General features: G+C 54.9%; 6 protein-coding genes across 23 annotated transcripts; all 6 read left to right on the top strand.

Moving 5' to 3' along the window:
* Window positions 1-34786: 34786 nt before the first annotated feature.
* EEIG1 (estrogen-induced osteoclastogenesis regulator 1) lies at window positions 34787-69024 on the top strand. The gene is made up of 11 exons (XM_081102940.1): window positions 34787-34947; window positions 58309-58429; window positions 58654-58683; window positions 60765-60881; window positions 62514-62560; window positions 62647-62804; window positions 64607-64711; window positions 64789-64984; window positions 65393-65514; window positions 65610-65679; window positions 66352-69024. The coding sequence occupies exons 1-11, from the start codon at window positions 34802-34804 to the stop codon at window positions 66395-66397; spliced, it is 1158 nt and encodes a 385-aa protein (XP_080959066.1). The 5' UTR covers window positions 34787-34801; the 3' UTR covers window positions 66398-69024.
* Window positions 69025-70404: 1380 nt separating this feature from the next.
* DPM2 (dolichyl-phosphate mannosyltransferase subunit 2, regulatory) lies at window positions 70405-74041 on the top strand. 2 transcript variants are annotated; one of them, XM_081102939.1, is made up of 5 exons: window positions 70944-71075; window positions 71234-71447; window positions 71665-71754; window positions 72537-72639; window positions 73392-74041. In XM_081102939.1, the coding sequence occupies exons 2-5, from the start codon at window positions 71445-71447 to the stop codon at window positions 73448-73450; spliced, it is 255 nt and encodes an 84-aa protein (XP_080959065.1). In that variant the 5' UTR covers window positions 70944-71075; window positions 71234-71444; the 3' UTR covers window positions 73451-74041. The 2 variants fall into 2 exon arrangements, with proteins under 2 accessions (XP_080959064.1, XP_080959065.1); XM_081102938.1 differs by having other exon boundaries at window positions 70405-71447.
* A 1670-nt stretch (window positions 74042-75711) lies between these two features.
* On the top strand, window positions 75712-83731 carry PIP5KL1 (phosphatidylinositol-4-phosphate 5-kinase like 1). 3 transcript variants are annotated; one of them, XM_081103747.1, is made up of 11 exons: window positions 76430-76474; window positions 77320-77523; window positions 78690-78740; window positions 78916-79070; window positions 79284-79408; window positions 79884-79918; window positions 80004-80059; window positions 80296-80408; window positions 80689-80842; window positions 82498-83249; window positions 83546-83731. In XM_081103747.1, exons 1-10 carry the CDS (start codon window positions 76445-76447, stop codon window positions 82763-82765), a joined length of 1191 nt encoding a protein of 396 aa, XP_080959873.1. In that variant the 5' UTR covers window positions 76430-76444; the 3' UTR covers window positions 82766-83249; window positions 83546-83731. The 3 variants fall into 3 exon arrangements, with proteins under 3 accessions (XP_080959872.1, XP_080959873.1, XP_080959874.1); XM_081103746.1 differs by having other exon boundaries at window positions 75712-76474; window positions 82498-83731; XM_081103748.1 differs by lacking the exons at window positions 76430-76474; window positions 77320-77523; window positions 79884-79918.
* A 3920-nt stretch (window positions 83732-87651) lies between these two features.
* On the top strand, window positions 87652-103370 carry ST6GALNAC4 (ST6 N-acetylgalactosaminide alpha-2,6-sialyltransferase 4). Of its 3 annotated transcripts, XM_081102857.1 has the most exons (6): window positions 87652-87798; window positions 88192-88272; window positions 95979-96161; window positions 99207-99622; window positions 101115-101222; window positions 102445-103370. In XM_081102857.1, exons 2-6 carry the CDS (start codon window positions 88261-88263, stop codon window positions 102632-102634), a joined length of 909 nt encoding a protein of 302 aa, XP_080958983.1. In that variant the 5' UTR covers window positions 87652-87798; window positions 88192-88260; the 3' UTR covers window positions 102635-103370. The 3 variants fall into 3 exon arrangements, with proteins under 3 accessions (XP_080958983.1, XP_080958984.1, XP_080958985.1); XM_081102858.1 differs by lacking the exon at window positions 101115-101222 and having other exon boundaries at window positions 87710-87798; window positions 102445-103363; XM_081102859.1 differs by lacking the exons at window positions 87652-87798; window positions 95979-96161 and having other exon boundaries at window positions 88255-88272.
* A 5896-nt stretch (window positions 103371-109266) lies between these two features.
* On the top strand, window positions 109267-120244 carry ST6GALNAC6 (ST6 N-acetylgalactosaminide alpha-2,6-sialyltransferase 6). 10 transcript variants are annotated; one of them, XM_081104167.1, is made up of 9 exons: window positions 110544-110620; window positions 111220-111281; window positions 112143-112233; window positions 112338-112435; window positions 113198-113295; window positions 113862-114041; window positions 114592-114998; window positions 118089-118196; window positions 118870-120244. In XM_081104167.1, exons 5-9 carry the CDS (start codon window positions 113233-113235, stop codon window positions 119057-119059), a joined length of 948 nt encoding a protein of 315 aa, XP_080960293.1. In that variant the 5' UTR covers window positions 110544-110620; window positions 111220-111281; window positions 112143-112233; window positions 112338-112435; window positions 113198-113232; the 3' UTR covers window positions 119060-120244. The 10 variants fall into 10 exon arrangements, with proteins under 10 accessions (XP_080960286.1, XP_080960291.1, XP_080960292.1 ...); XM_081104166.1 differs by lacking the exon at window positions 112338-112435 and having other exon boundaries at window positions 110437-110620; XM_081104165.1 differs by lacking the exons at window positions 112338-112435; window positions 113198-113295 and having other exon boundaries at window positions 110436-110620.
* On the top strand, window positions 118086-133337 carry AK1 (adenylate kinase 1). Of its 4 annotated transcripts, none has more exons than XM_081104171.1 (7): window positions 118086-118196; window positions 127901-127937; window positions 129395-129430; window positions 129604-129767; window positions 130381-130497; window positions 132674-132865; window positions 133097-133337. In XM_081104171.1, exons 2-7 carry the CDS (start codon window positions 127931-127933, stop codon window positions 133163-133165), a joined length of 585 nt encoding a protein of 194 aa, XP_080960297.1. In that variant the 5' UTR covers window positions 118086-118196; window positions 127901-127930; the 3' UTR covers window positions 133166-133337. The 4 variants fall into 4 exon arrangements, with proteins under 4 accessions (XP_080960297.1, XP_080960296.1, XP_080960298.1 ...); XM_081104170.1 differs by lacking the exon at window positions 118086-118196 and adding an exon at window positions 124946-125178; XM_081104172.1 differs by lacking the exon at window positions 118086-118196 and adding an exon at window positions 125081-125182.
* Window positions 133338-136785: the final 3448 nt, after the last annotated feature.

Below are 136785 nucleotides of genomic sequence, written 5' to 3'. Positions count from 1 at the left end.
CCCGCAAAGGCCTCTGAGCTCCACAGTCTCCTGGTCGTGCTTGAGGATAAGCTTTTGAAGAGCTACTCGCCCATCCAGCCTGGAGGCCGGAAGCCTGCAGAGGTGAGTCAGGTGTCGTCCATGTTCTCGATGAGTTTCACCTGCTCATCCAGAAAGTGATTCTCCAGGAAGTGACAGAGCTACGGATCTGTTTGGGCAGAACCCAGGGCACACAGATCCAAAGGGCCCGGTTCAGGTTCTCCTCCAGGACCACGGCGCTCCCAGGGCACCTGAGTTTCGCCCCGCTCGTTGGTCCAGCAGGTCTGGAAGAGGGCGAGGCCGCTGCTCTGGTTTTACATCTTCCAGAGACGCCGGGCGCCTTCACGCTTCTCCTAGGCCAGCTCTCGGAGGAAGTGGCCCACGCCCTTCAGAGCCACATCATCGAGGTGGAAATAGAAGCCCAGAGAGAGGTAGGTGTGGGAGGCCTGCAGATTGATGCAGGTTGAGCAGGCGGTGACGGGGCCTCCACCTGGGTGGAATCATTCTTAGGAATTTGAGAGCTCACGGTTGCTCGGCAATAAGGAGCTAAGCTCTCGGAGGCCGAGGGTGGCTGAGATGGTTCTGAACATGGCCGGGTCTGTTCTGTCCAAACACTGTTGAAGCGGGAGACAGATTAGGGGACAGCTGCGGGCACCGCTCTTGGTCCCTTTGTAATCTTCCCTGCTTTCTTGCTCTGCCCCCACTCTTCCTGAAGCGACCGCTGGTCTACCTTCTATCACTGTGGGTCAGTTTGTATTTTCCAGAATCTCATCCCCCTGAAAGCATGCCGTATGCACTCTTCCTATGCCTGGCTTTTCCTCTCAGCCTAATTATTTTGAGGTACATCCCTCTGGATGCGTTTATCAACAGTTCACTCTTTTATTGCTGAGTAGGATGTGCAATCATTTGTTTACCCATTCAATCACATATGGATGGCTACTTCAGTCATTTCCAGTATTTGGCTATCACAAGTAAGGCTGTTGGAACTCGTGTGTATAAGTCTTTGTGGAGACAAATGCTTTCATTCCCTTGGCTATATACCGAATAGAGGAATGGCTGGATGATACGGCTGGTGTATGTTTCACGTTTTAAGAAACTGCCAATAGTTTTTCAAAGCGGCGGTATCATGTTGTGTTCCTTGCCACCAACAGGGCGTGAAAGTCCCGGTGGCTGTACATTCTGGCTGAGATTGGGTTGGGTTTTGATTTTAACGTTCTGGCAGGTGTGGAGTGGTATCTCATTATGGTTTTAATTTGCATTTCCCTAAGACTAAAGGTGTGGTGATTTGCCATCTGTAGATCTTCGAGGAGGTGTCTATTCTATTTAAATTGTCTTCTTATTAATATGTTTATATACCTAGAGACAAATCCTTTGCCAGCTGTACTTTTGCATGCATTTTCATAACAAACACCATCGATTACTTTGATATACATTGAATCTGAGAACCTCTCTTCAATGACAAACAGTGAAACAAAAATCCAAAAAGCTAGGAGCAAGAGGTGCTGGCCCATCCGACTGGCAAAAACAAAAAGGGGGCCTACGTATGATTGGTGACCTGGGGGAGAACACTCCTCACACTGAGCACATTCCTAAAGGAGCAGAAACGGATGCAAAATCCTAAGATGACTTGCTGATAGTTCACCGAAATCTTTTTTTAAAAATATATTTTTATTGATTTCAGAGAGGAAGGGAGAAAGAGAGAAACAGAAACATCAATGATGAGAGACAATCATTGATCAGCTACTTCCTGGATGACCCCCTACTGGGGATCGAGCCCACAACCTGGGCATGTGCCCTGATTGGGATTCGAACCGTGACGTCCTGGTTCATAGGTCAATGCTCAACCACTGAGCCACGCCGGCTGGGCACCAAAATCTTTAAATGTGGGTTCCTTTGACTCAGCAAGTTCAGTTCTAGGCATTTTTCCTTAAAAAAATGAGTCCTGGCCAATGTGGCTCAGTTGGTTGGCCGTCATCCCATGCACCGAAAGGTTGCTGGTTCGATTCCTGGTCAGGGCACATACCCTGGTAAGGGTGCATGCAGGAGGCAACCAATTGATGTTTCTCTCTCACATCAATGTTTCTCTCCCTCTCCCCCTCTTCTGTCCTCTCTCTCTAAACATCAGTTAAAAATAAATAAATATACCAGAGCAGTAAATTGTCTGTCCCAGGATCTTTGGTCCTGGTGTTGTGCTCACGGGAGAGAGAGGCAGATGCCCCTGGCTGGACCCCATGGGATCTTGGCGCTGTGCCCTTACATGCTCAGAGCCCTTTTGTCCTAAGGCCTGGGTGAAAGGCTCAAGGGACTGGAATTTGATCCATCCCCAGCAGGGTGGCCGGAGGGCCGTGCAGTGCAGTTCCCGCCGGACTGCATCTGAAATCTGGCTCCATCTGAGCCTGGCCTGGCCGCGGAAGGCTCTAACCAGCCAATACCAGTGTAAACTGGGAACCTGGATCACTTGTCTGGCACAGCTACCTGGGACCTAAGAAGGGACAGCCCTTTGCCCTCCACACACCAATAGTTTCCCTGGAGGTGGGGCCTTGGCCAAGGTCAGGCCAAAACTGCTGAGCCTGGGTGAGAGAAGGGAGCTGGTAGCCTGGAGACCTGGGCTCTAGATTAGCCCCTGTCCGGCTCTGTGACTGAGGGCCAGCCTGCCCCCCTTCCTAGGCCCTGATCTCCTCAGCTGGACAGTGAAAAGGTGAATCAGATAGCCAGGCCCTTCCAGTGAGGATGGAAAGCGTGGGTACTGGAACCAGCCAGACCTGCGTTCCATTTCTGTCTCCATCCCTTTCTGTTACTTGGCATGTTGTTGAGCCTCTTTGTACCTCAATTCCTGTCTCAGCTCAAAGCCCTGCAATGGTTTCCCATCGTGCTTTGCAAAAAGGCCTCAGGATCTGCCCCTTCCCACCTCTCCAGCTCCAGTTCCTGCCAATCTCCCGTCATTCATCATATGCCAGCCATTCTAGAACCCTCAAACCCTCCCCCAGGCCCAGGGCCTTTGCAGGATGCTCTTCCCTCTCCCTAGCACATCTTCAGCCTCTCTCCCCAGTTACATCCTATTCATTTATCAGAGGTCAGGTGCCACTTCCTCAGGGAAGCCTCCTCTCCACCCAGACTGACCTTCTGCTGACCCTTCTCACAGCACAACAGTGCTCATTAAACAATTGTCTGTGTGATTATTTGTTTGATGTCTGTCTCCAGGTGGCACTGTGAGCTCCCTGCCAGCAGGGATGAGGCAGCCTTGTTTGGGGCTGTGTCTCCTGCCCCCTGCACGGGCCGGGCATAGAGTAGGCACCCCAGTAACTTTGTTGAACAGCAGTTTCCACCCCACATTTTAACATTTCTGGAATCAGGATGTATTTTACATCTGCAGGGACCAGGTAGCAACCATGACATATTCGTGAATACCTGCAGGTGTGCATCAAAACCTGCAGCTTGGGCCCTGGCTGGTTTGGCTCAGTGGACAGAGCATCGGCCTGTGGACCAAAGGTTCCTGGGTTCTATTCCTGTCAAGGCTGCAGGCTCCTCCCCGGCCAGAGCCTTGGTCAGGGCGTGTGCAGGAGACAACCAATCGATGCCTCTCTCACCTCGATGTTTCTGTCTTTCCCTCTCTCTTCCACTCTCTCTAAAAATCAATGGAAAAATATCCTCGGATGAGGATTAAAAAAAAAACAACAACATGCAGCTTGGGAGGACATCCTGAGACAAGAGTGCATACTCCGAACAATAGCTCTTGACACAGGACAACACTGTCTGGAAGAACAGACCTCAGAGACTCCGCATAAAGGCGTGATGCAGTCAAGTCAGACTCTGCGTGTGCAGAAGTTTCAGGAATATCTTCGCTAAATTATTTTGGTCATAGTTTCCTTTTTATGTATGCACCATAGGGATAGATAATAAAAGTGTCCAAGTTAACGGGGGGATGGGAGCATGAGTTTGTGTGTGGGGGGGAGGTTGGGGGTTAGTGGGGGGATGAGGAGACATTTGTAATACCTTAACTAATAAAAAAAAAAATTAAAAAAAAAAAGTGTCCAAGTTTAAAAGCACGCCTTCAATGAGTCTAAAATAAAGTTTCTAAATGATAAAGAAGTGCTGTGTCATATTTTACTGGGTAGTGCCTTTTTCTTTTTTCGTGGCACAAACATAAACGATGCACCTCTCAAGTGAAGGCGTCTTAGATTTGATTCAATACTGTCATTCCTGCCTTAGTGGGGTCGTGGGGCCGCCCCAGGGAGAGAGCCGCGCGGGGCGCAGAGCTCTGGGCGGCCACAAGGGGCGCTCTGTCCACGCCGGGCCTTTCCAGCCCGGAGTTGCAGGAGTCTGGGCTCAGAGAAGCCGCGCGGCATGCCGTTCTCCCTGTGTCCTGTAGGTGGCGCGAGACAACCACAGCCAGGAGCAGCCTGGGCACAACCCAGAGCGGGTGAGGCTGGAGGGTGGGGATGGGGGACGCTGGAGGGTGGGGATGGGGGACGCTGGAGGGTGGGGATGGGGGAGGCTGGAGGGGGCCCGGAGTGTTCAGCCCTGCCGCGGAGAAGGCTCTTTCGCCACCCCAGGGAGAAGACGTGGCCAGTTCTCCCAGCCCGTCTAGCCCGGAGGCGGCGCTGGGTGTGGAGAGAGCTTCGGGACATAAATCAGGGGCCCTGCCCTGCTGCGTGACTCTGGTTCCCCTTCCCTTTCTGGCCTCAGTCTCCCTCCCAGGCAGTGATGGTGTGAGATCCGGTCAGACCTGAGCCCTGAGAGTAAAGGGCCGAGGTGGCTGAAAGGCTCCCACCCGCTGCCCCCAAAGCCACTGGCTTCCCCGGGAGTCCAAAGCCCCGGGACAGCCCCCTCTTTCCCTGACCTCGCCACTTCCCCTGAGGGCAGGGCATTTCCCTTACTCCCTGGATTGGGAAACTGAGGCCCCAAAAGGTGAAAGACTTTCCGAAGGCTATAGCCTGTGAGTGGTTGGAGCCAGGAGTGAAAGCTAGCAGGGCTCACAGCATCCGCGTGCTCTGGCGACCATGTCCCTGTGACTTCCTGTGATGGAAGGGGATGCAAAACAGGGCGGGAGAATTTCCCACGGAGGAAACCGAGCTCGGAGAAGCTCCTTGGTGAGAGGGTGGATTAACCACACATGCCTAATGCCGCTCCCTACCGAAGCTGCCGTAAAACGATTTTTAAAAAGCCACTGCTTTCTCAGGACACACAAAGCACAAACTATGAAAGAAAAACTTGATAAATTGGACTTTATCAAAATTTAAAACTTCGGCTCCTTAAAAGCCATGGTTAAGAGAATGAACAGTCAAGCCGCAGAGAAATGTTTGCAATCTGTTTCTCTGACAAAGGACTTGTCTCCGGAACACACAGATGATGTCTACACTCAATAATAAGACAAATAGCTCCATTTAAAAATGGGCAAAATATTTAAACAGTTACTTCACAGAAGAAGCTCTATGAATGGACCATAGACACATAAAAAGATGCTCAATACCAGTAGTCACAAGGGAAGTACAAATGAAAACCACAAGGAGATAAACTACCATGATAACCCATTGGAATGGCTAAACTTTAATCTCAGGTGTGAGTGAGGGCATGGAGCAACCGGAACGCCCATATCCTGCTGGTAGGAAAGTGAAATTGAACAATTTTGTAGTTCTTTTTTATTTTATTTTAATTTTTATTTATTGATTTTGAGAGAGAGAGAGAGAGAGAGAGAGAGAAACATCAATTTGTTGTTCCACTTGTTTATACAATCATTGGTTGATTCTTATATGTGCACTGGCTTCCCTCTGGCACCCAGGACCCAGGCTTCCCTTGCAGCCCCGGCTTCGTCTGTAAGGTTGTCTGGAAGGACGTCGGGTCTAATTAGCATATTAGGCTTTTATTATTATAGATAGGCAAAAGCAGCTCAAATGTCCATCAACAGGTGAGTGGTTGACAAACTGGTGTGTCCATACCACAATCCTTGGCAATAAAAAGCAGTGAACTATTGACATGTGAACAATGTGGATGAATCTCTAAATACATAATAATGCTGCGTGAAGGAAGCCTGACAAACACAAGTTTATGCTGTGTGATTCCATTTGTAGAAAGTCCCAGAGAATGCAAACTAATCTCTAGTGACAGAAAGTAGATCAGTGGTTGCCCAATGGGGTAGGGTGTCCGGGAGGGTGGAAGGACAGGATTACAAAGGGGCGTGAGGAACTCCGGGGAGTCAGGGATCTAGTCACTCTCTGGGTTGCAGTGGTGGTTTCATGGGTGGTCATGTATGTCCATGCTTCCCGAATGGCACATGTTAAATACATGCGGTTTACTCTTCATTATATCTCAATAAAGCTGTGATCAAAACTAATTATTAACTTCAGGAAAAACAATAACTAAGAAAGGAAATGCATGCGCAGCCATGAATAATATTTACGTAAGAAAAATGTGAACCCGGAAGAGTGAATTTTTAAATTGAGGTATTGAGCATTTTCAGGGAGTTGCATAAAGAAGTGTACAAACCTGAAGTGTGACTAGATCTATACTAATTACAATATTACGTTCACGGCGGGAAGATGGAGGAGAGGAAAGGGGGGTGAGGCAGGGGCACTAAATCCTCCGTTATCACAACCGGCCCATAGTGTAGACAGGTAGAGCAGGTAGGAGATAACTGCTAAACAAATGTACCGAAAGCTAGCGCTGTGTGCTTCTTAGAAATAGGAGATATGTGAGGAAAAACCAACTGGGGGAAAACCAACTCAGAGGTGAAAATAGTTGCCGGTGGGCCAGGGCCGTGGGGAGGCCAGGGTGCGGAGCCCAGGGTGGGGCAGACAGGAAACCGCCGGTATGTTATCTTCCTCTCAGCGCAGGTGGACTTTGCGCTCCGTCCGCACATCACATTTTACCAACTCGAAGATGCCCATTTATTCCCATTTCAACGCCTTTAGAATCAAGATGCATCTGTTACAATCTGTGGTGCACCTGACAGCTATGCTTGGCAGTGTGTTTGATGGTGCATGTTGCCATTGGTGATGTTCTAGATTCACTGAAGTGTGGCATCCTTTTGGTAAAATATTTATTTTAAAGGAAAAGATGAGCTAATTGGAACAGCTTCTGTTTATTGAACTCCTATTGTAGGTCAAGCACTGTGCTCCTGCCCATGTTTTTTTCTTTTTTTTTCATTTTTCCTTTCTTTTTCTTTTTTAAATATGTTCCTATTTATTTTAGAGAGAGAGGAAGGGGGAGAGAAACATTGATCGGTTGCCATTGGGTGTATGGGAGGCCCTGAGCCACCCAGCCAGGGCCTGAGCAGCCATCTAACCAGCTCTCCTAACAGAGGCCCTGAGAGGTCAAGCCACGTATCTGCAGCCACACAGCTAGGAGCCTGGCTGACTCCAGAGCCTGTGCTCTAACACTTCGCAGCACTGCCTCTCCCACAGTGTTCAATGTCTCGGATGGGGCCTGTCCTTCTGGGGCACAGCCCCTTAAAGGGGAACCCACATCCTGTTTCTGGTTCTGCCTCACAGATATGAATTCTTGATAATGGGGCATCACGAGCTCATCTCTGACGTGAGGCCCTGCCTCCTCTTTCCTTTCTCTCTCCTCTGGCCCCGCTGGAGCGCCCCCAGCAGCCCCCAGCCTGCACATGGCCGTGGCCTGCCTGTGGCTTTTGCAGCATTTTCATACCTTGTGTCTTGGAGCCTCACTTTCCGCTTCAAACGGGAGGAAAAAGCGAGTTGACCTCATCAGGTTCTTTGGAGACTGGCTGAGCTGACCTGTGTTCGGTGCCCAGCGCTGCACTGTGGGAACCTGAGTCAGGGGACGTGGGGTGGCTCCTGGTCTGTCACTGACCACCTGTGCAGCCTGAGACTCTCCGCCTCTCTGAGCCGCAGTTTCCTCATCTGTGTATTGGGGGTGGGGGTGGGGGCCCTGCTCCACCTTTCATTTACCTAAAGCAAGTCCAGGACTGAGACTGGCATTACTGTGGTTCATGGCCATTCTTGCTGCTCAGCTGGAACCACCCAGCTGGGCCACTCCCGGATTCCGGACCCTCAGAATCTCTGAGATGATAAATGCTTGTTGTTCTAAACTGCTGAGCTTCAGGTAATTTGTGATACAGCAGTAACTAACGAACACAGGGCCCTGTGAAATCCATTTAGTGTACACGTGTTATAAGATGCCAGGTCCAAGTTCAAGGGCATGAGGGGGACCCCTGTGTCCACGCATGGAAAGTTGTCAAAGCACGCTGCAAAGGAGAGGAAACCGTGCAGAACAATATGTACCGTGTGCTGCTTTTTGTATAAAAATATGCTGTTATTGCAGAGCAAAAAAAAAATCTAGAAAAATCTATCCAAACTCTAATCCCGGTTATCTCTCGTTGCAGAAGCTGGCAGGGAGCATGGGGGACCGCCACTCATTTTGGTGATGTTGGAACTTTTGACAGATGTATCTGTCTTAGTTTGCTAAACTGGTGGAGAAGTACAATACTTTTTCAAAGACTTGCCCAAGATGAGCCTGATTAAAAAAAAAAAAAACCATCGTGCTAAATTGGCTTCAAAAACCGATAACCCTTAAAACCTCAGTGTTGAACAGATTAGGTGTTATTTCTCAGGCTTGTAAAGCTCAGTGGGCAGCAGAGAGGGACGGTGGCAAGGGCTGTGCTGGGAGTCACGGGCAGCTGGCTGACGGAGGCCCTGCTCTGTCACAGGGGGCTTCCCAGCGGCCCTGGGCAGAGATGTCCAGCTGGCAGGTGTGGGGAGAGAGAGGTTGAGGATGAAGTGAGAGACTTTTCATGGGTCAGGTCTGGAAATGGGGCCGTCACTTCTGCCCACAGTCCATGTGGCCAGAACCTAGCGACCCTCTGGCCGTGACAGGACCGTGTCCCCCTCGGTCTGAGGCTCACTGTCCACTTCCATTGAGCTCTCCTATCTGAGAGCCTCAGCCACAGGAATGTCAGGACAAGGTCCTCCTGCTGCCCCCAGACGCTGCGGCCACCCGGAGGAAGGAAGTGCTGGGGCCGCACATTCTAGAAGCTGTTAACTCTCCGCTGAAGAGGCCCAGCCTGTCTGGTGTGGTCCCTCAGTCAGGAACACAGCCTTCCGACCTGGTGCTCCCTCCTGCCTCCCGCTCCCAGGGGCAGGGCCCATCACTGGGTGGGGCTGTTTGAGGCTGAACCAGGAGGTCACGGAGCCCCAGGAATTGTTTGCAAAACTGCCATGTGCATCCGAGTGCATCTGCAAGCCAGCGGCGCCAAGGTCAGGAAGTGTGAGGCCCGCTGTGCCCTGTGCCCTGTGCTGAGGGCCTGCCCGCAGGAGGGGGGGACCCTCCCAGTCATTCTCTGGGGAAGCTCCCAATAGGGAAACTGAGGCTCAGAGAGGTAACATCACTCACCCAAAGCCACACAGGTGCAAGCTTGTCTGTCTGACTCCAAAGCCAGTGTTCCTAATCCTACTCTATGTCATTCATTCATTCATTCATTCATTCATTCATTCATTCATCTATTCATTCAGTGTTTGTTGACCCCTTACTGTGTACCAGGCTCTATGCTCAGGATAGAGTAGTGAGCAAAACCCCAAACTGATTAAGTCCTTTCCCTTACAGAGCTTATGTTTAAGAGGGTGGGAGACAGAGAATAATCCTATCTAATAAAAGAGAAACATGGTAATGAGCCGTACATCCACTACCCTTCCCATTGGCTAATCAGGGTGATATGCAAATTAACTGCCAGCCAAGATGGCGGCCAGCAGCCAGGCAGCTTGAAGCTAACATGAGGCTTGCTTGCTTCAGTGACGGAGGAAACCAACCTTCCCTGCCTGCCTTGCCGGCCTCTGAGCTTGAAGTTTGAAACATTGTTACAAATATAGAAGCTAAATAAAACCCCAGAAACCTGCTTTCAGCCAGCCAGGATCTCAGAGCTGGAGTTGTTACAGTGTTTCGATTATAGAACCCAAACAAACCAGATACCTGCTTTCAGCAGCAGAGGCCTCAGAGCTGGAGCCAGAGCTAAAGCTGGCCCAGAATAAAAAAAGAAAAGAAAAAAGGGAGCAGTTGGGAGCTTCAGTCACCCGCCAGCCTGAAAACAGCCCTCAGCCCCTCACCCAGACTGGCCAGGCACCCCAGTGGGGACCCCCACTCTGAAGGGTGTGTGACCAGCTGCAAACAGCCATCATCCCCTCATCCAGGCTGGCCAGGCACCCCAGTGGGGACCCCCACCCTGATCCAGGACACCCTTCAGGGCAAACCAGCCAGCCCCCACCCGTGCACCAGGCCTCTATCCTATATAGTAAAAGGGTAATATGCCTCCCAGCACCAGGATCAGCGGAGCCGTGAGGCCTCCCAGCACCGGGATCAGTGGAGCTGCGAGGCCTCCCGGCACTGGGATCAGCGTGACAGGGGGCAGCGCCCAAACGCTCTGATCGCCCTGCGGCTCTGTGTGTGACAGGGGGTGGGGCCACAACCTCCCTATCCGCCCTGCTCTGTTCGTGACAGGGGAAGGCGACCCAACCCCCTGATCGGCCCTGCTCTGTGTGTGACAGGGTGCGGCGCCCCAACCCCCGCCCCCCATGGGCCCTGCTCTGTGTGTGACGGGGTAGAGCCATAACCTCCCCATCAGCCCTGCCCTGAGTGTGAGAGTGGCGGCACCCCAACCCCCTGATCGGCCCTGCTCTGTGTGTGACAGGGGGCGGTGCCCCAACTCCCCTATCGGCCCTACTCTGTGAGTGACAGGGGGGAGCTCCTCAACTCCCTGATCAGCCCTGCTCTGTGCAGCGCCCCAACCCCCTGATTGGCCCTGCTCTGTGCGTGACAGGGGGTGGTGCCGCAACCTCCCCATCGACCCTGCCTTGAGTGTGACAAGGGGCGGTGCCCCAACCCCCCAATCGGCCTTACCCTGAGCGTGACTGAGGGTGGCATCGCAACCTCCCAATCCGCCCTGCTCTGTGTATGACAGGGGGCAGTGCCTCAACTCCCCAATCGGCCCTGCTCTGAGCCTGACCAGGGGCTGCACCTAGGGATTGGGCCTGCCCTCTGCCACCCGGGAGCAGGCCTAAGCCAGCAGGTCGTTATCTCCCAAGGGGTCCCAGACTTCGAGAGGGCACAGGCCAGGCTGAGGGACCCCCCCTCTCCCCCAAGTGCACAAATTTTTGTGCACCGGGCCTCTAGTAGTATAATAATAATAACAACAACAGCAGCAGCACACATATATGCAGGGCACTTACAATGTGCCAGTCATAGGCCAGGCACTATATATATTTTTTATGTTCTCCCAGCAATCCTAGGATGCAGTGTATTATTATTCCTCACAGATGAGGAGACTGAGGCCTAGAGAGACAGATAACTTGTTCAAAGACAGAGCTAGTTATGTGGCAGAGGCAGGATTTGAACCAGAGTCCAAGGTTCTTAGCCATTACACTCACTGCCTGTCTAACAACAAACCAAGATTAAAAAAACACACAATAAATAACCAAGATCATGTCGGCTATTGATCATTGCTAGGGAGAAACGAAAGCAGGAAAATGTGGCTGAGATGCTGGGACACAGGTGTAGGGGGATGGATGCTCAGGGTCAGTCTGTCTCAGTTGATGACATTGAACTGAGACCTGAATGATAAGGAGCCAGCAGCCGTGGGAAGATGTGGGGAAAGACATAGGCAGAGAACATGGCATGTGCCAATGTCCTGAGGCAGGGACAGGGAGACCAGTGTGATGAGGCGTCTAGGGAACAGGGGGAGGGGAACCATGGAAAATGGGCTCAGACAGTGGATGGAGGCACCCTGAGGGGCTTTGCCAGCACAGTAAGGAGTGTGGATTCTGCTTGAAGAACAGTAGACACCACTGGAGGACGGAAGCAGGGGGGTGATAGGTCTCAAAGTGTGGTTCCTGAGGTTTTTCAAGTTTTGAATTTTTATTTCAATAACCTAGTAAAATTGCCAGCCTCCGTACGAGGCCACGTGGAGGCTGGAGCCGCCCTGTGTTAGCATTTCTGCTTGTGCCCGAGGCCAGCAGGGCTGTGTCAAGGGCCCCAGTTCCAAAGAGAAAATGACAGAGGAGAGAGGGGAAGGGTGGGCGTTATCTGTTGCCTAGGAACACATTGCCCCCAAAACTCAGCAGCTGGAAACAATAAACATTTACTATCCCACAGTTTCCGCGGGTCGGCTCTCTCACAAAACCGAAATCAAAGTATCGTTAGGGGGCTGGGGCCCCATCTCAAGGCTCAAGTCGGGGAGGATTTGCTTCCAAGCTCACACACCTCCTGCTTAGCAGCATTCGATTCCTCATGGCCCATAGGACCAAGGGTCTCAGTTCCTCTGTGGCTGTTGGCCGAGGCCTCCCTCAGTCCCCTGCCATGTGGCCTCTCCATCGAAAGGCTCATTACATGGCAGGTGGCTTCCTCAGAGCCAGCAAGTAAGAACGCAAGAGAGGACAAGCGAGGTGGACGCCAGCGTCTTTTTGTGACCTAATCTTGGAGGTAATATCCCATCACTTTTTAAAAAATTTATTTATTTTTACTTATAGTTGGCATACAATGTTATATTAGTTTCATGTGTACAACATAGTGATTAGACATTTATATGCCTTATGAAGTTATCACTACGCTAAGTCTAATATTTATTATAATATTATTGACTATACTAGAGGCCCGGTGCACAAGACTCGTGCACTGGATGGGGGTCCCTCAGCCTGGCCTGCACCCTCTCGCAGTCCAGGACCCCTCAGGGGATGTCTGCCTGCAGGCTTAGGCACGATCATCGTGCCTAAGCCGGCAGGCAGACATCCCTTTTGCAGTCCAGGGTTCTTGCAGTCTGGAACCCCTCGCTCCTTACCACTCACCTGCAGGGGAGGTGGGAGAGGCTCCTGCCACTGCTGGCACTGCGCTCGCCAGCCATGAGCCTGGCTTCTGGCTGAGCGGCGCTCCCCCTGTGGGAGGGCACTGACCACCAGGGGGTAGCTCCTGCATTGAGCATCTGCCTCTTGGTGGTCAGTGTGCATCATAGCTACCGGTCATTCCGCCCATTGGGTCAATTTGCATATTAGCCTTTTATTATTTAGGATTCCTTATGCTGTAATTTACATCCCAGTGACAGTTTTTATAACTGACCATTTGTACTTCTTAATCCCCTTCACCTCCCCCCCCCCCCATCTCCCATCCCTCCCATCTGGCAACCATCAATTTGTTTCTGTTTTGTTTTCTTTGTTAGGTGTTGTTTTTTAGATTCCACATATAAGTGAGCTCATGTGGTATTTGTCTTTCTCTGTCTGGTTTATTTCGCTTAGCATGATACCCTCTAGGTTCATCCATGTTGTTGCAAATCGCAAGATTTTGTTCTTTTTTATGGTTGAGTAGTCTTCCACTGTATATGTGTACCCATCTTTACCAATTTGTCTATCAGTGGACACCTAGGTTGCTTGCATATCTTAGCTATTGTAATTAATGCTGCAATGAACATAGGGATGCATATATCTTTTCGAACTAGTGTTTTCAACCGCTTTGGATAAATACCCAGGAGTGGACTTGCTGGATCATATATTTGCTCTATTTTTAACTTTTTGAGAACCCTCCATACTGTTTTCCACAGTGGCTGTGCCAGTTTACATCCCCACCCACAGTACACGAGGGTTCCATCACTTTTTTTTCTTAATGAACTTTCTTATTTTGGAATAATGTTAGATTTACAGAAAAATTGCAAAAATAATACAGAGTTTCTGTACACCCCTTACCCAGTGTTCCCTTACTGTTAGCATCTTAATTTACTATAAATATTTGTCAAGAGAAACTGACTTTGATACATTAGCATGAACTAAATTCCAACTTTTATGCAGATTTCACTCGTTTCTACACTCACGTCCCTTTTCTGTTCCAGGATCCAGGCCAGGACACCACATGACCTGTTGTCATGCCTCCTTGATTTTTATCTGGCTTGTGACAGTTTCTCAGTCTGTCCTTGCTTTTCATGACCTTGAGTTTTGAAGAGCCAGGCCAAATATTTTGTAGAATGTCCCTCAGTTTGGGCTTGCCTTTGTTTTTCTCACGACGAAGGTGGGGTTATGGATTTGGGGTTAGGATATAATAGAAGTGGGTGAGGTGCCTCCTGTTACATTATATCAGCGAGTGCATGGCACCCAGGGAACATTACCTGTGAAATGATCCTTCCCTTGGTTGCCATGGTGCCTGACAGGCTTCTCCACTGTAAGGCAATGAATTTTTCCTTTTCCATACTCTGTTCTTGGGAACAGATCGCTAAGTCCAGCCCACACTTCACGGGTGCAGATTTAAACTTCACCTCCTAGGAGGAGAATCGAGATTATTTTGAATTCTTCTGCGAGGACGATTTGTCGCTAATCTCCCATTTATTTATTTATTTATTTATTTATTTATTTATTTATTTTTAAAATATATTTTATTGATTTTTTACAGAGAGGAAGGGAGAGAGAGATAGAGAGTTAGAAACATCGATGAGAGAGAAACATCGATCAGCCGCCTCCTGCACATCTCCTACTGGGGATGTGCCCGCAACCCAGGTACATGCCCTTGACCGGAATCGAACCTGGGACCCTTCAGTCCGCAGGCCGACGCTCTATCCACTGAGCCAAACCGGTTTCGGCCCATTTATTTATTTTGATTCAATCATTTACTAATGTCAGTATGGGTCATGTATATTTTTTATACTTTGAGCTGTCATTCAATACCGCGTTATTTATTTTGTTGCTGAAATTGGTCTGGCCTTGGCCATTCGGCGCTCTTTCAGGCTGGCTCCCGTGTCCCTTTGACATGCCCTGTCCTTTTGTCTTTCCAGCATTTCCTTGCTTTCTGACCCTGCAAGACGCTCCAGGCTCATCTTCTGTTTTCCCTGTCTCAGCCTTAGAATCGGCCGCTGCTCGAAGGAGCCCTGGTCACCCTTACTGGAGCGTGGTATTTAGGAACCAGGATGTGGGTGCTGGGTCTTCGTCGTCTGTTGCTACTAGGGTGTCGCATAGGCCCTCTCAGCCACCCCATGACTTTCACTGTATCTCTTCGCTCAGCGCTAGTCCTGAGATCCAGCCCACCGTCACGGGCAGGGATCCCGCCGAGGCATGAGCAGCAGGAGGTGGGCCCGCCGGGGCCATCGCAAAGGCTTCCTGCCACAGTGCCTGAGGACACAGCGGGCAGCTGTGAAGGTGAGGACCGCTGCTCAGGCGCATCGCCGGGGCCCGGCAGGAACAGGACGCGCTGGGAGCAGGAAGGAGGAAGTCCCTTCCTTCCTGATGGGCCACCATCACCAAGATTCTCTGGAGCGGAGCCACGGGTGCCGTGTCAGGCTTTTCTTTTTTAATGAGAGAAAAACAGAATGCGTATTTCTATTTGCAAACACTGTGTCTGGAAAGACATCCAAGAAGCTCAGAACACTGAATTCTCAGGGAGACGGCGGGGGGGGGGGGGGGGGGGGCGGGGGCGGGGGGCGGGGGGGGGGGAGGTGGACACGACAGTATATCTATTTATATATAACTTTAAAATGTTTTGGAACAATGTGAGTCTATTATCTGTTCCAAATATTAAATTTAAAAATAGGTCAAAAGGTGCCATTATGGTAGACGAAGGACACAACCAGACGGCTTCCCTGTGGTCTGGAGGGAGCAGTGCAGTGGGCCGCCAGGGCCCCGGGGAGCACCCACGCTGAACTCATTGTGGTGAAGGGGCGGCCTCGTGCCCTCCGAGCAGCCCCGCCCGCTGTCACTTTCAGTGCGTGTGGTTGTTGGAGGCTGCTGTCCTTGTGTTTGGGTTGGTGCTTACTGTGCAGCTGTGTGGTATAGTGGCCACGGAGGCAGGACCCAGGCGTGTGCCTGCGCGTGTCCAAACCCTGGCGCTGTCTCTTCCCAGCGGGGTGACCACGGACAAAGGACTCACCTCTCTGAGCCTCAGTTTCCCCTTCTGTAAAATGGAGACGATAATAGTCCCCACCTCCTAGGTGATGGTAAGGATTAGGTGAGTTAACCCACATCAGGTGCACAGAGCAGGGCCTCAGTGAACAAAAGTTAGTATGGTTATCAAGTTCATCCATATTTAGGGAGCAGAATAACTGAAATAATCTGTCACCTCTGGGGCTCTGTGAGGTTTCCCCCTTTTAAGTGGGTGTTTATGTTATTCGAGCTGCAGCAATGTTGAGCTCCCATGTGCATATGGCCCACGCCCAGCCCAGCACTGTTCACATGTGGACTGGCATTGTCTGCCCATTCCCCATCCTCCCACCTTCCCCAACCCAACATATATGTGAGATGATATTTTCTTAAGAACATGCATAATTTATTTTTTTGTTATTTTGTTTTTTTAAAAATATATTTTATTCATTTTTTACAGAGAGGAAGGGAGAGGGATAGAGAGTTAGAAACATCGATGAAAGAGAAACATCGATCAGCTGCCTCCTGCACACCCCCCACTGGAGATGTGCCCGCAGCCAAGGTACATGCCCCTGACTGGAATTGAACCCGGGACCCTTGAGTCCACAGGCTGACACTCTATCCACTGAGCCAAACCAGTTAGGGCTGTTGTTTCATTTTTAAGTGCTAAATGTCTTTTCTTTCTTTAATTTATTTTTATTTTATTTTTTTTACTTATTGACTAGAGAGAGAGAAGAGGAGGGGGGAGAGAGAGAGAAAGAAATACTGATTTGTTGTTCCACTCATCCATGCATTCATTTGTTGCTTCTCGTATGTACTCTCACGGGGATCAAACACTCAACTTTGACTTAGCTGGATGATGCTCTAACCAACTGAGCTACCTGGCCAGGGCCAAGCATTTTTCACTTATTGACTTATTTAATGCTCACAACCCTTGGGAGGTAGAGGACATGCATAGTTTCTTAATAAAATATTATCTAATCCTATATATTGTGCTAGATTGTTTCTATAACAGCCCCCAATGCATCTTATCTCTCAGCATCCATGCCTTGGTGTAGGCCCCTCTCACATTGAAGTTTCCCCCTTTATTTTATTATTATTTTTTCCATCACCACTTATCCCCCATATACCCTCTTCCACTTCCACCCACCCCCTCTCCTCACAGTCACCACTCTTGTCTGTGTCCATGAGTTCTTTCTCTTTCTTTTTCTTTTTTGCTCAATCCCTTCACTTCCCCAAACCACCCGCCGCCCCCCCCCCCCGCCCCGCCCCACCGGGGCCCATCACCATCACCAGAGTCACAGTGAATTTGGCTTGTGACTTGCCTTGGCCAAGGGGAGATTAGCAAGCTCAATGCAAGCAGGGGCTCTGTAGAGGTGTTTTCTCTTAAAATACCCACGCCTGGGACCAGCCGCCATGCTGTTGGGAAGCTCAGGCGAGACTGCGGCACGATTGGAGGCCACGTGGAGGGCGGCCCTGGAGGAGCAGTGGCCACCTGGGAGGGTTCGGCTCCGAGTAAATATAAACACACGAGTGAGCCCAGCGATGCCTGGCCGGGTGTTTGTTACTCAGCAATAGGTAATGGAAACATAGATTGTTCTGCAACTTTTAAAACATCTTCATACAGACCTATGTCGCGAACAGCCTCCCATGTCCGTTCATGTTGATCCGTTCATTCATTTGAATGACTGCATGGTTTTCTATGGGGCCAATGAAGCCTGATTTACTTATGCATCTCCTACGGACGGACATGAGGTGGCCCCCAATTCTTTGCCATGACAAGCAGTGCTACCTCCTTGTGTGAATATCATTGCCAGCTGACTTAGAGTGTCTTTAGGATGAATTCCCAGAAGGAAAATTCCTGAGTCAAAGGGGACACACGCTAAAAGTTCTCACAGATATTGCCAAATCACCCTCCAAAATGGTCTTACCAATTTGCTCTCCCACCGCAGTGGCTGAGGGGGACAGGCTCCCAACGCTGTCCACACCCGGCGTGACCCTGTTGGAATTTTGAAGAGCCGCTTAAACAGCAACGTCGGCCAGAGCGAGCATGTGAAAATGTTACAGAATGGCGGGTGGGGTGAGGGCCCGGACTGTAGGGAAGATTTGCTGCCACTGCAGGGAGCAGGGTCTGGGGCCCCAGGCTCCCCCCCCCCCCACACCCACCGCCCTTGTTCCTTCCTCTTCTGCCTGGGTGGCTGTGCTCAGCACATCCTCTTTCAGAGCTGCCCTTGAAGGCGCTTCCCAAGCAGACCTGCCTCATGGACAGGCCCAAGTTCCTCCAGCCTTGACCCCCACTCACAGTGACCCTCTGGCTCCGATGGGCCCCAGCTCCAGGTCCTGCCTCCAGCAAAGCAAGGAGCCTTCCAGGTTCACCTTGTGGCTTTGCACAGACCTGTGATCTTCTCAGAGCCTATAGCTGCTTTTAAAAAAATATATATAGTTTTTGTTGATTTCAGAGAGAGGAAGGAAGAGGGAGTGAGAGACAGAAATATCAAGGATGAGAGAGAATCATTGATCGGCTACGTCCTGCACACCCCCTACTGGGGATCAAGCCCGCAACCCAGGCATGTGCCCTGACCGGTAATCAACCATGACTTCCTGACTCATAGATCAAATGCTCAACCACTGAGCTACGCTGGCCTGGCCTATAGCTGTTTTTGAAAAAATGTGGATAACAATATTAACCTTTGGACTCTGTTGCTATTCCTTCAGCAAACAGTCTGTCTATCTATCTATCTATCTATCTATCATCTATCTATCATCTATCCCTTCAGCAAACATCCTGAAGAGGCATTCTGGCCTCTTGGCCCCCATGCGCTAGTGGAAGGCAGAGATCGATCAGGTAGCCACAGAGATGTGTATTTTTATGAACTTATCTATGGAGATACACCATCTGAAACCCAGTAAGAACACAGGAACCTGTTTAGGTGGAGGGCTGGGCAACTAGATGGCCATGGAGCTGACACCTGAGAGCGGAGGAGCGATGAGGGTGGAGAGCTGGGGAGCTGCCTTGCGGGTGGGTAGAACGGCTTGTGCAAAGGCCCTGAGGTGGGAGCAGCTCCTCACATTCCTTTCTGGGACGGAAAGAAACTGAGTGCAGGGAGTGAAGGGGAGAGGGTCTGGGATGAGGCCCGAGGGATCAGCAGGGCCACACCTTTCAGGGCCTTGTGGGCCACAGTGTTGATCTTTTTTTATTTTTTATTTATTTATTTTTCCACAGTGGTGATCTTTACACTAAGAGCGCTGGGGAGCCATTGACAGGATGGTGAGTTTATTTATTTTTACATTTTTATTGATTTCAGAGAGGAAGGGAGAGGGAGAGAGAGATAGAAACATCAATGATGAAAGAGAATCATTGATCGGCTGCCTCCTGCACGCCCCCTGGATAGAGCCCACAACCCAGGCATGTGCCCTTGACCGGAATCGAACCTGGGACCCTTCAGTCCGCAGACCGACGCTTTATCCACTGAGCCAAGCCGGCCAGGGCAGGATGGTGAGCTTAAATGAGATAACGTCATACGAAGTTCTCAACCCACAGTTAGTGCCCTTGTGATTCCTCGGGGCCACTCAGACAGGCCAGGCTCATCCACCTATTCTAAGGTCAGGTGATTCGCAACCTCAGTTCTCAGGTAACCTACCACGTGCACACTAATCCTGGTATGCGGATACCTTTGGGGCGGGGGCGTTATTCTGCCCACCCCGCCTCCTCTCCCTCTCTGCCTGGGGCCTGCCCTTCCTCACCGTCCTCAGGGGCAGGGTGAGCCCTGGAGGAAGTGTGAGCCACCCACCTTTCCAGAGAGGAAACAAAGCCTCCTCACAACACATCTTCCTGGAATGTTTTCGAGTTTGAAAGGGCTTTCACGCCCTCGGAGGTCAGTATTATTTGTTGTACTCCACGTCTGAGAAACTGTGGTGAGAAAAGAAAGGTCAAATGGCTGGCCCAAGGTCGCAGCGCAGGAGTGACTATTGCTGGGTCCCCCTCCGTCCCCAACCCTCCCTGAGCATCTTCATGATTTTCCGAGGCCACCCCGAGGGAGTCCTGTGGCCAATTTGCCCTTATGTCTGGCTTCTGGCCAAAGGTCATGGGGTCGCACTTGAAAGATTTCCGCCAATCCTGCAAGTCATCACTCCGGCGATTTCTGCCTGGACTAGAAGCACAGACCGAAAGGTCGCCGAGTTCGATTACCAGTCAGGGCACATACCTGGGTTTCTCTTTAATCCCTGGCAGGGCATGCACAGGAGGCAACCGATCTATGTTCCTTTCTCTCTTTCCCTTCCTCTTTTTCTAAAATCAATTAAAAAATTATCCTTAGGGGGAGGATTAAAAAAAAAGACGGATTCCAACAGTATATGCAATCTGATTTTCTTTCAGGGAAAAAAAGCGTTTGCCTGTGTATATTTTCTGGGTGATGGGATCAGAGGTGAAGTAGACTTTTTTTCTTTAACATTTCCCGCATTTGCTTAATGTTTTTTAAACAACCACGTGTCGGCATTTATATTTATAATAAATAAAGCAATTTCCATTTGGCAAGAGGAAAACCAAACAAGCACCCTAAGAGGGCCTCGGCTTCCCTCCTCCCTGCGCATCCTCTCCAGCATCCTCTCCAGAGGCGGGAGGTGACCCAGCCTCCAGGGCTTCCTGTAAGCTGGTCCCCAAGCGCAGCGGCCCCCAGGGCAGTGAGGAGAGCAGCCCTGCAGCTGCTTCCCGGAAGGCGGAAGGCCAGGGGGGAAGGAGGGGCCGTCAGCCTGGGCTAGACCAGTCAATCACCCGTGGAAGGGGCCCCAGCGTTTCCTCTGCAGAAACAGGGCCAGCCAGGAGGGGAAATGTGCGCAGGGTTTGAATGAGTCGGGGCACCCAAGAATGGGGTGGGAAATATAGAAGGAGGAGGCAGTGCGGCCCAGCTCCCAAGGGACAGAAACAAGGGCCTGGAAAGCCAGGACCCTCCTCAATTCTTAGTGCCTGGAGCTACCTTTGGGCAGATGGATGTGCCCATGGTGGGTAGTTCAAGTGCCAATGAAGACTAGTTCTGAGCCAGATTCCAAGATAGAATCTGATTGGCTCGTCTTGGATCATGTGGTACCCAGTCAGCCAATGGGCGGGGTGGGGCAGAGGGGGCAAATATACTAGATTAGAGGCCCCGTGCACAAAACTCATTGGGGGTGGGATGGGGGTAGGGGTAGGCAGGGATTCCCCTCAGCCCAGATGCACCCTCTCCAATTCGGGATCCCTCACAATCTGGGACCCCTGGCTTCTAACTGCTCACCTGCCTGCCTGCCTGATTGCCCCTAACTGCGCCCCCCACCACCAGCCTGATCACCCCAAACTGCCCCCACCTGCCGGCCTGGTTGCCCCCAACTGCCCTCCCCTGCCAGCCTGATCACCCCTGTTCACCTTTGCCTCAGCCCCCACCACTGTGGCTTTGTCCAGAAGGAAGTCAGATGGTCGGAAGATGTCCAGTCTCCCGGTCTAATTAGCATATTACCCTTTTATTAGTATAGATGCCTTCTAAAGGAGTTCTCAAGGGATTCTCAGAGAAGGAGCTGGGATGGGCTGATTCTCTCCCCAAAGGCTGGCCACTGCACTCTGCAGAGCAAATGTGACTGCAAGGTTTAGCCTGCAGACAGCTTGGTGGCCTCCTATGTGGCAGCGGGCCTGAGGGCCCCAAGAATTCGCAAACCAGCCTGGTTCCCCATCCAGGTCTGTGCATGGCACGCCCGTAGTGACAGCAGCTCAGACCCCAACAAGGATGGCAAGAGCCCTGTGAGGAACCTGAACTAGGTTATGGGGGGGAAGGCCAGCCTTTGCCGGTAGGAGCAGGTGGGAAGATACACACAGAGCGAGCGGACGAGTGAGCAGAGGAATCCGAATAATGGTGATTCTGAAGGGCTGTTCATTACCCTCACCACAGCTCCCGTCCACGGCGGAAACACTGACACAGCCGCCACAACAAGTCACAATAGAAAGCATGCTTTTTATAATAAAACGACAGGATAAGCAATTTCCACGCAGGAGGATGCTGAGCATGCAGACACCAGTGCCTGCTCCAGATGGAACGGTGGAGAACCTTGTCTAACCTGCAGCATTTAACACTAATGTCCGCGCTGATCCAGCACCTTCTAAGGGCCAGGCATCCATCCAAGCATCTCACATATCTATTCACCCATGAAACTCTCCTCACAACGCCAACAGGTAGGCACTAGCATCTCCATTTTACAGATGGGAAAAGTAAGGCGCAAAGAGGCCCAGGAACTTGCCCGAGGTCGCAGAGGTAGGATTCAGAGCTGGGCAGCCCGGCTCTGACGTCATGCTCATAACCACTGCCCCCTACGCACTGGTGTCTGTTTCAGGCACAGGGGTGCAGACCAAGACACACGTCTTGAGGGGGAAGGTAGCCATAAACAGCAATAACCCGCATCGTGAACTGTCACTGTTACTTTAAGTGCTGCAAGCTTGGTGCTCTAAGATGATCTAGAAAAGGGCCCATTCTTGCCTGGAGGGGTCAGGGAGGACTTCTCTGCAGAGATCTAGAGAGTGATAAGGAGTAGGCAGGCAAAGCAGTGAGGGCAGCATGTGAGGAAGAGGCCCAGGTGAGAGGGAACAGCATGTACAGTGTGATCCAGATAAGGCGAACACTTTGCTGAAGGTCACCAGGCAAAGGTGACCCTGCCCTGGCCTCCAGGTGAAGGTGTGACTCTGCCCTGCCTCCCCGCCTGTCATCACAGCTGAAAGCTGGCAGCTCTCTGAGGCAGCAGCAGGACAAACCTGTGGATGCGGGAGATGTGTGCTCCCAAGGGACCCAGACGACACTAATCACTTTAGTGCCCGATTTGGAGTCACGATGATTCAGGGAAAAAGCTGTTCGCTGGATTCTGGAAGGGAATTCAGCCGGCCCGGCTACCCAGGCGTGGAGATGCTAATCAGAGGCCTGGGGAACTGCTCACCTTGAAAGTGGAGCCTGGTTCACGCAGACCAGCCCTGGCTTCTCTCCAAGGCCTTATTTGGACGCTGAGATCAAAAGCAAACACTGAGGGTGGAGAAGTGCTTTGGCCTCAGCCTTCTGATGGATATTCTTGACAAGAATCGGCAATTTCTGGATGCCAATGGCAGTCACAAGAGGCTGCGTCATGCTCCAGGGCCAGGCACCACGCAGCAGGGCAAGACAGCCGTGGAGGCTCACACGGCGGGCTGGGCGAAGACGGCTGCAGGGCAGCGAGGATAAGGGGAACTGACCCTCTCTACCCTTGGGTCAAAGCAGGTTTTGCCCTCCTAGAGGGAACCTTCATGTTCTTGACCTGTAGCCCCGCGGTTCTACTTCTGCAAATATCCCGCCACAGATGCCCCACAAGCACACAGCGTGCATTTACAAGGCTGCTCCCTGCAAAGTGGCTGGAAATAGTTAAAACCTGCAAACGCTCCAAGCATATCCTGCATGGGCGCCCTCACCACTGACAACTAACTGGGCAGCCCAGGAAGAGAACGTCCCAGCGAGACACAGCCTCTGAGTCCCTGTGAACTTAAAACAACATAAAAGGGACAAAATCATGTGCACTGTATTATTCCTCTTTTTTTTAAAGATACGATTACTACAAGCTTTGAAAAAGCTATCCGAAGCATCTAAACCCCACTGTTAACAGAGGTTCTGTCTGGGGAATTTCACTTTTCAAACTTTCACATTTTATAGTGTAAAATTGTGCAATGCTTGAGTTTTTAGATGATAAGCATGTGTTATTTTTGCTTGAAGATCTTTTAAAAAAATTCTTACCCAAGGATATTCTTTTCATTGATTTGTAGAGAGAGTGAAATTCAGGGGAGACAGAGAGAAACATTGATGTAAGAGAGACACGACTGGTTGCCCCCCGCACTTGCCCCAGTGGGGATAGGGGTAGGGTGGGGAGCAAACTTGCAACCGAGGTACCTGCCCTTGACCAGGAATTGAATCCACAACCTTTCGGTCCGAGAGCTAATGCTCTAACCCAGCCGTGGGCAAACTACGGCCCGCGGGCCGGATCCAGCTCGTTTGAAATGAATAAAACTATTAAAAAAAAAGACCGTACCCTTTTATGTAATGATGTTTACTTTGAATTTATATTAGTTCACACAAACACTCCATCCATGCTTTTGTTCCGGCCCTCCCGTCCAGTTTAAGAACCCATTGTGGCCCTCGAGTCAAAAAGTTTGCCCACCCCTGCGAGTCTAACCACTGGCCAGGGCTGTCTTCCTTTTTCTAATGTGAGCATTGACCGCTATACACTTCTCTCTTTGTCCTGCTTTTGTACATCCCATAAATTTTGTCTTTGTTAAAAAAAAAATTGTCTTTGTTTTCATTTGTCCTCCATATATTTTCTAATTTCCCTTTGACCCATTGGTTGCTTAAGAGTGTGTGTTTAGCCCTGGCCAGATGGCTCAGTTGGTTGCAGCAGCATCCCATACACCCAAAAAGGTTGGGGGTTTGATCCCTCATCTGGGCGTGTACAGGAGGCAACCTTTCCCTTCCTTCAATACTCACTTACTGGATCCCCGTATCGTGCTAGGCCCTGGGAGGGACGGACATCAACTCCTCTGTGAAATGGGGATAATGATTGTTTTAGTCTATTTGGGCTGCTGTAACAAAACACTACGGATTGGGTGGTGTATAAAAAACATTTATTTCTCAGGGTTCTGGAGGCTGGGAAATCTAAGATCAAGGAGCTGGTAGACTGGGGATCTTGTGAGAACCTGCTTCCTGGTTCTTAGAGGGTTGTCATCTTGCTGGGTCCTCACGTGGTGAAAGCAGGGAGGGAGCTCTCTGGGGTCTCTTGTAAAAGGGCACTAATCCCATTCATGAGGGCTTCACCCTCATGACCTAATGACCCCCCGCCCCGCCCCCCCGCCCCCCGCAAAGGCCCACTCTCCAAATACCATCACATTGGGGGTTAGGATTTCTTTTCTTTTCTTTTTTTTTTTAAATATATTTTATGATTTTTTACAGAGAGGAAGGGAGAGAGATAGAGAGTTAGAAACATCGATGAGAGAGAAACATAGATCAGCTGCCTCCTGCACATCTCCTACTGGGGATGTGCCCGCAACCCAGGTACATGCCCTTGACCGGAATCGAACCTGGGACCTTTCAGTCCGCAGGCCGACGCTCTATCCACTGAGCCAAACCAGTTCCGGCGGGGGTTAGGATTTCAACATTCGACTTTTGGGGACACACAAACCTTCAGTCTATAGCAATGATGGCATCTGAGGAGATCTCAGGAGCACAGCGCTCAGCCTGGGGCATGGTCCCCAGGGTGAGATCAGTACAGAAGCTGCTGTTTAGAGAAAGAGAAGTGACAACACCAAGGCCTTCTTTAAAGCCAACCGCCTGGTCTTGGGCTGTGTCCTGGTGCTGATTTCTACCCACACCCAACCAATCCTCAGGCCTGTTGTGAATGTTTCCACTTGTATCCCCAGTGCTTATAGCAATGCCAGGCACATAGTGGGCACTCCGCTTTTTTTTTAGTCAAGCTGGCACTACTCTAAGCACTTTACAAATGCCAACTCATGCACTGTGCATAACATCACTGGGAAGTAAGTGGCATATTCCCATTGTAGAGATCTGGAAACCGAGGTCACACAGTCAAGGGGCAGCGTCAGAATTTGAATGTTGAGCCATGTTTGTTGAAGGAATGAAGGAAGGAAAAGCTGAGGTGCAGGGTCTTGGGTCTCTAGGGCCCTTAGCAACCCCACCCTCACTCCCCCTGTGGTTCCACAAGTGAAAAGTGGGGACGGAGAACTGGGAGGATGGGACCCAGGCCAAATAGGACATGAAAATTCAGGGTTCCCAGCTCACAGCCCCATGATCCCAGGCAGTCAGGAGTGTGGGATGTGTCCGAAAGCCGAAGTGTTAGGTTCCCTACTGACACTGAAAAGAAGTCCATCATGAGTTGAGTAGAAGGGACAGGTTACAACACAGAGTGTGATGTTAATAGTCAAGTTTTGATAGGCACTTCCCATGTGCCAGGTAATTTACAAAGCTCTTTATATACATTACCACCTCATGGAATCCTCAAAGTATGGCCAGCCCTGGGGCTGGGTGGCTCAGTTGGTTGGAAAGTCATCCCATACACCAAAAAGGTTGTGGGTTCAATTCCCGGTCAGGGCACATACCTAGGTTACGGGTTTGATCCCTGGTTGGAGCAAATATGGGAGGCAATCTGTCAATGTTTCTCTCTTATACTGATGTTTCTCTCTTTCTCTCTCTCTCCCCCCTATCCTTCCTCTCTCTCTAAAAGTCAATTTTAAAAAATATCCTCCAGTGAGGATTAAAAAAAAGTTTGGTCCTAGCCAGTTTGGCTCAGTGGATAGAGCGTCAGCCTGTGGACTGAAGGGTCCCAGGTTCGATTCTGGTCAAGGGCATGTACCTCGGTTGCAGGCTCCTCCCCGGCCCGGGCCCTGTTCGGGGCACGTGTAGGAGGCAACCAATCGATGTGTTTCTCTCACATCGATATTTCTCTCTGTCTTTCCCTCTCTCTTCCACTCTCTCTGAAACTCAATGGAAAAATGTCCTCAGGTGAGGATTTAAAAAAAAAAAAAAAAGTTTGGCCACTAAACCCATTTTACAGCTGTAAAACTGAGGCTCAGAGACTCCAAGCAGCTGGCTCCAGGTCACAGAGCTAACAGGTAGGTGGAGAAGGCTAAGACTCACATGCCGGTTTGATTGCCCTGTCCCAGCTGCTCCCCCTGGCCCCCACATTGTCCCCGATGCCTCACCACTGATGATTTTCATGTTTGAAAATAATAGCTGTTGCTGACAGTAACAGGAGGGACTGTGACTAAGAACTCAGAAAATCAGCAGAGCTCAGCAAGGGCTAAAGGGCTGTGTGTGTGCCAGTTCCTGGGAGGACAGGAGGTGAGCTGGGAACGTCAGGAAACACGGCCCTGAGCACTGGGTGAAAGGTGTCGGACTCCTGCCCGCTTATGTAAGCTCCGTGTCCACCTGCTGACTCCTGGCCCACTGGGTGTGTGTGTGTGTGTGTGTGTGTGTGTTGGGTGGGGGGCAGGGTGGGGTCCGAGAAGGTCCAGAAGACCGAGTTGAGCTTGGAAGGTCTCCTAGCACATGGTCAGGCTGCCTGAGAAAGGCCTGAGCCAGCCCTTCCCTCCAGCCCAGGCCGGGGCTGGTGGCCACAGGGGCACTTCCGGGAAATGGGCCGCCCCCTCCGGAAGGCGTCCTTCAGGAAGCCCCTCCACGGTTTTGGTCTGACTTTGCACAGAAGGAATTCCACTGGACTCCGCTTCCTCAGTGGCTCTGTGCCATATTCTCTTCTCTCACAATGTGTGTACCTGGGCAAGGCTGTCATTACCTCCACTTTATGGGTCAGGACACTGAAGGTGAAAGAAGAACTTGCTTGAAGCAAGAGGGCCAGGGAGCGGCAGGGCTGGGAGTTGAACCCAGGTCATTTCAGGCAGAAGGAAGGCCCTGCGAACCTACGTGCTCGTGAAGTTATCTGGAGACCCAGGGACGGGCCGAGAAGGGAAAGTGGAAGGGGGTAAATTCCTGAGTCTTACCAGGAGGCAAAGGTCAGTAGGGAGCTGGCCTGGAATAATTACACCATCCTCTCTCTGTACCTTCCATGGCTCCCCATTACCTTTAGGATAAAGCACAACATCCTTAACATGGCCTGCAAGGCCCTCCTGTGGGCCTCCTGCAGATCCCGGGCTCTGCATTCTCTCAGCTCAGACTTCCCCTCCGACTCCCCTCTGTCCTGGCTGACTTCTACCCCTCATCAGGCTTGGGCTCACAGGCCTGTTCCTCGGGCTAGCCTGCCCTGACCACACACACCAGGTCAGGCCTTTCCGTGTTCCCCCTCATCCCTGAACCACAGCCTCAGGCCCAAGGCAGATGGTGTGATCTGTCAGTCAAAAAGGAATGAATGGCCCTAGCCGGTTTGGCTCAGTGGATAGAGCGTCGGCCTGCGGACTGAAGGGTCCCAGATTCGATTCCGGTCAAGGGCATGTACCTTGGTTGCAGGCACATCCCCAGTAGGGGGCGTGCAGGAGGCAGCCGATCGATGTTTCTCTCATTGATGTTTCTAACTCTCTATCCCTTTCCCTTCATTTCTGTGAAAAATCAATAAAATATATATATATATATTTTTAAAAAAGGAATGAATGATGTGAACGAATGAAGTGCTTGGCAGACCTTGGAAGGCTGTGGCAGGAAGCAGACACAGGGCTGAGCTGTGGGCCAGAGTAATGACAGTCCTGCCAGGGTAGGGCCAGGTCTCAGAGCCAGAACACTGAAGTTTGGACTTTGTTCTGTCAGCAATTTGGAGTCCTGAGCTGAAAGCAGGTGGGAGCCGAAGCCCTGCTTTAAGAGGGTAAAGCTGGCCAGAAAGCCGCGGCGGGAGACAGGCTGCTCTGGGGGAAGCCGCCCGGGGGTCTCTGGACACGACGGAAATGCAGTGAACGCACCTGAAATCGTCTGATTTCGCACAGCATCGGGTTGGGCATTGGGCGTCGGCCTTCACACACTCACTCATCAAATGTGCTCAGTAGCCCCAGGAGGCAGGGACTGCTGAGGGCCCTGCTGGACAGATGGGGAAACTGAGGTCAGAGCGATTGAGCGATCTGCCCCAAGTTACACAGGGACTCTGCATTTAAATGGAATTTAAAACTCAGTTCCTCACCCACTTTTTGTTTTGTTAATCCTCACCAGAGGATATTTTTTTCATTGATTTTTTAGAGAGTGGAGAGGGGGAGGGGGAGAGAGAGGGGGAGAGATGAGAGACACATGGATTGGTTGCCTCCCACAATGCACTCCTCACACATGCCCCTGCAACCCAGGTAGTGTCCTTGACCAGATATCAAACCTGGGGCCCTTTGGTCTGCGGGCCGACGCTCTAACCACTGAGAAAACCTGGCCAGGCGCTAGCCACATTTTGAGTGCTCACTACCCAAGTGGCTAGCAGTTACCACTGGGCAGTGCAGCTATGGGACGTGTCCACCACGTGGAAAGTTCCATGAATAGAGCTGCTCTAGACCACGGAGGTGGACAGGACCTCAGGGACCATTTAATTCAACGCTCTTCTTCAACAGGCGAAGAAAGAGAGGTCAGGAACTGGATCAAAGTGACACGGTGAGTCAGTGACAGGGTGGAGCTCAAAATCGAGGCTCCTAACTCTCAATCTAGTGCTCACTTCACTGAAGTAGGCGGACTCCTCTGAGCTGGGGCTTGATAAGGGGCTTCTGTGAGGCAAAAAGACACCATAAGCAAAGTCCAGAGACAACTAGTGGAAGAAATGCTTTCATATAGGTAACAGAGGGTGATATTCACAATATGTATGTAAGAAGCTACTACAAACATATAACAAAAAAAATGAGTACTTCAATTTAAAATATGGGCAAAGGCCTGGCCAGTGTGGTTCAGTTGGTTGGAGCACAGTCCCATGTACTGAAAGGTTGTGGGTTCAATTCCCCGTTAGAGCACCTACCTAGGTTGCAGGACTGATCATTGTTTCTCTCTCTCTCTCTTTTTAAATTTTGGTTTTTTTTGTTTTGTTGTTTCCCTCTCTCTCTTTCCTTTTCTCTCCTCTCTCTCTCTCTCTCTCTCTCTCTCCCTAAAATCAATGAAAGCATGTCCTTGGGTGAGAATTTAACAATTAAAAATAAAATAAAATATGGACAAAGGATAGGGCCAGGCAATTTACAGAATAAATTCAAATTGCCAAAACTATGGCAAGGTGCTATAATGCCAATGTAAGACATGCAAGCACCGCAGCATAGCTTTTTTTCTTTTTCATCAAACAGATTGGAAAAGATGGAGAAAGTGGGGGAGCAGGCACTGTCTTTATACAGTTGGTGGGAGTATAACTGGGTCTGACCTCTTTGGAAGGCAGTTTGGCAGCATCATTCAACAGCAAATATGCAAATACCCTTTGACTCAGTAACCCCTGGGTGGAAACCCCAGGCCGCCTGACGCCGGATCCCGTGTTCTGAACCATGACTACCCTCTGTGACGGTCAGGCTTGGGTTGGAAAGGGCAGAGTTGGCCGATCAACGGGGAGACTTGTGGACTTGGCCGTGGGAGGTTGAAGCAGGACAGATCACCATGGGCGACTTCTTTGGAGCCTTTACCTCCTTGTGTGACTGGCTCACATATTACCGGGAAGCCCAGCACAAATCAATAGCTCCTTGGTCAGCTGCTGGGGTGGCCCGGCTGCCATTCCAGTTCTGCAAATAGCTGGAGCCCCGTCACCGGTGAATCAGCACCGACCGCCCTTGGCAAGCAGGGCTGGGAAGGCAGTGTGGCGTGGCGTGGCGCTCCGTGCTGGGTGTCAGGTGACTGAGAAAGCGGGCCAGCTGGGTAGCTGTCTTCAGGACGATTTGGGCGTGACATTCTCCACCCCTACCTCAGTTTCCCCTTTCTCTGCTTCTTTCCCGTTCCCTTCCTTTCTTTCCTTTTTTCTCCTTCTCTCCTCCTGCCCTCCCTCCTCTCTTCCAAGGAGTGCCAAATATGCACCAGATATTGTGACAAAAAACAGAAGGCCAGGCACCCTCATTTTCTCTGCACACAGGTCGTTGGCAGCTTGGGGGCACAGAGGAGGGAGTGACCATTGTGCCTGATGTGGAGGGAACGGGGTGGAAGGGGGTGCTTGAGCTGAAGTTTGACACTTAGTAGGTGTCACCAGGCGGGCAGGGGAACAAGGACAGGACCTGTGGGCAGGGCTGCAGGAGCCCAAGGGAAGCAGCAGGGAGGGGCTGAGCTGCTGCTCACCGGGGGGCCTGAATGCTAGACTAAGACACTTGGATTTTATCCAGAGGGTGACGGAGAAGCATCGGCTTTTGTTTATCATATTATATCCATCTATCTAACATATGTTATTACATTATAAATGCAATTCATCATACTATAAAAATCAAACAATACCCAAGAATTTTTATTAAAATAGAGTAAAAATTGCCCTCTAGTCCTGGCAGGTGTGGTTCAGTGGATAGATCATCAGCCTGTACACTGAAAGGTCAAGGGGTTTGGATTCCCAGTTAAGCACATGTCCCTGGGTTGCAGGTTCAATCCCCGGTCAGAGGAGAAGGCAATTGATAGATATTACTCTCTCACATCAATATCTCTCTCTACCTTCCCCTTCTCTCAAATCAATAAGCATGTCCTCAGGTAAGGATTAAAACACACAAAAACAACCCTGGGAATATTCAAAAGTCTAACTTAGTAACTGTTATCATTGCACAGCATCTGCTGAGTTCCTCCTCTGAAATGTGTGCCCTTTCTCTTCCCGTCGCCCTGGCTCCACTCTGGTCTGAGCCACGCGTCTCCCGCTGGGATGCTTGTGATACCCTCTTTACCCGGCCGCCTGCTTCTGTTCGTGCTCCTGACAACCCATTCTCCATACAGCATCCAGAGGGAACTTCTAAAAAGGTATTTTGGATCTTGTCACTAGCTTGCTTACATCCTCCAATGGTGTCCCCTTGGGCTCAGAATAAATTCTAAACTCCTAGGCCCACAGGCCCATGTGAGCAGGCTCCTGCCAGACCTCATGCCTCTTTCCTCCCTCTACTCCCCTTCAGTCACACTGAATCCCCCAAAACATGCCAGCTTCTGCCTCAGCCCCCGGAGCTTCCTGTGCTTGGGTCCCCTTTATTAGTTAAGTCTGGGTTGAGATAACATCTCATAGAGACCTTCCTTGACCATCCCAACCCAATCACCCTCTCTAACACTTCCTTACAACCCTCCAGCCTAAGCCGCTTACAGTCTCTTGAAGCCCTTCATGTTTCCTGGAAAGGTTGGTATTCAGTGCAGTGGAGCTAGGACTCTAGCCCAAGCTTGTTTCACCCCGGATGAAGCATCCTATTCTGATATCACACTCTCTCTCTCTACCCCAGGCATCATTTGGGAAATGAAGGAAGGGAAACTTCCTGGGTTCCCAGCCCTGAGGTTGCAAAGAGATGAATACCCACCAGAGCTAATCCTGGCAGCCAGGCCCCCACCCTGCTTCCTGTTAGAGTGGCCCGGGGTTACTCATGGTCACAGCTGAGGAGCCAGCCAGGTCTTGGGACATCGTTGGCTGGCTCCCTCTTCCGAAATCCCCTCCTGGGGTCAGGTAGCCACAGGCTCTTGCCCCGTGGAGCAGGCCCGGCCAGGATTAATGAGAACACACCCCATGTAAAGTCTCCAGACCTCAACTTCCTTGGCTGTAAATGGGGGCACATAAATGGGAGCTGCTAATATCATTATTCTTCTATCTGGTGTTCTCTAAATTATGGGATAAACGAGAGAAATACAGGGTGGGGCAAAAGTAGGCTTACAGTTGGGAGTATGCAAATCAGTTTATTCTTATTATTTATTAATTATTGTACTATTGTCCATACAAACAACTGTAAACCTACTTTGCCCCATCCTGTACAGGTTGACACCCATTTTTCTGGTTGGGAAGCAGGAAGAAACCAGAAATCTGAGTTCTCAAGTTACATGTATGGACCTAACTCATCTCCAAATCTAATCCATCTGTCTCTCAAATTCCCCTCAGACCCACCCTCTCGTTTCCCCCCAGCGCTGAGGTTCCACCATCATCATCTCTTGCCTGGATCACAACAGGCCCTTCACCTGTTTCCCACCTTCTCCCCTCCATTCTACCTGCAGTCAGAGGAAGCTCTTTACAACAAAAAAATGTGTCTGGGTCACTCTCCTACTCAAAATGTGCGAATGACTCCTTTCCTTACTGTGGTCTACAAGACTCAGGATCCAGCCACTACAGACTTCCCAGCCCCATCTCTTTTAAAATATATTTTTATTGATTTCAGAGATGATGGGAAAGAGAGAGAGAGAGAGAGAGAGAGAGAGAGAAACATCAATGATGAGAGAGAATCATGGATCGCTTCCTCCTGCACGCCTCCTACTGGGGATCCAGCCCACAACCCGGTCCTGTGCCCTGACCTGGAATCCAACCGGGACTTCCTGGTTCCTAGGTCCACACTCAACCACGGAGCCATCCCCATTACTTGCCTAATTGCCGCCCCCCCCCGGCCCCCCCACCTGCCAAAGTGCAGCCAGATGGAGGTACTCACAGCTTTCTGGGGGCACTGTTCTCTCTGGCCACTGGGCCCCTGGAGGCTCCCTCCGCCTGGACCCAGCCTAAGCCAGCGCATGCATCCTGTGGGTGGCTTGGATTATTTTGTGTCGGAAGCCTTCTGAGTTCCCATTCCCACCACCCTGCCTCCACTGAGCACCCCCAGTTCCCTGTAAGCCCTCTATTACAATCCTCATCCGCCAGATTTGTCGCTGTCTGCTTCACCTGTTCTTGCGCTTGGAGAGGTTGGAGAGCGCAGGCTCACCAGACTCACTGCATTTGTGGACCGAATGAATGAACTACGTATGTCCAAGGCCTGGGAGGTTCAAGGCTCCGGAAGCGGTCTCTGCACCTAGGGCCGTTAATCTAGTTAGTTTCTTATCTAGTCAATGACAAAAGGCTTCAGGTAGCAGTTTGGGATGGAAGAAGCTGGGTCTGTCACAGGTTGGTGGCGAACAGCTCCAAATCAACCCCTCTGCGAAGCATTTGCAGACACTTGTCTCCCCAGAGCTGAGAACTAGAGATAAAGACGCTGTAAGACCTGCTTGGTCTAGTCCCCCCACCTCTCTGGTGTGTTTTCTTGGGGGGTGGGGGGGAAGGATGGGACTTGCTACCTTCTGGGTCTAATTAAATGGTCAGCGAGCTCAGGTCGCGGGGGACACCAGAGGGCCATTCTAGCCATGGTGTTCACATTGTTTCTTCTCTTCATTGTTTCTTTTTTTCTTCGCTCTTGCCCTCCTCCTTGCTCCGCCAGCCCCGGCTTCCCGCCCTGCGACCTCCCACTGCCTTCCCCCGGCCCCTCTCTCTCTCACTCCGCTCCGCCCCGACCCAGGAGGCGAGCCCAGCCTCGCGGCGCACCAATCCAAGAGCCCCGTTCCGTCTCTGCCTCTCCAAGTCCCGCCCCACGACGCCAACCACCAATCACACCCCGCGCCCGCTCCGCCGGACCACCCAATCGCGGACGAGCTAGGCCGCCGGCGCCCCGCCCCTCCCGCGCGGCCGCGGCTCCGCGGGCGGCGGTGCTGGGCCTCGGCATTCTCGCAGCGGCGCCGCGCAGCATTGGCTTTGGGTCGCGGCGTCGGGAGCGCGGGCGCCGGCGCTGCGGCTCGCAGGGTGCTGTGTAGAGGCGGCAGGCGAGGCGGCGCCGCCGGCCGGCCGGAAGGGCGCCTCAGCTCCGCCGGGGCCCGCGGTGCGGGACCCAGGACCGAGAGGAGGCGGCACCCTCCCTGCCTGGGGCCGGGCTCAGTGACGGCCCGGAGGGGTCGTGGCCGGACGCTTCCAGCCCGGAGTGTCCCCAGCGCGCCTCCCGGAGAGGCCGCCCAGCGCTCCCGGCCGCCTCCTGCGGGTGTCCGCAGCCTTCTCCGACTCACCTGCGCCGGCCGCCGCGCACCCGAGTGCGGGGGCGTGTGCAGCGAGGGCGCCTCCCCCGGCCGCCAGCGAGGCGGGGGCGGGTCCGCCCGCCGCCCTCGGCCTCACCGGTCCGCCTGCTGCCCTCAGTCTCACCGGTCCGCCCGCCACGCTCCGCCGCGCGACGTGAGCTATTCGGGGACCGCGGGTCGGGATGCTGCCGGCCAGCGCGGCCACTCGCGCGCCGCGCGCCACCCCCGTCCGTGCTTCTGGGGCCAGGTCCCGCTCTCCCCGCGCCGGTGCAGCCCCGGGCCCCTCCGAGCCCCTGCGAGCCCCAGCTCCCCGACGGTGAAGCCAGCCGACCCGCCAACTGGACCGGTCGCTCCGACCGGGGCCCTCGGACTCCGCTCCCTGCCTGCTCGGCCGCCTCCGCCACCATCTGGGCGGGATCCGGCTCTGGTGTTTTGAGGAGGGGGTGTGGTGTCGGGAAAGGAATCCTGGGGATTTCTGGCTCTCCCCCTTTTTTGGCCTTCGGGGCTTCAGACTCAGGGAACTCGCTCATGGCTTTCTTGATGAAGAAGAAGAAGTTCAAGTTCCAAACCACGTTCACCCTGGAGGAGTTGACGGCGGTCCCCTTCGTGAACGGGGTCCTCTTCTGCAAGGTCCGACTGCTGGATGGCGGGGATTTTGTCAGCTTATCGTCCAGGTAAGGCGCTGGGGCAGTCTCGCCTGCAGGGGGGTGGGGGGTGGGGTGGGGTGGGGGTGGGGGGGTGATAAGCGACATCTAGCCACTTGGCAAGTGTGGATGCGCCCCTTGGGGCCCAGAGAGTCCTGAAGGTTATGTGTGTCTGGGACAAGTTTGCACAAGGCAGGTAGGGCTGCACGATCTGGGAGGTCTGGGCCCGAGGGATCTGACAGGGTGCCCGCACCCCTGTGCAGGGGGTCTGTTTTTCAGCCCTCTCTTGGGGCCCCACCTGCAGCCTGCTGGAGCTCCATTCTGCAGACCTGCACAGAGCCCAGTGGGTTTGTGCCATGAGAGGCCGAGTGGGGAGGATTGTTCCAGGCCACCTTGCACCCAGATGGCCACTCAGGCTGTTTGTGATTCAGAGCCCGGGGCAGCCACAGTTTCCCAGGCACTCCCGGCTCTGGGAAGGCCAGACCCCAGGTACACCCCGTCTGCCTGGAGGGAGGTGGCTGGATGGTGGCTTGCCCAGCCCCCTCTGAGTGGCAGTCCCCGTCTAGCTGGAGCTGGGCTGCTTTGCATTGCAAATGCCCTTGTCAAGGAGGCTGCAGCCCTCTCTGAAAGAGGCTTGATCAACTTTGGTTTTGAGGTCCCCGTCCTGCAGGTCCAGCTGCCCAGCTCACTGATGAGGGCAGCTGAGTTCCCCAGCTGCACCCACTGACTGGGCCACGTAGTCCTGGCCCGCCAGGGAGAGCGCCCCGGAGTTTGACCGAGGGGGGTTTGCGTCCTCGCTGTGTCACTTTCTGGGCCCAATACAGGTGGCTGTGCGTGTTGTGGAGATGTTTCAGGAGATAGGAGGCGGCGCAGGGCCTGGCCCAGGGCCTAGGACACGCTGGCTCCCTTCCGTGGTCTGTCCCTCTGCTCCTTGGGCCTCCTTGTGTTCTGAGAACCCCACGGTGTTCTGAGGTGGGGTGCTTGTTAACAGAGGGAGAAACTGAGGCCCAGAAAGAGGAAGTAAGTGGCTTGCCAGGGACTTGTCAGTAGGCAGTTGTCAGCTGAACTTGGCTTGTTTGGAGACCTGTTGGATGTATCTGGTGGTTGAATGTTCTGTTGGGAGGAGAGCCATGCAGCCTAACCCAGATTTAGGAATCTGCGGTGTGGACAGGGTGGGGTGCCTTTTTGGTGCATTTGGGATAACCACTCAGGCCTGAAGGTTATCCAGTCTACTGGGAGCTGCTTATCTGAGGAATTCAGATAAGAGCTGCCCTTTGTTGAGGGGTGGGTAGTGGGAATGGGGTGGTGGATATACGGTTGCTTAGGAAGCCTGTGATCCCGGGGCCACCCACAGCCCAAGGCCTCAGGGAAGGGGCTGTGCTCAGAGCTGGGGCCTGGGGTTGACCACTCACTGGCTGGGTGTCTTTGGGCGTTACCTAACCTCTGTCATTCCAGCAACCAGCAGTTATTGGTGCTGTGCTCTCCATTTTACTAGCACCTTTCGCTTAGCTCTTTGACCACGCCATGGGACAGGGTGGAGGTTGGGCTGGGGGTGGGACTGTAGGATTATTATCCCCATTTTATTGATTGATTGATTTGAGAGAGAGAAACATTGATGTGAGAGAGAAACATCAATTGGTTGCTACTCAAACGCTCCCCGACCAGGGATCCAACCTGAAACCTGGGGCGGGTATGTGCCCTGACCAGGAATCGAACCCACCACCATTTGGGGTACAGACGATGCTCCAACCAAGTGAGCCACCCAGCCGGGGCTATTATCTCCATTTTATAGAGATGGAAACTAATGCTCAGAGAGGGAGTGATTTGCTTGAGTTAATACAGCAGAGCCCAGATTCAAACTCAGGATGTGTTTTTAACCATTATCTGTTCTGCCTGTGAGCCTTAGTTTCAATTCTGTGAAATGGGAGAGGTCACACTCACCCCTAGAGTTGTGAGGGGGAATGAATAATGTGTATGCCATGTTTGGCTCAGCAAATTGTTGCATCAGTTGTTTCTATGGCAGGGGGCCCATCCTTAGCCCCTCCCAGGTCTAGGGGGACCAGCTAGAGTCAGCAGGAGGCCTCCATGTGAGCTGGGGGTCTGGGATCCTCCTGAGGAATTGTTATTCAGTCCCAGGCTGAGGTCTCTCCTGGCCTCCTAGGCTCTGGGGCCACTGTCACCCTACCTGTCTGCCTTTCCATTGCTTTAAAACCTGCCCCCTCATCCGGGAAAATCTGGAAAGTTCCAGGTCTCAGCTCACAGCTGCTGGGCTTCACCTCTGCCTTCCCTTCTTCCCTCCTGGCAACGGGCCATGGATTCCCTGAACCAGGCCCAGCCCTAACAGCCTTTCCCAGCCCTCATTGTGGATGAAACCTGAGTGGGGCTGAGGAGGGAGAGGCTGACACTGAACCCCCCAAAGCTGGACTCTGGGTGCCTGTTTGCTGCCGTGCAGGTGTGGCTGGAGGGGGCAGACATCAGTGTTGGGATCTGAGGCTGCTTTAGAGCTTTGGATTTTGCTCAGGAGATAGGGGTTTCTGGTGTTTGGGCTTTTTTTTTTTAACCCCCCCACTCCAGTCCCACCCACGCTGGTCTGCAAGCTGAGAGCCCCACCTCACCGCCTACCCCTCCAACGAACAGGCTCCAATGTTTCGGAGTTGGGGTAGGGTTAGGGGTGATGAGTCGTGCTTAGATCCTGGACCCAGATCCAGCAGCATACTCGCCTCAACGCCAGGGACCCCTTACATAGCCCAGAGACTGGTGGCAGCCGCAAGGTGGTGTCTGAGAGAAGCAGGCTCGAGGCCCCACCCATGCAGCACCCGCCTTCCTAGTTGGAGTGTTTTCCTCTGTGCTGGGTGCCATAGCAACAGCCGGGTACACAGCTCGAGCCTGACCCATTTTGAGCAGGTAGAACAGGTGGTTTGTCGCACTGTTCCCAGCGTCATCTTTCTGACGCCTCCTTACAAACCATAGCCCTCACAGCTACCATGTTCTGAGTGCCTGTGCTGTGCGCCAGGTGCTGTGCTGAGAGTTATAGGGCAGCTGCCAAGGTCCAGTTGCAGAGTTTGCAAATGGTAGGTCCGCTAATCCTCTTGGCCATCCAGAGAGGCACCCAGGCCAGAGAGGTGAAGCCACATGCTGTAGGTCACTCGGCTGGTAATTAAATTGGGAAAATAACCCTTTTATCATTAGGGTTTAAACTGCCTTTGATTGTTCATTTACTGCATGCCAGGCACCTGCTGGGCACATCCAGTGCATGATCTCCAAACCACCCCATGAGCTGATGAGGAAACGGGGGTCAGGAGGCCTAAAGTGATTGGCCCATGTCACTCAGCCAGGGAGCAGCAGGATTGTGATTTAAATTTGGGCTGATCCAGCGAGAAAGTCCTGCCTGGCCTTGGTGGCAGAGGACTGGACGGAGCTCTGGCCCCATGTGATGTCCCCAGACCTTTGAAGAAGATTCTTTTCAGTGGGTTGGGGGTTATAGGAAAATCCAGATAGGGATAATTTTGAGGCACTGAGCTCGATCCTGTGAGATCTGAGGATAAGGGGCCCTGGGGACATAGATGGGGGTGGGACTGAAGTCACTGCCATGGATTTGGGGCCAGGCACAGACTGGCACCGTGGTATAGTGAGCATGTGCCAAGGACCCTGCCCGGAGGGAGGCCTTCTAAGCAGGTGCATCCAGATGGCATCTGGGAGGCTTTTCCAGGGGTTTCCAGCGGGTGGGGAATATGCACAGGTCCCAGCCAAGTCTGGTGAGTCTAGAAGCAGTGGGCTGGGCTGTGGTCTCCCCAGGGTGGGCTGGGAGCCAGTTTCCAGCCTCAAGCTCATCTGTCCTTCAGGCAGGCAGAATCCCAACCATCTTGAGAGGTCTCTGTGTCCAGCTGGCACTGGTCCTGTGGCCTGCCCCATGCACGTGGCTGGTGGTGTCAGGGAAGAGAGTGAGAGGGAGGTGTTGATTTACCTTACAACAGGTCCTCTCTGGAGGAGACAGGCAGAGTGTCTCCTCAGCCAACAGATGAGGGAACTGAGGCCTGGGGCAGAGAAGTGGCTTGTTTGGGTTCCTTCATAGCAGGAGCTAAGCGTATTCTGGTTTGGCCTGATCTCTGTCCCCGGTGCCTCAGTACCCCTTTTTGCATGAAGGGGACAGGGAGGACCAGAACGAGAGGAGGGGCCCCTCCCGGGGCTCTTTCTGCTCTGGACTTGGATGCCAGGCTGTCCAAGAAGCAGACTGTGTGACTTGGGGAGATACCTCCCCCTTCCCTTCTTTTAGGGCAGCTTTGAATCTTCAAGTGTCTCTTCAGTGGGGTTTTTATTTGGGCAACCTGTTGAAAGAGGGCACTGCCTTCCCTCCATGGGCCAGGCTTTGAACCAGCTGGAATGGGAGGCCTCAGAGGGATGCTTGAGATTTTGGGGGCATGAAGAAGGCCTTGGACAGGTCAATTCTGCAGCTGGAAGCCTGGTGCCCAGGTCTGGCCAAGCCAGGTCTTTGCACATAAACCACAGGCTTGGCCAGGCCTCCGATTCCCCGAGGCTTCCTCTCCCTCCCTTCTTGGAAAAGGCTGCTGAATGCCACTGGAATCTGCTCGCCTGAGATGCCTGCTCTCATACATCTTGGTGGGGAGGGACACGGTTTGTGAGGGGGCGGGGATGTGGAGATGCTGTGGGATCTCAAGGAGGGCAGGGCATTTATTTTCTGTCACAGAGCAGGAGAACTGGAGACTGAGTATGGAGAGGGAGGAAGAGGCCACGTTTCTTGAGCACCCCCTTGGTGTCCTGGCCTTTCAGAGATAAATGGGACCAGACAGCCCTGCTTCCATGAAACTCCCCATGGAGGGGGAGCAGGTAGATCTGGGACAGGTCCTCCCCAGAATTCCATTAGATTCTGGTGGACCAATTGGGGAAGGCATTTCTGTGCGGTCATCTGTCCATTTGTTTGACAGGTGCTGATTGGGCACCCACCCCAGGCTGGACACAGTCCTTGACTTCATGGAGCTCATGATTTTATGATGGGGCACATCATTGCACCGGGGAGGAGGGCGTCCGTGAGTAACTGGCTCTTTAGAGAACCCGGAAGGCCAAGGAGAATTGGATTGGAGAGGTTGGGAAGAGCCATTAGGGTCAAGGCCCTTGGCTACAGGCACTCGGTCAGTGGTCTGGGCAAAGGGCTGGCATGGTAGGGGTGCAAAGAGGGCAGGAAGGGGATGGAGTGAATGAAGATACGGGGTGGGGGAGGGCTAGACCGTTCCTGACCTTGGGGATCTCGCCAAGGGGCAAGGAAGCAGTGTGGCCTGGTTTGCCAGTTAGACTGATGGCTCTTGGCTGCTGGTGGAGACGATGAAGGGGGAAGGCCTGACATACCCCGTAAGGGACCGCTGAGTGGGCTGGGCAGTGGCAGACAGAGTGGGCAGGTGGGTGTCCTCATCTTGAAGTGCTTGGCACCACATCTAGCACTTGGTAGGTGCCGGAAGATGGACGTTCAGAGGGTGCACAGTAGCCAAACGTAGCCGGGCTTTTTTTTGCCTCATACAGTGCTCTAATAGTTTTTGCAACGTAAAAATCCAGACTTTAGGTGTCTTTTAAATTGGAGATTCTGGCAGTTTTTGACCCAAGGGGCTTTGCAGCTGCCTCCTCTGAGGGCTGCCTGCTTTAGGCTTCTCCTGACCCCACTTCCTACCCTTAGATCCTGACCATGGTTTTGCCTCTCATTTTACTCGGGCGAGCCTGGTCGCTGAGGTCCCTGTGGAAGGCCTTCCACGTGCAGTCGGGGAGGCATGAGGAGGTGGACCCCTGTGGAGAGAAGTCCTGCTCGCAGGCCACAGAGGCCACCCTTGCCAGCGAGGCGGTGGCATCAGGCCAGCTACTGGTTTCCCTTGGGGCCAGACCGTGCTGCTGTTGCCCATGGTGAAGCCTGAAGCTACCCAGCCTGTGCCTGGCCTTGGGATCTGCTCCTCAGACCTGGCCTTTGCAGCCACTGACTACACCATGGCAGGTGCCAACGTGGCAGCCCCTGTAATCTGCCCTGCAGCCTGGCACTGGCAGAGGCCTGACCAAAGGTGATCTGACTCTGTGGGGTCAAGGCTATTCCCTGAGGCCTGTCCAGGAAGTTCCTCAGGCCAGGGGTTCTTAGTTGCCTTTGAACTCTGCTTGTTCAGTACCTGGAAGTCCTGACTTACATTCAGGAAGTTCTGCCTGGGCCTTGTGATAGCTATTAGCGTGTCTGTTCTTGGCCTTAGGAGTCTGGGGACTCAGTGTGTGGTGTCTGGTGACTGTTGTGTGGTGAAGCCTGTGGTCACTCGCCTGTTGCTGGGCCAGGCAGTCTAACACCCATGGTAACCAGCATAGATTTATCCTTATCTCACCCAGGCAGCCACAGAAAGGCTTGAGCTGGGGAGAGACATCAGGTTTGCGTAGAAAGACCCCGAACAAAGGTGGGGGGGTGGGGGGAGGGTATCTCTCTTCATTAAGGACCTTGCCTGGCAAGTGCTTTGGGTTGTGGGGATACCAGACCTGTCCCCCAGGCCCCGATGTGCTCTGTAACCTGAGGTCTGTGACTCCTATCTCTCCACGAGGTCACACTATGCTTTTGGTGGCCTTGGCGAGTGAGGCCTGAAGCTGCCCAGCCTGTGCCTGACCTGGGTCTCTGCTCTGAGCGTTGGCATCCTGTGCTTGGAACACGTCTCAAGTGCAGGTTGGAACCGCCTCTCCCAGATATCAACAGGTAGTAGCCAGCCACAGGCTCTCTAGTCAAATCATTCTAGCACTAGGAGCAAGGAGCTCCAATGGAGGACTTCCTGCGTATTCAGACAGGCGAAGTGTTCCCATCCTCATCCTGCCCTGCTGCCTGTGTGACCTTGGGCGAGAGACTTAGTCCCTAAGCCTCAGTAGCCCTCCTCCCCCGCAGGGCTGCTGGTGCCTGCCTCCCAGTGTTCTTGGAGGCCACAGTGAGATAATGCCTGTCAGATATCCCGCTGGGCTCCTGGCGCATGGTAGAAGCACGGTACTGCAGTTCGTCCTCTCGTCCCTGGGCTGAGTCATGGCAGTGGGCTGGATGGTGCACCTCAACTGCCCCTCCTTGTGGGCCAGGACTGACTGGGTGTTGTGGGGAGAGGGTACTTCCCCAAATGGGGCTCTCTCTCTGCCCTCTGGAGGGGTCGGGCAGGTGAGGAGCACACCTCGTGTCCAAGGAGCAGGGGCCTCAGCTGGAGTTCAGAGTCCCAGTGGGGTCTGTTGGCACCCCTGCTCTGCGCTGCCCTGGGGTGCATGGCTCTGAGCCTGTGAGAGCTGGAGTGTTCCCGCTGGGTGGGGCTGGGCTGGGCTGGGGGAGGCCTCTGCCTGTGAGAAGGGGCCCTCTACACATTCAGCTCTGGCACCCACTCTGGCAAGCAGAAGATAGCTCCCCACATGAGGTGGAGGGCAGGGGAGCGGGTGAGAAAAACAGGGGTCCCTCAGTTGAGGGGAGGCCCCTGTCCCTCTTGGCACTCCCCTTACTTCCACCACACCTTATACTCTTATTTTGGCTTTTTCGGTAGCCTTGTCCTCAAGTTCCCTACCCCTGCTCCATCTAGGAAGCCGTCCCTGGCTACTTTTGGCCTTGCACACTCACTGTGGGCCCTCATCTCCGGACACTACAATCCCCGCTCCCACCTCTTAGCTCCTACCCCAGACCGTGGCAGGAGTAGCCTCTGTTGCATCTTAGGCCTGGTGCTTCCTGCCACGGGTTGGCCAGTGCAGGGCTGGGACAGTCTCCCCTTGGCGCTGAACCAGAATGGGCACTGATGGTGCTGTACTGTGTGCCGGCTACTGCCAGCTGCTGGGGTCCAGCCCCTCCCTGTTGGTGCCAGAGGTATCAGTCTGTGTCAGGAGCAGCCCTCGCCTAAGTCCAAGGCAGCTGGGCACCACTGGTTCTATTGGATGGACCGTCTGTGGGTGATGGGGAGGAGGAGGGGGCTGGGCTGCCCCAGGCTCTGCAATTGGACCTTGGCTGCTCTATGACTCTGTGACCATGGCCAAGTGTCTTGTCCTCTTAGCCTTGGGTTCCTCCTCCAACAAATGGGGTGCAGGTACTCATCTAGAGGCAGGAAAGCTACTTGAGAGCAGGGCACCTGTTCCCCAAGGGCCAGGCACCTGGCAGCTGAAAACAGACTAAACCTGCTGAGAGGTTTAGCTGGGTGCTGGGAAGGAACTGGGGAGGGCGGAAGTCTGGGTCCTGTTCGCACGCAAGGCGCCCTCACCTCCCACCACTTCCTCTCTGACAGTGCTGGACTTCTCTGCAGACCCAGGGCAGCACACCTGTGGCTCCCCCAAACCTTACTCCCTCGGGGGCAATTTCCTGAGCACTTCTATATGTAGGGCCCTGCTCTTGTTCCTGGGGACACAGCCCTGCCCCAGCAAGTCCCCTCCCCAAGAATGATGCTAGGCTTGGTCCCAGGATGAGTAGGTTAGTGGTTGGTGGGAGAAGAGCAGCCCAGGGCAGATTAAGGCAAAGGCAAGAGTGCTGAGCAGGGAAGAGCCAGTGGCCTGGGGGCTTGGAGTCAGGGAAGGCCATGGGAGGGGGTGGGACCTTATCTGAGGGCAGACACAGAAGGGTGTGAACCAGAATCAGATTTGTATTTTAGAACCACCAAGGGCAGCCAGGGGGGTGGTGACCACTTGGGGCTCTTGGTGGCAGAAGGGGAGATGGCTGTCATCTGAGCTGGGTGGCTTCCCACCTCTGCCATCATGGGACGATTAAAAACAACACTGGAGCCTACTGCGCACAGTGGGAATGAGCAAGCCGCTGCCCCTCACACAGCGCCGAGTGTCACCCACAAGGTTGAGGAGAGGAAGCTGGAGATGAGAATGTACGGTGGATGCCATTTGTATAAAGTTCAGAAGCAATCCGCTAAAAGCACCCATCCTGGTACAAGTCAGGATGATGTCATCTTTGTGGGGGTGGCAGTCATGTCTGGAAGGGGCCTTTAGGGCCTGTGAAGTCCTGCTTCTTGGGGGCTGGCTACACGAGACTGTTTGACTATCTGCAAGCTGTGCACTGACGCTGTTTGCACATGTCTGTGTCAGAAACAGCCTGGAGACGCCCACACCTGTGCTGGTGCTGGGTGCCAAAGTTCTAGACAAAAGTGAGAATCCTTGGGTGCCTAGAGGCCTGGAGGAAGTCCTTGGGCTTTTCCAGGGTCTTTCTGGCCGGGCAGCCTAAACCATCAGACCTGTTTATGAGACCATAAGTCATCTCGGCAGCTGCCAGCCGTCTTCTTTGGCTGGGGCTCTTCTGTCTCTTGCAAACCTGCTGGGGCTGTTGGGCTGTGGAGCTTGGCCATTCAGAGAGAGGGCGGGCTCCTGAGGCTGCCAGACCACAGGACCTGTCTGAGCCTTGCTTTCCTCATCTGTGAAATGGGGTAATAAGCCCCTTCTTGGTGCTTGGATTGAATGAGTTAACACCCATTATGTACCCAGCATAGCCCTGGGCATAGAGTAGTGCTCAGTAACGGCTGGCAGTGGTTGGTATTAATCTAGGGCAATTATTGGAGGGGATCCAGTGGTGGAAGCAGAAAGGAAAGGTCCACGTTCCTCCCTCTCTGCCTTTCATTGTTTCTCTTCTCCCTTCCTGTGGTTCACCCACTCAGCAAACATTTGTGATTAGAGTCAGGCTGCTGCCCTGCAATGGGCCTAGCAATGGCCAGTTCAGCCGTGGTCTCTGACTTGGGGCCCATGACCGGGGAGACCATTAGACACATCAGCTCTCAGAGAGGTGCTGAGCACAGCGGGGAGGGGAGGCATCAACCTCTTCTGCCTGCTCTGGCCCTGGCCCTTTACTTTGGGGATGGCCTTTGGCTGCCTGGATACTCTCCCTGCTTGCCAAGAGAAGGCCTGACCCTGGGTTCCAGCCCCTCTCAAGGGTTTCGTGTCAGCTAATGAGGAATCAACATGGACCTGGGTGAGAATGGCCACACCCATTTTGGATGCAGGCAAGACAGAAACCCAGGCTTAATCTGGATGTATTCCCAGTGTCCCCACTCAGGCCTGGCTTGTAGTAAGTGCTCCGTTTATGTGTGTAGGGTAAGTGAATGACAGAAGCATCATCGGCCCAGGGTTGGTCCGTAAGTCTGCAGGAGAATCAGGTGTCCAGGGAGAAGGTAGAGCTTAGTAAGTCAGCCTCATGGTCCCACCTTACCCCGAGCCCTTTATCCTGTGGCTGGAATCTCGGAGGATAGCTGGGAAAACAGGCCTGAGTCTATGCTGGCTCTGTGAGCTGTGACTCTGGCGATTTCCTGGTCACCTGGGAAGTTCAGGGAGCCATGGGGAGTGCTGAGTGGAGCAGTGGGAACACCTGGGGGTAACTCCAGATAGCAGTGACCCTGGACCCCTCAGACTCTGCAGAGAGCTAGAGGGCATGGCCTGATCTGGGCTGGGAGGCTCCTTTCCTGGAGGTGGAAATATCAGTGCAAGAAGGTCTAACGCAGCCCTGGTAGAGAGCAGGGCTGTGAAAGTCACTGAGTCATCAGATACTTACTGAGCACCTACTATTTGCTAGACACCATCCTGCAATAAGCAAACAAAGGCCTCTAGGACCTTTGTGCTCTGGGACACAGGAGCCTCATTCTGTTTTCCACATACCTAAGACCCAGGCCCAGAAGAGGAAGTAATTTGTCCAGCCGCAGAAGTTGGGTGGAGGAGGGCCTATGGAGTTGGGAAGGGGCTAAAGAGAACAGGGACATCCCGTGACTTGCCTGAGTCTAGCTATTTGAGGACTATGGATCCCTCCCTTTGGTCTCTTCCTTTCCTGGGGTGATTCAAACAGCACCCAGGCGTGAGTCAGCCAGGAGCGGCACAGGCACACCTAGGCCACCTGTTAGTCCACCTTCCTGGACGTCCCAGCCAGGTTCAAGGCCTGGGGGAATGTCCTGATCCAGGGTCCTGGGATGGAAAATGGGGGCTCTGTCTGGGCCTTGCATGCCTGGCTTCCTGCTGGACCGTCTGTCTCAGAGTCACTTCTGACGGTGGTGGCCATGTGCCCATTCAGCACGAGTCCCCTTTGGGTATGCGCCTGGCCTCTCTTTCATTAGGCCTCTCAGCAACCCCATGAGCTAGGGCAGCGTGGTGACTGAGGCCCAGAGAGGTCAAGTGTCCAGTGGGTGGCAGAGACTGGCCTTGGTCCCCCACCTCTCTGTTTCTCACACGCACGATTTGTGAGGAGACCTGCTGGGGTCTGAGGGGCTCCGGAAGGGCCATTCCCTGAGTACAGCCAACCCCGAAGCTCTGTGTTTTCTATAGTCCTGGGGGAGGGGAAACTTGCTACAGCTCAGCTGTGTCTTGCTTTGAATTTCTACCCTCCAACCTGACCCAACTCTGGCATGGGGCCCAGTTTGAGATTCTGGGATAGGACAGCGATGGGTTCAGATTACAGCCCTCTCCCAACCAGACCTGGGGCAGTTGGCTTCCGCTCTCTGAGCCTCAGTTCCCCCACTTACGACATGGAGATGATGGTACCTACCTCCCAGGGCTGGGGTCTGGATTCTAGGGGGTCAGGCAGGGAGAGCTCTCAGTTAGGTGCCTCATAAGAAGAAAGTGCTCAGGAGGCGGGAAGCTGACGCTATTAACTTCTACAGGAACATTTTCCCATTTCTCCTTCCGGTCCTGGATTGACCTGGCTTGGTCCCTGACACCAGCAGGTCTTGATGGATTTGGCCCAGTGCCATATCTGTGACCATGCACTCTGACCCAATCACCGCCCCTCCTTCAGTGTAAGTCTGGTCTCAAGGCTGCCTCTTCCCTGGTATTGAGCCCACAGAGCACAAAAACATTGATACCACAGGCCCCTGAGAACGGCGTCTATGTCTTGGCGCATTTTCCCAGCCATCCTGCAGGACAGGGGAGGGTGCACATCTCCCCTTGCCCCCTGGGTTGACCTGTGGACTCCCTGAGTGTCAGTTTGCTTATCTGTGAAGTGGGTGGTGGTTGTGCCTGCAGAGAGTTAATGCTTCAGCAACACCTGGCTCATGGGAGGGAGCCTGGGAAACAGGCGCCAGGCTGGGCCACATGATGTGGGGGTGGGCTTCGCCGGGTGCTTGGGGAGGACCCGCACTTTGTCACAGCCAGCAGTTCACTTCGGTTCTCTTCAAAGGCCTGCTCTGCTCTTGGGCTGTGAGAGCAAGAGAGGGTACCCATTGGCATCAAGTGGGAAGAGCATGCATTCTCCTGGGTGGTGGGAAGCTGCCTCATAGGCTGACTCTGGGTGCAGAAGGCAGAGCAGGGAGGCGGTGTGCCTGTGAAACAGGAAGCTGGCACCTGCCCACTGTGGGTTTTTGATCCATCTCAAAGTTTCTGGGCTGGTGAGTTGCAGGATTTGAACCTCTGTGCATATGGCTCCAGAATCCTTGATGCTTCCCCACCAAGCCTGCGTGAGCTGAAGTCCTCGGTGTGCTGTCCACTCTGTACTTCTCAGGTCACTTGCTGCCTCTAGCCTTTCCTCCCAGCCCACCTGCCAATCCCCGGGGCGCCCGGTGGCTCCTCTGAGCCCTTCAGTCTCCAGCACAGAGTGGTTTGGCTTCTAGGAACGTCTTGCTGCCTCATGGTGTTGCAGGAGGGGGTGCTGGCTGTGTCAGAACTGCAACAAGCTGCTTCCCCTGCACACGGCCCTGAATTCCTGGCAGGAGCCAGACACCGCTGGGCTGCCACGCTGGCCACGTCGCCGGGATGAGGCTCTACTGCCCCGCAGCCCCTGGATGGACGCCTAGGCTGGTCCCCTGCGGGCCCCTCCCAGGCGGCTGTGCTTTCTTCTCTTCGGGGAAGCACAGGCAGATGTTGTCAATTTAAATTGTTTCCTTATTAGAATCCTGCCTTTCCTTGGCTGAGTTTCATCAGCTGGGAACTTTGATTGCATCATCAGGACCCCTCCCTTCGCTAGGAACCTGGCCAAGGACTGGGAGATCACAGAGTGGGCGTGGGTTGGGGAGGGGTTGCAGGCTGGATGCTGTGGTAGTCCCCCAGGACCCCCCAGCCAGGAGCAGGGACTCCTGATGCAGCCTTGTTCTGGTTACCTCTCATTATAGGGGCCGAATGGGAGGAAGCAGGGACCAGCCTTCTGAGGAACCCAGGAGCACAGCTGGGGCTGGGAGGCCCCTGGGGTCCTACTTAGTTCTGGTGGCTATACCCTTTCTTAGCCAGGTGCCCAGCCCCTGCTTCAGTCACCTGGGAGCTTGTTTAAAACGTTTAGTGAAAGGCCTGCTTCACTGGTTCTCTACCGGGCGGGGAGCGGGTGGGGGTTGGGGGGGTGATTCTGCCACCACCCCTTCCCAGGGGAACATAGGCAATGTCTGAGACATTTTTGGTTGTCACAGCTGGGGTTGTGCTCCTGGCAGGGTGCTGCTAAACATCCTGCAATGCATAGGACACCCCTGGAAAAACAAACAGAATTATCTGGTTCAAAATGTCATGAGCACAGGTTGAGAAACCCTGCCCTACAGTCTCCCTTTCTGGCAGGGCCAAGGACTTTTCACTTTTGGCTTTAGACTAGCGGTTCGCAACCTGTGGGTCGCGACCCCTTTGGGAGTCGAACGACCCTTTCACAGGGGTCGCCTAAGACCATCGGAAAACACATACATAATTACATATTGTTTTTGTGATTAATCACTATGCTTTAATTATGTTCAATTTGTAACAATGAAATTGGGGGTCACCACAACATGAGGAACTGTATTAAAGGGTCGCGGCATTCGGAAGGTTGAGAACCACTGCTTTAGGCCTTTAGCCCTGCCAGGCCAGGCTCTGTGCTGGGCAAGCATTGATGACTAGGCAGACATGCAGATGAGGACTTAGCCGGCAGCGGGGAAGGTAGGGTGCCAAGTGTGACTGTGGGGCCTCCTGTGGCTGTTTCCTGGGCTGCCCCACTGGGTTCCCTTCTCCTGACCACTGCTTGCCACGCTGAGCCTTTGCTCCCATGTGATCTCCAGGGAGGGGCCCTGAATGATCCGTCTGCCAGGACCTTGTAGGGGCGTGGCAGCCCGTGGCCAGGAGGTGGTTCCCACTCTGCTGACCCTTGTCACCTGCATGATGGAGCCAGTGCCCACAGTGTTTGTGGAAGCGGAATGGAGGCCCTGGTCTGGGGCCATGGAGCTGCAGGGAGTTCTGGCCTGAGGACACTGGTCTGGTGGGGTGCTCTGCTCTATTCCAGGACAACCTAGAAATAGCTGAATTCTGCCACTGTGATGGCCACCGTGGGCTGCGGTGGGTGGGTGGAGGGCTCACCCTGCCTCTCTGGTATTTGGACGTCTAATTGTATATCTTAAAGCTAAAAACGAGACTCCCCTGAAGCTGCCCTGAACACCCAGGCTCTGTAATTACCTGCCCCTGGCAGGCAGCCCAGAGCTGAAGGCTCAGGCCCTGAAACCCCCAGGCTAGGGAGTGTCGGGGCTTCCTTCATCTCTTCCCCAGGGGGAATCCGGTGCTGCCCAGAGGGCAGGGCGAGGGTGGGCCCAGTCCTTGACTCAGGTAGGTGGAGGTTCAAATTCCTTTTGCTTTTTTTTTTATTTTTTTTTTATTTTTTATTTTTATTTTTTAAAAATATATTTTATTGATTTTTTACAGAGAGGAAGGGAGAGAGATAGAGAGTTAGAAACATCGATGAGAGAGAAACATCGATCAGCTGCCTCCTGCACATCTCCCACTGGGGATATGCCCGCAACCCAGGTACATGCCCCTGACCGGAACCGAACCTGGGACCCTTCAGTCCACAGGCCGACGCTCTATCCACTGAGCCAAACCGGTTTCGGCAATTCCTTTTGCTTTTGACCAGCCCTTCTAACCTCACAACCTTTTTTCATTTTTTAACTTAAATTTCACTTACAGAAACAGTTTTTGGACAGAAATGAAAACAATGGCCCTGAGCCCCCTCACCCCAACTTAACCTTGTGCTGCTTCCGAGGGTCTCTGCTGCTCTGGGAGTCGGTTCCCTCGGTGGCTTTTTGGCCCCTGACCTCATTGCAATCAGAGGACTCCAAGAGGAGTTGATTTCCCCCCAGGCATGCTTTAAGAAAAAGTCACAACTGATACTTCCAGTTCAAAAAGAAAAGGGTCCAATACTCCTCCCCCACTAGATCCTCATTTTTTCTCTGTTCTTCCTTACCTGCCTGTGCACGTGTGGACGCCCGGGTTGCGAGCACCTCCATACGGCCCCTTTGTAAGTTTGGGGCCAAGATTCCCTTCCCAACCTCACTCCCCACCATTCTCCCCTCACTCACTCTGCTCCAGCCACACCGCCTCCTTGCGCTTTCTTAAGCACAGCACCTACATTCTCACCTCAGGGCCTTTGCACTTTTTGTTCCTCATGCCTGGAGCGCTCTTCGAAATTATCTGCACAGGCCACTCTCTCACCTCCTCCAGCTCTTTGCTCAGATGTCACCTTCCCATTAATCCCCTGACCATCTCTTCCTCGTTCAACCTGCACCTGGACACTGCCTGCCTCCTTCCCCATTCCTTTTCCTTAATAGCACTTACCACCATCTGCTGTGTCTGCCTCATTTTGTCTCTCTCGTATCCACTGCCAGACTATAAGCCCCTTGAAGGCAGGACTTTCTGTCTGTTGTGTTTACTGTTTATGTTCCTAGGGCCTTCAGCAGTGCCTGGCACTTAGTAAGTGCTTAATAAAAGGTTTTTTAGAGAATTGAGTCTCTGAGATTTCCTCAAACCTGGCCTGGCCAGCTCCCACCCTGGGCTCATGGCCAATTGCTTGATATCCTCGTGCCTGCCTTTTTTTATGAACATCTACACCCCCCCCCCCCCCACAATCCCTTCTCATTATCCCTGTCTTGTGCCTGGGACCCCGTGCCACCTCACTGGGGGTGCTCAGCTCCCTCTCTCCAGGGGGGCCCTGGAGGAGGCTGCAGGGTTGAGTCCTGGCTGTGCCATCTCTGGCTCACAGATGGGCCTGGGTTGAGACCACACTGCTCATAGCTCTGAGTGACTCAGCCTTCCCAAGCCTCACTTTCCCCGTCTGTAAAGTGAACCACGATAACACCCAGCTTTCAGTGTTGAAGAGCTCCAGATGGCACACAGTAGGCCCTTGGGAAATGGCCACTACTGGGGTATGTATGTTGCCCTTGCTGTGACCTGCTGGGGTAGGCCCAGGCAAGGCTGGGAACGTCTTCCCTTGGGAGTGGTGGCATTTACTAGTGTGTTTCAGCCCCGAGGATATAAGAGGGAGGCCCAGCACCTGATCCTGTGAGCCCTGCCCGGGAAGACGGAAGACGCCTGTTACCTGAGCCTGGGAGGGCTCCACGTGCCTTTCTCTGGCCGGGCCTGCCAGGCATCACTAGGGGGCCCAGGCTTCCTGGCTGGGTGTTCCCTTGGCAGACTCGCAAAGGGGAAGGGAGAGAGCCCACAATTTGATATCAGTTTTTGTTCCAGACACTAATCCTAATTCCTCTGGGTGTTTCAACACGCCCAGTGTTGTGAGCTTCCTCCCGGGTCTCCAGCAACTGCGTCCAACTCCTGGACTGGGTCCAGCAGAGGGGGTGGGAGGAGATCTGAGGGTCCGTGTTGGAGCTGTAGCCCCCCGCTTCCCCCCTTTTAAACGGGGGCCTTTGGCTGCTTAGGACATGTTTCCACTCTTTGCCCTTCCACCCACTCCACCAGGGCTGCTCGGGCCTAAAGCCAGACTCCATAGTGGCAAGACAGAGCCGCTGTCGGAATATGATTCAGCCTCACCATGGCCCCGGAGGGCCTGGCCCCTGCTCCCTTGCCGGCCTCATCCCGTCTGTTCTCCTCCCCAGTCCCTTTAGCTGCTGGCCTCTGAGCTGCTCTTCCTCTTGCCAAGCATGTGTCTACCTCGGCGCCTTTGCACTTGAAGTTCGCACTTCTGGACAGCTCTTCCCCAGTTTTTGCTTAGCCCTCAGCCTCATTTCACTCCAGGCCTCGCTTAGAAGTCACTGCCGTAAGGGCTTTCCCTAACTACCCACCTGAAGTAGCAGCCCCCACCTTCTCATCTCTACCCAGCCCTCCCTCCCCACCACCCCTTCCCCGATCTGTCTTCTCTATTTTTCTCTCTTTATCTGACTTACCATGTGGGCGGGTTTTTTTTGTATCAGTTTTTTTTTTTAAGATGTAATTCATGTGCCACACAGTCCACCCATTAAAATGGGCAAGTTAGTGATTTTTAGTATATTCAGAGTTGTGTGACCATCAGCACAGTCAATTTCAGAACATTTCATCACCCCAAAAAGAAACCCCATACCCATTAGCAGTTATTCCCCATTTTCTCCCTATTGCCCCAACCCCCAGCAGTCACCAGTCTACTTTCTATCTCATGGATTTCCCTATTCTGGACATTTCATTAAATGGAATCATGCAATATGCAGTTCATTATGACTGGCTTCTTTCACTTAGCATAATGTTTTCAAGGCTAATCCACATTGTAGCATGTAAAGCGATTTTTATTACGGAATAAGATTCCAATACATAATCTATTAATCAGTTGATGGACATTCGGGTTGCTTTTACTTTTTGGCTATTATGAATAATGCTGCTGTGAACATTCATGTACAAGTTTTTATGTGGATGTAGGTTTTCTTTTCTTTTTTATTTTTTTAAGGTTTCAGATTCAATTCTTTTATATATTTTTTTTTTAATTGATTTTTTTTTTTTTTTACAGAGAAGAAGGGAGAGGGATAGAGAGTTAGAAACATCAATGAGAGAGAAACATTGATCAGCTGCCTCCTGCACACTCCCCACTGGGGATGTGCCCGCAACCAAGGTACATGCCCTTGACTGGAATCGAACCTGGGACCTTTCAGTCCGCAGACCGACGCTCTATCCACTGAGCCAAACCGGTTAGGGCGTGGACGTAGGTTTTCATTTCTCTTGGATAGATACCTAGGAGTAAAATTGCCGGGTCACATGGTAACTCTATATTTAACCTTTTGAGGAACTGCCAGACTGTTTTCCAAAGTGGTTACACCACTTTACATTCCTACCAGCAGCGTCTGAGGGTTCCAGCTGCTTACACTCTTGCTAGCACTTCACTTGTTATTATCTGTTGATTATAGCCGTCCTAGTGGGTGTGAAGTGGTAGCTCATTATAGTTTTGATTTGTGTTTCCCTGATGACTAATGATACTGGGCACCTTCTCATGTGCTTATTGGCCATTTGTATGGCATCTTCAGAGAAATGTCTATTCTGATCATTTGCCCATTTTTAATTTGGTTTTTGTCTTTTTATTGAGTGGTAAGTCCTCTTTATATATTTTAGTTACAAGTCCTTTATCACACATGTGATTTGCAAATATTTTCCTTCATATTGTAGGTTGTCTTTTCACTTTCTCGATGCTGTTCTTTGAATCACAAGCATTTTTAAAAAAATATATTTTATTGATTTTTTTACAGAGAGGAAGGGAGAGGGATAGATAGTTAGAAACATCGATGAGAAACATCGATCAGCTGCCTCCTGCACGCCCCCTACTGGGGATGTGCCCGCAACCAAGGTACATGCCCTTGACCTGAATCAAACCTGGGACCCTTCAGTCCGCAGGCCGACGCTCTATCTGCTGAGCCAAACCGGTTAGGGCGAATCACAAACATTTTTAATTTTGATGAAGTTCAACACATTTATATCTTTCTTTTGCCACTTGTACTTTTGATGTCATATCGGAGAAACCATTGCCTAAGCCCACATCACAAAGCATTACCCCTGTGTTTTTGTCTAAGAATTTTATAGTGTTAGCTCTTAAACATAGGTCTTTGATTCACTTTGAGTTAATTATTTTATGTGGTCTGAGAAAGGGGTCCTACTTTGTTCTTTTGCATGTGATATCCAGTTGTCCCAGCAAAAGACTGTTTCCCCCCCACGGGCACCCTAGTTGGAAATCAGTTGGCCATAAATGTGAAGGTTTATTTTCGGACTTTCAGTTCTATCCTATCGACCTGTGTGTCTATCCTTATGCCACAGCCACACTGTCTTAATTATTGTTGCTTTGTAAAAGTTTCGCAGTCCAGACATGTGAATTCCTTAGTTATGTTCTGCTTTTTCTACATTGTTTTAACTATTCTGGTCCTTTGATTTTCCAATGTTTAGGATCAGCTTGTCAGTTCAGATTTTTATAATGATTGTGTCGAATTTTTAAATCAACTTGGGAGTATTGTTGTCTTAACAATTAGTATTAAACCTTTTGATCCATGATCGCAGGATGTCTTTTCATTTATTTAGGTTTTTTTGGTGCCCTTTACTACCACCCCCCCCTCCTTCTGGTAGCCACCATACTGATGTCTGTCTGTGTCTTTGAGTTTCAGTTTTATATCCCACATATGAGTGAACTCAGATTGTCTTTAGCTTTTTCTGACTGACTTATTTCACTTAGCATAATATTCTCAAGGCCCATTCATGTTGTCGCAGTGGCAATATTCCATCCTTGAGGAACCGCCATACTGTTTTCCATGGTGGTTACACCAGTTTACATTCCCACCAGCAGCGAAGGAGGGTTTCTTTTTCTCCACAGCCTCTCCAACACTTACTACCTGTCTTGTTGATTATAGCCTTCGAACAGGTGTGAGGTGGTGGATCATAGTTTTGATTTGCATTTTCCTAATGGCTAGTGAAGTTGAACATCTTTTCCCATATCTGATGGCCGTTTGTATGTCTTCTTGGGAGAGGTGGCTATGCAGGTCCCCTGTCTATTATTTAACTGGATTGTTTGGTGTTGGCTATCATCCCATTCATTTATTTTTGCCTTTACTTCCCTTGTCTTTGGGGTCATGGGGTCAAATTCATAAAATGTTCTCTACGACCAAGGTCCGTAAGTTTAGTATCTATGTTTTCTTCTATGTAATTTATTGTTTCAGATCTTATATTTAGGTCTTTGATTCATTTTGAATTAATTCTTGTACTAGATTACAGTTATTCTTTCGCACATGGCTTTTCAATTTTCCCAGCACCATTTATTGAAGAGTCTTTCTTTTCTCCATTGTGTGTTTTTGGATCCTTTGTCAAAAAATATTTGCCTATATACCTGTGGTTTTCTTTCTGGGCTCTCAGTTCTGTTTTATTAAAGGTCTGTGTGTCTGTTCTTCTGCCAGTACCATGCGGTTTTAATTATCATTGCTCTGTAGTATAATTTGAAGTGAGATAATGTGAAAACTCCAGCTTTGTTCTTTTTTCTCAGGATTGTTTTGGCTATTTGGGGTCTTCTGTGGTTCCATACAATCTGACAGTTTTTTCTATTTCTTTAAGAAATGACATTCAGATTTTGATGGGAATTACATTAAATCTGAATATTTCTTTGGGTAATATGGCCATTTTAACAATGTTGATTCTTCCAATCTATGAACATGGAATATTTTTCCATTTTATTGTGTCTTTTTCAATCTCTTCTAATAATGCTTTGTTGTTTTTAGTATACAGGTCTTTCACATCCTTTGTTAAGTTTATTTCTAGGTATTTTATTCTTTTTGTTAATTGTTAGTATATAGGAATACAGTGGATTTTTGTACATTGATTTTGCATCCTGCAACTTTACTGTATTTGTTTATTGTTTCTAATAGTTTTTTGGTTGAGTCTTTAGGGTTTTCTATATACAGAATCATGACATCTGTAAAAAGTGACACTTTTACTTCTTCCTTCCCAATATGGATGCCTTTTATTTCTTCCTCTTGCCTGATTGCTCTGGCTAGGACTTCCAGAACTATGTTAAGATTGATGAGAGTGGACATCCTTACCTTATTCCTGATTTAGAGGAAAAGCTTTCAGTTTTTCACCAAGAAGATACAAATCCCTATTTAGATCTTGAATTTTTTTCAACAATGTGTTATAATTTTCCAAAGTATATGTTTTATACTTCTATTGTTAAATTTATACCTACACATTTTATTCTTTTTAAATAAAATATTCTTCATTTTATTGTGGATATTTGCTAGTACATAGAAATAGTAGATTTTTTATATTGATCTTGTATCCTGCAATCTTGCTGAACTCTTGTACTAATGGTTTTTTAGTGAATTCCTTAGGATTTTCTACATACAAGACCAAGTCAGCTGCCAGTAGAGATCATTTTAGTTCTTCCTTTCTATTACCATGTATTTTTCTCATTTGTTTGATCCTCACCTTTCTGTTCCCACTAGAGTGTAAGCTGGTCACCGCTGTAGGGCCAGTGCATAGAACAGGCACAGGCACAGAACTGGAGCTGTTATTTGATGAGTGAACGAGTGAGTGCAGCTGGCATGGCTGATGCCCCAGCCCAGGGCTCCTGCTTCCCTTGTGGCACCTGCTTCCTGAGGGCTCATGCCCATGTCTGTTGGGAGTTGGGGGCTTTTCCTTCTTCCCTCATCTCTAGCCCTGACCTTTCTGTTTGTCCCAGTCTTGGGGCTGTGGGAGGTTGCTGGAGTTCACCCTCCTCACCAGGTTGGAGCATTCTGGTGACTGAGTCTCTCTAGACCCCGAGTGTCTTCATCAGATAAGACACATCTCATTGACAGCACGCCCCCCCCCTCCCCCCACGTCCTTGCAGGGCTCGCATCACTGAATGCTCCCAGGTGCCCATGAGTGAGTGGCTGGTGCACCTGTTTTACTAGTGAGGGTGGGGAGGTCGAGCCCCAGCCCGAGTTGCACAGAGAGTGAGGGCTGTGCTCCCAAGACGGCTTGCCCTGAGTCCTGTTGCCCCTTGTCACAGACCTGGCAGGATGTGGGACAAGCCTTGGTCACATCCTCAAAGCCTTGTGGAGCCAGCAGGGAGCTCCTCACAGAGGCTCTGCTCAGAGGCTTGCATCAGCCAAGGAGACCTACAGCACGTCTGCTTCTCACGCAGTCTCTTCCCTTCGCCTGGAACTGTCTCCCCACTGGCTCCTCCTCATTCTGCAGTTGGGTCTGAGCTTGAATGTCACCTCCCTGCAGCCAGTCACCTTCCCTAACTCCCCTCCCCCTCTCCGGGTGACAATGAGTCATCACTGTCAAATGTTGGTCTGTAAGTCCACTGCAGGGCCCAGTCCCTGCCAGGCTTTCCGGGCTCCGTGGCCTATGAACCCAGGTGTGGCTCATGGCTCTGCAGTCGGACTGTCCTGGGTTTGAATCCTGCTTTGTCAGTCACTGGGGATGTGATCTGGGCGGTCTGTTGTTGCCTCAGTGCCCTCAGCTGCAGAAGGGGGTGGCATACAGCCTGCCTGCCAAGGTTGCAGTGTTCAGGAGATGCGCATCCTGTGCCGACCCCCCACCCTCAGGCCCCAGCCTGGCAAGTCACCCGACTCCTCAGGTCTGGGGTGTGGCGCGGTCACTTCCTCGCTGTCGGCTGTCCGCTGGGCCACTCCTGTGAGGTGGGATGAGCCTGGAGATAATGTCTCTCCTGCCGGCCCCTTCCTTCCTGCGCACAGGTTCTGCCAGACAGGCTGTGGGGGACGTGGGGATGCTGCACAGGGGTGCAGAGCTCATCTCTTGACATGTGCCGCTGCCGCCGCCCCCAGCTCCTGCCAGGGCCCCCGCAGCAGCTGGGAGAGGCTCAGATGAGCTGCTTCCCCCAACTCCCACTCACTCCCAGGGCACGGAGCGCTTCCCTCTTAAGTGGATTCTGAATTTGGGGCTGGGTCATGCCCCCCAGGCCCAGGAAGAACTCGGGGGCTGCAAGGACAGACCCCAACTTAGTGTCAGGAGAGCTACGGGCCCCGAGTAGTGTCTTAGACCTGGGGTGGTGAGGGTTTAATGTGTGGCACCTGAGCCAGGCTGCTTGGGTTCAAGACCCTGGTCTGCTCTGCCATCTGTGGGCCTGGGGCTAGGGTCTCCGCCCCAGAGTTCTGGTTCCTTTGAATGTGGGATTGGATTAGTGCTGCCTTCTGGGAAGGGTTGGCGTGACCATGGCTGGCTGGCCCTGGTTTGTAAAGCACATGGGACGTGCTGTGTTAGCATTAGCTGCTACTGTTGTTACTAGTGGTGAGGAAGGGGACTCTGGAGCCAGGTGGGCCGGGCTTAGGGCCTGCTGCTTCCTGGCTGGGTGGTACCGGGCAGTTTACCTAGCCTCATCTCTTCACCTGTAAAATGGACCGGTAGTCCAGCCTGGGAGCACTACTGGGAGGGTCACTGACATGGCCAGTGGGAGGTAATGGCAGTGGAAGGAGTCACCCCAGGCCACGGAACAAGGGGGTGGGGCACAGCGCTGGGAGCAGAGGGAGGGGGCAGCTGCCCCCAGCCTGACCTCGCCCGCCTTGTGTTTTTCATTTTTTATGGCATATTTTTGTTTTTACAACACTTACACAAGCACATTCTTGTTATGAAACTGCAGTCACTTTGTGATACAAAGTGAAAAGCCAGAGCGCCCCTTCCTTCCTCTTCCCCTCCCGTCATTGCCTCCCTGGAGGTGAGTCCGGTCCCTCCTGGTTCGCTGGGCGTTGACCTGCATCTGTGCTCACCTGTCTGTCTGGCCCGCAGGGAGGAGGTGCAGGAGAACTGCGTGCGGTGGCGGAAGCGGTTCACCTTCGTGTGTAAGATGAGCGCCAACCCGGCCACTGGCCTGCTGGACCCCTGCATCTTCCGGGTGTCGGTACGCAAGGTGAGGCTGGGCTTTGGGCCGGGGCTGGGGGTGTGGGCCACTGCTCTGGTGGCTGTAGGCCCGTCCCCTGGCTTGTCCCCCTCAGAGATAATGGGTCACTCTGCTTCTTTCCTTGTCCTCCTCCACTGGCGGTCACTTTTGGGGGGATTGGGGAACTGGGGAGACATATGAGGTCCCTTGGATGTCCTACTCACCCTGCTGCTTATGTCTGTCTCCCTGTGCAGGAGCTGAAAGGTGGGAAGACTTATTCCAAGGTGAGTGGAACTGTGTGAAGGGCTGGTGGGATGGGATGGGGAACAGGCGTGAAAGAAGCTCCCAGAAGAACCTCCAGCCTCATTTCTGCCCCAAACAGGAGACACTCAGCCCTACAGGAGATGTATTTTTTTTTTTGAAATATCCTCTATTGACCGTCTTTGCGATTCACAGACACACAGCATATGTTTGCTGCCGTCCATAGAGTGCAAAGGGTAGTTTATGTCCCCTTCCTCTCCAGGCCCCTCCCCCATCCCAGCACTGGGATTCCTTAGGACTGTTCCAGGCCTTTTAAGAAAAAAATGTTATGAAATATATCACACACACAGAGCGGTGAGGAAAATGTTCGATATAGTTCAGAGAACTGTAAAACGAGCACCTTACGTGAGTCCTGTGTATGTGCAGGCAGTGTGGCTTTTAACTACACCAAAGGGACCTGTTTTAACTACACTAAGTGGATTCTGCAGCCTGCTGCTTTTCTCGCCAATATGTCACGGGCATGTTTTCATGTCATCACAAATTCCCTTTTGCTTTAAGAGCAGCGGTGTCCCTTTGTGTGGCTGGGCGACGGGTGACTCAGCCCGTCTCCGTGTTGCATGTGTGTAGTTGCTAGGTTCTCACTGCGCCCACAGAGAGCTCAGCCCCCACATTACAACCTTTTTCACTGGGAAAGGCAGGAGAAGACGGTTACCTCTGGTCTTGAATAAGCTTGCTCTGCCTTTAAAGCCCCTTCTCTATGGGGACTCACAGCCCACCCTCTGGGGCTCCCCAGGGAGGTAGCATGTTGTGGGGGGGCGGGGGGGAGCCTCAGTCAGGTCGGGGGGGAAATGCCTTTGCCTCACCTCACCCTGTGCACAGGGCGTGTTCCTTCCCACCAACCAGAGTTCAGGAAGCTCTGGGCTCTGGGCTGTGCGCTCTGCCCTGGCTGCTCGCTCATGTGCCTCTCCAGGGGCAGAGGGCAGGGTGGCCAGAACCGGCCTGTGGAAGGCATCAGAGTGGAAATTTCTCCTCCTGTTGATTCACGTGGGTGAGGACAGCTGGCCAGCCAGGAAAGAAACTACCAGCAAACAGCTGGAGCATCCTACGTCCATCCGGCAAATGTTTGTCATGCGCTAGCACGCGTCAGACCTGCCAGGCCCTTCCCTTCCTGTTCTCCCATCAGCCGTCCACACTGGCTCAGCACCTGGACACAGAGGAGGGAACTGAGGCCCAGAGAGGTGGCAAGACTTGAGGCTGGCCAAGCCTAGTTCAGGCTGGTTGTGCTGGTTAAGCCTCCTGGGGCCCTGCCCATGTCACTTCCTCTCTGAACCGGCTTCCTTGTCTGTAAGATGGGCTCACTGAGTTGATGGCGGGACGGGAATTTGATTTTAGTCCTTGATTCTGGCACCCGTGCCCCAAAGTCTGCAGGAGAGACTTGCACGCAGCAGGTGCTCAGTAAACGCCCGCGTTGGTTAGGTTGTCCCCTAAGTTCTAATCCCAGCATCCCCTCACCTGAGCCTCTGTTGCCCCTCCAGGTCTGTCAGAATTGGCTTCCATCTAAAAGGCCTGAACTCACAGACCCTGTTCTCGTACTTTCTCCACTTCCTTCCCCATCCCTGCTCCTCTCTCTGTATCTGAGGACCCTCACTCCAGCCTCCAGGAGGGGCTCCTGCGCACCCTGCAGAGTGCCCCCACCCACCATCCCCACGCCAAGTTCCCACGGGATTTCCCTCCCCCTGCCCGCTGTCCTGGCAGCTCCCACAGCGCAGCCTTGTTTCCCGGGGAACAATGTGTCTGTGTCACAGACAACAATGTCCTTTCATCTCAGGCGCTGCCCCGGTGCACTCTGGGACACAGCACAAAGGGCGCTTTGTGTGGCTCAGGGATGTGAGCTCCTGGCTCTGCCACGTTGGAGCCGCCAGCCCCAGCCACCAGCCCGGCCTGTGTCCTTGGATGCAGGTTATGCAACAGGCAGTCTGGGCTGTGGTGTGTCCCAGGGGCTTTGCCCGCCTCTCCCCCTTCGCCAACTTAACCCTTGTGCTGCCAGCCCGGCACCCACACTCCCTGCAGCCGCCCACAGTCTGCTCTCCTCTCTCCCTCCCAGCTGGGCTTTGCCGACTTGAACCTGGCTGAGTTTGCAGGCTCAGGCTCCACCGTGCGCTGCTGCCTGCTGGAGGGGTATGACACGAAGAACACCCGCCAGGACAACTCCATCCTCAAGGTACTGGCCCCGCTGCCTCTTCTGTCCCCGCTCACCCTGGGACCGGGCAGCCTGCTCCTCACCAGGTTCCCTGGCGGGCTGTTAAAAATACAGGTTCCTCCCCTGGACAGCAGTGAGGCAGACTGGGAGGATGTGGGTCCTGGGTCGGCCACGGCCTCAGTTTCCCCATCCATAGTCGGGGGCTAGACCCCAACAGTCTCTAAGGGTTTGGTGAGACCAGCCTTGCTGAGTGCTGCCACCTCTTGTCTTGTGATGCCTGACAGCAGCCCCGTGGGGATCGGGGTGTATTATTAGTCCCCGTTTTGCACAGGAAGCAGTTGAGGCACAGGTTAGATCACTAGCCGGGGTCACAGCAGAGCTGGGCCTGAGACCAGTCAGGTCCTCCCATTGCCCCACATGACATGAGGCAGCCTGAGGCGAAGCATCGTGACCGGAGGACCTGCCGCCCCTCCACCTGGCAGGCTGAGGGCGGCTGCTCCAGAGACCCACGTGCAAGCTTCCGGTGGCGGGGCAGCTCCCTCCCCCCGAGCAGCTGCCTCCTTGGCCTCTGGGGACAGAGCTATCTGGGCATCTGCCACCTGCACACCTCTCTTCCTTGTCTCCACGCCCTTCCACCTGGCTGAGAAAACAGCCTTGCCCTAACTGCACCTCTGCCGGCCGACCCAGTGGGAGCATGTGGTGCCAGGGCAGAGCTGGGCCAGCAGTGGTGGGCAGAGGCTCTGGGGTCTCCCGGACCCTGTGCAGAGGGAATCAGAGGCACCGAGAAAGTATAGGCTAATTGTGGTGGGAGCTGGGAGCTTTCAGCCTCGCCTCAGTGGGCCCATGCATCTCAGGCCAGATCAAGGGCACCTGAGGGGCAGGTGGCCTTGGCTTCAAGGCCTCAGCCTGTCTCCAGGGTCTTGAGCAGTCGCATCCTCCGAGCCTGGGTCTCTTCCCTCCGCTACAACCTGGCACCGTCACCTCCTTTGTAGGCTGCTATCGTGGCCAAAAAAATAATCCATAAATTTTTTAAAAAGCTCCTCAACCCAGGGGTCTTCTTCTTTTTGTTGGTGGTGGCTGGGATCTGAGCCTCTTTCCCACCTGTCATTCCATCTCAGCCCAGATTTGGGAACCCAAACATTGCCTCGTTTGGGCCATTGCCAAAATCTTTTCCCAAGTGGATGTTAAATTCTTAAGTTTCTAACAGGTTTTTGCTTTATTTCACTCAAGAAACTTTCACTACGCCCCTGCCCTCCGTGTTGGACTATGAACCCCCTTCTCACTGGGCCGGCTTCTCCAGCCTCCTTCCTTCCCGCGCCCACTCGGAGCCCTGGGCACTGAGGGTGGAGAGTGACTGCGGTCCTACCGTGACGGCTCCCAGTCGGGCCGTAGTTTTGAAGTAGTGGTAGCTGGCTTTTGCTGCTCAGTCGCTCCCAGCCAGGTGCTAAGCCAAGTGACCCTCATCTCCTCTGTCCCATGAAGCAGATGTCAGGCTCAGTTCTGCCTTCTGCATGGCTTCCCCAGGGCCAGCAGGGGCCAGAGACGGGATCAGACTCTCAGCCCTGTCTGAAGCCGGAGCAGGGAGGCCCAGGAGTCCAGGCGCCTGGGCTGAGTGAGTGGACGTGGTATGGCTGACTTCTCCTTGTCTCACAGGTCACCATCGGGATGTTCCTGCGCTCTGGAGACCCCTGCTTCAAGACGTGAGTGTGGGTGCAGGCTGAGGGGTGGGGGCTCAGCTGACCCCAGGACTGGGGCACACAGTCATAGTCCTCTCTGTCCTCCCAAGGCCGCCGTCCACTGCCAAGTCCATCTCCATCCCAGGCCAGGATTCCTCCCTGCAGCTGACGTGTAAGGGAGGCGGGACCAGCAGCAGTTGCAGCAGCACCACCAACTCCCTGACAGGGTCCAGGCCCCCCAAGATCCGGCCCACCATTCTCGGCTCAGGTACCGTTCCCTACCTGCCGCCTTACCTGCGCCTCCCTTTACCTCCGAGGTGTCCATGCTTCCATTAGGCAGACATTGTGCAAGCCCCTCCCATGTGCCAGTACCGTGCAGTGCCCTGGACAGAGACTGACTGTGGTGTCCCTGACTATGGCCCTCCCCATCTAGCAGGAGAGACGGGCGTCAATCAGACAATAAGTCAAGGGCATGTCTACCTACAGAGAAAGAGCCGTGAGAGAGACACGGAAGGCATCTCTCTGGGGCCAGGGAAGTCTCCCTGAAGTGATGGCATTTGAGCTGAATCCGGGGCGTGGGGCACAGTGTTCCTGGCAGAGGGACGTGTGCTGTGAGCTTCTGTTCTCCCCCACCTGCTGCGTAACCTTGGCTGGCCATGTTGCCTCTTGGGCGTCAGTGTCCTCCTGTAAAATGGGATCAGCAGTAGTAACCACATCTCGGGTTGCTTGGGGGATGAACTGAGCAAATGTGTGGCCTTGCCTGAACAGAGTATGTACTCTGTGGATGTCTACTCAGTTATCATTATTACTGATGTTATAAAATTTCAGACGAGCCTGCATCCCCAGAGGAGAGGCTTGGCGATTAGGAGAGGGGGTGCCAGCAGGAGAGGAGGCTCTGGCAAGGCGGCACGTGGTGGCCCTAGTTTGTGTCGCAAGAGCAATTAGGGCACGGTGCCCGGGTGGCTCAGCAGATGTTTGCTGGTTTCTGCCCTCGGGGGCTGGCAGCAGGGAGGGACCCCTGATCTCAACGGTCAACTCCCTCCACTCCCACTTTTCCTGGAGACCCAGCCAGTGAGCCCAGAGTGGAGAGCTGGGGTGCTTGCTGCCTCAGCCTGGGCTTGCACTTGGGAATGCAGGCTTCCCAGCATTATTACTTTCTCCAGCTTCTGGGTATGTGTCCCCAGAGCAGAGATCTGGGGAGCAGGCCACCCCAGTACAGATAAGGCTTTTGTGCAGAGTAGCAGAGATGCCTCTCCCAGGCAGCGTGGAGTATGAGCCCCAATGCCTCTGTGGCTGGTTTTCTCTGCCCCTGACCCCCTCTGCAGAGACCCTGTTGGGGGCTTAAAAAGCCGCTTGACTTTGGGTGGGGACACGGGCCTGGGGTCCAGCTGGTGGCCTGGCTGTGCTCATCTCCAAAGAGGGGCTGGGCAAGCCCTTGCTTCCTGCGTTTACCGCAGGAGGCCTGGTGGGTGGATCCCCCTAGCTCCCCTGCACCTCCTGCGGGGGAGTGCTGGGATGTTAGTTTCGAAGTTGGGCCTCTGGGTGACTTGGGACAGGGCTGTCAGCCAGCTCCCCGCACCCTGGTTTGCTTTATTTTAGCTGCATTGACCGGAGCTCACAAGCTTCAGGGCCTTTGCCTTAGTTCCCTCCGGAAGGCCCTTTGATGCCTTATCTGCCGTGCTTCCTCCCACGCCTCCTGATGGTCTCACATTAAGGCCACTGCCTCAGAGAAGCCCTCCCTGATCTCAGGCTGGCTCAGACCCCATACTGCTCTGCACCACTCACTGAAACTGTGGGTCATGTTTGTTAAATGTTCTTCCTCCCCAGTGGCCTGTGACAGACACCCTGTCTCCTGTTCACAGCATCCAGTAGAGCACCCTGCATGGAGGCGGACCCTAACAGATAATTGTAGAATGAATGACCCTGGGTTCAGATGGTGAACTGTGGCTGGGAGCAAATTGCTGCTCCTACTAACGTCAGTTTACACAGTGTCCCTCCACCCCACACCCCGCCAGACGCAGTGAGGGGACGGGCACCACTGGTAACCCCTGCCCGCTCCCTGCCTTCCAGGTCTTCCGGAGGAGACAGACCAGAACCTGTCCAGCCCCGAGGAGGTGTTCCACTCTGGCCACTCCCGCAACTCCAGCTACGCCAGCCAGCAGTCCAAGATCTCTGGTGGGTGCCCGCCTGGCCCATGCCCCTGGCCTTCCATATTGCCCGGCTCCCTGGTAATGCACGCCCCTTCCACCCAGGCTACAGCACGGAGCACTCGCGCTCCTCCAGCCTCTCCGACCTGACGCACCGTCGCAACACGTCCACCAGCAGCAGTGCCTCTGGTGGCCTCAGCATGACGGTGGAGGGCCCTGAGGGTGGCGAGCGTGAGCACCGGCCCCCCGAGAAACCACCCCGACCTCCCCGGCCCGCACATCTGTCAGACCGCTCGTTCCGGTGAGTCTCACTGCTCAGCATTTTGGAGAACAGACCCCTCCCGGTGGCTCCTTGACGCTTTGCTTCTTTGCCTGTAACACGGGACACTAGGGTCCCTGCCTCAGGGTTGGATGCTGATGACTCAACCAGTCGATGGTCATGAGTTAGCCCTGACCTAACTGGCGCGTGCGTGCTCCGTCAGCGGTGCTGTGTATGACTTAGCGTGGCTGAGGTCCCTGCTAGGCCTCTCAGAGCCGCTGCGTCCTCCTCTGTCAGCCCAGGTAACGCGGCACCTGCACAGCAGGGCTGCATGCGGTTACGCGAATACCATGTGAACCGGCGCCCATCCTGAGCGATGTAGGTGGCCGCTGCTGTCATCGCTGTGCCCGTTACTCCCCTGACTGTGTGACTCTACCCGCCCTGCTCCAGGCGGAAGAAGGACTCGGTGGAGAGCCACCCGACCTGGGTGGATGACACGCGGATCGATGCAGATGACATCGTGGAGAAGATCATGCAGAGCCAGGACTTCACCGACGGCAGCAATGCTGAGGGTGAGCAGCCCACGCCGGGCGGGCTGGGGGGCCGGTGCCGCCGGCTCCAGGGGCTCCCGCCCTGCTCAGCCTCCGTCCCTCCTGTGTTCCCGCAGACAGCAACCTCCGGCTGTTTGTGAGCCGCGATGGCTCCACCACGCTGAGTGGCATCCAGCTGGCCAACAGGTAGGGATGGAGGCTCGGGGGGGTGGCTCGGGTGGCCATGGGAGCGTGGCCTGGGGCCAGCACCTCTCTCTGAGCCTCAGTTTCTCCATCTCTCGAATGGTGTGGACCTGGGACAATGCTCCGGGGTTGGCACTGAGGGTGTCAGAGGCAGCCTGGAAAGTGCCTCGCACAGAGCTGGGCACAGGGCGGCAGCTTAATAGTCTTTATTTTGGACCCTGCTTTCCCTTCCTCCTGTGTCTGGGAACCCCTCACCAGTGATGATGTATTGGACAGGTGTTTATTGAACACCAGGCACTGAGTGAGGTGCTGGGTATAGTCACAGACCGGGGGGTGGTAGGATCAAACGCTGCCTTGAACTCTAGTTTATAGAAGGCCAGTGCCCTTTTAACCATTTATTTATAGTGCGCCTGACTCACTGAACGAACGAGTGGGTGGAGGAGATTCCCACGTGCAGGGCTGTACTGCAGGCTCTTCCCCCTGTTCCTGCGGGCAGGGTGGGAAAGTGCCCATTTAACATCCAGAGCCAGAGCTGGAGGAGAGCTTGGCTGGGCTGCCCAGGGCCCCAGACCTGCCCCCTGGTGCTGCTCTGCTGACCCCTGCTGCCACGGCTCAAAATTGCACCTGCCATCTCCCCCTGGCCTCCTGGATGAACTGATCTGTCTCTTCCCACAGGGTCTCCTCTGGGGTCTACGAGCCAGTCGTGATTGAAAGCCATTGAGGAGCCGGTGTCCAGGCTGGAGAAGGGCCCTGCCTTTGCGGGTGTCCAGATCTGTGTCATTCCACGAGGGTCCTTCCCCTTTGGATCACCATCCACTCTGCATCTCATCTGTGCCTCCTCCATTTACTCCAGCCCACTCCTGCCCCAGTGCATCATTCCATTGTCCTCCCATCCATGCTGGGACCTTCCTGGCCTAGGGCCTGGGCACCACTGTGAATATTCTTCTCTGAACCACTAGAGGGCAGGCCCATGAAGTAGGTGGGCAAGGCCAAGATGGCCAGGACGCCCTGCTGGAGCCCCACCTGGCCCCTCGATGAGGACATGCAGCTGCTCCTGCACACGCGGAGCTGCTTGTGGCCGAGGGGCCTCTTGCCCTGTGTCCCCACTCACTCTAGGAGCACCAGCTCAACCATGCCCTGGCAGGGCTCTGTTCCATTGCCCCCTTGCCCTTGGGGGCCAGTTCACCCCCAGAATCCTGCCACTGTGGCCCTCTGACTGCTTAGTGCTTCAGCTATCCCTTCCTTGTGCCCTGGGGGACCCGCTGGCGGCCTCCTCCTGGGAGCCAAGACCTCAGACCCCTCCCACACTCCAGTTTGAGACTCCCTCCCCCAACGAATGTTCTCCTGCTGCCCGGGCAGCCTGCACTTTGCACATGCTTGTGTCCAGCACAGCCCCACCGGCCCTCGCCTGCCCTCCCTCTGATCCCTTCCTAAGGATTCCTGGGCACTGCCTGCTGTGCAGCCAGCGGCCCAGCCCTAGCAGCCCGGCTGGAACGTGGCGCCACCTCTCCTCCCTCCAGTTCGCTGCCGCTCAGGCCTGAGAGCCATGCTGAGAAAGGTCTGAGCTTCGAAGATGGTTCCCCTCTGCCCAGGGCTGGGCCCTGAGCAGCTGGTTTCTTGTAGAAAGCCAGGAAGGTGCCTCCCCAGCCCTTGGAGGTCTGGGGCTTGACTGGGCTGGGCAAGCACCACCCCTTCTCTCTCCCCTCAGGGTCAGCTGGCCCAGGCTGAGGCCACTGCTGGAGGGGCAGATGGGCTGGGACTGGACCAGCTGGAGCTGGTTTCCTGACCCCCAAAGTCTGAGCCCTCCTCTGAAAGCTTCCCCTCTCTGGGCAAGGGGTCCTTTATGGGGGTCTCTGGTGGGGAGCAGTCTGGCCCTGCCCCTGCCCCTCACTGAGCCTCTGCTCTGAGCACTTTCCTCCCTGTCCTCGTTACTTGCTTGAAGGTGGTGCTGGCTGCCAGCCAGGCCCGGACAGATCCCCTGCCGCTCTTAATTTCACCCATTTTTGTATCAACCCAGCAGGCTGGTGTTTACCCTACACTTCTTTTTTTCTCTTTTCACCCTTCCTTTTTTTGGGTTCGAAGTTAGGTGTTTTTCCTCCTCCAGGTGAGGGGAGGTGGTTCTGTTCTCTGCCCCGCCCACTGACTGGTCCCAGCAGTGCTGGTGATCTGGACGGGGGCGGGTTACTGCTGCTCCCTCTGGTAGGGGTGGGAGTGAGGGTGTCCTCCCCAGGCTGGGAGGGTCCTTGTCCTTCTGCCCCAGCTGGCAAGAGTTGGAGTCTTGGTCTTGGAACCTCCCAGCATTGGGCCAGAACATTTCTAGGATTTTGTTGTTTTTAATCACCTAACCCTTTCAGAAAATGAATGTTAGACGGTGCCTGCCGAGGCAGGATGGAGCGTTTGCTCTGGCTGGAGAAGGCTCTGGTCAGCTCTGTGGGTCCCTTCCTGTCCCGTCGACACCCGGCACTTTAAAAGGGGATTGGCTGCACTGTCTCCACATGTAGTGACCCCCAGAAGATGGGGTACCGCCCTTCCCCCCTGTGTCTGCAGGACCTCAGCCCAGTGGGAAGGTGTATTTGGTGTCTGATTCAGTTCTGGGGCTTTTGGGCATAAAACAGCTGGCTTCGGTGTTGGTGGGGAGACTCCCCAAATTAGGAACCCCAGCCTCACTCCAGATGAGGTCTGAACTTGACAGTCACCCCAGGAGACAGAGCCTGCCACATCCTCCCATGCCGGGCCCTGGGCCAGGGAAATTGGACTGCGAATTTGGCTATAACCAAATTAATGTTGGCTGGAGCTGGAGGCCTAGAGCCCTGGCCCCATCCCCACGTGGGAGCCCTCCGGTCCCCTCAAGCTCAGTGACTTCCCACTAGGCGCCCATAGCTCCTAGACTTAAAATTCTATAGAGAGAGAGTGAGAGAGAGGAATATATTAGAGATATTTTTGGAAAGGAATTGGTCTATGCAATGTCAGTTTGGAATCTTGGAAGACAGTTTAACGTTTTTACTGGGAGATTTAAAGAAAATAAAAATCTACAATATTTTTAGGTTATTATTTTTGGTCTTTTGGTCACCCCACAAACTGACCACATGGCATGATCTGCCAGGATGGAGAATGTCCACGTTCTTCTCTTGAGGGAGATGGGGGGGGGGGGGGTGAGGGCTTTTTTTTTTTTTTAATTCCCCTCTTTTCTAACAGAATGTTGCCACCACCACACCCTGATTCAGTGGGCTGTGTTTGTATCTCTGTCCCAGCTTCTACTGTAGAAAATAACATTGTAAAGGGAAATCAGCCTAGTGTCAGTGTCTTGGTTTGGGGGGATAATTAAATGTTGCAGTTTTGTTTATGGCATATTGTTCTTATTTATTTGTTTTGTCCACTTGACTTTGGGGTCAAAGATAGCATCAGATGGAAGCCAAGTGTGATGCTTTGGGGGATGGAGAAGTAAGTGGCCAGGCTTCCCCAAGTCCTGGCTGAAGTCACGATTATTACCACCTTTATTACACCAGAGTGCAGGGGAGGGAACTGAAGCCCACAAGTGTGGTTTCTTTCCAGTCTCAGGTCTAGTGAGTGGCAGCTCTGACCTCAGAGCCCAGTTCTAACCACTGCTCTACGGGCCTCCCGGCACTCGGGTGTCCTCTAGCAAGTGTGCCCGGAGACAAAAAGCTATCCGTTTCTCAGCTGCAAATGAGGTTGTGGATCAAATGAGAAAGTTGGGTGTATGGCATGACCTACGGGAGGTCCTAAGCATGTCCCCACCCTGTCTAAATTTCCAGGCCTGGGCCCCTCGCTTCCTGCCCCGGTTTAAAGTTACAGAGGAGTCTGCACAAGCTCTGAGAAAGACAAGGCACCCTGGACCTTTAATGAGCTCAGAAGTGGCAGGAAACCTCACTGGCTTTGGACAAGCCAGGAGGAACCGGACTACCAGGCCTCATCCCTGCCGCTGCATTATCCCCACCCCTTCTCAGGGCTGATGCCCAGGAGGAGCCCCTGTAAGCCCTGGAGGCTGATTCTCAGTCGCCTTCCTCCGTTCAGTGCACACAGGGGGAAGGAAACGCTGGCGCTCAGCTGAGCCCGAAGTCTGTCCTGAGACAGAGAGGGAAGAATTGGGCTCTCGGCCAAAAAGGGTCGCTCCTTTGGAACACAGTTTGCTAAGTGAAAAATGAGACTGCTCCTGCCAGCTTTGGGAGGGCAGTCCCCATAGTCAGAGAGGGGCTCAGACAACCCAAAGAGACAGCTGCTGCTAGAAGGAACATGCCGGGTTCAGGCCATGTCTCTAGGTGCCTCACCCCCACCTCCCCGATGCTATATTCCAAGGTCCAAACAGCCACAGAATCTTAAAGCCGGTTGGTTGATTCAAAGCTACTTTGTGCGAAGCCCCTTTCTAGGCATTGGCGATACAGCAGTGACCACAGACTCCACCCTCAGGGAGCCCAGAGTCAGGGGGGCCAGATCAAGTTAATCGGATAATAAAAATGTGGTGACAGCCCTAGCCGGTTTGGCTCAGTGGGTAGAGTGTCAGCCTGCGGACTGAAGGGTCCCAGGTTCGATTTCTGTCAAGGGCACATGCCTAAGTTGCGGGCTCGATCCCCAGTAGGGGGCGTACAGGAGGCAGCCGATCAATGATTCTCATTGATGTTTCTATCCCTCTCCCTTCCTCTCTAAAATCAACAAAAAATATGTTTTAAAAAATTTAAAAATGCGGTGACAAGAGTCATCATGGAGACGCATGGGGCTGTGGAGCACAGAGGAGGGAACGAGCCCTGTCCACCTGATGAGTGCGGAGCAGCTAGCCCCCGAGGTGTGGGAAGGCGGAGTTCCAGACCCCAGAACTGGAGGACGCCGCAAAGATCAAGGATGAGGCCCCACCTCCCCCTGCTCTCGAGGAAAGAGCCTCCAAGCCTGGGCGGGAGCTGCAGACGCTGCCGAAGATCTGTCTGGGCTGCTGCTTGGCGGTCGCGACACCCAGGAGAGGCGGGCGGTGAGGAGAGGGAGGGTCACCCTGCCTCATCCCTGCAGCGAAGGGAGGATAGGGAAGCAAGGGGGCCTCGATGGGGGTTTCTGGCCGGGAGCAGTCTGGCCCAGCCCCTGCCCCTCACTAAGCCTCTACTCCGAGCACTTCCTCCCGACAGCCAATCGAAACCCTCCCCATCCTCCCGACAGCCAATCGAAACCCTCCCCATCCTCCCGACAGCCAATCGAAACCCCATCCGCGGGCTCGGGCCAGCCCTTCCTCCTCCGGGGCGTGACCGTTCTCTGTATCCTCCCTTCCACAGACTAGTTAGGGTCCCGGGACCAGGAAGTAGGGCCCTAGGTTCCGGTGTTGGCTTCGCCTCCGACTCGATCTGTGATCTCCTGCAAGACCTCGCCCCTCTCTGAGTCTCATTTTCCCCACCTGAAAAGTGAGACTTCTGCGGCTCCCTCCCCCCCCCGCCCATCCCGCTCAGGCCTTGGGACTTTGGGATTTTTAGAAATGGACTTTTCTTCTGGGGCGGGTTCGACAGGGCTGAGGCCACGAGTACCGGTCAGTCCGGATTCTCAATTCGGTCCCAATACCTAGGAAGATTCAGGAACAACTTGTCCCACCACGCTCTTGAGAAACTACATTTCCTGACATGCAAAGGGAAGAGGCGGCGCCTGCCTTTCTTGGACATTGTGGGCCTGGGCCGGCGTAAGGACTACGATTCCCAGCATGCCATGCGGCCGAAGGCCAGAAGGGCCCGGATCCGGAACCGGATGTGGCTCGGTGCTCCGGTGTGGAGCGCGGGGCAATGGTGAGCCTGCGGTGGGATGTCGGGGTTGGGGATCCCAGGTCTCTGATGGAGACGGGGCTTGGGCCATCGAAAGCCGGATTGCTCTCCCGCCGGCTCATTGTACGGATGAAAACGCCGAGGCCCGGCACTCTGTGCCAGCGTAACAGGCTGCGACGCCCCCTCCGTTAGTACACCGAAGTGGAGTCGCTTCGTCAATTGAGCCCTTCCTTTTCTCCAGGCCACGGGGACGGACCAGGTGGTGGGACTCGGCCTCGTCGCCGTTAGCCTCATCATCTTCATCTACTACACCGCCTGGGTGATCCTCTTGGTATGTGTACTTACCCGCCCCCTCTCGCCTCCATTCATGGATCTTGCAGCTATTATGTGTCAGGAACGCTGCGAGGTGCCTTACCCGAATAGCTCATGAAATCTCCAGAATAGCCCTACAAGGAAGGTGCTACTGCCGTCCCCGTCTTATAGATGAGGAAGCTGAGGCTCGGGAAGAAGGGTTGAGGCCAGGGCCATATCCTTAACTGCTACACCGATCCTGATCACTGATCCTGATTGGCTCTGCCTTTGATGGGAGGGCTAGTCCTGGTTATCCTGCTGGCGCCTGGGCATGATGGGTCCCCATGGATTTTGTGAGGGCCTTAGGATTTGGCGGGGGGGGGGGGGGGGGGGGGGGGGAGGCGGTTGTTTCTGCTTAAGAAGGGCAGTGCGTTTGGAAGGCAAAGTCTTGCAGAACTTGGTATCCTTTGGAGAAAAATGTTAGTAAAGAAGAGCTTGGAGCCCAGGTTGGGAATCACTCCAGGCTTCCTCATGTACCCTTTTCCCCCGTTAGGCTGTGAGGGTCTGAGAGCAAGCCCTTTATCCTGTTCCCTGCCAGGTCCCCAGCACTAACTTAGGGCAAGTGCCCAGTAAACAACTATTAAATAAATGAAGGAAGGAAATGACCCAAGGCACCCAAATGGCCATCGTCTTAAAGAAAAGCAAATGCTGTCCCAGTGGTTAGAGTGGGGTCAGCCCCTGAGATGGGGGAGGTGGATGGTTGGGCTTGGGGGTGCTGGGCAAGGCGGGGAATGCTCACCAGAGCTCTGCCCTGGATGCCAGCCATTCATCGACAGCCAGCATGTCATCCACAAGTATTTCCTGCCCCGAGCCTATGCTGTTGCCATCCCACTAGCTGCTGGCCTCCTGCTGCTCCTGTTTGTGGGTAAGTCATCATTCCCGTGAAAAGGGCATTTGGGGAGGTTGGGGGGGGGGGGTCATGATCCTCTCCCACCCCTGACCTTGCTGGACATCTACTTAAGGCTCCTCGCCTTCACTTCACCCTGGGGGTTTTCCAGTCCATCCCTCAGGGCTACAATCACTCTTCCAGATGCCTGGGGCTCACTGGACTCTACTGGGATGTCTCCCCTTTTCCTGCTCCCTCCACTACCACCATCATTGCACTGCTCACACCTTAATCACCTCTCACCCCCTTGTCACCCTGGCGCGTGACTCCTGCACCTCTCTTGTCTCCCCTGGTTTAGAGTGTGGGCGTGCTAGGACTGTGTCTTCATTATTGCTGTGTCCTCAGCTCCTACTTAGGCCATGGCACTAAGCTGGTGCTCAAGAAAGTGGTTTAGATGGGTCCACAATCACATGACTGGATGATGGAGTGGGTGGGTGAGTGGAAGCTAGATGTTGAGTGGGTAGGCGGACAGGTGGTCGCTGGTGAGAGGGAGAGTTGGGCGGATCTTGTATCCTGTAGAATCTGAAACACTAAACGCAGCCAATGGCTGGTGGTAAGCACTCAGGGATGTTTGTTGAATGAATGTGGGCGGATGTGTGGTTTGATGGATGACTAGGGAGATGACCAGGTGGCCTGGAGGATGGTTGGGGAGGTTCTTGACCCCATGTATGGGTCACTCTGCCACGCCGTGCCCTGGATCTTACCTGGCCTTTCTGATCTGTATATTCCAGGGCTGTTCATCACCTATGTGATGCTAAAGAACCAGAAGGTGACCAAAAAGGCTCAGTGAGGGCCCGGCGAGGATGCGGCGGCCTCCCTCTGGTGCATACCAAGGGCGGGCCACACAGGACCTGTGCAGGACTGCAGCCCCTCAAGCATGGCTGCCTTGCAGACACCCTGGGGATGGAGCTGTTCAGGACTCACCCTGACTGACCAGAACCCCCACTTCTCTTCTGCTCACTCTTCCAGAGCCAGGAGGAAGTACCTGGAACCCCCTCTCTCCCCATTCTGCCTCAGGGCCTGAGAGATACTGGTCCTCCCTACCTCACTTTCAGACCCCCTGTCACTTTTTCTTCTGGGTTCCACCCTCTTGCCTCAGTTTCCCTCCCGTCACAGGCTCGTGTTGGAATTGGCACGTTTTAAGGCATCGCGTGGCCTCTCCCGCCGCATGTCCTTTTTCTCCGCGAAGGCAGCTTTCTCGGGTCTGACACAGCCAGGGACTCCCCAGGACTTCTTGACCTGGAAAGCTTAGGGGGAGGACCAACAGGCCTTGGGACCACTGGGCACACTGGGCCCCCAGATCTTCTCATAGGGTCCCAGCCCCTCAGCCCTCGCACTGGCCCCCTGGGGAGAACGGAACAATAAACGTTGATGGTGTGTTTTTCTCTGTGCCATCCCTGACCAGGGGAGCTGGGCTCTGGGGGCTGGAGAGGGGCTGGGAGCTGGTCACTGCATTGGTCTCAGGTCAGGAGACCCTGGTTTGTGCAATGAGTACCTCAGTGCCTCCTGGATCATCCCTGTGCTGGACACACGGTAAAGCTGGAACTGGGACAGGTGTTCCAACCCCTGCAGCTCACGGCTGGGGAGTCGTGGAGGCATGGCCACCTGCCAGACCCCACAGCAGCCTTCAGCACACCTCCCCTGTGTCAGCCCAGCCAGCACGCACTAGTATTTTAGGGACCCTCAGCCCAGTCCCCTAAAAGCCCAAACCTATTGTCCATCTCTCGTACCAGCAGCCCAACTTAGTGTAGCGCTGAGCCAGGGTAGAGCTGGTTCCACTGTGTTCAGGTTGATTAATCTGGAACAGGCTCTGCCCTAGCTCCCCAGCAATCCCTCTGGACAGCCAGCTCTCCCAGTCACAGTGCCTAACGTAAGCCTCCATCCATCACACCTTGAATTTTCACTCTTCCTCCAGTTAGTGGCGGTGTCATTTTCAGAACAAAGGCCAGCTGTAGGCTCACCTGTCCTGCCCTCTCCTTGTCTTCCAGACCAGGAAGAGCTGCTCACCTGGCCCTGATGTACTGCACATGCACCAGCCACCCACCTAATGTAACCATCAAATGTAGTGGCACCTCAAATTCATCCTGTCGTCTGAATTCTCAGACACCCCACCCCCAATCTGGCTCTCCCCGCCCGCCCCCCATGCCCTGCTCCCTCTCATGACTGTCATTATCCTGTGTCCCTGACCCCAGCCAGAAGCCTTGGCTTTCCTCCCTGCCTCCATCCACAAGACCCCAAATCCTGTCAATTCTAACACACACCCAGCCACCTCTGGGTGCAAAGCCACCACTGCCCTAAATCACAGAGGGCTTCCTTGTCCTCTCTGCGCCGCCACCCCCCCCCCCCCCAGATTGACTGAATGACAATCAGTGACCTTTTTGAGACATCTGAGCAGCCCTGGGCAGTATGGCTCATTTGGGCATCATTCCATGCACCAGAAAGTCGCCAGTTCAATTCCCAGGCAGGGCACATGCCCAGGTTGTGGGCTCAATCCCTGGTGAGGGGTATGCAGGAAGCAGTCAATTGATGTTACCCTCTCACATTGATGTTTCTCTCCCTCTCTCTCAAGATAAAAACTATTCTTAGAAAAAACAACACTAAAAACATTTGAGCATCTTTCTCACTCAATGCTTCTCCGAGCCCCCACGCCTCTCCCTACATGGCCAACAAGAACCTGCATTGCTTGCCCACTCACTCCACCCACTGCCATGCTGGCCTTTCGTTTCCTGGGACTCACCGAGGCCCTTTGCACATCCCACTCACATTGGTTCAACCTAAACTTATCAAACACCATACCTGGCGCTGGTACCCCCTTCTAGGAGGAGATTTAGTAAACAAATGAACAAGACAATCTGACAGGAAATAAACAAGGTCATGTGATCAAGAATGAGGAGCGGGGCCCAGCCGGTGTTGCTCATTGGTTGAGGGTCACTGTTCAACTCCTGGTCAGGGCACACACCCGGGTTGTGGGCTCGATTCCCAGTAGGGGGCACACATATAATCTCGACCAAGGTGCAGGAAGGAATATGGAAATGGAAGTCTGAGGAAAAGGATTTCAAGCAGAGGGAACAGCCCCGAGGCGTGGGAGTTTTTGGTGGCCAAGGAAGAGCGGGAATCCCTGTGGCTGTGCGGTGGGTGGAGGGAGAGTATATTGGGGTGGGGCTGGAGAGTGGGCAGAAGGGCCTGGGACCACGGGGAGGGGTGATGGCTTTAAGCAAGAGAGTGACATCACCCAATTTTATGCTTTCAGACATCTCACTGGCAGCTGTGTTCCTCTCATTGACCACTAAACCCCGGGGCCTACACGGCTCCTGGCCCATGATGTGTGATGAAACACATGTGTCGGGTAAAGGCATGCCCCCGACTCCGTGTGCGACCCCGCGGGCTGGTGGTCATTCTCTCTCTAGACCTTGGTTTCCTCACCGAAAGACGGGTTGATGGGAATTTCACGCCCGAGTGGGTAGGGGAACTGTATCTAGCGCACCCCCCTCCCCAAGCGGCGCCCGAGTCCTCCACCCCTGGGGAGAAGGGGGGTGTCCTCCCTCCCAGGGACCTGACACCGCGTCGCGGCCCCAACAGCCCTGCACCGCTGGCCGAAGGATGCTGCAGCTCCGGGGGCGGGACCAGCAGGCGACTGCCGGAGACTCCAGCTCCGATTGGGTGCCGCCGTGAACGGCAACGCGCGATTGGTCAGTCCAGAAGCAGGGGCGGGGCCTGGCTCCCGCAGCCGGGTGGCGGGGCGGCTGGGGATGCGGCCAGAGCCCGGGAAGCTGCTGCGGGGGCCATGGCCGCCCCGAGCCCGGGGCCCCACGAGGTAGGTGCGGACCCGAGAGAGGAGAGGAGAGGGAAGGGTTAGTGAGTACGAGCCGGGCCTCCCCTCTCCGGGCGGGGTGGACACACCCCCATCCAAGCTCAGGAGGGGTCCACTGGGCGGCGACCAGGACACGCCCCACGTGGGAACCGCAGGTAGAAGGGAAAGTCTGGCAGGGATCCCCGAGAACTTGTTCAGTTTTTTCGCAGGGAAAATGGAGATGATAGTAAAAGCTTCTCCTTCGTGGGGCTGTTAGGAGGTCAAGCTCTCAGCCAGGGCTGGTCACAGGGTGGGTGCCCACTACGGACGGGACAGCGGCTGATCTCAGCTTCGGGCTGATCTTCCGGGCTGGCCTGGAGGGGCTCAGCACAGATGAGTGGAGTACTTGGTGCTTGGCTGAATCCCTTGGCATCACGGCTCCTATCAAGGGTCCCTGTGCACAGAGCTCACACTCAACAGTAACCGCAGCTATTATCCGCCGCGATGTTATAATTCTCGTTCTGCAGATGAGAACACCAGGCCCGAAGGTTAGGTGACTTACCTGAGGCCACACAACCGGTGAGAGGATGTCTGGGGCCCGGTCTGGCTGCAGAACTGCCTGCTCTGACCTACTGCTAATGATAACCATCACTCTGTGTTGGATGCTGACTGCACGTCAGGGGCTGTGCTGCCCCGCATAGCACCTAGTGAGCTGGGTACCAGCATTAGCCGCATTTTATAACCGAGGAAACTGAGGCAGAGCGAGCTAAGAGGAGGGCTCAAAGTAGTGGAGGTGGCACTCATACCCATGTCTTTCCCCTCTGCGATGCTGCCACATGCTCAATGCTTCTTGTGCCTTCTGCCACCAGGTCCTGGCCCCCTCTCCAGAGGCCGGAGGCAAAGCCATCACCTCGCGTTCTGGCCGCCGGGGCCTGCTCTGGCGTCTGCGAGACAAGCAGCTGCGCCTCGGCCTGTTTGAGATCAGCCCGGGACATGAGCTGCACCGGCTGACGTGTATGATGCAGGCAGGGCTCTGGGCTGCCACACAGGTCTCCATGGACCACCCGCCCAGGGTGAGTGGCCAATCTGCTCTATGCACCGATGGCAAGACCGGACCGCGGCCCTGTTTTGCTACTGAAGAGTTGGGGATCGGAAAGGCTATAAGGGGAGGAAATCAGGGGTTTGGTGCAGGGAGGGAGGGACAGTCTAGGCTTGGGGCTGAGGCCAGGAAGCCAGAAAGTGCAGGATGTGTTGGGGATGTGAGGAACACCCTGACCCGGGTAGTAGCTGTGTAACTCTAGGTGGGCCTCTGCTCTCTTTGGGCATCAGGTCCCCATCTGTGTAATGTATAATGACTTTGGGGGAGGGGGTTGTATGCGTTAGTCTCTGAGGCCCCCACCTCTGCCAGGGTGTATGGTTGAGAAGGGACCTCACTCCACCCCACCAGCATGGCCCGTCCTCCCCAGAGCTCAGGCTGGGGCCAGGCTGGCTCAGCAGAAAGCGTTGCCCAACTGCAAGCTCAGCAGCTGGACAGGCCCAGTGAGCATGTGTGTTGTTTGTGTGTGCGCGCGCACAGTGTGACCACATCCCATAGGCACAGGGACCTAGAGGTCCAGGGAGAGTATAGGAGCCAGAGGGCATCTTCTAAATCTCATCCTCTGCTGAAAATCACAATCTGACCTCAGTACCTGCTGAAAATCTCCCATGGCTCCCCAGTACTCATCAGGGCCTCAGGATCAACTGTCCAGCCTCATTCACCCTCCATCCCTCCCTTACTCAGTTAAGCCGCTCGGGCCCTCCTTCCCTTCCTGGTGACACCAGCACAGTTCCCACTGCTAGGAGCACCCTCCTCCTCCTCTCCACTGCCCGTCAGATTTCAGCTTGCAGGTCACCTTCCCCAGGGAGCTCTCTCTGATCCTGCCCCTCCCAGGCTGAGTCAGGCAGGCCCCTGGCCTTCAAGGCCATCACCTTTTATTCGGATGACATGCAGCTGCACTCAGCCAGGGGGTGTGTCTGGGCGAAGGTGCCAGGTGCTGGGGACCCAGCTGTGGAGGACTCATGCCCGGGACCTGCCTCAGTCCCTCTCTCATCCTCCTGCAGCCTGGGAGGGTCTGCAGCCCCCACCTGCCCAGCTCAGGAATCAAACTGGGGGAAGGGGGAGACCAGGTGTGGCCGCTTGGAGATCCTGGGGCTGGCAGGGGGCGGGGACTTGCTCTGAGCCTTCTGCCCCTCCCTGCAGGGTCTGCCCACTGAGGATGACTTTTCCGAGGTCCTGACCCAGGTACACAAGGTAGGAAGCCTCAGGCTGTGCAGGGAGGGGCGGATGCCATCCTAGTTCCCTCTCCTCAGTTCCCCCATGTACGGCCTTCCAGAGGGTGTGGCTCCCTTGACCGTCCCGCACCAGGGCCAACTGCACACACCGGGACCCCGGTGGGCACTAGGGGGCTGCTCTTCCTCTCCTGCAGGGCTTCGAGCTGGGCACCCTGGCTGGCCCTGCCTTCGCCTGGCTGCGCCACTCCCTAGGCCTGGCCGAGGAGGACTATCAGGCCGCCCTGGGGCCCGGGGGCCCCTACCTGCAGTTCCTCAGCACCTCCAAGAGCAGCGCCAGCTTCTTCCTGTCGTGAGCGGGCAGCAGGGGTGGGGCAGGGTGGGAGTGGTGTCCCAGGGTGGAGGGTGGCATTTGGGGAGAGAAACAGAACAGCCAGGTCAGAGGAGAGACTGAGGGCGAGGGCCTGGCCCTGGGGAGACAGAGCCACACATGGACAGGAGGGTCAGGGGGCCTGTGGGACCCTCCAGCCGGGCCTAGAGTGACCTCTCCCTGCCCCCGCACCAGCCACGACCAGCGCTTCTTCCTGAAGACCCAGCGGCGCAGGGAGGTGCGGGCGCTGCTCGCCCACCTGCCCCGCTACCTGCAGCACCTGCAGCGGCACCCGCACTCGCTCCTGGCGCGGTTGCTGGGTAGGACGGGCCAGGGACCTGGCACTGGGGGGGGGGGGGGGGGGCGAGGAGAGGGGTTCAGGGAGTGGGGATGTTCCAGGGGTGTGGGGTACCCGAGCCTAGCCAGGTGGTTGGGCCTGGACTAGAGGCGGATCCGACTGCCCGCAGAGTTCGGTGCAGGGCGGTAGGGACAGGGAGTGGGCAGGTGGGGCGGCGGGCGGGGCCCAAAGGGTGGGATTGGGGTTGAGATTGGACAGTCCTGGGCAGGGCATGTGGGCGAGGCCATGCCAGACCCGGCATTTCTGGGGCTGAGTCTAGAGGTGGATGGAGTCGCCACCACCACTCAAGCTGAGGAAGGGGTCTGGGGGCGCAGCTGGAGGGACGGGCTCGGATGCGCCGGCACTGAGGAGGCGTGGCCTGGAGCTGGGACCAGGGCCCCAGGGACCCCGGACGGCAGAGTTTGGGGCCCCTCACCTGGCGCCCTGTCCCCTTCCAGGAGTGCACAGCCTGCGGGTGGCCCGGGGCAAGAAGGTGGGTGAGGCCAAGGCAGGGGCCGGGCCGGAGGGGTGGCTGTGGGCGAGATCCTGTCCTTCCTCACTCCCTACCCCGTCCCCAGAAATACTTCATCATCATGCAGAGTGTCTTCTACCCCGCCGGCAGCATCGCCGAGAGGTGAGTTGGCCTCACATGCCTGGGTCCCGTCCTGCTGGGAATGTGCCACCGGAGGCACCCACGCTCCCCAGGTAGATGGTGAACCCGAGGCCCAGGGAGAGAGGATGGGGTTGTGCTGCGGATCTGGACAGTCACCAGTGGAAGCTCCTGTCTTGTTATTACCTGGGAGAGTCCCCGTGTGTCCCAAGTCTGTGGAAAGCTGAATTCTGTTGTGTCCCCCAAATCCTTGCCTCCAGGTATGACATCAAGGGCTGCGAGGTGAGCCGCTGGGTGGAGCCGGCCCCTGAGGGCAGCCCCCTGGTCTTGGTGCTGAAGGACCTCAACTTTCAGGGCAAGACCATCGACCTGGGTGAGCCGCGGAGCCCTCACTGCCTGCTCTTCCTCCGTTCGGGGTGAAGTTGGAGGGTGTCCTTGGCACAGCCCCCTGTCCACGTTGTTAAGAACCCAGATTCGGGTTCAAATCCCAGCTCCACAATTTAGCAGCTAGTTGGCCAAGGCAGATTACAGAGGAGTGTCCTCATCTGTGACATGGGGCAGTAATGACACCTACCCTTTGGGGCAGGTGGGTGTGGAGCCTCAGCACTGCCCGGCCCATGCCGGGCACTCAGGCGGTGTTGATGCCCCCTCAGGGCCCCAGCGGAGCTGGCTCCTCCGGCAGATGGAGCTGGACACCGCCTTCCTCCGGGACCTCAACCTGCTGGACTACAGCCTCCTGGTGGCCTCCCAGCACCTGCAGGAGGACGAGAGGGGCCCAGGCGGCAGCCTCATCTTCCGCACAGCCAGGTGGGCCCCCACAGGGACACCGGCAAGAGGGAGGTGATGGGAGATGGAGAGACAGACAGGCAGTGGGTGAGGTGGGGACAGAGTAGGCAAAGACTTGAAGACTGGAAAGCGCAGTGTGTGTGTGTGTGTGTGTGTGTGTGTGTGTGTGTGTGGAGGGTGGAGGGTGGAGGGTGGCGGGGGAGAAGCCAGGCTGGCAGGTGTGATGGGCACAGGCGGGCCACAGCAGGAGAGAGAACGGGTGAGGGTCAGTTGGACTAGGGCTTCAGTCTGGATTCGAAGACTTTGCCCAGTTTTCAGGTTTCAGACCAATGTAATCATCTCAGAGAGAGCGCTTAGCGCTTCACCCAGTCATTCCACTTCTAGGGCCCGAGGTCATCACCAGTGGCACCAACATCATGTTGACCTTCCTTTGTAATAGTAACTGTCACTCCTGGCATGCTGACCATGGCCTCATTAAAGGGGGCTTACTGCCATTTTAGAGATGTGAAAACAGGCTCAGAGGAGGGAGGTGACGTAGAACGCCTTCTGAGGGTTCATATTAGTACTTGGCTATTTTTTTAATTCTTTATTGTTGGAAGTATTACATATGTCCTCTTTTCCCGCCAGTGACATCTCCCAGCCCGCCCCCACCCCCTAGCACAGGCCTTCACCATCCTATTGTCTGTGTCCATTGATTATGCTTCTATGCAGTACTGGGCTGTGTAATTGGATTTCAATCCAAGACCCACTTTTGCGGTGGAACATAATTATGTAGGGTTAAGACAGGCACGTTAAGGTAATAAGTTCATTGATCTGGTGGGTGGAAAAGAGGAGTGAGAAAGGACACCCACTCGTCAGCTTCTCATCCCCACCCCTTACCTTCGATGGGTGAGCTTGAGCAGAATCCAGGATAAGGGCTCCCCAGGCCCTTTGGCTGGGCTGGGCACATCTTGACCAGAGTGTGCAATTCCTGCCAGACGCCCCCCTCCCTACCCCGCCCCAAAGTCTGCCCATCCAAGCTAGATCAGCTTCTCCCTTGCCCTCTACCTCCAGCTGGTACTTAAATCCCAGCTGTATTCAACCAGTAAGTCCGAGTTTGCATATAATGGTTGTTATATTGAAACATTCTGTGCTGGCTGGTAAATAGCCATTGTCCCAGCCCCAGCCCCCCCAGTTCCCAGCCCCTCATTCAAAATACCTGCCCCCACACAGGCGTGCCGGAGGCAGCCGGTCAGTGATTCTCTCTCACCATTGATGTTTCCATCTCTCCCTCTCCCTTCCTTTCCTAAATCAATAAAAATATATTTAAAAAAAATACGCCTCCCCCCCATCTCCATCTCTCCATCATCCCTGTTACCTTGGCCCCGCAGAAGATACCAGCGCCCCCGACTGGGCTTCTAGACCGCTGAGTTCTGATTGGTCGATGCCTGGGCGGGACTTGCCTCTCATTGGCTTATTTCCCAACTGGCTACTGATTGGCTAGTGCAACTCTAGACCATTAACTACACTTAGTTGATCGGACTTCACGGGCCTGGCGCTCAGAGGTGTGAAAATGAGCCAGGGAAGCACAGGGTTAGGGCAGAGCGCCACCCAAGGGCAGCCTGGCCACGCTCACAGGGTCAGTTGGCTGGAGCCCCTGAAGGAGGTGGTAGCCTCCCCCCTCTGTCGGCCCCTAGGTCTGTGCAAGGGGTACAGAGCCTGGATGAGCCGGGAGCGCAGAACCTTCGGCTGCTGCCTGATGGCCCCAACGCCCTTCACATCTTGGACGGCCCGGAGCAACGCTATTTCCTGGGCCTTGTGGACCTCGCCACCGTCTACGGGCTCCGCAAGCGACTGGAGTACCTGTGGAAGGCGCTGCGCTACCCCAACCGGGCCTTCTCCACCGTCAGCCCGGCTCTCTACGCCCGTCGCCTCTGCCAGTGGGTGGAGGCGCACACCGAGTGACCGGCGCGGGGCCGCGCTCTCCCCATCTGGACAATGGGCACAGGCCCGGAATGCATGTGCCAGCTTGGTCGGGCTCCCCCAGCCTGCTGTTCCTCCAGCGGGCCTCCAGAGGGCAGCATTCTCCAACTAATATGACAACCTTAGTTAATGGTGATGCTGTGCCTGGATGGTATTTTGCCAGGGACTCGCCATATTAGCTCATTTTATCCTCAAAAAAAAAAAAAAAAAAAGCTATTATTCTCTTTTCACAGACCATGAGATGGAGGCTCATGGGGTGAAGGGACTGAGCAAGATCACTCAGCAGTAAATGCTGGAACCAGGACTCGACTGTGCCTTTTGGACTCAGGAGCCTGTATTCTTACCAGCTCCCACAGCCCTGTCCTCATGCTCTCAGAAAGGGGGGAGGCTGAAGGCTCCAGCCCAGGCCCTTTGTCATACAGATGGGGAAACCGAGGCCCAGAGATTTTAAGGGGCGTATGCACAGGTAAGTGGCAAGGCTAGCCCCAGAACTCCAGGCCTCCCTATCCCTTGCCCCTGGCTCAAGGAGGGCCCTTTAAGGATGCAGGTAGGAGAAGGTGGGGTATTGAGGGGCCTGCAGCTCTGGGAAGCACTATGTTGATCTTGAGTAAGCTCTGCCCTCCTCTGATAGTCACTTTCCTCATCTGAGAAATGGGGGTAGGGGTGGTGGGCAGACCAAGGGCCCTTGCCAAACACACATCACCAGGAGCAGAGAAGCAAAGTGTCTGCATAGCCCCTGACCATTCCTTCTCCCTCCTCCAGGAGACTCCAGCCGGCCTCTGACCTCAGTCCAATCCGACCATGCCCAATCCGGCCTTTCCTCTAGTGCTGCTCTGGGGCCTATGTGACCAGGGCAAGGTATTAACCTTCTCTGTGCCTCCGCGGTCTAATCTGTAAGATGGAAGGATGAAAATGGACCTCATTCACGCATTAAATATTTATTGAGCATCTGCTATGTGACAGGCTGGGCTTTGGGGACCTGGGAGTGGAGCACAGATTTCACCTTCACAGAACTCACAGCCTGGGGTGGGGGTGGGAGGTGGTGACAAAAGCGGCCTGGTGTAACAAAGCCTTGTGGAGGACCATGGGGCCATGGGGCTCAGGGAAGGGCCCCCACCTCAGTAGTTGATGGGTGGGGTTGTTTCTAATCTCTAAACTGAGATCAGAAGAGTCAACTGTCAGGCGCTGGGAGGGTCCCAGGCTAAGGGCACAGCAAAGGGCTGGGGTGAGAGAGAGCCTGACATCCTATGTAATAAAAGGGTAATATGCAAATTGACCAGGAATGATGGGGAACGACTGGTCACTATGATGTGCACTGAACACCAGGGGACAGATGCTCAATGCAGGAGCTACCCCCTGATGGTCGGTGTGCTCCCACCGCTCAGCCAGAAGCCAGGATGTCCGACTGGGATATCCACGGGGAGCGGGCCTAAGCCATCAGTCAGACATCCCCCGAGCGCTCCCAGGCTGCCAGGGGGATGTCTGACTGCCAGCTTAGGCCTGATCCCCTGAGGAGCAGGCCTAAGCTGGCAGGTAGACATCCTCCAAGGCAGTGGTTCTCAACCTTCTGGCCCTTTAAATACAGTTCCTCCTGTTGTGACCCAACCATAAAATTATTTTCGTTGCTACTTCCTAACTGTAATGTTGCTACTGTTACGAATCGTAATGTAAATATCTGATATGCAGGATGGTCTTAAGCGACCCCTGTGAAAGGGTCGTTCGATCGCCAAAGGGGTTGTGACCCACAGGTTGAGAACCGCTGCTCCAAGGGGTCCTGGACTGTGAGAGGGCGCAGGCTGGGCTGAGGGACACCCCCCCCCCCACCCCAAGTGCATGAATTTTCATGCACCAGGCCTCTAGTTTGGAATAAAGAAACATTTCCCAGTGGTTGGTGTTGAGAGTGGGTGGGGACAGTATGGTGGGTGGGGAGCTGTGTGGGCCAAGAGCTAGTCCCCAGGACTGGATGACTCGGGGAAGCCGCTCAGCTACACCAAACACTGCCATTCCACTGGCCTTCCGAGAAAAGGAAGGAAAATGGCTGATGGGGGAGGAGGAGGAAAGGGAAAGCGAATGTTGCAGAACTGGAGTGTGGTTCCTGGAGGTATAGCTATAGATCTAGATACAGATTCAGATATATCTAGATGTAGCTATAGATAGGTAATTGACATCCCCCCCTAGATACCTGGGTGGCCTTGGGTGACAACCTGCCTGAGCTAGCACAAGCCATGGAGAATTTCTGGTTCTGACTCAGCAGGAAGTTGAGACATCGGGTGTGTGCTGCTCATTGCCCTCCCGGGAGGTGGGCGGGTTGTGGAAACTCCTGGTGGTCGGGCAGCACAGCAGGAAACTGGGCCCACATTTCCCTGGGGTTTGTATCCATACGGCTGAGTCTGAGCCCCAGAGTCCTAGATAAGGATGGTTCAGCCCCTCACTCCCTTTGGGTCTCTGGCAACGAGCTGAAGCAGGGCCTGACGCTAGACAGGGAAATGACTTGTCCCAGATCTCTCAGGGCCCAGACTCTTGACTCCCCTAAGTTGCTCATTCAACAGACATCATAGGTGCTGGGCTCTGTGCAGGTGCTGGGAATGCCTTGAGGACATGACTGGCCTGAGTGCTCACACAGAGCTGAGAGTATAATAAATAGGTGGGTAGATCATAAGCAAGAAAACCAGTTAACACACAGGATGATTTCAGAGTGTGACAAGTACTTGAAAAAGATAAATCAAGGTGGGTCAGGAGGGATGGGGGTGCAGTGTTGGGTAGAGTGGTTGCCAAGGAGGTGACATTTGAACTGAATGAGAAGGAGCTGGCCACGTGAGTAGAGCAGTCCAGGTAGAGGAATAGCAAATGCAAAGTCCCTGAGCTAGAAAAGAGCTCAGTGTGATTGGGGGTTGGAAAGGTGACCGAGGTGAGTGGATGGTGATTAAGTGGGAGTCAGGAGTTCAAACTGCAGGGCCTTGGCCGGGTAAGGGGAGTAGGCTTCTGTCAAAAGCAAATTAAAGAGCTTCATCTGAAACTGGGGGACGGGATTCCGTGTCCGTCTGTAGATGTCGGGCCCTCACCTGCTCTGGGAGCCCAGGTCATTTGGGCATGCCCCTGTCTCCACGTGGCCCTAGCGAGGAGGGAGTTGCCTCTTTGGGGGAGGAATTGTCACTTCACCAGCCAATGTGGGTGATGAAGGAACTTCTCACTATTGTCCCCTAGGGGTTGGATCTATGAAAACAGAAGCTGGACAGATGACGACCAGGGAGAGGCTGAAGGGCTCTGGTTTGGGGACTCACTGTGTGCCTTGCCTTGTGTGAATGACAGGCCACAGAGAGAGACTGAACCTAAACCACTGCCCTAGAGGTGTGCCCAGGGCGAGGATGGGGAGCGACCCAGAGGCCTGAAACACCAGCTTGGAGGACTTGGCTTTGCACCCAGAGCAGGGGAGCCTTGAAAAGTTACTGAGCTGAGTGCAGATACCCAACGTGAATACCCTGGGTTGTGCCCACACCAGAACCTGGAGTTTGAAATGGGGCCAGAGCAAGAGCACAGGCTGATGCCCAGGCCAGGCCCCACGGAAGGTGGTGGGTGTGGTGGGGATGGTAAGATGAGCTTCCAGGACCATGAAGTATTTTGTAAAAACAACACTTTATTTTATTTTATTTTTTTGTTGTTGTTTAACTGTTTTGCAGTCAAGAATGACCTTTATTATTTTTTTTAATATATTTTATTGATTTTTTACAGAGAGGAAGGGAGAGAGATAGAGAGTCAGAAACATCGATGAGAGAGAAACATCGACCAGCCACCTCCTCCTGCACATCCCCCACCGGGGATGTGCCCGAAACCCAGGTACATGCCCTTGACCAGAATTGAACCTGGGACCTTTCAGTCCATAGGCTGACGCTCTATCCACTGAGCCAAACCGGTTTCGGCTAAAAACAACACTTTAAATGGGAAGTATGCTTTCCACTTCACCACAGGGCTACTCCTCCCTATTGTCCCATATCTGACCTGAAGGCACTTGGGTTTAAAATCTCTAAGGGACCCCAACTGAGCCTTCAGATGGGACACGTTTCAGCACCTGCAGGGGCCTGGACTGAGTTGTGTTGGATTCGCAGGCACTTTGGGCAGTGAAGGTGGTGGTCAGAGCCCTGGATCTGGAGTGAGATGCCCAGGGGTGACCTGACTGCCACAGGCCGTCCTGCGCTGTCTCACTAGGAGGGAGGCAAGTGCTATGACCCCACTCACAGAGCAGTCCTGAGGCTCAGGTGAAGGTCACACCATCAGAGACAGTCCAAGTAGGGTTGCCACAGAACATGCAGGACACCAGTGCCATTGGAATTTCAGATTTTTAACTATTCGTTGTTTATCTGAAATTCCAAAGAAACTGGATGTCCCATATTTTACTGACGACCCTACCAACCTGAAACGCAGGGCTGCCTGACCCCAAGCCCCTGTTTAATTTTCCTACCGACTCCCCAATTTCAGAAATGGAGTAACTCAAGTCCAGACGGCCAGGCAGCCACGATTGAGCGGTTCTGAAAGACTTTCCTCTGTGGGCCGCTCAGCCCGAGCTGGGCAGGAGCTTAGACACATGTGGCAGGACGGAAAAGATGGGGGTGGATGCTGAGCTCAGACACCACGCGGGGTGCCGAGGCCCGGCTCCCGCCCGCAGGCCCCGCCTTCATCCCCGAAGGCCTGGCAACTGGCAGCGCAGGTCCCGCCCAAGCAGCGCTGGCCGGGCTCGTAGCCCCGCCCACTCCACCAGGCCCCGCCCCAGTCTCCGCTCGAGATTTGCTGACCCCGCCCCCGCCGCTCTGGCCCCGCCCCGCCCCAGTCTCCGCCCGGGAGTCGCTGACCCCGCCCCCGCCGCCGGCAGCGCACTTTCGCCTTCCAGTTGCCAAAGCTGCGGCAGGGGCGCTCCCTGTGCCCCGAGGCCCGGGGTTCCAGCCCGGCTCACCCGGCCCGCGGGCCATGGAGCTCCGAGCAGCGGATCAAGAGCAGCCGGCGGGTCCCAACCTGCCCGCGCGGTTAGCGCTTGGCGGGGGGAGGGAGCGGTGGAAACGGGTAGAGGGGCGGAAATCCTCCGGTCTCTCCCCAGGCCTCTGCATGCCCCGCGGGTAGTGAGGTGGAGTGTGGGTGGGAGTCGGAGCGCCTGGCTCCTGGGTCCATCTGACCCAGATTCGATGGGTGACCTTGAGCCCGGGGTTCCCCGTCTCTGCCTCTCCTTCCTCATTTGCACAATGGGATTTGGGTTGGTGGAAGTGTTCAAAGGACGGGGACAGCGCTGCCGGGCGTTTGGGGGTTTCGATTTTCAGAAGATATTTGCCTTGACCCCCGCCAGTACCCTCCCCTGCCTCAGTTTCCCTGGGAAGTTTCCTCTGAGGCCTGGGACCCAGCCCTGAGTTTCTGGGTCTTGACAGGTGCCTGGCTCCCACCCCTTCCCAGCCCTGGAGACAGCAGCCCCCGTGCTGCTGAGCGGCAGCCACAGCATGAAGGCTCGGGTAAGTGGGAAAAAGGAAGGCTCCCGGGGACTTGGGGGTGGCCCTGGCACAGCAGCCTCAGTAGCCTCGCACACCCCAGGCCTGACTCACTCCTGACCCACTGAGCTGGGGAAAGGGCAGACTGGCCTCAGGGCTGTGTGGCCCAAACAGGGGCGTTCTCTCTCTAGTTTCAGTGCCTGGCCCCTCTCCCCTGTGACATGGAGATAAGAGTACTATCTCCTGTGCGCATCCTGGAGCTCACCCAGGATGGGAGTGGGCTATGGTGTGAAAGTTCCGTTTAGCTGGTCCCGACTTGATCCAGGAGCCCCCGGGGTGGGAGAGAGCCCTGGATGTTGGGGGGTCAACCAGCACTGCCTGAATGGAGATCTCTGGTCCCTCGTGCACAGGGCACCAAATGCCAGGCAGAGCCTGAGTACGCAGGGCCTGGACATTCCCCATCCCATCCCCCAGCTGGCCACACGGAGATTTATTTTTAGAAGCTGATATGGCTTGTGGGCAGAGAAAGTTGTGCTTCATGGAGATAGTCCTGGGGGGGGGGGGGGGATGGGGGCTGCTTTTCCACCTCTGGTTTTAAAGAGCACCAGCCAGCTGTTAGGCGATTCCTGACAGGTGGCTGAGGGACCTGTGCCTTGGCAGGCTCAGAGAGTCCAGAGAGACACAGGTGGTGACCATGGTAGCCCAGTACAGGATGGCGGCCCTGGGTCATGACCCACCCCCCCAACCAAACAGGGCAGCCCCTCCCTGAAGGCTTGGTTGGGGCTTTCACCAATTCTGATGGCAGGGCTAGCCCCCCAGTAGGGCTTCCTAGTCCAAGTGGCCTTTGGTACATGGTTTCTGGAGGCAGAGCCCCTGGACAGCAGCTTTCAATTATTGAATCTTTCTTTCTTTTTTTTTAAATTAAATCTTTATTGTTCAGATTATTACATTTGTTCCTCTTTTTTCCCCCCATAACTCCCCTCCACCCAGTTCCCACCCCACCCTCTGCCCTCACTCCCCACCCACTGTCCTCATCCATAGATGCACGATTTTTGTCCAGTCTCTTCCCGCATCCCCCACACCCCTTTCCCCTCCAAGAATAGTCAGTCCATTCCCTTTCTATGCCCCTGATCCTATTATAATCACCAGTTCATTCTGTTCATCAGATTATTTATTCACTTGATTTTTAGATTCACTTGTTGATAGATGCGTATTTATTGTTCATAATTTGTATCTTTACATTTTTCTTCTTCTTCCTCTTCTTAAAGGATACCTTTCAGCATTTCATATAAAACTGGTTTGGTGGTGATGAACTCCTTTAGCTTTTCCTTATCTGTGAAGCTCTTTATCTGACCTTCCATTCTGAATGATAGCTTTGCTGGATAAAGTAATCTTGGTTGTAGGCTCTTGGCATTCATCACTTTGAATATTTCTTGCCACTCCCTTCTGGCCTGCAAAGTTTCTGTTGAGAAAGCAGCTGACAGTCATATGGGTACTCCCTTGTAGGTAAGTGACTTTCTTTCTCTTGCTGCTTTTAAGATTCTCTCTTTGTCTTTTGCTCTTGGCATTTTAATTATGATGTGTCTTGGTGTGGTCCTCTTTGGATTCCTTTTGTTTGGGTTTCTCTGCGCTTCCTGGACTTGTAAGTCTATTTCTTTCACCAGGTAGGGGAAGTTTTCTGTCATTGTTTCTTCAAATAGGTTTTCAATATCTTGCTCTCTCTCATCTTCTGGCACCCCTATAATTCTGATGTTGGTACTCTTGAAGCTGTCCCAGAGGCTCCTTACACTATCTTCGTATTTTTGGATTCTTTTTTCATTTTGCTTTTCCGGTTGGGTGTTTTTTGCTTCTTCGTATTTCAAATCTTTGACTTGATTCTTGCGCTCTTCTGGTCTGCTGTTGGGAGTCTGTATAATATTCTTTATTTCAGTCAGTGTATACTTAATTTCTAGTTGATTCTTTATCACAACATCGAGGGTCTCATTAGATTTCTTGAGGATCTCACTACATTTATCGGCGGTCCCACCAGTCTTTTCGAGGGCCTTATTAAATTTATCGGCGGCTTCTAGACAGTTCTTTAAAGACCTTAAAAGTGTGGTTTTGAACTCTATATCCAGTAGTTTGCTTTCCTCCATTTCTGTCATTTGTGTCCTGTTTCTTTGTCTCCGCATTTTTTATGCTTCCCTGTGTTGATAAAGTGGTTTTCTGTGCTAAGTGTCCTCTAGGGCCCAGTGGCTCAGCCTCCCCAATTACCTGAGGAGGACACTCTTGGTGCACCCCCTTGTGGTCTTTGTGCACAGTCTTGTTGTAGTTAAGCCTTGATTGTTGTAGGTATCACTGGGAGGAATTGACCTCCAGGCCAATTGGCTGTGAGAATCAGCTGTGTCTGCAGTGGGAGAGCTTCTGTGCTGGAGACACCCCTCTGGGGCAAGACTTGCTTCAGTGGGGCTTTGGTGCTCACTGGGTCTGCACCCTGAGTGTGTCCTTTAAGGGTCCGAGGAGGTGCAAACTGGATGGTCCCACTCTGAACACTGGGCACACTCGCTCCTGGATCTCTAGGGCAGTGCTAATCTAGCCTTTGCCTGAGGCTACCCAGCAAAAGCCTCCCTGCAGGACTTGGGCAGGGCGGGTCTCACAGGATCAACAGGGCGGGGCTAGCAGTTATGGCTGCTCTCAGTCCTGCCCTCAGGGGCTCTGCTTCTCAGTGTCCTGGTAATCCCTGCAAGCACCTCCAAGAGAAAGCTGCCCTCGAGTTCCGACTGATGCCAGAGAGTCCCGCTTTTCCCGTATGAGTCTGGGTCCCCAAAGACTCGCCTGGAACTGGAGCTCAGAGCCTGAGACTCCCTCCCAATTGAAAACAACAACCATGCCCTCCGCCGCCAGCCCGCTCCGCGTGCGCCTCCGCACCTTAGTATTTTACTCCCACACCGCACCTCCTCTTAGTCTTGGAAAGCTTTTCTCTTTCCTTCTAGTTGTAGAATTTCCACTCAGCCAGCCTTCCTGTGGTTCTGGATGATGTCTGTTCCATCTTTTAGTTGTATTTTTGAAGTTGTTGTGCGAAGCAGCAAACTCTGGTGTTTACCTATTCCGCCATCTTGGTTTCCTCTTCCTTCCTTCCTTCCTTTCTTCCTTCCTTCCTTCCTTCCTTCCTCCCTCCCTCCCTCCCTTTCTTTCTTTCTTTTTCTTTCTTCCTTCCTTTCTTCCTTCATTTGTCTTTCTTTCTTACTTTCTTGATTTTTAGAGAGTGATGAAGAGAGAATGAGAGAGAAATGTTGATTTGTTGTTCCACTTATTTATGCATTCATTGATTGATTCTTTTTGTTAAAATATATTTTTATTGATTTCAGAGAGGAAGAAAGAGGGAGAGATAGAAACATCAATGATGCGAGAGAATCACTGATTGGCTGCCTCCTGCATGCCCCCTACTGGGGATCGAGCCACAACCCAGGCATGTGCCCTTGACCTGAATCGAACCAGGATCCTTCAGTCCACAGGCCAATGCTCTATCCATTAAGCCAAACCGGCCAGGGCTGATTGATTATTTTTTAAAACATCAATGATGCCCTAGCTGTCTTGGCTCAGTGGATAGATCATCAGCCTGCGGACTGAAAGGTCCCAGGTTCAATTCTGGGTCAAGGGCACATTCCTGGGTTGCAGGCTTGATCCCTAGTGTGTGGGGCATGCAGAAGGCAGCCGATCAATGATTCTCTCTCATCATTGATGTTTCTATCTATCTCCCTTTCCCTTCCTCTTTGAAATCATATAATATATATATATATTTTAAATCAATGATGAGAGAATTATTGATTGGCTGCCTCCTGCATGGCCCCTACTTGGGATCGAGCCCACAACCTGGGTATGTGCCTTTGACTGGAATCGAACCTGGGACCCTTCAGTCCACAAGCCAAAGCTCTATCCACTGAGCCAAACCAGAGAGGGCATTGATTGATTCTTGTATGTGCCCTGACCAGGGATCGAACCTGCAACCTTGCATATTGGATGATTCTCTAACCAACTGAGCTACCCGGCCAGGGCATCCACTTCCTGAAAGACACTTCCCACACATCCCTTCTTGACCTCCTTACTCACCTAGACTGCTGACCCAGAACATGATCATCAGCCTGGTGGACTGCTACTGAGTCAGCGGGTGGAGCGGGTGGAGGATGGCCATCCTGGCAGCCACAGTCCAGGGTCTGAAGGGGGCTGGTTGCACTGCTGACAGGCACTCTCCTGTCCTCACGTGCACAGTACTTCACAGCATACAGAGCACTTCCACCGCTGGAAGTTCACACTCGCCCCTATTTTGTAGAGGCGGAAAGAGGCCCAGAGAGGTGGGGAGATGTACCCCAGGCTGCACAATGCACCTCGGCTTCTGCTTAAGAGCATGGGCTCTGCAGCCTGGGTTTGAGGTCTCACTACGCCAGCCGTGGGCAAACTACGGCCCGTGGGCCAGATCCGGCCCGTTTGAAATGAATAAAACTATTGAAAAAAAAGACCGTACCCTTTTATGTCATGATGTTTACTTTGAATTTATATTAGTTCACACAAACACCCCATCCACGCTTTTGTTCCGGCCCTCCGGTCCAGTTTAAGAACCCATTGTGGCCCTCGAGTCAAAAAGTCTGCCCACCCCTGCACTACGCGGTTTTCTTGCTGTATGGATTTGAGTTACACGCTTCACTCAAATCCCTTTCATCTAGAACATAAGGCTTATCTCCAGAGCCTCTTGTGCCCTGAGCCTGGCAGCCCAGAAGAAGGCCTGGTTAATGGAGACTTTAGATTCTGCTGATGTTCTAAGAGCTACTGAGCTGGAGTTTGGACCCATGAAGCTGGGTTACAGCCCCCTATAGAAGCTTCTAGGAACCCCAGGGACCCACATTCCCACCTTATTTATTTATTTATTTAAAAAAATTTTTTTAAATCTTTATTGTTGAGATTATTATAGATGTCCCTCTCCCCACCCCCCATTGCCCTCCTCCACCTGGTTCCCACCCCACGTCAGGCCTTCGCCACCCTATGGTAATACATATATGCATATAAGATCTTTGTTTAATCTCTTTCCACCCTCCCACCCACCTTCCCTCTGAGAATCCTCAGTCTGTTCCATTTTCCATGCCTCTGATTCTATTTTATTCACCAGTTTATTCTGTTCATTAGATTTCTTATTTGTTTAATTTGATTTTTAGATTCACTTGTTGATAGATATGTATTTGTTGTCACTTTGTTGTTCATAATTTTTTTTATTTTTAATATATTTTATTGATTTTTTACAGAGAGAAAGGGAGAGAGATAGAGAGTCAGAAACATCAATGAGAGAGAAACATCGATCAGGTGCCTCCTGCACATCTCCCACTGGGGATGTGCCCACAACCCAGGTACATGCCCTTGACCGGAATCGAACCTGGGACCTTTCAGTCCGCAGGCCGACGCTCTATCCACTGAGCCAAACCGGTTTCGGCTGTTCATAATTTTTATCTTTACCTTTTCTTCTTCTTCCTCTTCTTAAAGAATACCCTTCAACATTTCACATAATACTGGTTTGGTGGTGATGAACTCCTTTAGCTTTTTCTTGTCTGTGAAGCTCTTTATCTGACCTTCAATTCTGAATGATAGCTTTGCTGGGTAGAGTAATCTTGGTTGTAGGTTCTTGCTATTCATCACTTTGAATATTTCTTGCCACTCCCTTCTGGCCTGCAAAGTTTCTGTTGAGAAAGCAGCTGACAGTCGTATGAGTACTCCCCGTAGGTAACTGCCTTTCTTTCTCTTGCTGCTTTTAAGATTCTCTCTTTGTCTTTTGCTCTTGGCATTTTAATTATGATGTGTCTTGGTGTGGTCCTCTTTGGGTTCCTTTTGTTTGGGTTTCTCTGCGCTTCCTGGACTTGTAAGTCTATTTCTTTAACCAGGTAGGGGAAGTTTTCTGTCATTATTCCTTCAAATAGGTTTTCAATATCTTGCTCTCTCTCTTCCTCTGGCACCCCTATAATGCGAATGTTGGTATGCTTGGAGTTGTCCCAGAGGCTCCTTACACTATCTTCATATTTTTGGTTTCTTTTTCTTTTTGCTCTTCTGGTTGGGTGTTTTTTGCTTACTCATATTTCAAATCGTTGATTTGATTCTCAGAATCCTCTATTATTGAATCCCTGTATATTATTCTTTATTTCAGTCAGTGTATGCTTAAATTTTTTTTTTTTTTTTTTGGAAATGGAAGATATTTGAAGTTTGTAGAAGATTCTTGAGTAAACTTGTAACCGTGGTTTTGAATTCTATATTCAGTATTTTGCTTTCTTCCATTTCTTTCATTCGTGACATGTTTCTTTGTCTCTGCATTTTGGCTACTTCCCTGTGGTTGTTTCTATGTATTTGGGTAGAGCTGCTATGTCTCCTTGAGTTGGTAGAGTGGCCTTGTGTAGTGGTGTTCTATAGGGCCCAGTGGCTCAGCCTCCCCAGCCTCTAGGTGCACCCCTTTGTGGGCTGTGAGCACAGTCTTGTTGTAGTTGAGACTTGATTGCTGTTGGTGTCACTGGGAGGAATTGACCTCCAGGCCAACTGGCTGTGAGGACCAGCTGTAACTGGTGGGAGAGCTGCTATGCAGGAGACTCCCCTATGGAGAGGACTTGCTCAGTGGGGCTTTGGTGCTGAGTCTGCCCCTTGAGTGTGTTGCTTATGGATGTGTAGAGTTGTAATCTGGTATGGGCTGACACTGACCACTGGGTACACTGGCTCTTGGGTCTCCAGGGAGGTGCAAAGTCAGCCACTGCCTGGGGCCACCCAGCAAGAGCTACAGAGAGATCTGCAGATTCCTCCTCTTTGTATCAGGTTTGGAAGCGCCTGGATGAGGCCCAACTGTGAAGCAAGGCAGGTTGATGCTGGTGCCAGGTGTTGGGCCTTTTATTGATAAGTTTGGGGCTCCCTGACCCAGCTGCAGCTTGTTTCAGATTTTAGCCTGAGCAAGGACAGGCCATTCATATGCAAAAGCTGCTGCTTTCAGCTTGGGTGGGGTTATAAATTGGATGAGACGGGGTCTTAAGGAATCACCAGGGCAGAGGAAACAGAAATGGCTGCCAGTCAGCCCTGTGACCGAGGAGGTGCCAGTATAGGAACAATGATCCCTGTGAGCACCTCCGTCTGGGAGAAAGCCGCCTCTGAGTTCCTGCCCCGATGCCAGACAGTCCAGTTCCTCCTCGTATGTGCCTGGTTTCCCCAAAGCCTCGCCCTGGTGCTGAAGCTCAGAGGAAGCAGGACCTTGTAAGTTCAGTATGTGTGCCAACCTTTTAAGATGAACAGCTGGGTCTCCAGTAACCTCCGTGTCACTGAGCCCCAATCCACACTGGTTTTTACAGCCCGTACTTCTTACTGCCTGTAGGGACTTCTTTTCCCAGCTGTGGAATCCTGGGCTGGGGGTCTGGTGTGGGGCTGGGACCCCTTGCTCTTCTGGGCAGCCTCTGCTGAGAGTCTCTCTTCCAATGAAAAAAGTGGCACACGTGGGTGCTGGACCAGCCCGTTCCGCGCCTCTGCACCTCCTACCAGACTCAGTGTGCTTTCTTCTTTCTCTAGTTGTAGGACTTCCATTCAGCCAGCTTTCCAGCGGTTCTGGATGACGGTCGTTCTGTATTTTAGTTGTAAGTTTAATGTGGTTGTGGGAGGCGGTGAGTATGGGCGTTGCCTATGCCGCCATCCTCCTACTCTGCCTATATTGCCCACATCCCCACCTATGACCGCTGTTTCCCCAGGGTCGGCTCCTGTTCGTCATCCTGTGCTCTGCGGGCTTCTCCGCTGCCTATATCCTACTGTGCTTCTGGGCCTGCCTGCCCTTCTGCCTGGCCTCCTGCCTGGGCCCGCACCCCTCCAACTCCAGGCCCACGGCACCAGGGCCCTTGCACTTCAGTGGATATAGCCGAGTGCCAGATGGGAAGGTGAGTCAGCCAGGCAGCATGTCGGGGGCAGGCCAAGGATGCCAGGGGTAGTGAGACCTGGGCTCCTGCCAGGGCAGCCTGGACCTGGCTGGGCGCCTCTGCTCACCAGCTGTGTGGTGTTGAACAATCACTTCCCCTCTCTGGGCCCCAATTTCTAAGAGGAATGGATTTTTAAAAATTTAAAAAAAAATAATTCTTTATTGTTGTATTACATATGTCCCCCTTTTCCTCCCATTGGCCCCCTCCCCCAGGCCCTCACTGCCCCGTTGTCTGTGGCCATGGGCCATGCATATATGCACACAAGGTTCTTGGTTGATTACTCCCCACGCACCCACCCCCCCCCCCCTTCCCTCCGAGATTCTGCACTCTGCTCCATGCTGAGGAAATGGGTTTTTTAATTCAACACATATCACCTGGCTGCTGTCAGCTGCGTGCTGGGGGTGGCTGGCCTCCTGGAGCTCCTGTTCCAGCGGGGAGACGACAGACAGCTCAGCGTCCTGCTGAGAGGCGCACTGTGTGCGTCTTCAGATTTACCCGTGGACACACAAGCCCCGCGTTCCACAAGTGTGTATTTGGCGCCTTGAATGTGCCTCGCCTTGTGCTGGTTGCTGCTGGGGATAGAGATGCCACAGGGAAAGGCCATGACAACCCAGAGCTGTCCCTCTCACGGACAGACAGGGATGCCGGAGCCCAGGGGTCCAGGTAGCTGTGCCCCTGCCCTAACCGCACCCACCTCCCCATGCCAGCTCTGCCGGGCGAGGTCAGAGCACTTTACACCCCTCACCCTGGCTTCAGTGGCCCCACGTGGTCGGTTTCTCAAAGGCCCATTTCTGAGTTGGAGGCCCTCTGAGTGTTGGCCGCAGGGAGGTGCGCTCAGGGACCCTGGCTTGGAGGAGACCTATTTTGGGTCTTCGTTTCTTTGAGTCTCAGTTGCCTCCTCATCTGTAAAAGATGGTTGTTGTAGCTTCTCTCTCTGTAGGGCTGCTGTGAAGGTTCAGCTGGGTGCCCCTTAGGTTTGGCCAGGTGGGGGAGGGGGGCAAATGCTGGGGTGGCCTGGGGGGACTTGCCAAGGTGGTGACCAGTGTTCATTTCAGACTCTCAGAGCTCATGGGGATGTGGCCTCAGGGTGGCCAGATCCTCTGGGTTTGTTCAGAGAAGCAGGAAATCCAAGTCTTGACTGTCGAGGGGGCTGGTTTTATAAATTAGGGAATAATTAAATATTTTAAAGACTGTGTGGAACAAGCGGAACACCCCCTGGGGCTGGCTGTGACCTTGGATCTGAACAGACCCCAGTTGTCAGGACAAGCTAAACTGAGGGCAGAAGAAGGGAGTCTTGCTCTTTATGGCTGGGTCTGGAAATGGTTCTACGAGTTCTGAAATCAACATGTTAGACATGAAATGTCCCTGAGTGGGATATGACAGTGTGTCTTTTATCCACTGGAATTAATGTTCCATAGTCTTTACTGGCCTCCGTAAACCGCCTCCCCCAGCAGGGCACGGAGGCCTGGGGCGCGGAACGAGTCCTGCTCTGGGAGACCCCAACCCTGACCCCAAGTGAGTATTTGCAGGCTGATCGGCTCAGCTTCTGCCTCTTGGGGGATAATGAGATGGGGGTTGGGCCCTCATTGTGTCCTAACTCTGTGCCATAACTCTCTAGGCCAGCGGTTCTCAACCCGTGGGTCGCGACCCCTTTGGCGGTCGAACGACCCTTTCACAGGGGTCGCCTAAGACCATCCTGCATATCAGATATTTACATTATGATTCATAACAGTAGCAACATTACAGTTAGGAAGTAGCAACAAAAATAATTTTATGGTTGGGTCACAACAGGAGGAACTGTATTTAAAGGGCCAGAAGGTTGAGAAACACTGCTCTAGGCTCTATATAAATAAATATGTATATATAATTGTTATTATTAATAATTTCAGAGAAGAAGGGAGAGGGAGAGAGAGATAGGAACATCAATGATGAGAGAGAATCATTGACCGGCCCTGCCCCACACTGGGGATGGAGCCTGCAACCTGGGCATGTGCCCAGACCGGGAATCGAACCATGATCTCCTGGTTCATATGTGGCTGGTCAACCACTGAGCCATGCCGGTCGGGCTCTCCAGGCATTTTTAATTGAATCCTCAAAACCTGGTCAAGTAGATGCTATTTTTATCCCCATTTTACTGCTAAGGGAATTGAGACTCAGTGAGGCAAAATGACTCGCCTAAGGCCATGCAGCTAGGAACAGGCTGAGCCAGGAGTCAGGCTCAGAACCAGAGGTCCCCAACATTGTTGTGGACACTAAAGACTGCTTTAAAAAAATTTTTTTAAATTGACTTTCAGGCAGAGGTGAAGGGAAAGGGAGAGAGAGAGAAACACCGATGTGAGAATAGAACACGGATAGGCTGCTTTCAGCATATCCCCTATGGGGGATTGACCGTAACCCAGGCATGTGCCCTGGCTGGGAATCAAACCAGCAACCTTTCAGTGCCCGGGATGGCACCCAACTAACTGAGCCACACCGGCCGGGGCTAAAGACTGTTTTACTTACGAAACTGGACACATGAGTGAGGCTCAGCAGAGGAAGGAGTGACTAAGAATGGTTTTGAAGAGTTGGAGTTTATATTTACTTGACAAACACATATAGAACACCCAACCTGTGCCCAGCTAAGTGCTTTATAAATATTTGCTCATATAACCCTACTAACGAATTCACGATGAAGAGCTGGGTGGGGCCTCAGCAGCAGGGACAAGGGCTGTGTGTGGCTAATGAAAAGCATAGGGCTCTGAACCCGAGCCTCAGCTCTGCCACTTGCTGTGGGTATGGCCTTGGGAAAATCACTCCACCTGCCCCGCCTGTTTCCTCGTCTGTTAAATGGGTTGATAAAACAATTTGATACTTTGATACAGAGATCAAGTGAGTTCAGTGGATGTTTCTAGGGGAAGGAAGCAGAGAGTGGAGGTTATGTGCCCTCATCTCTCTCTCTCTCTCTCTCTCTCTCTCTCTCTCTCTCTCTCTCTCTCCCCCTCCCTCTCTCCCTCCCTCCCCCTGCAGCCACTAGTCCGAGGGCCGTGCCACAGCTGTGCCGTGGTGTCCAGCTCCGGCCAGATGCTGGGCTCAGGCCTGGGCACCCAGATCGATGGTGCTGAGTGCGTGCTACGCATGAACCAGGCGCCCACCGTGGGCTTCGAGGCGGACGTGGGCCAGCGCAGCACCCTGCGCGTGATCTCTCACACGACCGTGCCGCTGCTGCTCCGCAACTACTCGCACTACTTCCAGCAGCAGCCCCGCGACACGCTCTACGTGGTGTGGGGCCAGGGGAGGAACATGGACCGCACGCTGGGCGGCCGCACCTACCGCACGCTGCTGCAGCTCACCAAGATGTACCCGGGCCTGCAGGTGTACACCTTCACCGAGCGCATGATGGCCTACTGCGACCAGGTCTTCCAGAACGAGACGGGCAAGAACCGGTGAGCGGGGCCTGCCTGCTGGGGCCTCCCTGGTGGCTGGGGTCAGCAGTGACAGAGGCACATGTGGCCCTGCCCTCTCAGGGGGAGCCGAGATCAGAGAGACGTCATTCATCAGATTATCACACAGCTCGAGGCGGCGGAGAGGGGCATTGACCGGCGTGGGGCAGTCAGGGAGCTCTTCCCTCTCCCCTGGCCCCCTCCTCCACACATCTGCTCCTCTCCCCAGCCCCCTCCCCAGCTCAGGAAATACAGCTGCAGCGCCCAGGTTTCCACCCAACTCCCCTCCTTCCATCACCTGCCACACACAATGGGGTCTTGAATCTCTCCCAGGTGCCGCCGTCCCCCCGCCCCACGCCCTTGCAGCACCTCCTCATTGGTGTTGCTGAATCCTCCAGCCACCCCAGCAAATTCACCCCATCAGTCACCTGCCCTCTACCTCACAGCAGCTTCGATTCCCATGGAGAATAAAGTCCAGACTCCACCTTCTCCCCTCCCCTGGCCTACAAGCCTTGTATGATTTGGCCTCTGCCTGTCCTGTTCCAGCCATACTGGCCGTCTGCGCTTCCTACATATCCACCCTGGTTCTCGCCTTCATGCCTTCGCATACGTCGTTCCTTCTGCCTAGAATGTTCTTCCCCCAAATCTCCCATGACTAACCTCTTCCTGCCATTTAGGCCTGTGTGGAATGTCACCTCCTCGGAGAAGCCCTCCCTGATCACCCCATCTGATGATACCTCCCACCTGATACTCTTTATTCCTTTGTTGCCTTGTCTTCTCAGCTGTTCTCTCCCAGCTGCCTCCTCCTTTGAGAGGAGGGTATGGCAGAGTCCAGTTTGAGTGAATGAACCACCTCATAATGCCTCTTAGAGGTGGAGGTGAGTGGCCCTCAGATGGGAGAGAAACCAGTGGTGGTGTCTGAGTGAGTGAAGGTCTTGTTCCGAGTTAGGTGAACTAGTGAAGGCAGGGGCGTGCTCCTGGGCTGACAGTGTTCCCTCCCCATAGCCACCTATAATTATCCCATTTCACAGATGGGTCACTGAGGCTCAGAGAGGTTCATGAGCAAACCAGACACTCCAGAGCAGGTACAGGATTTGAATCAAAGACCATTTGACTCCAGACCACCCCCTTTCCCACTTTTAACCACTGTTCTGCTGCCTCCTGCCCTCTCCCCAGGCTTCGTCCCTTAGATCCAGAAAGGATGTGGCCAGGGCCCCCTCCCATCTTCCGAAGGTTGGCTCACGCCCTGCGTGGGTGGTGAGGGTTGAACAGATCTGGGTTTGTGTCCAGCTCTGCCTGTTGCCCGCTGCAGACCTCGGGCCGGCTCTGTCCCCTCCCCGGCCTCCCCCAGGACCCCTTTGTGGGGGTCAAGGTGGGTGGCCTTCAGCTGGGAGGGTAGCCAGGGCTGTGCCTTGAGAGAGCCGAGGCGAGGGCCTCCACCAGCCCCTTGTTCTGACTGAGGGGAGCGGCCGGCTGACTGTGCTTTCCCTGCCAGGAGGCAGTCGGGCTCCTTCCTCAGCACCGGCTGGTTCACCATGATCCTCGCCCTGGAGCTATGCGAGGAGATCGTGGTCTATGGGATGGTCAGCGACAGCTACTGCAGGTCAGGCCGGCCAGGCCAGGGCAGGAGGGGCGCTGGGGAGGCCGGGAGGACCGTGGGCCTCGCGCTGGAGGACCTGGGAGCTGTGGGGCGCAGGGTGTGTGGGCTTCCGGGTGGGTGGTGGAGGCACGGACATCCCTGGAGCTGGTGCCCAGGGGGAAGGGGCTCGGCCCCTGGGACTGGCTCAATGCCAATCTCCACTCTGCCCGTGTGGCCTTAGGCCAGACACGCCACCTCCCAGCACCTCCATTTCCTTATTGTGACAGAGAGAAAACAATCACACCTTCTTCAGAATGCTATGCAAACATTTACAGAGAGAATAACTTACAGAAGTACACAGTGCAACACTGGGGCCGAGTACATGGACGTGACACATTACGTCCGAGGTTTTACTTTAAATCTCATCCTCTTTCGGTTCTGTTGTAACTAATAAGTCCAGAAAAGGCCCCATGCTTTCACCCTCTCTTCTCTTTGGAACTTATTTGTTGAGCACGTGGGTGAGTTGGCAGGAGCCTGTGTGCCCTATGCCGAGGCACCTGGGCAGAACACCTGCGGGCATGATGCCAACGAGTAGGTGGGTGGGTGCCACAGGGCATGAGGGGTTCCTTGCCAGGAGCCTAGCACCAGCAAGGCACTTCGTAGTCGTCAACTCTTTTAAAAATATGTTTTTATTGATTTTATTTTATTATTATTTTAAAATATATTTCAGAGAGGAAGGGAGAGGGAGAGAGAGAGATAGAAACATTAATGATGAGAGAGAATCATGGATCAGCTGCCTTCTGCACACCCCACACTGGGGACTGAGCCCACAACCGGGCATATGCCCTGACTGGGGATTGAACCGTGACCTCATGGTACATAGGTCGATGCCTAACCACTGAGCCACGCCAGCTGGGCTGTAGGCTTCGACTATTTTGACCTGTGGACTCAGCAGGCAAGGTGGATATCACCGTTCCCATTTTACAGATGGCTTATGGAGGCTGCTTATGGGGGAGGCCTCTGCCCTCTAGCCAACCAGCTTGCAAGAGGCGGAGCTGGGGATCAAAGGCTGGCCGTTGGGATGCATAAGCTGCCCTGCTCCTCCGTCTGTCCCGGCCTCCCCCGGGACAGGAATGGGACCCCGGGAGCCTAGAGTACCTGGTGAGGGTGGCTGAGGTCAGTGCGGGGTCTGGCGGAAGGCCGGAGAGCTCTGGTGCCCACACCTGTCCCTGTTCCCCACCCACAGGGAGAAGAGCCCCCCCTCAGTGCCTTACCACTACTTCGAGAAGGGCCGGCTGGACGAGTGTCAGATGTACCTGGCACACGAGCAGGCGCCCCGCAGCGCCCACCGCTTCATCACCGAGAAGGCCGTGTTCTCCCGCTGGGCCAAGAAGAGGCCCATCGTGTTCGCCCACCCGTCCTGGCGGACCCAGTAGCGCCGCTGCCCAGCCGGCCGCACCGCCTTCGCCAGGCCTCCGTTCCACCCACTCAACCAAAACCTTTAATTTATGGATCCTGCCTCTGCCACATGCCGGGTGGACCGAGGTTTCCTTCCTGCCCTGCCGCGGGGACACCTGGAGCCGTCTGGGGCCTCCAGACTTGAAGGGGAGGAGAGGGGGCCATGGTGACCTGTGTACACTCCTCCATCCCCCTCCCTGAATAAGCTGAATCTTTTTTTATTTTTAATATATTTTTATTGATTTCAGAGAGGAAGGGAGAGGGAGAGAGAGAAAAAAAAAAAACATCAATGATGAGAGAGAATCATTGATCAGCTGCCTCCTGCACGCCCCACACTGGGGATCGAGCCCGCAACCCGGGCATAACCATGACCTCCTGGTTCATAGGTCGACGCTCATCCACTGAGCCACGCTGGCTGGGAAATAATCTGAATCTTAACTTTGGGGTTCATCCCACCTCAGCGTCTGTCCAGTGGCCTTTGCTCCCAGGGCTGATGGTCCCCCACTCACCAGCTTCGTGACCTTCAACCTTGTCCCAGCCCGGGCCCTTCCTCTCTACACTCCCCCTCCACCACCTCTGGTGCCACACTTCCCAAGCTGGTTGCCCCGGTCAGGGCAGCCCAGAGCTTGGTGTTTGTTGGGTGAAGGGGCCTTTGAACTGTGACTTGCCAGGGCCACCTCGAGTGTACGGGTAAACGTGTTTTCTGGAACCCTGTCTGCAGTGTGGTTATGTGTCAGGGGGTAAGAAGTGGGGCTCCTCGCCCTGCCACAGTCCCATAACCTGTGGACGAGGGCAGGCCTGGTCCTGGGCCCCTCCCCAAACCCACAGCTGGCTGGGCTTCTGGCCGTTTAATCTGCCTGCGAGTTGCTTCCCCAAGAGCCCGCCCCTTCCCCACCAGGTCAGAGAGTCTGGCCCGTGGCTGCGCTGGCGTGTTCCGATCAGAGGCTTCCCTGGGATGCCCGCCTGCACCCAGTGGGCAGAGGGTGGAGAGTTGGGCCTGGAAGGAAACGACTCAGGGTGGGAAGGAAATTCCTCTACCCCATGCCACGCCCCTGGTCCAGGGTCACATTCCAAGGACGTTGCCAGTTAAATTCCCTATTAACTGGGGTTGGTTACACGGCAAGAGAGGAAGGCTGGGAGGGTGGGAGGGGCAGGCCCCAGGCTTGCCTTCTCTGAGCTTCACTCCCCTCACCTGGGATGTGGCGAGAGCCTGCCCACCAGCAAACAGCTAGCAAGGGCGTGCAGCCACCTGGCAGAGGGGCCCTGGGAGCCACTTCACAGAGCAGGTGAAGCCAGGATGGGGCCCCGGGTCTGAGAGCTGAGCCCGACGTCTGGGCCTGAACCACGGGGCTGGAAGGGGCCACAGGGCTTCACACCCCTCCCGCCTTCCCTCCCACCTTCCTTCATCGGAGACCGGGAGACTGGCTAATGGAGGACCAGCTGGGATGGAGCCTGGGCCGCCAGCTTCAGCTCCAGGAGTCGCCTCCTCATGGGCATGGGACCCCGAGGGCCCTACGCTGGTTTAGCTGCCGATGCCGACCTGAAGTTCTACCGAGTTGTGTGTGTGTTTAACAAGGGGCGGCATGTTTTTGTTTGTACCGGGCCCCACAAATTCTGCAGCTGGTTGTGCGAGGGAGTGTGGGTGACCTTCTCAAGAGAGGCTGCAGGCCTGGCATCTGGCCCTTTGTGCCTGCCTCCCCCTGCCCAGTGCCCGGCAGGCCCAGAAGGCCCTGCAAGCGTGGGAGGAGGGCGGAGGGCAGAGAGCCCTGAGCTGGGGGAGAGGAGCTCTGTGGTGGGAGGGGCAGGCTGGCAGCTGGACCACAGCTGCTGGCCTGGCAGCGGTGGGGTCTGGGCAGGTGTCGGGCAGCAGGAAGGGGGGTTGTGGCCTGGCAGGCAGGGGGCTGGTGGAGGAACTGGGCGCAGAGGGAGGCCTTGAGTCAGACCTACCTCATTCTGGCGCTGCTTCCCGCCGTGGGATCCTGGCGGATTAGTGCCTCTCTCTGGGCCTGTTTCCTCGTCGTACAAAAGCCGTCCTTCCCTCACAGTATGAATTCAGGGAGGTGGCTGTCCCAGGGCTGACATTTGATATGTGGGGGTGGCCTTGCTCACCCATCGTCCTTGGTGGTGACAGATGGGTGTGAGGACCCCCCCCTGCTCACAGCCTCGTCCTTGGGCTCCAGGGCCCAGGGCCGCTGGTCCTGATGGACTCAAACTGATGCCCCTCCCAGGCGGTCGCCTCCTCCCACTCCCTCCCCTGGAATACACTGGCTTCACCCTCGGGTGCAGGGACAGAGGTGCCTCTGTCCTGGCCCTGCCCCCAGGCGGGTGTTTACTGCTGGGTTGGTCCAAGTAACATGTATTTCTGGGCTTTGTGACCTGGCAGGAGCCACCCCAGCTACTTCCTCCAGGAACACTTCTTCCCGGTGGCTCCTGGACAGCCTGGTGGCCGCCAGCCTGCTGAGGGCTCGCTGGGGACCCGCTTCCCTCCACTGCAGCTCCTGCAGCTTCCGGGGGTGAGTTGGGGCAGGAGCCCCCCAGCTCTGAGGAGTGTGGTGGGAGCACCCTGGTGTGCAGCCCCTCTTCGGGCCTCTGTCCACATCCTGGCTCCTTTGTCCCCTCAGCAGGCCAGCTGGGACCTCTACTTCCTCCTCCTGGGGCCAGAGGGGAAGCCAGGTGAGCCTCACAGCCTGGAGGTGTCCTAAGGAGCCTCTGTCCAGGTAGGAACTTGTGGCCAGGCCAGGAACTCTCACCAAACCTCTCGCCAGGAGCGGAAAGGGATTTTGTTCTTGCAGGTTCTGGTCTGCACCCATGTCCAGGGCACCTGGGCCAGTCTGCCAGCTCCCATCTCTGCCCCCGAAGAACCAGGCACCGCCCAGGGCTTGGGAACAAGAGCTGTGGAGCAGCTGCTGTGTGCAGGCCCTCGCCCAGCGGCTCTCTCGCCTCTTTGGAGGGAGAGACTGCAGTCCATGGCCTCTGGGCATCAGGTGGTCTGGGTCCATGGCCATCCTTTCCTTATCTTTCGGGGCATAAGCTGAGGGCTGTCTGGAGGTTCCGTGTATGTACAGGCATTGATGCTGGACTTAAAAGCTTAAATTCCCAGTAAAGCAAGAATAGAACCATTTCCTCATACCGCAACCTACTTGATTTTAGTAAGTAAATTAGCAACCTGACGAGAGCAGCTCCTCCCCTGGCTCCGCCCAGAACCCAGTGGGGAGTTTGGGGCAAGTCCTGTTCCCTCCACGGGTCCTGGTTTCCGTCTCTGTAAAGTGAGAGCGAGGGTGGCAGCTGAGGTCTCTGAGGACTCTTTCCGGGACCCCGTGGGAGGGGAAAATCCTAACTGCACAGATTGCTGAGAGCAAGAAGGGAGGTCACGCCTGGGATCCCCGCCCTGGGGCAGGAAGGGCTGAAACAGAGGCCATGGGGAGCGGCTCAGGGTGGGGGCACCCCAGGAGTGACCACAGCCACCCATCCGTGAAATCCCCGGCCTGGGCGAGGGCAGGCCTGGCGCTGCAGAGCGGAACGGCTTGTGGTTAGTCATCCCCGGACCCGTGCACACTCTGAGCCTCCCTTCTCCCTAGAGTGGTGGCACCGGCAGCGCCCAGCTCACAGGCTGCGGGAAGCATTCAGGAGGTTTGTTCGCAAAGTGCTGTCACAGGAGAAAGCACGTGACGCGTGGGAGCTGATGTTTTCTGATCCTCGTCGTTATTGAAGTGGTTGTTATTGTTCTTGGGCTGCCGGGCGAACTCAAAAAGAGTTTGGAGGCTTTGGCTAGAAATAAGTGATAAGAATTGGTTATTCAAGAGCCTTAGGGCTTGCAAACTGGGAAGATAGTTAGGCCTTAGCCAGAGTGTTCTGAGGAAGGAAGGAAAGCTGAGGGTCCTTCAGTAACAAGTCCACTCCGGAGAGGAAGCACTCCTGCCTCTCAGCGCTGGCAGTGCCAGGTGTGATCCTGTGACTGGCGCTCACCATGCCGGTCTGGGTCCATGGCATCTTTTCCTTATCCTTCGGGCACAAGCAGACGGCTGTCTGGAGGTTCCGTGTATGTACAGGCATTGATGCCGGACTTAAACGCTTACATTCCCAGTAAAAGCAAGAATAGAATCATTTCCTCATACCTCAACCTACTTGATTTCAGTAATTTAGCAGCCTGACTAGAGTGGCTCCATTTTATTTCTTCACTCTATTCCTCAAGGCCCGGGAAAGGTGAGCCAGCCCCCACCACAGAGCCTCTTGGCGCGAGCCTGGGTCCCGAGACATGGCAGGCCTGAGGGGGGAGCTCCAGGTCCAGATTTGGTCCAGGAGCTGGGCTGCTGCACCCTCATTTCCAGAGGCCATTGGCGTGGGTCAGGGAGAAGGGCTGACCACAGGATGCCCCACCCTAGCCAGCCTCCAGCCTGCTGGGTGACCTCTGGCAAGGGGCTCCCCCTTTTCTGAGCCCCAGCAGTCGGTTCATCAGGCTTCCTGCCTGCCAGCCCTGGCCCCTGCTCTGTGGTTTTCCATGCCGGCAGGCAGCCAAGCAGGGCCAGGGATGGGCTGAGGCTCAGGAAGCAGTTGGGAGTGACACCAGAGGGACAGGAAGCCTTGAACCCTTAGCCCTCCCCTCTTGTGCCCACTGCCTAGTGGCCATGTCTCCAGAGCCTGGACTCTGGACCTTGCCCCGCCCCCTTGTTTTAATTAAAAACAAAGTGATATTAACTCATCAAATTAGTCCAATGCAAACGACCTGGAAGTTTATAAAGCAGCGAGTGAAAGTAGCACCCACCCATCCCACCCCGAATCCACTCCCCAGGGGAAACTACGGCCAGTAGTCCCGCTTAGATTATTCCAGATAGCTTCTGTGTGCATTTACAAGCACATACACATCTCCGGATGTGTTTTGTTTTTTTAAAAAAGGAATCATACTATATATGCAGTTTCTTTTTAATATATTTTTATTGATTTCAGAGAAGAAAGGAGAGGGAGAGATAGAAACATCAATGATGAGAGAGAATCATTGATTGGCTGCCTCCTGCAGGCTCTCCCAACTGGGAATGGAGCCCGCAAGCTGGGCATGTGCCCTGACCGGGAATCGAACCGTGACCTCCTGGTTCATAGGTTGATGCTCAACCCCTGAGCTATGCTGGCTGGGATGCAGTTTATTTTTTATAAATTAAAAAATAAGTTTTCAGTATAAGCATTGTGTAACCATTATCTTAAAATTTTTGGAAAATATAGTTAAGCCAAAAGAGAGAGAGAGAAAAGCAGCTCCTAATCTCACCATTCCAGAAATAACTACTATTAACACCTTCATCACTGTGATAGGCAAAAGGTATTTCCCTATTTTCATTTCTCTTATCTTTCTTTTAAAATAAGGCGGTACACAATGACAGCATTTATCATACCTGTAAGTTATAAAACATAGTATAATGAACCTCTCGAACCCATGTCCCACTTAAAGACCAGACCTTCATAGAAGTCCACACCTCAGTGTCTCCTCCCCTCTCCCACATCTCTGCCTCCCCAGCAGACAACTGTGTTCTTGACTTTTGCTTTGAAAACTCTAATCACTCTGATAGGCAAAAGCTCTCTCCTGTCCCTGGCTATGAGAAGTGGCCGGCTGCCGGCTATACGCTCAAACAATATATCGTGGAGCTCATTTGTCTTCGGAGACGTGTCTTTTTCATTCCTTATGTCTCTCAGATTCATCCTTGTAATCGTAGCTCATTCATTTCCCTGCTGTTTAATATTCCACACCGTGAAAGTACCGTCACGTAGGAAAATTCCATTCTGCTGCTGACAGCTATATGGGCTGTTTCCAGTTTAGTATCATTTCAAGCAATGCTGCTAATGAACTTTGTTGTTGACATAGGCAAGAATTTCTCCAGGGTATGTTTGTACTCTGTTGTTTTCCAAAGGGGATTATAGAGATGCAGCTCTTTGACTTGCTTTCTTCACTTAAACATCTTCTGCGCGTCCTGGCCAACTCTTGTCAGTACCTATTGATCCACATCACTCATTTCAGCAGGCCTGCGCCTCTATCCCATAGGCCCCTATCATGGCTCCTGGCTCTTTTTCACCGTCATGTAAAATGATGGTAACGAACGGGAGCATCATAAGAAGTCATCACATTTTTAATCCTGACAACACCCTCGAGGGGGTGGTTCTCCCTGTACCCCAGCGGCAGGCCGGGGAAGGGGGAGTGAAGCGCCAAGGCCACGCAGAGAGGGCGGCAGAGCTGGACTGGAACCCAAGGTGGACCCTGAGCCCACTCAGGGTGATCACGGGGTGCAGGCCTCCCGAGGCCCTGGGTAAGCGAGCCCAGGGGGAAACGCAGCTGCTCCCAAGCGCAGCGTGCGCTGGGACTCAGTTTCCCCGTTTCGGTCGTGGTGACAATAAAGTGAGATCTCCAAGGCAGGGAGGCTATTTTTATGGCCACTACGCGGCCCCGGAGGGGAAAGCGAGGCCTCGCTCGCTTGGCCCGCGCCCCAGGGTCGCCAGCCCCTCGCCCTTTGCCCGGGCGCCGCCCGGGGGAGGAGCCAGACCGCCCCCTCGCGGCTCCGTGCGCCTCGCGGGCCTGAGCCGAGCGCGAGCGGCGGCGCTAGGACCCGGCGGGCGAGGCTGCGGCGGGGCCTGGGCGGCCGGAGGAGCGGGGATCCCGGACCCGGCGCTCAGCCCCGGCGCCATGTGAGGGGCTCGGGGGCCGCGGGGGGCCGGGCGCTCCCCCGGGGAGGTGAGCGGGCGCCGCGGGGGCGGGCAGCGGGAGGGGGCACGGCCTGCGTCCGGGGGGAGCCGGAGCCCCGGGGGATGGGGGGATGGTGCGGGGGCCCGGGGTGCCCGAGACCCACTCTCTAGGCACCCGTGCCCAGAGGTCCCGGTCCTGGTGCCCAAGGGCTGTGGCGGGGTTCGGGGGGCCTCCTGCCTCTGTCCACCCCCTGGAGCTCGGGGACCCGGCCGCCCACCTCCCCCAGCCGGGCCTTGGGCTCTGGACCCCCCGGAGTGCGGGAGTTGGTGGGTCAGCGCCAGGGGGTGCAGAGGATGAGTCGCCCCCACCCCAGGTGGACCCACGGGCACGGCGGTCCCCCGACCGGGAATTAGGTGCCCCTCCCCCTTCTCCTCGGAGCCCTCCTCCCACGCTGCTCGTGGGGGCACCCCGACCCTGGGGGGGGACTCCCCAAGCTGGAGGCAAAGCCCCCAAACAGAGGGCAGGGTGTGGTCCCCGCGCTCACCCTGAGGACGCAGCCCTCCTGCAGGGCCCGCCTCGGGTCTGAGTCCACGCTCGGCCCGTGCTCCGGGCGGCCGTCTTCCCAGCCCAGCCAGCGCTCCCCAGCAGGCCTCCTGGTCCAGGCCGGAGCTGGGCACACACTCGGGGGCCTCTGGCCCATTCCAGCCCTGGGTATCCTTGAGGGAGATCCGTCCACCGCAGCCCTGGGCTGCTGGCAGCACCTGGAGACAGCCCGACCACGCACTTTGCCTCTCTGAACCCCAGTCTCCTCTCTGAATTGGGGGGTGAGTGCCCCTGCCATGCCGTGTTGCCCGGAAGAGTGAGTAAGTGGGTGACGCTTCGCTGGCTCCTGTATAATCCCTGTTGGAAGAGTGAAGTCGCTGGGCCCGGGGTCAGAGGAGAGGGGATGTTTTGCTGACAAACTCGGTGAGCCAGGCCTCGAACAATGAATCACCGCCGGCCGAACGGCCGCTGGCACGGACCCAGCCCCTGCCAACCCCGTGCCTCCCTTGCCACTCGGGCTTGAATCCTCCCAACATCCCCTTGAGTTACCTGCTCTTCTGCCTCCCATTTCACAGATGAGGAAACTGAGGCTCAGAGAGGTACATGGCTTGCCCTAAGGCCTCGCAGCCAGTAAGTGGTGGAACCGGGATTCACACTTGAACCTGAGATGCTGTATTGACCATGGCCTCCTCCAGAGCAGGACTGTGACGGGGCTGACCGGGGGACCATGGTCCTGGCCGAGGGCACTGCTCAGGCAAAGGTGGGAAAATTGGGGGGCCGGGGGTGTGCGTCTGGGACCTGGAGTGCTCTAGAGTGTCTGGAGCCAGGGGCATCTGAAGGAAAGGATAGTGAGGGAGGAGGCTCAGCGCAGAGGCCATGAAGGGCCTGGAATGCCAGAGGCGACTGACTGATGGGGGCGACCCTGGAATTCCGGACTCCCACCTTTTGCTCTAATGGGCTCTGAGTCGAAAGACAGGCCACTCTTCCCTTCTGATGAGCCTCCGTTTCCTGATCTGTACCTGGTGAGAGTCCCCGGCCTCTCCGACTGGCTCCGAGGGCCGGCCTGGGAGAAACCCCGAAACCTGAAACCCGCCCGGAGGCAGGCGGGGGTGGGGGTCGGAGGGGGCGTGGCAGATCGAGGCCGGGTTAGGTCGTGGGCGGAGTCAGGGCTTAGCCAATCAGGAGCATCGTGTGTGTTTGGCCGGAGGTTCTCTGGCTATTCCTGGTGGCGGTGTAGGAGTAAACAGCAGCTAGGTCAGGGGGCGGAGATGGTGGCGGGAGCTGGGAGGCCGTGGAAGGGAGGACGGAGCTGGGGATCCCCGAGCCCCAGCTTCTCCCTTTGCACTCTGCCAACCTCAGAGCCGTCTGGACTTGAATCAGCTGGAGGCGGCTGGACACAAGTACTTGTTTCCGTTTGACAGGTGGGGACATTGAGATCTGGGTCCTGCAAGGAGGGGCGGGGTGCCGGCGGGGGAGCGAGGAGCAGACCTGGGCGTGTTTCCTCACAGCAGAGGCCTCTGAGGCGGGGGCAGGAAGGAAGGGCTGCCCAAGGGTGCCTTGTCCCCTGAGGATCCCACACACCCTCAGGGTGGGGCAGTGATTGTCGCCATTTGACAGATGAGTCTGTGTCCTTAACCCCTAAGATCTTCCCGTTAATGAATGAAATCATACAGCCATCCTCTGGCACCCATCCTCAGGGCTCTTGGCGGCACAGCAGAGGATGTGAGGGAGGATCTGTGAGAGCTCTCAGCCTCCTGGGGAGGTGACACTAGGGGAAGTTCCCGGCCCACCTTGGGCTTGGAGGATGAGTGGGCGTGAGCAGGGTGCTGGAGGGTGTTGCAGACAGTTTATGCAAGACCTGGAAGGGTGCAGGTGCAGAGGAGTTTGGGACCCACAAGAGATGTTGCTTTATTCCAAGGCCCCGGGGACCTGAAGCAGGGTTTAGAGTAGGGGTTTCTGCTGGATGGGGGGCAGGCCCCCAGCATGGGAGCCAGCTGCCTAGGAGAGCCAGGGTAAGGAGAGGACCCTGCTGAGAGGGCAGAGTAGAAGGGAGCAGCGGGCAGGAAGAGAGTCAGGGTTCTGCCACCACGCGGCCCTGTGACCTCAAGCAGTTTTCTGCCCTTTTGGGCTGTAGTGTCTCCATCTGCAAAATGGATACAGCCCTGAGTCTTGAAGTCAGGGGTAGGTAGGAGCGCTGGCAGGGGTGGTAGGGAAGGTGTAGCCTTTGACCAGCTGGACCTCCGGGAGGGCACTCAGGCCATAACCCTTTCGGTAACTTGCAGGTGTGAGCCCACATCCCTGCCCCCTGGGCCACGTGCAGGACGCTGGCTCCTGCCCCTCAGCAGACGCCGGAGAGAGATGAGTAGCAACAAAGTAAGTCCCTCTTCATTTCTTACTCCATCTGAACCTCTTACTTCTCTCAGTGAGATGGGTTTCTAAGGACCGAGCCACACCACAAGTCTCTCTTCCTTGCCTAGATGAGGCTGATGCCTGGGAGGCCCTGGTTTGAGCCCTGCTGTACTACTGATCTGTGTGGCTTTGGGCAAACTCCTGCCTTTCTGGGCCTAGGTCCAAGGTGACTTGGAATGCTGTGCGGGGGTCGGGGGGGGGGGGTAGAGGTGAGTGGGAGTCTGGAGGAGGGGGCAGAGGTCAGTCAAAAGTGACAGAATGTTGTGAGCATCCTTCTGAGGGTGTCCCCATCATCCACGCATTCATGCTTTCCTGAGCACCTGCTATATGCCTGGTCCTGCATACCCCCTCCCGAGAATCCACTGCAGCAGAGCCTTGGCAGAGCCTGAGGGTTGGGGGCAGGGTGATGTGGGCGTATCAGTCTGGGTCCAGTCGGCAGAGAGAATCCACATAGTAATTTTAATGTAAAGAGTTATTAACTATAATCGGGCAGGAGTAATGAGGGATTGGAACTCTAAGGAATACAGGAATAGCAGGTACAAGGAGCAGCCGCCAGCCCCAGGGCTGAGATCCAGGCCTCCTGGGGAGGGCACAGCTATGGGCCACTGGATGGCAGAGAACTCAGTGTGGTGCCCTACTGGTGACATTATCACAGGTCCACCCAGGAGGCACCCAGCCTCCAGGCAGAACTGCTCCAGGGAGGGAGCTGCTGGTCTCTGGATGTTGCAGGTGGTTGGGTGACTGATTGAGCTCCACTCTGGAGAGGTTGTGATCACAGCAGGATCAAAACTGCCTGAGGGCAGGTACTGCAGGTTCTGGAGGAATCTGCTGGCTTCCTAGCAGGCCTGCTGGTTGGGCGCTGGAGATAAGCATGTGCCTAAGAAGGCAGAGCATCAGACGCAGGAAGTCAAGGCCTTTCTTCCTGCAGTGTCTCTCCAGCGCCCTCTCCGGACAAAGCTTAACATGCAGTTAGCTGGCAAGAAAAAACCAAGAGCCCAGATCCATCCTCACAGAGCTGCCAAAAGGGTGAATACACGATAACCAGCACAGCGGGCTCCACAGGCTCAGCGAGCCTTGCAGACCCGCACAGACAGCTTCCAGTGGGCAATTTGGATATGACCTTCCTGCCCTGTCATCCCCACGGTGGTGCACTCTCTACCCAGGCAGCCCAATCTCTGAGCAGATCCCCTCCAGGGGTAAAGGAATGATGAACATGTATGGAGAGTTGCTGTGTGGAGAAGGCCTGGGTCCTCTCATTTGACTATCCCACCTGTCTCCCAGCATCCTCCCAGCTGGAGGAAGCCTTCTGAGCCCCACATACAGTCCAATCCGGCAGACCCTCCTTCTGAGAACCTTCTATGCTCCGGTCCCCACCCTGACCGCTGGGAAGCAGTGGGGAGCGAGACTGACCCAGTCCCAGCCGCGGAACTCATGGCAGCGTGATCAGTGCTCAGGGGGCTGCGGGAGGCCTTCCTGGAGGAGGTAGTGTTTGGGGTGAGGAGCAGGCGTTAGCCAGGTGTTGCAGGTGGTAATGAGGCAGGGCGCGGAGCCTGCACGGTCGCTGGGACCTCACCAGTCTTCTCCCCTCTCAGGAGCAGCGGTCAGCAGTGTTCGTGATCCTCTTTGCTCTCATCACCATCCTCATCCTCTACAGCTCCAACAGTGCCAGCGAGGTCTTCCATTATGGCTCCCTGCGCGGCCGCAGTCGCAGGCCTATCAACCTCAAGAAGTGGAGCATCACCGATGGCTACATCCCCATTCTTGGCAACAAGGTAGGGCAGCCACTTTGGGGAACTCGCTGGGAGCTGGTCCTCCCCATTGCCTGCCACCCCTGCTCCCTCCTCCTTTTCTCTCCACTCTCGCCATCCCTCCTAAAGGAAAGGGTGGGCCCTGGGAGTCAAGGCTCTGATTCAGAGAGGACGGGAGAGGAAGAGAGAGATAGAAACAATGATGAGTGAAAATCATGGACCAGCTGCCTCCTCCACACCCCCTACTGGGTATCGAACCCGCAACCTGGATATGTGCCCTGACCAGGAATCGAACCATGACCTCCTGGTTTGTGGGTGGATGCTCAACCACTGAGCCACACCAGCCAGGCCAACCATGAGTTCTCGAAGGCAGGAGTGGGGTCTCTTTTGCTGGTTGCTCTGTCCTGCATACTTGACCATTAGCCAGCTTGCTATGAATGTTTGTTGAATGAATGGGCGTCAGTTTTTCTGTCTTTAAAATGGGCATAATTATTTTGGCCTCCTGGAGCCCTGACTGTACAGACTGGCACAGAGAGTGGTTGTGACAAGTGTTGACTTTCCTTGCTCCCCCCAGACACTGCCCTCCCGGTGCCACCAGTGCGTGATTGTCACCAGCTCCAGCCACCTGCTGGGCACCAAGCTGGGTCCTGAGATTGAACGGGCCGAGTGCACAATCCGCATGAATGACGCGCCCACCACGGGCTACTCAGCAGATGTGGGCAACAAGACCACCTTCCGCGTGGTGGCCCATTCCAGTGTCTACCGTGTCCTGAAGAGGCCCCAGGAGTTTGTCAACCGGACCCCCGAAACCGTGTTCATCTTCTGGGGGCCCCCGAACAAGATGCAGAAGCCCCAGGGCAGCCTTGTGCGCATCATCCAGAGGGCAGGCCTGGTGTTCCCCAACATGGAGGCCTACGCCGTCTCTCCCGGCCGCATGCGCCAATTTGATGACCTCTTCCGGGGTGAGACAGGCAAGGACAGGTACCAGCCTTCTGCCTGCCCCCTCTGGCCAGCCCTCTGCTCTTCATCAGCATGCTCTGTGCAGAGGGCCTGTCGCTCCCAGCAAGCACTGCTCTGAGGGTGTGGTCACTTCTCAGCCACCTCTGGTCAGGTTTACTGGGGGAGCTCTCTTCGTGTTTAGCACGAGTCATTTCCAACATGCTCTGCATGACCCCATCTTCCCAGGAGGGCTTTCCCCCAGCACCCACTGCTCTGAGGGAAGAAGGGTTCCCAGCATGCTCTTCTCTAAGATTGCACAGTCATTTCTAGCATCTTTCTAGGAGAGCTCCCCGGAGCGTGCCTCCTGGAAAGTGTTGGCTATTCCTGGCACTTCTTGCTTTAGGCACACCGTTGCTCCCAGCATGCTCTATTCTAAATATACATCATTTCCAGTCCTGCTTTAGGTAAGCTAGGCTAGTGCCATCCAATAGAAATATAATGCAAGCCACATACATAATTAAAATTTTTATAGTAACCACATTAAAAAGGTAAAAAGAAACAGGTGAAACTATTATTATTTTTTTTTTTTGAGCCTCATCAGGATATTTTTTCCATTGATCTTTAGAGAGAGAGTGGAAGGGAGGGAGAAAGGGGAGAGAGAGGAAAAAATATCAATATGAGAGAGACACATTGAGTGGTTGCCTCCCGCACGCGCCCCGACTGGGTCAGGGATCGAACCCGCAACCGAGATATATACCCTTGACCATGAATCAAACCCGAGACCCTTCAGTCCATGGGCCAACACTCTAACCACTGAGCAAAACCAGCTGTGGCTGAAATTATTTTCAATATATTTTATTTAACTCAATATGTCCAACATATAGGTCCTGTACATATTTTGTTTGATTTATACCTAAATATTTAAAATTTTGGAACTAACGTAAATGATATTTTTTAAAATGTTGGTTCCCAATTATTCTTGCTAATATTTAGAAATATGATTTTTGTGTGGTGACCTTATATCCTGTAATCCTGCTAAACTTAACTTATTGGACAGTTTTACTTCTTCCTTTCTAATCTGTGTGCCTCATTTCTTTTTCTTGCCGTATTGCACTGGCTAGGAACTTTCAGTGCAACGTTGAAATGTATTGGAAGCGACAAGCGTAGACATCTTGCTTTAGTCCCAGTCTCAGAGGGAAAGCGTTTAGCCTTTCATCATTGAATATGAGGCTGGCTATGGGTTTTTGAACCTATATTCACCTCTTCCAGGGTGAGACAGGCAAGGACAGGTGCCAGCCAAGTATTAGGTTGAGGAAATTCCCTTCACGTATTAGTTTCCTAAGAGTTGTTTTTTGTGTGTGTGTGTGTGTTTTTTTTTTTTTATCAGTACTGGATATTGAATTTTATCAAACATTTTTCTGCATCAATTAAGACTTTTTTAAAAAAAGACTATTTGTATTTTTTTTTAAGACTGTTAATATGGTGGATTATATTGATTGATTTTTAAATGTTGAGTTAGCCTTGGTTTCTGGAATAAACGCCAGCTGGTAGTGGTGTATTTTTACATAGTGCTGGATAGGATTTGCTAATATTTTGTTGAGGTTTTTGTATCTGCGTACATGAGAGATATTGGTCTGTGGTTTATTTTGTACTATTCCTTGCCTGATCTTGGCATCAGGGTAATGCTGGCTTCATAAATGCATTGGGAAGTGTTTCCTCTTCTGTTTTTCAGAAAAGATGGTGTAGAATTGGTGTCATTGCTTCTTTCAATGTTTGATCGAATTTGCCAGTGAGACTATCTGGGCTTGGAGTGGTGTTTTGTTTTGTTTTTCCCCCAGAAGATTTTAAACTATGAGTTCAGTTTCCTTAATAGTTATAGGATATTCAGGTTACTTATTTCATCTTCGGTGAGTTTTGGTTTGTTTTCAAGAAATCATCCCATTTCATCTAAGTCAGCAGTTCTCAACCTGTGGGTCGCGACCCCTGAAAATCCATCCTGCATATCAGATATTTATATTACGATTCATAACAGTAGCAAAATTACAGTTATGAAGTAGCAACGAAAATAATTTTATGGTTGGGGGTCACCACAACATGAGGAACTGTATTAAAGGGTCGCGGCATTAGGAAGGTTGAGAACCACTGAAAGTTTTCACGTATGTAGTTGTTTTTTGTGGTTTTTTTATTTTAAAGTTTTCAGGGTCTATGATGATGTTCTCTTTCATTTTTGATATTGGTAACTTGTGTCTTTTCTCTCTCTCTTTTTTTTTTTCAGTCTTGCGAGAGGTTTATTTTCTTTTCAAAGAACCACCTTCAACCAAGTAGATGCAAAATATCTTTTAGCTTCACATGTAATCAGGATAAAACATTATCAGCAACACATTTCACATTCTTTTTTCACACTAAGAAATCCAGTGTGTGTTTTACACTCACAGCACATCTCAACCCCGAGTCAAGTGCTCACACGTGCCCACATGTGGCCACTGTAGTGGACAGCATGGCTCTATGCCAGCCGTGGGCAAACTACGGCCCGCGGGCCGGATCCGGCTCATTTGAAAGGAATAAAACTAAAAAAAAAAAAAAGACCGTACCCTTTTATGTAATGATGTTTACTTTGAATTTATATTAGTTCACACAAACACTCCATCCATGCTTTTGTTCCGGCCCTCCGGTCCAGTTTAAGAACCCATTGTGGCCCTCGAGTCAAAAAGTTTGCCACCCCTGCTCTATGCCCTTAGCTACTTCTTCATGCCTTGCTCTGAACTTGTCCCTCCAGCATGACTGTCTCTGCTTCGTCTCCCCATGGGAGTCTGCTCCTGGCATGGGCACAGCTGCGGCCAGCATGCTCTGTGGTCATGGTCACTCCTGGCCTACCCAGGCCTGACCAGTGTCCTCAGAAGTTTATTCCCAGCCTGCCTTGTTCCTACTCTTTCCCTCAAAGGAGCTCTCTCCACACCCCTCACCTCTCCCCAGACAGCCCCCCTGCCAGCAAACCCGTGCTCCCCCAGTGGGCTGGATGGGGGTGACTGAAGTAGGGGGATGAGTTCTGTGAAACTGGGTGGTTGGCTGTTCCTCCCTGCCCGCCCCACCCCTGCCTGCCTGCCCCTCATCACGCCCCTTCTCTGCCTCCAGGGAAAAGTCCCACTCGTGGTTGAGCACGGGCTGGTTCACCATGGTGATCGCGGTGGAGTTGTGTGACCATGTGCACGTCTATGGCATGGTCCCCCCCGACTACTGCAGGTGAGCCCCTCCAGGACAGTGCCCAGCCACTGCCATGGGATGGAGCCGGGGGCCCGGAAACCTGGGCTGGGGGGCCTTTGAGATTCTCTGTTTGATGGTATTCAGGCTGCTCTGCAGAGATGTCTGCTCCTTAGAGCTGCCTCAGCGCCAACCCCCCCGCCCCCCCCCACACCTCAGCCAGTCCAGAGTTTGTGTATCAATAATAACTATTATTATTATTATTACTATATGCAAAGCCCAAGAGGTGACAGCTGTTCTTGATTGATTGCTGACCATGCCCCAGCATGACCCTATTATTCACTCATCAGAGTGATGCTAAGGGATAGGCATGTTATTCCCCCTATTTCATAGGTGAGGAAACGGAGGAAAGCTGTTTTGTGAGTGGTCTCAGGTCCCACAAATAGTAAAGGGTGGGGGTCAAGTTCCAGAGCCCTTACCTCTACCCTGCTGTGCCACCCTCTCAGGGACATGAAAAGATCCACAGCATTAAAAACGAAGTTTGGAAGTCAAAAAACCTAGTCCACCCTATACCCATTTTACAGATGGGGAAACTGAGGCCCAGGGAAGGGCAGGTATTTCCCCACTAAGGTCCTATGGCAGGTCAGGGGCGGGAAAGGGCAAGGGCCCCGCCAGTGCCCGCTCTGCCCTCACAGACGCCTCTGCTCTGCCCCAGCCAGCGGTCCCGCCTGCAGCGCATGCCCTACCACTACTATGAGCCCAAGGGGCCAGACGAGTGTGTCACCTACGTGCAGAATGAGCACAGCCACAAGGGCAACCACCACCGCTTCATCACCGAGAAGAGGGTTTTCTCGTCCTGGGCCCAGCTGTACGGGATCACCTTCTCCCACCCCTCCTGGACCTAGGCCGCCCTGCCTGTGGGGCCCTCACAAGGGACACCGGGGAAGTGGCTCTTGGCCCAGCCACTCGACCAAGGGCCCTCTCCTGGCCGATGAAGGCTGGCTGGAGTGTCTTCTGGCCAATCAGGGCCTTGAAGAGGGTGTATCCTGCAGCCGGTCAGGGCCTGGGACATCTCTCGGCCATCAGGGATTTGGGCTTCTGTGTGCTTAATCAGGGGTGTCAGGAACTTGTCCAGTCAGGGTCCGAGCACAGTCAATCAGGGTATTTCTGAGTAATATGAGGCCAAGGACATGTCCTATCCCATGAGGCCTTGGTTCAGAGCCTCAGGATGGTCCCCACATCATTTCCTATTGGCTGGGACAGTGGGGTCCTGTTCCAAGGACCTGGGAACTTTGTGTTGGCCCCTCACTTCCCAGAGCCAGAAAGAAAGGTTGCATGAGGAGTGGGAAGTGAATGGAGGTCAGGCTGGGGCAACTGGGGGCTGGAGGGTCCCGGAGGTGGGGGCCGGTGTCAGCCTTGGCTCTGCCCTGAGTGGCCTTGGACAATCCCTCGTCCCCCTCTCTGGCATCCTTCTGCCCGTGTCAGGTTCTAACGTGGAGTCTTCGACCCCCTCCCACCTCTCCCACGACTGCCTTGGGTCCGTCCTCCATAACACTGGGCCCCGCCAGCCACCACCCCTTGCTGGGGGTCTCAGACCCCTAGGGCCTGGGGTTCCCTTCCGCACCTCTTCCTGGAGATGAGGGTATTTTTGTGCAAACTCTCCCTGGTGAGGCTGTCTACCTGTTGGAGGAGCCTTTGGGGGCTGAGACGGGGGGACCCCAGCCCAACGGAGGTTTCAAGCAGCCCCTTTGCCTGCAGCTGCTGGAGTCATCTGAGTCTCCCTCCAGCTGGGCCTGGGAAGGCTCTCCCGGGGGGGCGGGAGCTGTGTCGCCAGGGTCCTGTCCCCCCTCATTCTGTATCAGGCACTTTATTGCTGGGCCTCAGCGGGGTGGGTTTGCCCCTTGCTCTTCTGAAGCCTGGAAGGGAAGACCAGAGGGCTTCCTGGAGGAGGTTGCGGAATGGGAGGGGCCAGGTAGAGGAGGAGGAGGCCGGCACAAGCCATTGCACATGGGGTGGGGAGTGGGGGCTGGTGACTCCCCCAGACTTGGTTTTGTAATGATTTGTACAGGAATAAATGCACTTGAGCTCCAGCTCCGGCCCCCGTGTGTCCCCGTCGAGCGAGGCTCTCTGGCCCTGGGCTCTGGGCCACCGTGGGACAGGGCCCAGGCCCTCCAGGTGGGGAGCTCACCCACAAGCAGGACAGCCAGCTTTTTCAGCTGGCCAGTGAGTCATGCACTTTGCAGCTTGGGCGGAGAGCTGGCAGCTCGGGGGGTTGGGAAGGTGCGGGTTTCCCAAGCCAAGCCCATCTGGCTTTTCCAGTCCTGCCTCCCCCTGCTCTGCGACCTTGGGTAAGTCACTTGCCCTCTCCGAGCCCAGTCCCAGGACCACACACTGCTCCCAAGGAGCTCAGGCCCTAGGGAGGCCACCCCGGGAGTCAGGGCTCCAAAGACGGGGATGCAGACGCTGTGAGAGGGCTTGCGGGTGGGTGACATGCTTCTGGGGCCTGGGAGGTGAGGAAGAGTCCTGCAGAGTTTGGGGCAAGAGTTTCTGGGGATGGGGGTGGGGAGGAGAGGAGGCCGGACAGGGTTCAGGAGGAGAGGGCAGGCGGTGGGTCAGAGGTTGGCTCAAGGGCCTGGGGATGCTGAGGGCTGGGAGTCCACGTTTCCTGCAGGCCCAGCAGGCAGGAGCCAGGCAGGGCTGCAGCCCTGGGAGGGTGTGGTGAGCAGCAGTTGAGTGAAAGGCCTTGTTTACAACTCCAGGTTGGCAGGAGAAAGGGGGTCCGTGACTCTGGGAGATTACAACCTGTTTAGGCAGATAAGATACCCTTGGGAGCAGAGGCCTAACAAAGGGTGACTGTGAGACAAGGGCAGGCGGCCTGCTGGGGACGGGGAGAGAGCTCTCCCCGGGCACCGGGCCAGCCGGGATGGGGGGCCGGGGCGCGGGGAGGAGAGAAGGGCGCGCTGCATTCGTCTCTAATTCACGTACACATTCTAGTGAGCAGCCGCGTGCCAGACGCTCTATCAGGTGCAATTGAAGAGGGAGGGAGGTCAGGTGGGAAGAATGGCCCGAAGGATGCGCAGTGGTGGGACCCACAGCCTCTCCCGGGAGGCAGGGAGGCAGGAGCAGTGGGAGAGGAGCCACTTGGGGCCAGATGGCAAAAGGCCATGAGTGCCAGCCCGAGTGGGCCCGGCTCCATCCCTCTTGCTTGGAGAGGTCATTCTTGCTTGGACGGCAGTGGGACAGGCAGGAGCTGGGACGTCACGGGGCCCATGGCAGTGGTCGCGGTGGGTGTGTGGGAAGTCATTGCGTGGGGAGCCTCACGCCTGCGTGGGGATGGAGATATGGAACACGGCGCACTGGCTCTGTGCAGAGGCTTCTGGGGATCTGCCTGCCCTCCGGTGGGCATGGAGGGAGGCCCAGCAGTGCTTCAAGAGAAGGTGGGTTGCTTGGGGTGGACCCTCCGAAAGTTCGGTTTAGCATCAGGAGGTAGGACTTGGGTGAGGGCAAGAGGTCTGGGGCCTAGTCCTCAACTCCACAAACTCACCCCCTCGGAGCGCCCCCCCCCCCGCCCCCCCAGACAAGTTTACTCATTGTCAGAGTTATCCTCCTGAGCCCACCTCCTCACCGTCCTGTTTTGCTCTGAATCCTTCACCTGCTCCCCGCTGTGGCCAAGACAAAGCCACTTCCACTTCCTCAGCTAAGGTCCAGAGCCCCCTGCACTCCTGTGTCTCCCCCTCACCCCTGTGGTCCCCTCCGCTCCTTGGCACGTCTCCCACCAGCTGCAAACCCAGCAGGTGCTTCCCGAGGGGCCACTCCCGCTGCTTCCTGCAGATGCTCAGCAGCCCAGCCAGGCCCCCCGCGCGGCCCCTCACCTCCCTGTGACACTCAGAGGGAGGCTGACCCAGCTTTATCTCCTGATGCTGGCTCATTTTCTAGCCTGGGAGTTCTCTTTAACCAGAATATTTTTAAAGTGTTTTTAAAAATTGGTTTCATTTTATACGGTTATATTTTTAGGGTGTTTTTTTTTTAATGTTGTAACTTCAGCCGTACAAATGATATGAGATAAAAAGGGAGGGCATCGCCCAGTCCTGTTCCCTGTTAACAGCCTAGGGCAGTGGTTCCCAACCTTCCTGATGCTGCGACCCTTTAATACAGGTCCTCATGTTGTGGTGACCCCCAACCATAACATTATTTTCGTTGTTACTTCATCACTGTAATGTTGCAGCTGTTATGAGTCGTAATGTAAATATCTGATATGCAGGATGTATTTAGGCGACTCCTGTGAAAGGGTCGTTCGTCCGCCAAAGGGGTCGCGACCCACAGGTTGAGAACCGCTGGCCTAGGGCATACCCTCCCAGGTGTTTCCTCCATGCGATTTTTTTCTTTCTCTCCCTCCCCCCTCCCCTCCCCTCCTTCCGTTTTCCCTTCCATCTTCTCCTTTCTTCATTCCCTCTTTCATCCCTCCCTGCCTCTCTTCTTCTCTCCCACCTTTTTTTCTTTCTTTAGTTTAGAGCGGAGAAAAAAATCCCGAAGCTTTAATATTCCAGGATTGATAGAAAATCCATAGGTCATATGCAAAAGAAATAATTAAAACAGCTACTTAAAATAGGTTTTTACAATTTTTAAATTTATTTTTTTATTGCGGCAAGAAGCACATAAGATTTAGCAGTTAAGCGTTTTTAAGAGTGCAGTCCAGCGGGGTTAATTGCATGCATTGTTAGGAAACAGAGCTCCGGGACTGCTTCATCCTGCAGATCTGAAGCTCTACCCATTGAACGCCAACTCCCACTTCCCCTGCCCCTCAGCCGCAGGGGACCATCCTTCCACTTTCTGTTTCTATGAATCTGGTGACGTTAGTACCTCCTGTAAGCGGAGTCATACAGTATCTGTCTTGTTGTGACTGGCTTATTTCACTTAGCATAATGTCCTCAAGGTGCATCTGTGTTTAAAGTGTTTTATATAGAAAATAACAGATGCTCGTCGTATTAAAAAAAAAAAAAAGCATGGGGAAGCCTTTAAGAAAGAAGCACAAGTCCCACCTCCCCCTGGGGGGTCATGTGCACCCGCCCTCCTGGCTGTGCCTCACCACACGCCCTTCGAGCTGCCATGGATGTGATGATAAGAGAGCACATGCCAGAGATGTTAAAGTGCGAAGAAAGAATTTCGAGGAATAGTTCTTACACACGTGACCCTGCATGTTTAGATTGTTGACTGACTTCATCAGTTTGCTTTTCCCGAAGGTGGTGCCATTGCACGGCCGCCTACGGCTTTGGGAGGGTCTCTGCACAACTTGGAAGGCAGACCCTCCGACCCAGCACCTGCCGCTCCCACAGCTGGGGACGCTCAGGTCCCAAGGAGTGACGAGCTTGTCTGATGTCACCGGTGGCAGAGCTGGACTAGCTCCCAGCCTCCTGGTGCCTAGGCGGCAGTTGTCGCTAAGAACTACCCATCTAAAACGGTCCCTCTCTCTCTCTCTGGGTAGTTTCACCCTCTTGCTGCAACACCTTTCATGGCTCCCTAGTGCCTACAAGACAAATTCTAAATTTAACCCACCCCCAATCTGGGGCTGCTGCTTTCAAGGTTGTGGTGTGGTCCTAGCGGTCGCGTCCCTGAGTTCCGAAGCTGCGTGGTCCTGGGCTCTGCTAGCTTAGTGAGCACCTACTCTCCGTGTCAGTCCCCACGGACACGCATCACCTTCCACCTGGGAACCTCCGCAAGCTCACCTGCAGCGGAACGCACCGTCCTCCATGTTTGAGGATTCGCAGACGTGGCCCGCGCCGTGCGCTCCCTGCCCAGCACCTGGCCCACAGTGAGTGCTCATTATGGGGCGCTGTTCTTATTCTAGGACCATCGACCCCGGTCCCCCATCGCGGACAGCATTCTGAATGGCCACATCCTCGCGCTCGCCTCGTTGGGAGTTGCCTGGCAGGGCTGGGGTTTTTATTTTTATTTATTTATTTGTTTATTTATTTTAACATATCTTTTTTTTAAATATATTTTATTGATTTTTTACAGAGAGGAAGGGAGAGGGATAGAGAGTTAGAAACATCGATGAGAGAGAAACATCGATCAGCTGCCTCTTGCACATCTCCTACTGGGGATGTGCCCGCAACCCAGGTACATGCCCTTGACCTGAATCGAACCTGGGACCTTTCAGTCCGCAGGCCGACGCTCTATCCACTGAGCCAAACCGGTTTCGGCTATTTTAACATATCTTTATAAATTTCAGAGAGGAAGAGATAGAAACATCAATGATGAGAGAGAATCATTGATTGGCTGCCTCCTGCACGCCGCCCCCTACTGGGGATCAAGCCCACAATCCGGGCATGTGCCCTTGACCGGAATCGAACCCAGGACCCTTCAGTCCGCAGGCTGACGCTCTATCCACTGAGCCAAACCGGCTAGGGCAGGGCTAGGGTTTTTAATAATCTACACAACCAGCAGCTGGGAGAGGGTTTGTGGATGGTCTTTGGGGTCCTGGGGAGTTTGCCTCCCAGAGGAGTTCCTGGAACCCCTTCCATTCCGGGTGGGCCTTGGCCCAGGGGCCTCGGGGCAGGTCTGGGAAGGGGCTGGGGACTGGCGTGGCCAGCGAAGCCCCAGAATCCATGCCTCGGCCCTCCCTCCCTGATCTGGCCTCTCCCTGCTACCAGTTTGCTGTGGGATTTTGTGCAAAGAGCCACGCCTCCCCGGGCCTCAGTTTCCCCCGCCGTCACCTGGGAAGCCCAGTCCCACCCCCCGCAGTGATGTGGGCACAGTGGGGTGACACGGAACGGGAACCCTCGGGCGCAGTCAGTGCGGGGGAGGGCGCCAGTCCCGCTCGGATCTCCCGTCAGGGCTCCGCTCGGGTCCAGCCCCCTCCCTGCCGGCTGCGCTCCCCCCTCCCTCCCCCCTGCGATCGGGAGCTGGCTCCCGGCATGCCGCGCGCCGCTGACAGCCGTATAAATAGTCGCCTCTGCGGGCGGGTGGCTGCGAGGACGGGCAGGGCACGCACTGGCCCCAGCGCCCACCCGCACCCCACCCCCAGGTAGGTGCGTGCCCCTGTGTCCGTCTGCGCGCGTGGGGGGACGCGCCTGTGCGGGGGGCGGGGAGGCGCAGGCACCTGGGGAATGCGCTTCGGTGCGCGCCAGGGTCTCCTGGGCGTTCGCGGGGCTGTGCGTGTCCCTGGCTGTGCCCTGTGCGTGTCCCTGGCTGTGCCCTGTGTGTGTCTGCCTGTCTGCACCCCCAGAGGCTGCTCGGGGGTGTGCGCCGCACTCTGTGCTTCTTTGTGGATGTGTGTGCGTTGCAGCCCTTCCCAGCCTCGCAGACAGTCACCCCTTTGTCCCAGCCCATACCCCTGGGGCTCCAGGTTCCCGTCCTTGGCATGTCCCAGCTGGGGCCCTGGAAGGGGGCTGTGACCTGACTCCCCGCCCCAAGGACCTGGGTGGGGCAGCCTTTGTGATTGGTGGACTGTCCTGTCAAATCACTGAGTGCTGGGCACAGGAGGCCCTGGGTGCTGGCCCCTGCCCCAGCCTCTGAAAGGGCAGGGGCCCTGTGGGATCCCTGTGGCAGCACAGGGGCCTGTCCTGCTCAGCCACCCACTCAGGACTCCGCAGCAGCAGGGGACGGGGCCTGGGGTGCAGGCCCAGAGAGGGGACACCGCTGCCCAAGGTCACACAGCTGAGGGATGGGGTTGGGATTTGAACCCCAGTTGGTTGCCAGCCACCAAAAGGACTGCTCTTGGTCAAGAGTCGGGAGACCTTGGTCTTGCCCTGGACTCGCCTCGTAACTGAGGTGAAGTCTCTGTCCCTTTGGCCTCCGCTCTCCAGACCCCTCGGCCGACCACCCGGTTACATACCGAGTCACTGCGGCCCTGATCCAGGGGCCCAGTAAGACCTGGGTGCTGAGCCCGTAACCTAACCCTATCCTGACCCCTGACCTCTGCGAGGCCGCCTCACGACCCAAGTTATTTTGGACCAAGGAGGTGGCAGGTTCCAGCAGGACAGTGGGGCTTAGGTTACTGGGAGGGGGTGGGGCAGGATGGGGTCACTGCAGGCTGTGCCTGGCCTAGGGGACCCCCCCCACCAGCTGCCGAGCAGTGCTGGCAGCTACTGCTCTTCCTTCAGCATATTCAGCAGGGAAGAGGCTAGCTCATGCCCCCGCAGGCAGCTGCTTAAGGACCTACTGGGTGCTAGGCCCAGAGCAGCAGGAAATGCAGCCCTGCGTTGGAACCTAGCCAGGCCCTGGAGCAAGTCTATCCTCTTCAAGCCTCAGTTCCCTCCCAGGAGGGCCCTGGGGATGGAGTAAGGCCCCCGCCCTCTGACCAGCCCGGGCCCGGCCCAGTCTGGTGGGGAACACAGGCCTGCACTACAACAGAGCGGTCCGATAGAGTGTGGTGTGCGCTGTGTGGCTGTATGATGCCAGGGGAAGTTCAGAGGAGGCACCTGTCAGTGTAGGAGTGGAGGGTAGAGTCCAGGAAGGCTTCCTGAAGGAGGTGACACCTGAAGTGAGTCCTAAACATGAACACCTTAGGGAAGGGCATTCGGGCATTGGGTGCAACATGAGCTGGGCCTGGAGGTGGGACACGGCCACGGTGGGAGAGGGAGCTCGGTTTAAGCAGCAGCTGATAAAGTTGCAGGGAGCGGAGAGGGGGAGAGGCTTTATCTTGGGAGCTGAGTAGCCACACGTGGAAGGGTTTTAAGCCGGAGAATGATGTGGTCTTCAGCTTGTGGGGAAATCCTACAGATGGGCTGGTGGGTATGGAGGTTGGGTTGGCCCCTGCTTGGAACAAAGAAGTGGCCGTGAGGACACAGATCAGAGGTTCGGGAGCAAGAGGCTGGGACGTGCTTATGCAGGATGGGGAGGGTGTGAGAGAAGGGCTTCTAGCTGGACACAGCCGGGCTGTCAGTCGGCAGGGTCTCCGAAGCTGGCAAGAGCGCCCTGGGCTGGCTGGGCAGGACGGAGGGTCCCAGGAAGCCCTTAGTGAGAGGGTGGAGTAGGAGGCGGAGGTGAGGTCCCAGGCAGGAGGAATGGTGGCCAAGGGTCAAGAGTCAAAGGGCAAGGCAAGAGTGGCTGTGATGGTTGCAGGTGGCCTTGGGGAGGGCTGGTGGGTGAAGGCCGCAGATGTATAGGCAGCAATTCTGAAGAGACGGACGGGAAGGGGAGGGTGAGGGAGGTCCCTGGGGGCTGTGGAAGTCGTGGGGTCCCAGGAGGGGTTGGGGTTGATTCCATGCTGGGGGGAGAAGGGGGCAATGGAGCAAGGTCCTCCAGGGGGCGAGGGGCAGGGGCCACATGGGGGGGAGTTGGTCCTGTGGGTGGGGGGGGGAGCCTGGGAACCCCTCATTGAAAAATTGCAGGGCTATTCCTATGTGAACGCAGCTTCCTCCCTCCAGACTTCCCTCTGAGCATCCTCTTCCAAACCCCTGGAGACACACAGCTCCTGTCCCCTCCTCCCCCTCCTGGCAGCTCTCCCCGCCCTCCGCCCTGGGGAGCGTTGTCAAGGTGCCTGGAGAGGACCCCGCCCTGTTTTCTGGGACTTGGGAGAGCAGTTCCGCAGTGGCTGGTGGGGCGGGAGGGGGCTGCTGCCCTTGACAGGTGAGGCAATGGAAGCACAAGGAAGAAAGATGACTTTCCCAAGGTCACCCAGCCTCCTGGGCCTTCCGGCCCCCACCGGCCCTCTCCGAGGGCAAGCCAGGGCTGGCGCACCTGCGGCTGCGGCTGTGGCTGGACGGGCGCTCGCTCACCAGCCCCACCCCCACCTTATCTTGCAGAGCTGACTCCACTCCCGGGACCTCGGCAGGATGGAAGGTACGGAGGCTCCTGTCCCCTGCTGTCTGCTTGCGCCTCAGTCTGCCCACCTGCTAAGGGGGTGCACTTTGGGGAGACACTCTGGGAGGGTTGGAGGCAGCTCTGGGGCTGCCAGACCGGGCTTGCCTGGGAGCTCCCACACCCGCCCCGGGCCTCTCATGGGATGTGCCAGCTTCAAGATTAATTTTAGAAGCAACGGGCCCTCCTGGGCTCCCGAGGACCCCACAGCTCACCTCCTGCGCTGGTGCTTTTAGAGCTGAATCCCTGCCTCTTTCTGGAGAGGGCGGGCACTGGTGAGGGGAGGCCTGCCTGTGGAGAGGCCCCAAGGGTGCCACTGCCCCTCTCAGGGACGGAGTTTCCCCATTGTCCAGGGGGTGGCTCTTGGGCCCTCCAGGCTCCTATGGGCCCGCCTAGAAGGAGTCATGGGCTGAGAGCCCAGCTGGCCTGTCTCCTGGCAGCACCACCCGTCCCATCCCTGGCATTGAGCCTGGGCCTGGGCAGTTCTTAAAGGAGCCCAGCCGGCCGGCTGCGGCTGCCTGAAACCAGTGGTCACCCGTCCACCCCTGGGGCTCTGAACGTCAGCTGCCACTGGGCTGTGCCCTCCCCCACACACACCCAGGCTTGTGCCCATCACACGGCGGGCGGGCAGGTGGCAGGAAGCCACTAGAGAAGTTCTGATAGCTCCTGGCCCAGGGCTGGGAAGCCCTTGGAGCTTTGAGCTCACCTCCCCATTGGACTGGGGTGGGGGTAGGGGGCGGGCAGAAAGGGGAGGGACCTCTCTCCCGGCCTCTCAGCCAGTCCTGCTCCGGGGAAGGGAAGGCAGCAGCCTGGGAAGGGGCGGCTTCCAGTCGGGTTTTGGCAGCCCTAGAGCGAGCCCTGCCTCTTCAGGCCTCAGTTTCCCTCTGTGGGTGAGGCTGTGGGGCGCCTGAGTCATCAGGGTGGTGAGGCAGAGGTTGAAATGGAAGCCGGCCTCCCCCTTTGGGCAAGGGTTCCATATGCCCACCACAGCCCTCTTCCCCGGCAACTGTCTCCAGGGCAACATATGTTGTGGTTGCCAACTCTGCACTCATACCGCCCAGGGAAGGCGGGCGATGGGCAGGCCAGGGCCTGGGAGGGGAAGGGCAGGGGACACAGCAGAACGGATCCATGGGTGGCTGCTGCTCCTCGGGAAACCTCCGCAGCGAGGAAGACTCTAAGGCTAGAGGTGACCCGCAGCTGCCGCCCAGCCTCCCACAGGGACGGGGGTGACTCTTACGGCCTCTGCCTGGACCGCCCTCTCTCCCCCGACCTGTCCCAGTCTCTGAGCTTCCCTCGCCATCAGCACCCACTCTGGGCTGTGACAGGAGGGTGAGCTGCCGGTCCCGCTGCCTCAGGCCCAGCTCAGGCCTGGGATCAGAGGTGCTGCCCACGACGTGTCGTGCGAGTGACTGAGCTCTGCCCCCCTCTCTCCCCCACAGAGAAGCTGAAGAAAACCAAGATCATCTTCGTGGTGGGTGAGTCCAGGGCAGGCGGGCGAGGCGCTAGCAGGGGGGTCTGTGCCGGCACTGGCGGGAGCCGGGGCCGGGGACTGCGCCCTGGGCTCTGCCCCTCCGATGGGTGGCCTGGGCCGACCCTGTCCCCGCGGAGGACCCGTTTCTCAGGGCTCTGAACGGGTGGGCGCTTGCAGGCGGGCCCGGCTCGGGGAAGGGCACCCAGTGTGAGAAGATTGTCCAGAAGTACGGCTACACCCACCTGTCCACCGGGGACCTCCTTCGGGCCGAGGTCAGCTCGGGCTCGGCCAGGGGCAAGATGCTGTCGGAAATCATGGAGAAGGGGCAGCTGGTGCCGCTGGTGAGTGGGCCCCAGCGGTGGGGGGTGGGGGTGATGGTGGCCCCGAGTGGCCGGCAGCCGGCAAAGCCCATGACACGCTGGCAAGGCTGGCCATGACCTTCCCTGGCGCTGAACCCTTTGTGGGTGCCCATTGCCCTGGCACAGAATTTCTTCCAGAAGCTCCCAGGAGCCTCCAGGACTCTGACTGCCTGACCCCTCCACCCTCCCACCAGCCCGGCCTTTCTGTCCCCTCAAACTCATTGTACGCCTTCCTGCCTGGAATGGTTTTCCTTCTCAGCTTTCAGACCTTCTGGTTCACCCGGTTTGGGCTCAGACCCCCTAACTTGACACTCCAGTAGCCCCTTTCCCTGCCCACAAGCTGAGTCATGCCTGGAAGTTGATAATGGAGTTTCCTGGGGGCAGGGGAGGCCTGCTGTGTTCACCGCCGTGTCCTCTGGGCCCAGCTGAACGCAGGACCTGAGCCATCCACCGCCTCCCCATGGTTCAGGGAGGCCTGAGGGGGCTGGTTTGGGAGCTGTCCGCACAGGGGGCGTTTCAGCTGTGGGGCAGCGCACCCCTGAGGAGGGTGGGGAAGCGGGGCTCACGGCCGCTCCTCCTTCTGCTGTGCCCGCAGGAGACCGTGTTGGACATGCTCCGAGACGCCATGATGGCCAAGGTGGACACTTCCAAAGGCTTCCTGATCGATGGCTACCCTCGGGAGGTGCAGCAGGGCGAAGAGTTTGAGCAGCGGGTAAGGCACAACCTGGTGGATGGTCTTCAGGATCCGTGACGGGCAGCCAGGCAGAGGCTGCTATGATGGAGGGGGAGAGAGAGAGAGAGAGAGAGAGAGAGAGAGAGAGAGAGAGAGAGAGATTGATTGTGGGTGATAGGAGCTGGGGAAGCAGAGAACCAGGGAAGCGCTTTCTGGGATTCTGTCTAGAATCCAGAAGAAAAAGTCTAGAAGGATGGGAAGCACCAGGCTAAGGCGGCCAGGCTCCGGTCCCAGCTCAGCTGCTCGAGGCCTTGGGCTGTCATTCTGCCTCTCTGGACCTCATGTTCCCATCTGCAAAATGGAGATAGACGGGGCCCAGCTGCCTGTGGGGCAGCATGAGGATTAGAGAGAATGTCCTCCTCAGTGTCAGCACGTGGTGGGAGGGGCAGGGACTAGCATGGACAGGGCTGGAAGGGCCAGGCTCGTGTAGAGAGAACAGAGCTGTTGGGAGAGGGCAGCTGGGGATGATGTGGGAGGGGGAGGCTCAGGCCTGGCTGGAGGCTTTGGATGCCCCGGGGGAAGAGTCCAGTCTCCTTCCCGGGGCCACCGGGAGTCTGGCTGGAGAGAGTGGGCCCTGAGGACGATGCCTTTGAGCTCCCTGGAATGAGTGCCCACCAGGAAAACTTTCCACAGGGAAAGAGCATCTTGCCCAAACACACACATGTACAGGCATGTGCATGCACACACAGGCACACGAACACATAGGCACACGTGTGTGCAGAAGCCACAGGCAAATGCACCCATGCACACAGGCCTGTGTACATGTGCACACATCTGGCAGTGTACACACATGCACTTCAGGCAATGCATATACACAGACTCAGTGCACCTATACACAGAGATGCACACACATGCACACACATGGGCACACACATATACACACATACACCCATATCTCTCGGTGTTATACTCCATATGAGGGAAGCAGAGGCGCTGTAAGTGCCAAGGAGGGAGAGGTCATTAAGGGGACTTGGGGGGGCTTCTTGGCAGAGGACTCCTTCCAGGCCTTGCAAGGAGGACTAGGCATCCCAGTGGGCTGGGGGCGGGACCAGACCCTCATCCCCATCCCCCAAGTCTGTGAGACAGGGGCCATCTTTAGGCTTCCATAGCTTGAGCCACATCCAGAGTTAGGATATTGTATTTCCTGCCCTCTAACTGGCTGCAAGGCCTCAGGGAAGTGTCTACCCTGATCTGGGCCTCAGTTTCCCTGTCTGTGAAATGGGGGTTGGCTGGGCTTCCTTCATGGACCTAGGCACCAGCTGTGTGACGTCACCTCTGGCCCTCAAAGCCCCGTCTGGAAGATGGGGTCAGTGAAAGTTCTCATCCCTCCTGGGCTGTGGTGGGTGCTGGCGTGGGCGCCTGGCCCTGCCCAGCACCTGGTGTTTTTGACTCTGGGCACCAGGGGGCGCCAGGTCCTCACCAAAGGAAGATGGTGAACCTTATTTCTTCTTGCCCTTCCCAGTCTTCCTCTGACGAAACACTCATCCCACTGACAGTGACATTGTTCAGAACCTCCCAGAGCTCAGTGGCCCCTCACCCCTTCCCTTAGCCCTGGCTCCTCTGTCAAGTCCTAGTCCAGGCCTGCTGGGGTAAGACAGCCCATTGCGCTGGGCCTCGGGCCAGGCTGGGAGAGGGATGTTGAGTAAATAACCAGAGGTGCTGAGGGCAGAAGTAAAGGGCCTGGAAGAGCCTGTCCCAGGGGGCGGGGATGGCGGGGTGGCATCTGGGGAGGCTGCGCCCGAGGAATGAGATTTTAGGTGAAATCTGAAGGTGAGCACTTGGCATGGAGGGGAGAGGTTCCTGGGAGGCTCCTGGCAGGAGCAAAGGCCTGGCACACCAGGAGGGTGATGCGAGCCGGCCTAGACTCCCGTCAGTGGCTGAAGCAGGAGAGCAAAGGGGTGAGAGCACGCGATGAGGAGGGGGCGCAGGGCCCAACGGCGCAGGCCCGTGAGGCCAGGGAAGGACTTCGCATTTTCTCCCCAGGGCACTGGGGAGCCACGGACGAGGTTTGGGCAGGGGAACGGCAGGGCAGATTGGTCTGGGGAGGGTCTGTCAGGCCGTCCTGAATGTCCGAGTGGATCTCAAGAGGGGCCCCCCCGAAGTGGGAAGATGGGGAGGAGGAAAAGGGCCCCTGTGACTGGTGCCCCGCCCACAGATCGGACAGCCCACCCTGCTGCTGTACGTGGACGCAGGCCCCGAGACCATGACCCAGCGGCTCCTGAAGCGCGGAGAGACCAGTGGGCGGGTGGACGACAACGAGGAGACCATCAAGAAGCGGTTGGATACCTACTACAAGGCCACGGAACCCGTCATCGCCTTCTATGAGAAACGTGGCATCGTGCGCAAGGTGCGCCCCCTGCAGGCCGGGCCGAGGGAGCCCTGGGGAACCTGGGTTGTTTTCCTGGCTGGGCCTCAAATTCTGGGGCCTCGGCCCGCCTCCCTCCCTGGGCCTTGGCTTCCCCCTGGTTTGATGAGGGGCTGCTGCCCACGGCGGCTGGACTCCCGACCCAGGCCGGGCCTGCCACCGTGGGGCCCGCCCAGCCCCCGGCGTCTCCGCTCACCACCAGTCTCCCTGCAGGTCAATGCCGAAGGCTCCGTGGACAGCGTCTTCTCCCAGGTCTGCACCCACCTGGATGCCCTCAAGTAGCAACACCGGCCGGAGCCCCTTCCCCAGCTCAGAGCCCGGCCCCACCCCTGTCCTGACTCAGGAGTCCTGGCCTGAGCTCAGCGCCTCCACCCCGCCCGGCGGGAGCACAGACAGAGGAAGCCACTTTATCCTGTTTTCACGGACAGCTGAGCACTAAAGGAATTTCCGAGGACATTCGGTTTTACTCCTTTTTCTTCGCTCCCACTGGGGTTGATTTATGCGGGATGGCCGCCCGGCCTTGAGTCCCCAGCCCCTCTTCCTCCCCAGCCCCTCGGTCCCCCGCAGCCCCCCTCAGCCCGCCACACCCCCCTAGCTCTGATGGAAGGCCCAGGTCTCTTCTTACGTAGGGCGTGCCGGGCCGGGCTGTGCCAGGCCTGGGGGTCCAGGGTGACCGAGGCAGGGTCCTTGCTCTCCGGGACGCGTGGTCAGGCAGAGCTGGGCCCCTCTGCATCCTGGCTATGTGGCCGTGGCCCTGACCCCTCATCTCTCGCAGCCTGTGTTCTGTGCCTACCTCCTGCTGGGGACTGAGCTGTTCATGCAGCCAGGACACGGGCTGAGGGAGTCTTCCTGGGCAGCGGGAGGGGGCGGGGTGCTCCCTGGTAGTGGTGGGGACCCAGAGTAGCCGGCCAAGTGGGCAGTGAGTTGGCCTCCTTGATGTGAGAAGCCCTGAGGCCTGCGGGCTGGACCTGGGGGTCACAGTCACTAGCGCCTCCCTGAGGAGGTGAGATCTGAAGGGCTCCCACCACGTGGCCCCGGGCAGGTCACAGCCTGTCCTTTCTCAGCTGCTTCAGAATTCAAATTAGGCTCATGGTCCCCCCAACCCCGCCCGCCCCCCCCCCCCCCGCCCCAGGTTAGGAAGAGAACACACTGACCCAAGGGTGTAGACTTAGTGACCAGGCCTGTGGGAGCCGGACACCAGGGCAGCCTCGGGGACATGCCAGGCCCCGGTGCTGTGGGGGGGCCCGGGACCCCCCGGGAGAAGCATCCTCCCTTTTCTGTTCTCTCATTCTGACCTCATCGTGGAGAATGGCTCCACTTGGTGCTCAGGGTCCTTACCGCCTGGCCCAGCCTGGAGGCTCCTGAACGCCGACAGAGCCCGCGGCGGGCACACCTGGAGGAATGAACCCGTGCGGGCCGGGCTGCCAGTGCCAGCAAGTGTGGCTGGTTTCCCGTTTACATTAGGTATTTAAAGGTTCCTTGAAAATAAACGTATTTAAGTTCTAAAAGGTGGGTCTATTGAAAGAAGAACACGAAATAAGTCAATGGTAATACAGGGGAGAGAGAAGGCAGGCAGCCTGCGGGGTGAGCCAGCCCGTCTGTGCGGGGTGCGGGTGAGGCCTCCGCAGCTGCTCTCTCTGTTCCGCGTGCCGGCCGGGTGTGCGGGAAGCCCCAACTCGGTAACCTCCCACCTGGGGGGCCCATGTCACATCTGTCAAACTGGGCCCCGCACACACACACACACACACACACACACACACACACACACACACACGCTCCCACTCATGCACGCGCCCCTTCATCCCGGGGCCGTCTGAGGATCCACGTGCGGGTGAGTGGAAAACAAGCCAGAGACGATAAGGGGCTAGGGAAATCCACCCTCAAAATCATCATCTTTATGACAGCTTCCTGAGCTCAGGTGCGTCCCAATGGATGAAAACCTTCACTGACCCAAATTGTTCACCACAGAATCACTCTGTTCACTTAAAAAAAAAGCCTGGAAAACTTAAAACAAACAAAAACGTTAAAAGTTCCAGTAACCGTTACCCAGTCATTGCCGTAACCGTGTTTGGAGGGTTTCCTTCATGGAAGTTCCTTCGGCAGCGATCCGGCACCTGCCCTGGCGGGACACTGCTGTGACTCCCGGCACCGGGAGGGGACCGTGCTCGCACACGCCATCAGACGTCCGCACCTGCGACCAGTTCTGGGCAGCTCAGTGCCCAGAGCTCAGAGGGGCCCCTGGTGCAGAAGGCTCCTTGACCTGGAGCTCGAGTGGGGCCCTAACAGTACCTAGGAGTTCACTTCACCATGTGACAGAGGGCATGGAAGGGCAGAGGGAACAGCGCTGCAGAGCTGCAGGGGTGGAGAGGACCCACTGAGTGAAGGGAGGCTGAGGCATCAGTGGGGGCTGGAAGGCAGGCTAGAGGGGGTGTCCTAGCTGGAGACAAGCGTGGCGAGTGATAGAAGCCACGCTTGCAGGGCCTTGAATGCCAACCCAGGTATCTAGTCTTTCCCCAAAGGGCAATGGGAGGCTCAGAAAGTTTTGTTTTTTGTGGTTTTTAAAAAAATATATTTTATTGAATTTTTACAGAGAGGAAGGGAGAGGGATAGAGAGTCAGAAACATCAATGAGAGAGAAACATCGATCAGCTGCCTCCTGCATACCCCCTACTGGGGATGTGCCCACAACCAAGGTATGTGCCCTTGACCAGAATCGAACCTGGGACCCTTCAGTCCCTAGGCCGACGCTCCGTCCACTGAGCCAAACCGGTTAGGGCAGAAAGTTTTGTTTTTAATAAAAATTTTCAAACAAAATTTGAGGAAATAATATAATGAACACCCATATACCATCGCCCACATTTAGTAATTGTTAACATTTTTCCGTACTTCCTTCACGGCTGGTTTATTGTTGTCAGACTATTTTAAAGTAAGTTACAGATATGAGAAAAGTTCGTTCCGAAAGTGGGACTTCGGTATGACTGATAAGTGAGGACATTTTGCTGTTTAACCACAAATCAGTTTCGATGACACTGGGTTAACACTAGTATCACAGGTCGTTCTCAGTCCACCTGTCATTTCCCCCAAAGTGTGTCTTTGCGAAAACCGGGAGGCAACGCGGGACCACACGTTGCCTCTCTGCCGCCCGTCGAACATTAGCCTCTGACTCACCCCCTCTCTTTGAGATTGACCTGTGACGGACCGTGGTCCCCCAGAAATTTCCTCCTCCCTGCGCCTGTGGCTCCCTTGTGGTGTCTCTGGACTTGTTCCTCGTTCCCCGTTTCCTGTACCCTGAAGTTAGTGTACGGGCCTCAGACGTTCAGGATAAGCCTTTGGGACAAGAATACCGAATAGCTGAGGCTCTCGAAGGGCTTTAAAACCAGGCGGGACGGTCAGAGGGGCCGCATCTGGCTCTACGTGCACACGAATCCCCGCAGGGTCTCGCGCAAACGCTGCCTCTGATGCAGCCGGTCGGTCTGGGTGGTGAGGCCTGGCTGGGCGGCTGGGCCGAGGCCCACCCTGGGCAGCTCAGAGCGGCGGGAGCCGGGGAAGGGGAGGAAGGGCGGGGAGGAGGGGGCGCCTCTAAGTCAGCGTGTGCTCATCCCCTGCGGGTGGGCTGCGAGGTGGGCGTGGTGTCGGATCCGGGAGGGGACGGGCGATGCTGTCATAGTCTTGTCTCCGGCGGCACTCCAGGAAATGGCTGTCCCAAGGTGCCGGAACCTTCTAGCCAGCAGAGGGACGGCCGCGCGTCTCTGTGACCTCAGGGTCTCAGAGAGAGAGCTGCTCCTCGGGAGGCCCTCCGGGGTGGTGGCCTCAGATGCCCCCACTGGACTCGGCCCCTAAGCCTCGGCCCCCGGGGCCCTGAGGGCCTGGCCGGAGGCGCTGAAGTGGGAGAGGAAGGAAGCG

Source organism: Myotis nattereri (assembly GCF_964212035.1).
Source record: "Myotis nattereri genome assembly, chromosome: 12".
NCBI lineage: Eukaryota > Metazoa > Chordata > Mammalia > Chiroptera > Vespertilionidae > Myotis > Myotis nattereri.
The sequence above is the reverse complement of the archived record's forward strand: the minus strand, read 5'-3'. Positions and strand labels throughout refer to the sequence as shown.

What these genes read in the sequence shown, in the direction of transcription:
- ST6GALNAC6 (XM_081104159.1), top strand. Translation starts at nt 110,814, where the DNA reads ATGGGCTCTGAGTCGAAAGACAGGCCACTCTTCCCTTCTGATGAGCCT. An exon ending in GAGAGATGAGTAGCAACAAA is followed by an intron (nt 112,234 to 113,861) that starts GTAAGTCCCTCT and finishes CTCCCCTCTCAG; the next exon opens with GAGCAGCGGTCAGCAGTGTT. An exon ending in TCCCCATTCTTGGCAACAAG is followed by an intron (nt 114,042 to 114,591) that starts GTAGGGCAGCCA and finishes TGCTCCCCCCAG; the next exon opens with ACACTGCCCTCCCGGTGCCA.
- EEIG1 (XM_081102940.1), top strand. Translation starts at nt 34,802, where the DNA reads ATGGCTTTCTTGATGAAGAAGAAGAAGTTCAAGTTCCAAACCACGTTC. An exon ending in CCAGCAGTCCAAGATCTCTG is followed by an intron (nt 64,712 to 64,788) that starts GTGGGTGCCCGC and finishes CCTTCCACCCAG; the next exon opens with GCTACAGCACGGAGCACTCG. An exon ending in CGACGGCAGCAATGCTGAGG is followed by an intron (nt 65,515 to 65,609) that starts GTGAGCAGCCCA and finishes GTGTTCCCGCAG; the next exon opens with ACAGCAACCTCCGGCTGTTT.
- ST6GALNAC4 (XM_081102857.1), top strand. An exon ending in GCCGAGTGCCAGATGGGAAG is followed by an intron (nt 96,162 to 99,206) that starts GTGAGTCAGCCA and finishes CTCCCCCTGCAG; the next exon opens with CCACTAGTCCGAGGGCCGTG. An exon ending in AACGAGACGGGCAAGAACCG is followed by an intron (nt 99,623 to 101,114) that starts GTGAGCGGGGCC and finishes TTTCCCTGCCAG; the next exon opens with GAGGCAGTCGGGCTCCTTCC.
- PIP5KL1 (XM_081103746.1), top strand. Translation starts at nt 75,989, where the DNA reads ATGAAACACATGTGTCGGGTAAAGGCATGCCCCCGACTCCGTGTGCGA. An exon ending in TCCTGACCCAGGTACACAAG is followed by an intron (nt 78,741 to 78,915) that starts GTAGGAAGCCTC and finishes CCTCTCCTGCAG; the next exon opens with GGCTTCGAGCTGGGCACCCT. An exon ending in GGGCAAGACCATCGACCTGG is followed by an intron (nt 80,409 to 80,688) that starts GTGAGCCGCGGA and finishes ATGCCCCCTCAG; the next exon opens with GGCCCCAGCGGAGCTGGCTC.
- AK1 (XM_081104169.1), top strand. Translation starts at nt 129,084, where the DNA reads ATGGGTGGCTGCTGCTCCTCGGGAAACCTCCGCAGCGAGGAAGACTCT. An exon ending in GCGAAGAGTTTGAGCAGCGG is followed by an intron (nt 130,498 to 132,673) that starts GTAAGGCACAAC and finishes CCCCGCCCACAG; the next exon opens with ATCGGACAGCCCACCCTGCT. An exon ending in AACGTGGCATCGTGCGCAAG is followed by an intron (nt 132,866 to 133,096) that starts GTGCGCCCCCTG and finishes GTCTCCCTGCAG; the next exon opens with GTCAATGCCGAAGGCTCCGT.
- DPM2 (XM_081102938.1), top strand. An exon ending in CCGCCTGGGTGATCCTCTTG is followed by an intron (nt 71,755 to 72,536) that starts GTATGTGTACTT and finishes CCTGGATGCCAG; the next exon opens with CCATTCATCGACAGCCAGCA. An exon ending in CCTGCTGCTCCTGTTTGTGG is followed by an intron (nt 72,640 to 73,391) that starts GTAAGTCATCAT and finishes TGTATATTCCAG; the next exon opens with GGCTGTTCATCACCTATGTG.